General features: G+C 44.6%; 4 protein-coding genes across 8 annotated transcripts; 1 reads left to right on the top strand and 3 right to left on the bottom strand.

Annotated features, from left to right (window-relative positions):
• Nucleotides 1-3,471: 3,471 nt before the first annotated feature.
• Nucleotides 3,472-10,878, bottom strand: LOC132890607 (adiponectin-like). Its single transcript, XM_060927627.1, has 5 exons — nt 10,670-10,878; nt 7,980-8,173; nt 7,744-7,866; nt 7,015-7,158; nt 3,472-4,458 (listed from the first exon to the last, which is right to left on the bottom strand). The coding sequence occupies exons 2-5, from the start codon at nt 8,161-8,163 to the stop codon at nt 4,175-4,177; spliced, it is 735 nt and encodes a 244-aa protein (XP_060783610.1). The 5' UTR covers nt 8,164-8,173; nt 10,670-10,878; the 3' UTR covers nt 3,472-4,174.
• An 11,103-nt stretch (nt 10,879-21,981) lies between these two features.
• LOC132890625 (adiponectin-like) lies at nt 21,982-30,598 on the bottom strand. Its single transcript, XM_060927665.1, has 5 exons — nt 30,440-30,598; nt 27,739-27,941; nt 27,485-27,598; nt 26,755-26,898; nt 21,982-22,968 (listed from the first exon to the last, which is right to left on the bottom strand). Exons 2-5 carry the CDS (start codon nt 27,929-27,931, stop codon nt 22,685-22,687), a joined length of 735 nt encoding a protein of 244 aa, XP_060783648.1. The 5' UTR covers nt 27,932-27,941; nt 30,440-30,598; the 3' UTR covers nt 21,982-22,684.
• Nucleotides 30,599-60,787: 30,189 nt separating this feature from the next.
• LOC132890631 (nucleolar protein dao-5-like) lies at nt 60,788-108,625 on the top strand. Of its 5 annotated transcripts, none has more exons than XM_060927675.1 (28): nt 60,788-61,031; nt 64,610-64,699; nt 65,009-65,089; nt 65,165-65,227; nt 77,617-77,649; nt 77,873-77,926; nt 78,023-78,082; nt 81,102-81,152; nt 81,251-81,322; nt 88,475-88,525; nt 88,629-88,703; nt 89,435-89,515; nt 89,586-89,648; nt 91,630-91,662; nt 91,891-91,944; nt 92,080-92,139; nt 92,675-92,725; nt 95,017-95,097; nt 95,176-95,238; nt 97,459-97,491; nt 98,539-98,592; nt 98,689-98,748; nt 100,062-100,112; nt 104,494-104,553; nt 104,635-104,674; nt 104,782-104,833; nt 106,126-106,579; nt 106,874-108,625. In XM_060927675.1, the coding sequence occupies exons 1-28, from the start codon at nt 61,017-61,019 to the stop codon at nt 107,366-107,368; spliced, it is 2,430 nt and encodes an 809-aa protein (XP_060783658.1). In that variant the 5' UTR covers nt 60,788-61,016; the 3' UTR covers nt 107,369-108,625. The 5 variants fall into 5 exon arrangements, with proteins under 5 accessions (XP_060783658.1, XP_060783695.1, XP_060783668.1 ...); XM_060927685.1 differs by having other exon boundaries at nt 60,789-61,019; XM_060927695.1 differs by having other exon boundaries at nt 60,790-61,031; nt 64,610-64,684.
• A 9,028-nt stretch (nt 108,626-117,653) lies between these two features.
• LOC132890181 (cerebellin-1-like) lies at nt 117,654-121,486 on the bottom strand. Its single transcript, XM_060926973.1, has 4 exons — nt 121,387-121,486; nt 119,964-120,047; nt 118,187-118,324; nt 117,654-118,058 (listed from the first exon to the last, which is right to left on the bottom strand). The coding sequence occupies exons 1-4, from the start codon at nt 121,484-121,486 to the stop codon at nt 117,772-117,774; spliced, it is 609 nt and encodes a 202-aa protein (XP_060782956.1). The 3' UTR covers nt 117,654-117,771.
• Nucleotides 121,487-141,619: the final 20,133 nt, after the last annotated feature.

The following is a 141,619-nucleotide window of genomic DNA, read 5'->3' on the forward strand; positions in this document are numbered from 1 at the left end:
CTATGAGTAGAATGACAGTGTTACCTTGTGAATCTGGAAGGCCCGTGATGAAGTCGACTGCCACATGAGACCAGGGATGCCGAGGAATGGGCAGAGGATGCAGGAGACCCTGGGGATGCTGCCATGGGTTCTTGCTTCTGGTGCACACTTCACAGGACAGGACGAATGACCTCACTTCTTTCTCCATGCTTGGCCACCAGAAGCGTCTTTTCAAGAAATCCAGGGTCCTCCGAGCTCCCGGGTGGACAGTGAGAGGGGACGAATGACCCCACTGGAGAACCTTGGCCCGGGCCTGATGTGGGACGTACAAGAGGCCAGGTGGTCCCGTCCCAGGACTGGGGTCCTGGCATTGAGCTTGCCGGACGGCCTCCTCAACACCCCAGCGGACAGGGGCCACAATCTAGGACACAGGGATAATAGGCCCAACTTCACTCTCCCTGTTAGTGGAAGAGAACTGTCTGGAAAGAGCATCAGGTTTGGTGTTCTTCGAGCCGGGGCAGTACAACAGGGTGAAATTGAACCGACTGAAGAACAGGGCCCACCTAGCCTGTCGTGGATTAAGTCTTTTGGCTTGCTGGAGGTACTCCAGGTTTTTGTGGTCCATCCAAACCAGGAATGGATGTTGAGCTCCTTCAAGCCAGTGCCTCCACTCCTCAAGGGCCAGTTTGACCGCAAGCAGTTCTCGATCCCCCACATCATAACGGGACTCCGCAGGACTCAGACGGTGGGAGAAGTATGCACAGGGGTGCAACCTTCCATCCGAGCATTGAGAGAGGAACGCGCCGACGCCACTGTCTGAAGCGTCCACCTCGGACGGCCAGGGTCTTGGCTGGATCCATCTGGAGTTGTCCTGTCCATACAATAAAGCCCAGAAAGGAGACCTCGGGGACATGAAACTCATATTTCTGGGCCTTCGCAAACAGATTGTTCTTTAGCAGCCTCTGAAGAACCTGACGGACATGGTGGCAGTTCTCATGCAAGGTCTTGGAGAATATCAGAATGTTGCGCACTGGTTGCGCACTGGTTGCGCACTGTGATCTTGTTCAGGCCCCTGTAGTCAATATACGGTCGCAGCCCCCCATCCTTCTTGCCGACAAAGAAGAAGCCTGCACCAGCAGGTGAGGTGGAGGGTCGGATGAATCCAGAGGCCAGGGAATCCTTGATGTATTCATCCATGGCCTTGCGTTCTGGCTGAGAGAGGGAAAACAGCCTGCCCCGAGGAGGGGTAGCCCCGGGGAGCAAGTCTATGGCACAGTCATAGGCACGGTGCGGAGGAAGAACGGCGGCCCTACTCTTGCTAAAAACCTCCTTCAGATCCCAGTACTCTGTGGGAACTTGAGATGGTGAGATCAGGGGGCTCGGCAGGAGACACAGGAGAACTAGAGAGCAGACAAGAGGCATGGCATGTAGGGCCCCATTCCACAACCTGGCTTGTTACCCAGTGTATGCGAGGGTTGTGGTGGGTAAGCCAAGGAAGGCCTAGAATCACTGGGAACTCTGGTGACTGAATCAAGTGCAGGGATATTTCTTCTTTGTGACCTTGGGACTGGAGAAGGACTGGGGAAGTTACCTGGGTGACTCTTCTGTCACCTAAAGCTTGGCCATCCAGAGCAGACACAGACAACGGAACTTCAAGAGGTGCAGTAGGGACATTAATTCTTCGGGCGAAGTGAACATCCATAAAGTTTCCAGCAGCCCCAGAGTCTAACAAGGCTTGGCAAGAGTGGACGGACTCACCCCAGGAGATGGAGACAGGGATGTAGACTCCTTGGCCAGGAAGTTTGGGAGAAAGGGTAGTCCCCATCACAACCCTGCCTCGGCTGGACGGGGCAGTCCTTTTCCCAAGAGCTCGGGACATGATGCTCGGAAATGGCCAGGCTTGCCACAGTAGATGCAGCACTTGTCCCTCCTTCTGCGCTCCCTCTCAGATGCGGAGAGACAAGTACGGCCAACTTGCATGGGCTCCGGACAGTCACTGGAGGAGGTGGATGGACTCCAGGCTGAGGCAGTGAGGCAAGGGAAGCTCAGGGCTTGGCAACACTCTCTAATCCTGTTATCAAGACGAATGGCATGTGAGATCAGAGTTTCAAGGTCACCCTATAGAGGCCAGACCGTGTTTGATGGGGTCAGAAAGACCATGGTGGAAGGCTGAAACCAGGGCAGTCTCATTCCATCCACAGACTGCTGCGAGCGTCCGGAATGAGATGGCGTAGTCTGCGACACTTCCCCCCTGCCGGATGGACATGAGCTTCCTGGCTGCATCTTTGCTGATGTCCGCCTGATTGAAAACACGAAGCATCTCCTCCGTAAACATCTTGAAATCGGAGCACTCGGGTCCCTGTCTGTGCCAGATGGCTGTTGCCCAAGCTCATGCCCTATCAGCTAATAAAGTTATCACATATGCAATCTTGCAGTGGTCCGTAGTGTAGGTGGCAGGCTGGAGCTCAAAGGTGAGTTGGCACTGGGTAAGAAACTCCTGGCACTCACTGTGCTTGCCATCATACCTCTGAGGTGCAGGAAGCAGCGTGGCAGGAGCAGATGGTGGAGCAGAGGGCAGAGGAGTCAGCTGTGCCAGGGCCTTCCCAATTTGCTAAAGCAGTGCATCATGGCAAGCAAGGGCCTCATGTTGGCTTGCAAGTGTTCGTCCATGAGTGTCCAAAGCTTGTTAAAACAGCCATAATTTCCCAAAGTTTAGCCAGGTAGACAGCTGAAGAAGACTCTGCTGAGTCAGTCATGACTGAGTCTTTCTGTTAGGTTGGGCTGGGAATCAAACCCGGGTCACTGGTGTAGTAACCCAGCCAACACCCACTAGGCTAAGCAGAGGAATGACTCAAGTGCAGAGGAGTGAGATCAAAGCCAATGTTCAAAAGGTTTATTAGCCCAAGCTCAGAAGTCCAGTAATATCCACAGCTCATGATAAAAAATCCACAAAAGTAAATTTCCAACACACAGAAGATACAAGAGAAAATGTCCAAAAGTTCAAAAGTCCAAAAATCCAAACCAAGGGAGAGAAGGCAAAAATCCAAACGCTCAGAAGATACAAAAGGCTCCAAGTAAACAAAAACAGTCCAAATGTCCCAAGAGAGCAGAATCCAAAAAAACAGGCAAAGGTACTCAGAACAAAGGTCATGAACAGCACAAAGACTCAGTAACTAGAGACACAAACTGGGGTAGTATAAATACCCAAAGTAATAGAACACATGACCAGGTTAAACTAGGCAATTAAGAAAATAGGCGTTAACAATGAACAGGTGGGGCACAAGGCACATGAAAAACAAAGAAGCACATGGCTGTCAAAACAAACACAAATGACACAGATACAATAGCGGCCTCTAGAGGCCGAGAAAGTCACAACGCCTAACATCATCTGTTTCTTGCTCTGTTTATTTATCTCTCTACAGTATCATTTCATTTAATTATGTTGTTTGTTCTGATATTCAAAGGACTAAAATGAATAAATGAACACATTCAAACAATTGTGAAAGTGATTTATTTGACTGCAATATCCCATGTGGTTCTGTTTACATTAAATTCAGTTAGATGTCTCACAATAATACACTTTAAAGTGTTCAGGTGGGATCAAGGTTTTGACTCCTGACCCCTCCACTGACGTACTTTCACATGGTCAGAGCTCACACTCAATAAATCAACCTTTACCGATAGATTGCAGGGCATTAAATATGTCAAAATAATGAGACAGCAAAATGAAATAATATCTTGAAACATGTTTGTAAGTAAATATAATGAGATAAAAAGTTAAAATAATGACATGCCATGTTGAAATAGTGAGTTATCAAGTTGAAATAAGGATATAATATTTCAAAATAACTACATAAGAGGTGGAAGAATGAGTCAAGGCCAAATAATGAGTCGAAAAGTTACAATACTGACATGATTATGTTGCAATAATGAGAAATGAAGTCAAAATAAAGATACGGCACTTTCACGTTTCCAATATTTTGAACTTGTGGTTCAGGGCAAAGGTACTAACTAGCATCAGTCACTATTTGGTGAATATTAAACATCAAGCTGGCGTTTCATCTTACTCACTCTCATTAAAATGAATGACAAATGGGGCGTTTTTTACAGATTTGAAAATGTGAATGCAGCTCATCTCTCTCTCTTTCTTTCTAATATAATGACCAGAGGAAACAGATCTCCATCACAATGAGGTTTATATAGTAAAGAGGAGATGGCCGCTGAATGTGTTGCGTCTATTTGCATCTGTGTAAACTTTCCGGTTCTCCAAGAGCTGCAGGTAGATCCGGTCTCCTTTCTCAAGCAGCAGTGAGACCGTGTTACCTGCTGTGTCCTCGGTGTCGGCACCAGGCGGGTTATCGGAGGCTAAAACGACCGCTTCTCCGTTCTTCACCAGAGACAGGCCAGTTGCGAGCTCGTTTGGGTTGAAGAGGAAGAAAATGAAGAAGTACACTCCTCTTACAGGTGCTGTGAAGATACCTGGAAAAACGATTTACATTATTATTTTAAACAAATGAAAGGTGTGGATCAAACCATATGTTGTGAAACCTTGAGGAAGAAGCTCTGGATCAGCAGGTGGTGTTCGTTTGTAGACTCTGTGGCTCCATGTGTACCTGACCTTCCCTGTCTGTATCCTCATACCTGCTGTCCTCATTGACTTTCACCATTATTCTCACAAGAACAGAATTAAAGAGACATTGAGTTCACCCTGACTGTGACTGTGGCCTCCACATTTGCTGTTAACAAAAGATAGAATGGTATGAAGATGGATGATTACTAGCCTCCTCGAGCTGATCTCCATTTGAGATGAACAATTTTACACACATCCATTCAGAGGCGTCAACATTTATTGAGAAGGTACATGTGAAACCAGGGGTGCAGATACGTTTTTTGAACTGGGGGGGACAAAGCTGCCAGCAAACCAACCCCACCCCCAACCCCAACATGTGTTGTGCGAGGAATATACTCTGATGCCCTTAAAACTGCCTTCTGAGCACTGTATCTACAGGCTACCATCGAAAGAAGGAGGCTACCAGAAAGGCATCTCTACTCTGTATGATTTTACTTTCACTACGACATTACTTTGAACAGACTATCAAAAAATTGCAAGGTGATATGATAAAGTAAGGCACAGTTTACTTACAGTCGTTGTTTTTTGAAAAAACAATGCAATCGTTTTCTGCCTTTTCGGTTTGGCACCCTTCATCATGCCGTGTTGGGGTCCTGAACTAGGAGCTGTCCTCGATATGCCTGTCAAACTTGTTGTGGGTAACCATAGCAACCAAGCTCGAGCTCGCAACCTGTGCAGTCTGCGCAGTTGCAACCAACCAAATATCAGTCTTTGTTTTGTTTTATGTGAGTTGTTGCAACTATGTATGTACTGCTGTGCACCTCAATAAACCGAATGGTAATTAGTAGGGCTGCACGATTATGGAAAAAATGATAATCACGATTATCTTGATCAAAATTGTAATCACGATTATTAATCACGATTATTCTTGATGTTAGGGAAATCACTTACATTTTATTTCACTATATTCAAACAAACAATATGAACAGCTTTCAGTGCAGAATGAAATTTAAAAGAGAAATTCTGATTTCCAAATGACAAATAAATGAAATTTATCCAAGAAATTACCAAAGGATGAAGGAACTGAAAACTCAATTGCAACAATTACATAGCATTATACTGAGGCCTACAAGTTTTTAGCTAGAAAGAGCAGCCTATCAACATGCTCTGGCTTTAAACATGAGCGAAGGCAGGTCACAGCATTGCCTCCAGTGCTAAATAGTCTGTTGTTCCGACATAGTTAGCTTTTCTCTCTCACCTCAATCTGTTACCTACTGTACTCTCACGCTATCACCCCTTGAAGATACCGCTGCACTGAAGCTCTGCGCACTTGGCTTGCTTGCTTATTTAGGCGGAGTAATGAAACCTTACATGCGTCGGTTCGCCCCCTAATGGTTTAGCGGAGTACTGGTCAAAAAGTGCTTGATCAGATATGCAGCAGAGCTCGCATTTTAAATGGAAATAAATCGCGATTTTCATTTAATTTAATCGTGGCAGCCAAAATCGCGATTTTCGATTAAATTCGATTAATTGTGCAGCACTAGTAATTAGTCTTTTGATTTTTCCGTGAGGTTTGCCTTATGCAAAGAAAGACAGCATAGACATTTTTTCCTCCCCAGGATTTTATTTCATTTCAGAAAAGTGTGATGTACATCTGCGAATTTTTTTTTTTTATTGTACTAGAAAGAACATCAGGCCAGGTATGAATATTATTTTCACTCACCATAGCTTCGACAGGACTTTTTCCCCCTCTTAGTCTGCTGCTAGCGATGAGCTCCTCATGCTGAGCTTTATGTTTAAAATGTTTTCACAGGTTACTTGTATTGTAGGAAGATGCTGTAGTTCTTCATTTTGATTCTGTGTCATCTGTTCCTTAGGGCAATAACGTACACATGGCTTACATCACATAGTGTCACCTGGAATCAGATGTTGGTACCAGAGCATTTTTCTATGAGGATGAGTAAATGATCATGCCATTGGACCAATACTTGATTCCAGTATCGGTATTGATACATCCTTCGGGATTAGTGTGTAATAGTTTATGGCCCACATCATTCCTATTATCCAGCCAGTGTAACCTTGTGACATGATGAATAGCTCAACTGGAACACTTTCACTGTCGAGCGAATGGTAGATATTTGATTTTGGTGTAAAACTCTGTAATAACTGTAGCTCAGTGTTTCCATCGCTGCATTTGTATGCAGAGTTTGTTATCTTTGCTTTGTTTTCTGCACATGTAGTAATGTTTCCTGAATTCAGGTTTGAAGCTTGCGGCTTACTTTATTCTATATGTATCTTTATGTTGATCCTGTGAGTCTGTGTTTTGACCTGGATTATGAATCTGCCTGCACTTAGACCCCTGTTGGTGACTCATGACTTTTGGAAAATGATTAGATACACATCCAGCCATCTGTGAGTGGAAAACAATGTGGTATGTTTGTAATACAATAACAGCATGTGGTTACCTGTTTCTGGGTCGTATGCACTGCCGATGTTCGTCAGTACATTTCCGTACACTAAAGTCCGACGATCCGGGTATGGTCCGATATTTCTAAAAGCACTTGTAAGGGGAGACAACGTGGCTGAGAATGCCACTTTAGCTGTGATACCTAAAGACAGACACAAGGTTCGTTTTCAATCCCTTATTCTTGCTCTTGTGCAGAATTAAAAAAGATTTTAAAACATACTCTAAACCAGGGCTTTATTGCAGTGCATCAGGACATGTTCACAGCATGCAAAGCAAAATAATGCATCCCTTATATGAAAAATGAATTATTAAATATAAAATGAATAATGATATTTCAAATGCATATTACAGGAAATACAATGGATGTAAAAAGTTTACACACCCCTGTTGAAACAAACATAAATCATGTCAGAACTTTTTCCAGCTTTAATTTGAAACAGCAACCAGCAACATTCAAGCGAAACTCAAAAACAATGTACAAACAAGTATGCACACCCCTCGACTAACACTTCGTTAAAGCACTTTTGCTTGGACACCATACACAGTGTTTTTGGGTAAGACTCTACCAACTTAGCACATCTGCATTTGGTGATTTTATTCCACTCTTCTGTCAGATTGCTATGGAATCCTCTGTACCCAACCAAGTCAAGTCATTCCACAGGTTCCTTTTCACTCTTTCCCCTCATATCATTTTAGAATTGTGTGGAATCAAAGGCTTTGGGTTTACCTGGCTCTCCTGGTAATCCTGGTATTCCTGGTGGTCCTGCTGGTCCTACAAATCCTGGTAGTCCTGATATTCCTCGTGGTCCTGCTGGTCCTGTAATACCTGGAAGTCCCTGCACACTATCCCCTGAAATTAGAACAGTGAAATAACTCTGAATCTCTCTCACACACACTCTCTCTCTCTCTTTCTCTCACACACACACACACACACACACACACACACACACACACCAGGCTCACCCTTGTCTCCTTTAGGTCCAGGAAGTCCGTCTCTGCCGTCTCTTCCAGGAAGGCCGTTGTGTCCAGGAGAACCCGGGACTCCAGCCAGTGCAGGACAGCTGACAGTCTCAGAGCCAGCACTGAGATGGAGCCCAAAGTGTTGCAATAGCAGAAACGAGAACCACAGAGCACTGCACAGCGCCATCTTCAGACCACTAACATAAGCAACAGATCCGGAAACAAATTAAGAAACACCTCATAGAGTGACGTAAGTCCATTATTGCATGTACATCGATGCAGCAATTAGTGAAATGAATTGATGCAACAATCATAAACTGGTTATTACCAATTATAGATAAACTACTTTAGAAAAAGGACGTATGAAAAAAATCATTCATATTTTCAAACTGATGTGTAAAACACTTAATAGACTAGCAAGGTGATACTTAAAATGAAAATATTCATTCTCTACCTCATCACCATTCATTGATTAAGGGAAACGTTACCCCAGATTCTGAACAAAGTCGGTCACATATCGATCAGAGGATACTAAATCAAATTGTATGGTACTGTATCACAGCAGATTCATTCGTTTCATCTAAGATCAAGTTGCTGCTTGAAGAATTGAAATTATATTATTTTGTTTGGAAGCTTGATGCCTAAGCCGCAAGCACATAGCTGAACGCTAAACAGCTCCCGTGCTGATCTTAGCATACAGACACAATTTCACAAGATTTGAAAAGAATGAATGAGAAATTAAGAGAAAGTGTAAAGCCTCAAATATCTTTGTATACATTGTAAAACAATTCCTTGGTCACAATATGCCATGCTGACATTATCATTGGCTGATTTCGTGCCATTGAGACCAACGACGGCTGACTATAATGCTGTGTTAGTGTGAGAAACTTCTGATTAAAATCTCTGCGTGTAAGCAGTGCTGTGAAAATGGACAGGGTTGAACCGTCAGGAGAGGCAGACCAGGCAAATGTTTGGGGCACCTGAAAAAAAAATTGACAAAAGGAGCCCCAATGGCCACTCATACTGGCGCATTTTGCTATAACATCTATAAACCCCATTAAACCTCCCATGAAGGCACTACACAGTGCAGCACCACTGCCCCAAACACCCCCTAAATGAGGCCACCACATGACAGCTGGATAAAATTAGTTAGGACAGTCAGCTATGTGTAACTGTCATACATACAGCATAAGGTTTAACTGTCAACACAATGAAACTATTTATAAAAACCTTTATCCGGTATACTCATAGATACTGTAAATTGTCGTATGTTTGTTTTATTATTTATTTATTTATTTGAAATGATCATTTTGCAGAAAATTAAGTTGATTTGGTTGTATAGGAGGTCATTCAGAGCTGTGAGGCATCTATCAAGCCACACCCCTAAAATCTATGTGTGGCTAGAATAACCATGGTTACAGGAAGCGTGGCTGGCTTATCAGCAGTACAACAAAACAACAAACATATTATCTGCTCTAAATATGTTTTTGATGATTGAACATCTTGGCACACTATCCACTGAGAAAAGTCACCGTTTAGATGACGATGAATCCCAGTGGGCTTCTTTGCATGAGGCCCCCGAGAGTCTAGGATCGCCACTGAATATACATAGTAACCAATAGGAGGACGGAAAACTCACAGGACAATTAGAAATATGGTCGCGGTGATGGAGAAACATAAAAAACGAAACATGCTAACGGACAGTGAAAAAAATCTCCTCCTTACTTCAAGATCACTTTGAAGAATTTTTGTTTTTGTGCAAGCTTGTTTTCTACATGAGCCTGGATCACAATAACTGATGATGTAAACAGAACCTTGTAACTTTCTTGAATCGCAGGTCTATCGTTAGAAGACAGTGTGACGAGTCATAATCTTACAACTGCACTGAAATCACACCAGCTTGAAAAGGCTTCAGTTTGAACTTTAATTACAGTACTGTATGCGATAAAGAGAAAAGATGAACATTTCCTGAGAAGCATGACCGTGTGGTCATGTTCATAAATATCATAAACATAATATGTTCAGAAACATCTGCTCAGATTTTACTCCACCCAAATGAGAGCAACCATGAGGAATGATGGAAAAGAATCCAGCTAATGTCCAATATGGCTTCCAGACCAAGATGACAAAAAACAAAACATAAATTAGAAATATGGTGACATTTCAGTTGGGGAATATGAATTACATGAACCATGAATTTGACAAAAAAAGATGAAAATCATGTCCAGGTGGTGATAAGAGCATTCATGAAGAAACAACTCTAACAGATTCTGGATATTATGCAATGCAACACAAATAAATCTCTGCGTCACAGCCTCAAACTCCCAGTAGGAATCTGGTATGAAGCCCAAGCAGGAGGGAAGATAAAGATACGGCCCACGTTAGCAGCATGAAAGAGAAATTTATGATTGTGCGCAATTGACAATAAAATCACTCCTTTAGTTAGAAGCTAATTTGGTGAACATGAAGACATGCATTAGCTGATGATGATTTAAAAAATACAGTGTAAAGTAAATACTATTTCCAGATTTTGCACCAATCTGTAAATACACACCTGGTTATCTTTTTAGATTAAATATGTTGTAAACCTTAACTGAATTTACTAGTTGACGTTTGCCACTGAAGGCCTTTTTTTGTTCATATTGTAAGATTTGTATTTATTGAATTCTTACAGAGTCAATTAAATTACTTACCGAGGGTTAGATGTTCTTCTGTCTGTGGAATTTGTAATTCTTGTTTGATTTCCACAGATGCCGACACTTTATGGCTATGTAGGTTCAGGAAAACTTCTGAAGACCTCAGAAGGAATCGAGTGAAGTTTAAAAAAATGGTGACTTGGTGTTACTGCAGCTAATAAAACAGCACCTCAAACAGACCTCCTTCTCTCTTTCCCTCCTCCTGCTCGATCCATCCTCTCTCCCTCCAACCTTCTGTCCACCAAGTCCTGTCTGAATCTTCACTCTGTTGTGTTCACTAGGATGAACTTTACACTTTTCCTCATGAGCTAATGGCCTGCTACGGTTGGTGTCAATACCAGTGACGTCTGCTGGCTTTTTTAAGATGGAATCTAGCATCCACTATCTAACAATAGCTCCACAGTTAAAGACAGTTATTAGAGCTGATCGATGCAAGTGTTTCACATCAGTAACGCTCTACTGGGTTCATACCATGCTGCCATTGTCTTGTCTAGTCACTGTAGATGTCTAGTCACTGTAGATGTCTAGTCACTTGGTGCTGAACTGCAACCACTAATAGGTGTGATGGTCAGGGGTGCACATACTTTTGGCCATACAGTACAGGCAACCCATGTATACACACATATTTTTCATATTATTTTCCTAGTCTTTTGCGGTTTATTTTAATACATTTTACAACTTTTCAGGTTCCGAAACAATTTATTTTTGGTCAAAATGCTCCAAAGGGTTCAAAATTTGGAGTATAAGTCAGAACAGAACTCGTTCCCTGTTGGTGGAAAAGGGGTCACTTTTGCTCACTAACACGTTGGTCTTCACGTTTGCTTTTCTCATTTGTGTGATTGACTTGTGTTCTGTGTCCTGGGTTTTGGTGAGGGTACAAACACAATCCTCTGTATATACAGTGGTATGCAAAACTTTGGGCACCCCTGGTCAAAATTGCTGTTACTGTGAACAGTTAAGCAAGTTGAAGATGAAATGACCTTCAAAAGGCATAAAGTTAAAGATGACTCATTCCCTTTATATTTAAAGCAAAAAAAAAATTTAATTTTCATCTTTTACATTTTCAAAGTGACAAAAAAGGAAAAGGGCCCAAAGCAAAAGTTTGGGCACCCTGCATGGTTAGTGCCTAGTAACATCCCCTTTGGCAAGTATCACAGCTTGTAAACACTTTTAGCCAGCTAATAATCTTTCAGTTCTTACCTGGGGGATTTTCACACATTCGTCCTTGCAAAAGGCTTCCAGTTCTACAAGTTTCTTTGGCTGTCTTGCATGCACTCCTCTTTTGAGATTGTGAGGGAATTTTAATGGATGAACATTATTATTCTCTGTGTTTCTGTATGTTGAACTAAAGTGGCTTAGTTACTAAGAAGAGATGTTTTTCCATATGTTGTAATCACTTTTCTGTGACCTTGGTGGTAATAAGCAGGGAGCTTGAGCTCTCTCTAACTCGCATCTGCCTGCACATACCAGAGCACGCCAGGTGCACGCTTTAACAAAGCTTCATAGAAAATCTTGAGCCAATCACGTGAAGACACAAGCAGTGAGCGAATGCTTTCAGAGTATAATAGATGGCATTCCTAAAACACAACTCAGAGTGCGCGTACTCTCGGCATCATCAGAAGTGATGTCTTCTTCTATTCTTCTCTTTCCTTTCCTATTTTATATATCTTTTATATGATCTATTATAATAAGTGACTGAAAAGACAACTGTTAAGCATTCTGAAGTGTTTATTAGAAATTTCCATTCCAATTTGGCGTCCCTGGGTGGGCCCTATGCATCTGATCCTCGGGCGACAGAACACTCCCAAGGCTATGGTGCGGAGCTGAGAACTCGGACGAGAGACCAGACCGTCAGGGCTCACCGAACCAGTAAGTGATAACTTTGCATTCTTGTGTAAAGAAATTAGTGGAAACAGTATTTAAAGAATGATACAAGAGATGGACAGAGATTTGTCCTAGTATTTAAAAATGATATAAGAGACGGACAGAAGTTTGTCCGAGCCCAGGAGGACTGCTAAGCTGTGGTACCATCAATATGTTTGCAGACAACGGATAAAACACAATTTTGAGACAATAAACCGCGAGTAGTTTATTGGGTTGTGTTAGAGAATTATCCGCCTAAGTGACAACTGGGTAATCGCTCGCCTACTTGAGGAGGGGAAGTACAGGTGCGTGTTTCGACTGATTCACATTCAGCGATTCGTGGGAATTGAATCTTGCTCCCTTTGTTCTGTGTGAACAACTGGCCCGTCTGGGGAACGGGATCGAGAGGTTCGATCGCGAAAACGCAAAGTGCACGCAAAATATTGATGAATTAACAGAGTACTGTCCTCCTCCAAATTCTGAAACAGAGAAACAGATTTTGTACACATGCGCGAGTTGTCTTTGAGGTTGTTGTGCTAAATGATACCTACTTTAATTTAAGGCAAATTTCAGATAAATTGTTTACTAATTAGAAAACACCTTGTATTATTGTGTCACATTTTTGGACATAGTCCAACTTGTTCTTTTTGTGATCCTGATAAAGAAACTCAGCTGCTGTTGTCACAGCCTATTGATATAACAGTGTACAATGAGGAACAGAAACAGTAAGTTAGGGAAAGAAAAGAAAAAAGCAAGTAAGTGTGAAGCTACATGTGCTATAATAAGAATTGGATGTTCCTATGACAGCCCAAACATCCAGTTTATGAAAACCTCGTATGGCGAGGATTATTTGGCACAGTTTGATATATGGGTAAAGGACTTAGGATTCCCTGGAAAGGGCAGTTTTAGTCCCCGGCAGATAGGACAGTTAGAAGAAAAGTTGAAACAGAAGGAAAAAGAAGAGTCTGCAGATAATGTTAAATTCTTAGGGGACTGGAGGGCGTTTTCTGCATGGAAAGAAGAAACACTTAAGAGAGAGCCCAAAAGAGAGAAATGACAGGCAGGGCTCTCACCCTCTTCTCAGTGTTTGAAATTTCAGATGGACCCTGACCTGGAGTCTGCCCCAACACCCTGACACACACTGCCTCCTCAGCGAGGCGGAACATCATTCCCACAAGCGCTTCACCCACAGAAAGGGGGAGAAGTCAAGACAAAGAAAAAAAAACGAAAAAAAACCCTGAGCCTCTGGAATCTCTCCCAGCCTACCAGCCGCCTCCAGCATCAGCGCCTCTCAGCGCTTCTCCGTCACACACGAGATCCGGTCTTGCGTATGGTGATGGAAAAGACACCCTCCTGGACCTGACCACGTGCTCACCAGTGGGTCCACAAGGCCATAATCTAAAGTCTGAAGTCCTTCATCTTCCAATGATGGAAGTGGCTGGAGCTGACGGCGTGCTTTTAGTCCACAGACCCTGGATGACAGCTGATATCAAGGAAAGCATGGCTTCTCTTCCCAACGTGAGAGAGGTAGGAGGAAAGAGATTTGGTAACGAACTGTTGATATTTTGCAGAGAATTCCGACCGACCACCCATGAACTTTGCTGCCTAATCATGACCAAGATGGGTATAGATAGGAACAAAGTTTCCAAAGAGTGGCCGGAAGCTGACCAGCGAATGACTACACCAGACTGGAGCGTGGCTGGCAATGGTGAGTATAGAGATACCATCACTGCTCTCTGTGCTCGTCTGGACAGTACTTTTCCCTTGAACATAGACATTACTAAGATCAGTATGTGTAAGCAAGATGATGTGAAGTGGTGTCAGCGTTTTTCGCCCGTCTCACTGCCGTGCATGAGAGAAAAAAAAAAACACAACACAGTGGCCTGACCAGGCCCGTGAACCTGGCTGCAGTGGAGGGCACTCCTGAGTCTCACCAAGATCGAGCAGTACGCTGTGCATGCAGAAAAGCTGCTGAAAGAGAAGACAAAGTCAACACAAAGAGACCAAGATCTACACGCCGCCACTCTCACTCTTTTCCAGACTGTTCAGCCTGGAGAAAAAGGAACAAGAGGAGGAAGAGGTCGAAGTAGGGGCCGAGACAGGACAACCTGGAGTGATTCGTCCTGGATAAAAGGTGCAACCTGCTACAACTGCAATCAAAAGGGACACATTGCTCGAAATTGTCTCCACAGTAACAGGCAGAAGCCCCGTGAGGAGTACAGCAAAGCAGACTGATGGGCGGACTCCGGGAATGGGCCCCACACAGAGAACAGGGGAGGTAACACACACACACACACACACACACACCTGATGATACACATACACATAGACAGGAGCATTCACATAACATTAAACACATTAGTAGCAGCACCTGCATGCAACAGCAAGACTACACAGAAACGCCCGATACACCAGTCCAAATAGATACACCTGAAGTTGCATTAAGTTTGTTAAAATACACAACTACTCCCTTTTCTAAACTCCCTTGTATGCCCCTCACTGTGTGTGGGCATGTGTCAGCCTTTTTAGTAGATTCTGGAGCAGCACACTCAGTGATACAACATGGGGTACTTCCAGTAGACCCACCGCTCAACTCAAATTCTATTCAGACAGTGGGCATCTCAGGACGACCTGTAACCAAAACTTTCTCAGTCAACCTCCCGTGTGAAAGCGAGGGAGGAATAGTTACGTCCCACTCATTCCTCATCTCACATACATGTCCAGTAAATTTGTTAGCACATGATTTAATGTGCAAATTAGAAGTGAATCTCACATCCACTCCAGATGGACTAACTATTGAAGTAAGTGAAATGTGCGGTGTGCAGTATGGGTTTGGAAGCCCTCTGTATGTGTATGTCTGGCGGCTCTGCTCAGATCAGCTCACACAAACTCCAAAACACCTTGTACAGCTCACACACTTGAACACCTCATCAGTTGATACAGATTATATGAAAGAGGAAGATTTACATTGCACAGCACATGTTCACCAAGGGCAAGATGTAGAGTTTGAAAAGACTTGGTTTGCAGACCCCCATGCACATGAAAGATTGACCCTCAAACTATGTATTGGTCTCAACATTATTGCGCTGTGCAGGTCCATTTTACTTGTTGTCCAAACAGCTGCATCAATGTTCATTGCAGTGTTCTCAAACATGTTATACGCAGCCTCGTGTCAGAGGACTTTGAGGTCGGCTGCTGCCAACATGATTTCTTTGACATCATTAATTCTATATCCCATGTCTCATTACCAAGGCCATGAGCCACCCATTGGAAAGACGTGGGGAAGTGGGTCAGGAAGTGTGCAGTCGATGGCAATGAATGGTCCCAAACAGAGGACCCTAGTGTGTTGTTTTGTCAAAGGCTTGGGGTCTACAAACAAAGTCATGCTATGTGTGTGTATGTTAAGCGCAGCGTAATATTAGCCACTGATGAGCCATAGTGGCCTGTTTGTCTCTGTTTCCACAGGCATAACTCCAGCAGAGGTGCACCCCAAATTGGCGGGAGTTCCAAATTCCGTTTGGGCAAAGGGTAAACCGATGTGGGCCTAATAAAGAATGCTGAACCAGTGGTGATCACCCCCAAATCAGATTTCAGTCCTAAACAGACCCAGTATCCACTCAAACCAGAAGCAATCGCAGGTATAAGACAGGTCTTTGATTCGTTGCTGAAGGCAGATGTAATTGTCCCTTGCCAGGACTCTCCAGTGCGCACTCCTATTTTTCCAGTTAAGAAGGCAAGAAAACCGTCCCAGCCCGATGAGTGGAGGTTTGTCCAAGATCTGCAAGCACTCAATGCTGTGGCTGTCCCACGCACGCCTGACGTCCCTAAAGAGCGCTCTGCAGACCACACCCACTCTGGGACTGCCTGACCCCAATAAACCATTTGTTCAAACTGTCGATGAAAAGAAGGGTTTTATGACCTCTGTTCTTTTGCAGAAACACGGGGATAGATTGAGACCTGTAGCCTACTTCTCCAGCAGGCTGGATCCAGTGGCGGCTGGACTTCCTGTTTGCCTGTGTGCAGTTGCTGCAGCTGAAAAGGCGGTAACTGCTTCCAGAAATATTGTGGGGTACTCTAACCTCACCCTTTTGGTCCCACATGCTGTCTCCCTGCTTCTGTTGGAGAAAAAGACATCACATTTGTCAGCACAGAGATGGTTGAAGTATAACACTGTCATACTTGATATGCCTAACATCATTGTGAAACATTGTTCTGTTCTGAATCCTGCCTCTCTTCTCCCTACAGAGGATGATGGAGAACCACATGACTGTGTTGCTCTCACTAATGATTTTTGTTCCCCCAGGGCAGACTTAAAGAGCGACCCTTTGGAAAATCCAGACATGATCCTCTATGTGGATGGTTCAGCCTCCAGAGACCCAGAGACGGGAAAGAACAAAGTAGGTTTTGCCGTAGTCTCCGATCACGAGGTCCTCAAGGCGTCACGTCTGCCCTCGAACCTGTCGGCGCAGGCTGCAGAGCTCTGTGCCCTCATTGAGGCATGCAAATTGGCGGCAGGGCAATCTGTCAGTATTTTTACGGACGCATTTGGCATTGTGCACGATTTTGGCACCATTTGGAAACATAGAAATTTTCTCACTAACACAGGATCTCCCATTGCACATCATAAACTGGTCTCTGAGTTGTTGGATGCTGTTCTACTCCCTAGAGCCATTGCTGTGTGTAAGTGTGCTGCCCATACTAACAATACTGATCTTGTGTCTCAAGGGAATGCCAGGGCGGACGCGGCAGCTAAGTGTGCAGCCTCGGCTTCCAGTTCACCCTCTAACCTTGCCTTTCCTCAGGTTTCTACCCCTTGTTTACAGCTAGCAGACCTTCAGAGCACTGCCACCCAGGACAAGAGACGAGTCTGGAAACAGGCAGGCTGTATCCTTGCAAACTCGGTCTGGGTTTGTCCCTCGGGCCATCCCTGTTTACCAAAATACATGTTCCCTTTCTATGAAAAATTGGCACATGGGCTCACCCATGTGTCAAAAGGGGGGATGGTAGCAGAAGTAACAAAGAGATGGTTCACAAAGGGGTTTTCAAATTATGCTGCGAAATTTTGCAAGCAATGCTTGATATGTGCACAATATAATGCAGATCAAGGTATCAAACTAACTCAAGCAGCACACCCAATACCAGACAAACCATTTGATCACCTCAAAATGGACTTCATTGAACTGACAGAGAGGGAAAATGGGTCACTTAAAAATAAACTAAGCAAAGCTTGTGCAGAAACAGGGCTAGGATGGACAAAGGTCCTCCCTGTAGCACTCACACAAATGAGGATGCAAACTAGGCCTAAACATGGGTTAAGCCCATTCGAAATTCTGTTTGGATGAGTACCCAACACGGGGATAGGGCCAGCTCAAGGAACACTGCCGGACACCACACTGTGTGATGATGCAATGTTGAATTACTGTGCAACGTTGTCCTCTGCTTTGAAATCTATCCACAAACAGGTAAAGAAGCACTTCCCAAACCCGCTGAGGGACCTCTGCATGATCTACACCCAGGGGATTGGATCGTGGTAAAGGACTTCCAACAAACCAAGTGGAACAAGCCACGGTGGAATAGCCCATTCCAGGTCCTGCTCATGACCCCAACGGCAGTGAAGGTCACAGGCAGAGTGACGTGGATCCACGCTAGCCGCTGCAGGAGGGTTCCTGAACCGGCTGAGCAGGAGGAAAAGGAAGGCCTAAGTGACCAGATGCTGACTAAAGCTCATGAGGAAGAAAGGCATCACTGCATGGAACAGTGCGAGTATCACATCAATCACGCACGCACCCTCAATAGGGAAGAATATTTCAGTGTCTAGCTGATAGATAAGTCTTAGGGTTTTGAGTTTCCTCCAAGTCCCGGTGAGGTGGGACGAGGGCTAATAGGGCGTGCCCGCCCTCTGAGCACCAATACACGTCAAGAAGGGCAAGGGTTAACTCGGTAACATCAATGAGGCACTGAACAAGATGCGCAAGGTTGCTGAACAATTATAAGCAGATGAACATGGAGGAGTTGAAGACAGCTGATCGTGTTAGTTCAGTGGATGGAAGACTCTGATTCTATCCACCGTACCGGTCCTGGGCTTAGTGATTGTGATGCTATGTTTGCTCCCTGTTTTCTGTCAATGTTGTATGTCTGTGTTTCAGAGGCAGCTGACAAATATTGGTTACCAGATGGTGAAAATAGACTCTGATGACTTGCCTGACTGGCCTCCAAACTCACATGAAGACTATAACCCACCGTTCGATGACATCAGCACAGTTGACATGAAACTAGCCCTAACTTAAAACACTTTCATTATGATTGTTTCCTGTTCTATTATTCCTGATCTATGTATATGGCTTGCTAGCATTCATTTAAGATGTCTATGTCTTATAAAAACAGCCTTAGCATTATCCCTGTACACTCAATGACGTGTTAAGTCGAATCTCTCTGAGAACTCTTATCACTGAAACTGTGTACAGTTCTTTTCTTTCCTTTTAGCAATTTATCCTATAGGATAAAAAGGGGGGAATGTGAGGGAATTTTAATGGATGAACATTATTATTCTCTGTGTTTCTGTATGTTGAACTAAAGTGGCTTAGTTACTAAGAAGAGATGTTTTTCCATATGTTGTAATCGCTTTTCTGTGACCTTGGTGGTAATAAGCAGGGAGCTTGAGCTCTCTCTAACTCGCATCCGCCTGCACATACCAGAGCACGCCAGGTGCATGCTTTAACAAAGCTTCATAGAAAATCTTGAGCCAATCACGTGAAGACAAAAGCAGTGAGCGAATGCTTTCAGAGTATAATAGATGACATTCCTAAAACACAACTCAGAGTGCGCGTACTCTCGGCATCATCAGAAGTGATGTCTTCTTCTATTCTTCTCTTTCCTTTCCTATTTTATATATCTTTTATATGATCTATTATAATAAGTGACTGAAAAGACAACTGTTAAGCGTTCTGAAGTGTTTATTAGAAATTTCCATTACAAGATCTATCCACAGATTTTCAATGATGTTTAGGTCAGGGGACTGTGAGGGCCAGGCAAAACCTTCAGCTTGTGCTTCTTGAGGTATTCCATTGTAGATTTTGAGGTGTGTTTTTGATCATCACCTTATTGTAGGACCCATCCTCTTTTTAACTTCAACTTTTTTACAGATGGTGTGATGTTTGTTTCCAGAATTTGCTGGTATTTATTCGAATCCATGCTTCCCTTGACCAGTGAAATGTGCCCTGTGCCACTGGCTGCAACACAACCCCAAAGCATGATCGATCCACACCCATGCTTCAGAGTTGGAGAGGTGTTCTTTTCTTGGAATTTGGCACCCTTTTTTCTCCAAGCATACCTTTTGCACATTGTGGCCAAAAAGTTCTATTTTGATTTCATCAGTCCACAGGACTTGTTTCCAAAATGCATCAGGCTTATTTAGATGTTCATTTGCAAACTTCAGATGCTGAATTTTGTGGCTAGGAAGCAGGAAAGGTTTTCTTCTGATGACTCTTCCATGAAAGTCATATTTGTTCAGGTGTCGCTGCATAGTAGAACAGTGCACCACGACTCCAGGGTCTGCTAAATCTTTCTGAAGGTCTTTTGCAGTCAAACAGGGGTTTTTATTTGCCTTTCTAGCAATCCAATGAGCAGTTCTTTCAGAAAGTTTTCTTCATCTTCCAGACCTCACCTTGATCTCCACTGTTTCTGTTAACTGCCATTTCTTAATAACATTACAATCTGAGGAAACAGCTACCTGAAAACACTTTGCTACATTCTTGTAGCCTTCTCCTGCTTTGAGAGCATCAATTATTGTATTATTCAGAATGCGAGGGAGTTGATTAGAGGAGCCCATGGCTGTTGATTTTAGGGACAAGTTTGAGGAGTCAGAGATTTTATACAGCTTTGAAATCTGCATCATCTGACCTTTCCTAACGAAGAATTTGAACAAGCCACAGCTCAATTAGCTAAGTAAGGTCTGGAACCTTGGTAAAAGTTACCTGAGAACTCAAATGTATTGGGGTGCCCAAAGTTTCGCATGGTGTTCCTTTTCTTTTTTCACTCTCCAATTGTACAAAACAAAAATAATACGCAAATCTTGCAGAAAATGCTGAAAAGAAATGTGTCATCTTTACCTTTATGCCTTTTGGTGATCAGTTCATCTTCGAGAATAGAATAGAAAAGAATAGAATAGAATGCCTTTATTGTCACGATACCCATGTACAATGAGATTAAAAGCAACTCCAATAACAGTGCAAACAGTGTGTAGAAGAAAGAAAAAAAAAGAAAAAGGTGAGGGTGTAAGGGGGGTAAGGTGCACAGTCCTGAGGTGTATGTGTCGCGTTTCACATTATGGAGTGAGGTATTGCACATTATAAAGTATTGCACATTATAAATAATTGCACGAAGAGAGTCACATCTCATCTCATCTCATTATCTCTAGCCGCTTTATCCTGTTCTACAGGGTCGCAGGCAAGCTGGAGCCTATCCCAGCTGACTACAGGCGAAAGGCGGGATACACCCTGGACAAGTCGCCAGGTCATCACAGGGCTGACACATAGACACAGACAACCATTCACACTCACATTCACACCTATGGTCAATTTAGAGTCACCAGTTAACCTAACCTGCATGTCTTTGGACTGTGGGGGAAACCGGAGCACCCGGAGGAAACCCACACGGACACGGGGAGAACATGCAAACTCCACACAGAAAGGCCCTTGTCAGCCACGCGGCTCGAACCCGGACCTTCTTGCTGTGAGGCGACAGCGCTAACCACCACACCACCATGCCGCCTAGAGTCACATTATAAAATAAAATATTCTGCTTACTTAACTATTCACAGTAACAGACATTTTCAGTAACGGTGCCCAAAGTTTTGCAAGCCACTGTAGTCCCTGGGAAATTCAAGTATTGCTCATTTTGTCAGTGTTTTAATGAAGGGGGTCATGACAATGGGAAGACATGCTGCTGGAGTTACTCATTAATATCCATGATGTAAAACATGAGATGAAATGAAAAGGAGGTCAAACATGGCAGAGCAGATTATTACTTAATTAGGTTTGAATTCACATTCTTCATTTTTTTGGCACGTCTGAAAAATTGAGAATTGTGCTTTTAGATTTCAGAGCAGGTATGTCACATGATGGAGCCAAAAGTTTGTGTAATGTCTGTTTGTGTTTCAGTTCAGTCCCAATATTGGATTTTTATTACACACCACTACTGTAAATGTGCTCAATCTGTTCAAGAACTAAAATGAATAAATGACTATTATAAAAGGGGCATAGTAAATGGTGAGAGAGCTGTGATTTGATTCTGTATGTTGATGAACATTAGTGCGGTCGGGTGCTGATGTTCAGCATTTTTCATCTGTTTCTTGCTCTGTTTATTTATCTCTCCACGGTATCATTTCACTTAATTATGTTGTTTGTTCTGATATTCAAAGGACTAAAATGAATAAATGAACACATTCAAACAATTGTGAAAGTGATTTATTTGTCTGCAATATCCCATGTGGTTCTGTTTACATTAAATTCAGTTAGATGTCTCACAATCATACACTTTAAAGTGTTCAGGTGGGATCAAGGTTTTGACTCCTGACCCCTCCACTGACGTACTTTCACATGGTCAGAGCTCACACTCAATAAATCAACCTTTACCGATAGATTGCAGGGCATTAAATATGTCAAAATAATGAGACAGCAAAATGAAATAATATCTTGAAACATGTTTGTAAGTAAACATAATGAGATAAAAAGTTAAAATAACGACATGCCATGTTGAAATAGTGAGTTATTAAGTTGAAATAAGGATATAATATTTCAAAATAACTACATAAGAGGTGGAAGAATGAGTCAAGGCCAAATAATGAGTCGAAAAGTTACAATACTGACATGGTTATGTTGCAATAATGAGAAATGAAGTCAAAATAAAGATACGGCACTTTCACGTTTCCACTATTTTGAATTTGTGGTTCAGGGCAAAGGTACTAACTAGCATCAGTCACTATTTGGTGAATATTAAACATCAAGCTGGCGTTTCATCTCACTCACTCTCATTAAAATGAATGACAAATGGGGCGTTTTTTACAGATTTGAAAATGTGAATGCAGCTCATCTCACTCTCTTTCTTTCTAATATATTGACCAGAGGAAACAGATCTCCATCACGATGAGGTTTATATAGTAAAGAGGAGATGGCCGCTGAATGTGTTGCGTCTATTTGCATCTGTGTAAACTTTCCGGTTCTCCAAGAGCTGCAGGTAGATCCGGTCTCCTTTCTCAAGCAGCAGTGAGACCGTGTTACCAGCTGTGTCCTCGGTGTCGGCACCAGGCGGGTTATCGGAGGCTAAAACGACCGCTTCTCCGTTCTTCACCAGAGACAGGCCAGTTGCAACCTCGTTTGGGTTGAAGAGGAAGAAAATGAAGAAGTACACTCCTCTTACAGGTGCTGTGAAGATACCTGGAAAAACGATTTACATTATTATTTTAAACAAATGAAAGGTGTGGATCAAACCATATGTTGTGAAACCTTGAGGAAGAAGCTCTGGATCAGCAGGTGGTGTTCGTTTGTAGACTCTGTGGCTCCATGTGTACCTGACCTTCCCTGTCTGTATCCTCATACCTGCTGTCCTCATTGACTTTCACCATTATTCTCACAAGAACAGAATTAAAGAGACATTGAGTTCACCCTGACTGTGACTGTGGCCTCCACATTTGCTGTTAACAAAAGATAGAATGGTATGAAGATGGATGATTACTAGCCTCCTCGAGCTGATCTCCATTTGACATGAACAATTTTACACACATCCATTCAGAGGCGTCAACATTTATTGAGAAGGTACATGTGAAACCAGGGGCTCAGATACATTTTTTGAACTGGGGGGGACAAAGCTGCCAGCAAACCAACCCCACCCCCAACATGTGTTGTGCGAGGAATATACTCTGATGCCCTTAAAACTGCCTTCTGAGCACTGTATCTACAGGCTACCATCGAAAGAAGGAGGCTACCAGAAAGGCATCTCTACTCCGTACGATTTTACTTTCACTACGACATTACTTTGAACAGACTATCAAAAAATTGCAAGGTGATATGATAAAGTAAGGCACAGTTTACTTACAGTCGTTGTTTTTTGAAAAAACAATGCAATCGTTTTCTGCCTTTTCGGTTTGGCACCCTTCATCATGCCGTGTTGGGGTCCTGAACTAGGAGCTGTCCTCGATATGCCTGTCAAACTTGTTGTGGGTAACCATAGCAACCAAGCTCGAGCTCGCAACCTGTGCAGTCTGCGCAGTTGCAACCAACCGAATATCAGTCTTTGTTTTGTTTTATGTGAGTTGTTGCAACTATGTATGTACTGCTGTGCACCTCAATAAACCGAATGGTAATTAGGGCTGCACGATTATGGAAAAAATGATAATCACGATTATCTTGATCAAAATTGTAATCACGATTATTAATCACGATTATTCTTGATGTTAGGAAAATCACTTACATTTTATTTCACAATATTCAAACAAACAATATGAACAGCTTTCAGTGCAGAATGAAATTTAAAAGAGAAATTCTGATTTCCAAATGACAAATAAATGAAATTTATCCAAGAAATTACCAAAGGATGAAGGAACTGAAAACTCAATTGCAACAATTACATAGCATTATACTGAGGCCTACAAGTTTTTAGCTAGAAAGACCAGCCTATCAACATGCTCTGGCTTTAAACATGAGCGAAGGCAGGTCCAGTGATGGGAATAACTGCGTTAGAAATAAACGGCATTACTAACGGCGTTACTTTTTTTAGTAACGAGTAATCTAACTAATTACTTTTTACATCGTTATAACGCCGTTCCCGTTACTTACAATAAAATACTATGCGTTACTTTCTTAAAGCTGTTCTCATCTGGCACGCTGCTCGTTCAGCCTTTCTTTACTCTGCTTTAGTGTGGGGCGGGGAGACGCGAGACAACGGCACAGTAAGCCAATCAGAGTAGATTTGGACAACATACGTAGGTAGGCCACGCCTACTGCACTACTGCGCGCTCTTTCAATCGGAAGACCCAGCGATGGCGAGCGGTCAGCCCAGCACTGCGCTTTCACATTGGAAATACAGCCATTACTTTTCATTACTTGAAATAAAAGGCGAGAGTGTTTACGTGCAATGCACATTATGTCGAGGAACAAAGCGTTTGTCCTCGTCAGTGGCCAGTAATTAGTAACATAATTTTAATAACTCCAAAAATATATTACATTTGATAGGTGTCTTATCTCACATTGTCCCACAAAACTATTAATATAGTGTAGATAACGTTACTAATTGGTTCTGTTAAGTGTCCATTTCAGTCATTAAACACATTTAACGTTCACTTTTATTATGATTACACTAATTGAATTTGATTTTTTTTGAGGGGGAACAAAATGTAACGGAATAATTACTTTCCCTGGTAATTAGTTACTTTTATGACAAAGTAACTCCGTTACTAACTCAGTTACTTTTTGGGAAAAGTAACTAGTAACTATAACTAATTACTTTTTGAAAGTAACGTGCCCAACACTGGGCAGGTCACAGCATTGCCTCCAGTGCTAAATAGTCTGTTGTTCCGACATAGTTAGCTTTTCTCTCTCACCTCAATCTGTTACCTACTGTACTCTCATGCTATCACCCCTTGAAGATACCGCTGCACTGAAGCTCTGCGCACTTGGCTTGCTTGCTTATTTAGGCGGAGTAATGAAACCTTACATGCGTCGGTTCGCCCCCTAATGGTTTGGCGGAGTACTGGTCAAAAAGTGCTTGATCAGATATGCAGCAGAGCTCGCATTTTAAATGGAAATAAATCGCGATTTTCATTTAATTTAATCGTGGCAGCCAAAATCGCGATTTTCAATTAAATTCGATTAATTGTGCAGCCCTAGTAATTAGTCTTTTGATTTTTCCGTGAGGTTTGCCTTATGCAAAGAAAGACAGCATAGACATTTTTTCCTCCCTATAAGTGGGGGGGACCGAACGAGGTGAATTTAAATCTGGGTGGGATGAATCCCCCCCGTCCCCCCCTCTATCTGCGCCCATGTGTGAAACACAGTTGTGGAGGAAATGAACACAAATATGGTTGAATATTATTATATCATCATTTTAAATGGACTCACAACACACATTTACAATGAAAGCACAAATTACACAAAAGGACAAATGTTAGAACTGGAAGTTAGGGATTTGTGAATTATTATGGGATAATAATCTCATAATAAGAAACATTACATACATTTGTCCCATATTCAAGATATTTTTACTTGTTAAAAAGTCAGTTTTTGTGGTGTACTAGACTTGCTGTTTTTAACATTCGTAAAACAAAGTGCATTAGCCGACTACAGTATTAACCTGGAACACGTTTGTTTCCCCAGGGTTTTATTTCATTTCAGAAAAGTGTGATGTACATCTGCCAATTTTTTGTTTTTATTGTACTAGAAAGAACATCAGGCCAGGTGTGAATATTATTTTCACTCACCATAGCTTCGACAGGACTTTTTTTCCCCTCTTAGTCTGCTGCTAGCGATGAGCTCCTCATGCTGAGCTTTATGTTTAAAATGTTTTCACAGGTTACTTGTATTGTAGGAAGATGCTGTAGTTCTTCATTTTGATTCTGTGTCATCTGTTCCTTAGGGCAATAATGTACACATGGCTTACGTCACATAGGGTCACCTGGAATCAGATGTTGGTACCAGAGCATTTTTCTATGAGGATGAGTAAATGATCATGCCATTGGACCAATACTTGATTCCAGTATCGGTATTGATACATCCTTCGGGATTAGTGTGTAATAGTTTATGGCCCACATCATTCCTATTATCCAGCCAGTGCAACCTTGTGACATGATGAATAGCTCAACTGGAACACTTTCACTGTCGAGCGAATGGTAGATATTTGATTTTGGTGTAAAACTGTGTAATAACTGTAGCTCAGTGTTTCCATCGCTGCATTTGTATTCAGAGTTTGTTATCTTTGCTTTGTTTTCTGCACATGTAGTAATGTTTCCTGAATTCAGGTTTGAAGCTTGCGGCTTACTTTATTCTATATGTATCTTTATGTTGATCCTGTGAGTCTGTGTTTTGACCTGGATTATGAATCTGCCTGCACTTAGACCCCTGTTGGTGACTCATGACTTTTGGAAAATGATTAGATACGGTACACATCCAGCCATCTGTGAGTGGAAAACAATGTGGTATGTTTGTAATACAATAACAGCATGTGGTTACCTGTTTCTGGGTCGTATGCACTGCCGATGTTCATCAGTACATTTCCGTACACTAAAGTCCGACGATCCGGGTATGGTCCGATATTTCTAAAAGCACTTGTAAGGGGAGACAACGTGGCTGAGAATGCCACTTTAGCTGTGATACCTAAAGACAGACACAAGGTTCGTTTTCAATCCCTTATTCTTGCTCTTGTGCAGAATTAAAAAAAATTTTAAAACATACTCTAAACCAGGGCTTTATTGCAGTGCATCAGGACATGTTCACAGCATGCAAAGCAAAATAATGAATCTCTTATATGAAAAATGAATTATTAAATATAAAATGAATAATGATATTTCAAATGCATTATTACAGGAAATACAATGGATGTAAAAAGTTTACACACCCCTGTTGAAACAAAGATAAATCATGTCAGAACTTTTTCCAGCTTTAATTTGAAACAGCAACCAGCAACATTCAAGCGAAACTCAAAAACAATGTACAAACAAGTATGCACACCCCTCGACTAATACTTCGTTAAAGCACTTTTGCTTGGACACTATACTCAGTGTTTTTGGGTAAGACTCTACCAACTTAGCACATCTGCATTTGGTGATTTTATTCCACTCTTCTGTCAGATTGCTATGGAATCCTCTGTACACAACCAAGTCAAGTCATTCCACAGGTTCCTTTTCACTCTTTCCCCTCATATCATTTTAGAATTGTGTGGAATCAAAGGCTTTGGGTTTACCTGGTAATCCTGGTATTCCTGCGGGTCCTGGTGGTCCTGCTAGTCCTGGTTTTCCTGGTGGTCCTGATGGTCCTAATGGTCCTATAATACCCGGAGGTCCCTGCACACTATCCCCTGAAATTAGAACAGTGAAATAACTCTGAAACTCTCTCACACACACATACTCTCTCTCTCTCTCTCTCTCTCTCACACACACACACACACACACACACACACACACACACACACACACACACACACACACACACACACACCAGGCTCTCCCTTGTCTCCTTTAGGTCCAGGAAGTCCGTCTCTGCCGTCTTTTCCAGGAAGGCCGTTGTGTCCAGGAGAACCCGGGACTCCAGCCAGTGCAGGACAGCTGACAGTCTCAGAGCCAGCACTGAGATGGAGCCCAAAGTGTTGCAATAGCAGAAACGAGAACCACAGAGCACTGCACAGCGCCATCTTCAGACCACTAACATAAGCAACAGATCCGGAAACAAAGTAAGAAACACCTCATAGAGTGACGTAAGTCCATTATTGCATGTACATCGATGCAGCAATTAGTGAAATGAATTGATGCAACAATTATAAACTGGTTATTACTAATTATAGATCAATGACTTTAGAAAAAGGACAACTGATGTATGAAAAAAATCATTCATATTTTCAAAGTGATGTGTAAAACACTTAATAGACTAGCAAGGTGATACTTAAAATGAAAATACTCATTCTCTACGTCATCACCATTCATGGATTAAGGGAAACGTTACCCCAGATTCTGAACAAAGTCGGTCACATATCGATCAGAAGATACTAAATCAAATTGTATGGTACTGTATCACAGCAGATTCATTCGTATCATCTAAGATCAAGTTGCTGCTTGAAGAATTGAAATTATATTATTTTGTTTGGAAGCTTGATGCCTAAGCCGCAAGCACATAGCTGAACGCTAAACAGCTCCCGTGCTGATCTTAGCATACATACACAATTTCACAAGATTTGAAAAGAATGAATGAGAAATTAAGAGAAAGTGTAAAGCCTCAAATATCTTTGTATACATTGTAAAACAATTCCTTGGTCACAATGTGCCATGCTGACATTATCATCGGCTGATTTCGTGCCATTGAGACCAACGATGGCTGACTATAATGCTGTGTTAGTGTGAGAAACTTCTGATTAAAATCTCTGCGTGTAAGCAGTGCTGTGAAAATGGACAGGGTTGAACCGTCAGGAGAGGCAGACCAGGCAAATGTTTGGGGCACCTGAAAAAAAAATTGACAAAAGGAGCCCCAATGGCCACTCATACTGGCGCATTTTGCTATAACATCTATAAACCCCATTAAACCTCCCATGAAGGCACTACACAGTGCAGCACCACTGCCCCAAACACCCCCTAAATGAGGCCACCACATGACAGCTGGATAAAATTAGTTAGGACAGTCAGCTACTTGTCACTGTCATACATACAGCATAAGGTTTAACTGTCAACACAATGAAACTATTTATAAAAACCTTTATCCGGTATACTCATAGATACTGTAAATTGTCGTGTGTTTGTTTTATTATTTATTTATTTGAAATGATCATTTTGCAGAAAGTTAAGTTGATTTGGTTGTATAGGAGGTCATTCAGAGCTGTGAGGCATCTATCAAGCCACACCCCTAAAATCTATGTGTGGCTAGAATAACCATGGTTACAGGAAGCGTGGCTGGCTCAACAGCAGTACAACAAAACAACAAACATATTATCTGCTCTAAATATGTTTTTGATAATTGAACATTTTAGCACACTATCCACTGAGAAAAGTCACCGTTTAGATGACGATGAATCCCAGTGGGCTTCTTTGTATGGGGCCCCCCAGAGTCTAGGATCGCCACTGAACATATGTAGTAACCAATAGGAGGACGGCAAACTCACAGGACAATTAGAAATATGGTCGCGGTGATGGAGAAACATAAAAAACGAAACATGCTAACGGACAGTGAAAAAAATCTCCTCCTTACTTCAAGATCACTTTGAAGAATTTTTGTTTTTGTGCAAGCTTGTTTTCTACATGAGCCTGGATCACAATAACTGATGATGTAAACAGTACCTTGTAACTTCCTTTAATCGCAGGTCTATCGTTAGAAGACAGTGTGACGAGTCATAATCTTACAACTGCACTGAAATCACACCAGCTTGAAAAGGCTTCAGTTTGAACTTTAATTACAGTACTGTATGCGATAAAGAGAAAAGATGAACATTTCCTGAGAAGCATGACCGTGTGGTCATGTTCATAAATATCATAAACATAATATGTTCAGAAACATCTGCTCAGATTTTACTCCACCCAAATGAGAGCAACCATGGGGAATGATGGAAAAGAATCCAGCTAATGTCCAATATGGCTTCCAGACCAAGATGACAAAAAACAAAACATAAATTAGAAATATGGTGACATTTCAGTTGGGGAATATGAATTACATGAATCATGAATTTGACAAAAAAAGATGAAAATCATGTCCAGGTGGTGATAAGAGCATTCATGAAGAAACAACTCTAACAGATTCTGGATATTATGCAATGCAACACAAATAAATCTCTGCGTCACAGCCTCAAACTCCCAGTAGGAATCTGGTATGAAGCCCAAGCAGGAGGGAAGATAAAGATACGGCCCACGTTAGCAGCATGAAAGAGAAATTTATGATTGTGCGTATTTGACAATAAAATCACTCCTTTAGTTAGAAGCTAATTTAGTGAACATGAAGACATGCATTAGCTGATGATGTTTTAAAAAATACAGTGTAAAGTAAATGCTATTTTCAGATTTTGCACCAATCTGTACATACACACCTGGTTATCTTTTTAGATTAAATATGTTGTAAACCTTAACTGAATTTACTAGTTGACGTTTGCCACTGAAGGCCTTTTTTATTCATATTGTAAAATTTGTATATATTGAATTCTTACAGAGGCAATTAAATTACTTACCGAGGGTTAGATGTTCTTCTGTCTGTGGAATTTGTAATTCTTGTTTGATTTCCACAGATCCCGACACTTTATGGCTATGTAGGTTCAGGAAAACTTCTGAAGACCTCAGAAGGAATCGAGTGAAGTTTTAAAAAAATGGTGACTTGGTGTTACTGCAGCTAATAAAACAGCACCTCAAAACAGACCTCCTTCTCTCTTTCCCTCCTCCTGCTCGATCCATCCTCTCTCCCTCCAACCTTCTTTCCACCAAGTTCTGTCTGAATCTTCACTCTGTCGTGTTCACTAGGATGAACTTTACACTTTTCCTCATGAGCTAATGGCCTGCTACGGTTGGTGTCAATTCCAGTGATGTCTGCTGGCTTTTTTAGATGGAATCTAGCATCCACTACCTAACAATAGCTCCACAGTTAAAGACAGTTATTAGAGCTGATCAATGCAAGTGTTTCACATCAGTAACACTCTACTGGGTTCATACCATGCTGTCATTGTCTTGTCTAGTCACTGTAGATGTCTAGTCACTTGGTGCTGAACTGCAACCACTAATAGGTGTGATGGTCAGGGGTGCACATACTTTTGGCCATACAGTATAGGCAACACATATACAGTGGTGCTTGAAAGTTTGTGAAGCCTTTAGAATTTTCTATATTTCTGCATAAATATGACCTAAAATGTCATCAGATTTTCACACACGTCCTAAAAGTAGAACAGGGATCTATCAAATTCTGACCTTCACAACACATGTTTGTGGAAGTGTATCATGGCATGAACAAAGGAGATTTGTGAGGACCTCAGAAAAAGCATTGTTGATGCTCATCAGGCTGGAAATGGTTACAAAACCATCTCTAAAGAGTTTGGACTCCACCAATCCACAGTCAGACAGATTGTGTACAATTGGAAGAAATTCAAGTCCATTGTTACCCTCCCCAGGAGTGGTCAACCAACAAAAATCATGCCAAGAGCAAGGCATGTAATAGTTGGCAAGGTCACAAAGGACCCCAGGGTAACGTCTAAGCAACTGAAGGCCTCTCTCACATTGGCTAATGTTAATGTACATGAGTCCACCATCAGGAGAACACTGAACAACAGTGGTGTGCATGGCAGGGTTGCAAGAAGAAAGCCACTGCTCTCCAAAAAGAACATTGCTGCTTGTCTGCAGTTTGCTAAAGATCATGTGGATAAGCCAGAAGGCTATTGGAAAAATGTTTTGTGGATGGATCAGACCAAAATAGAACTTTTTGGTTTAAATGAGAAGCGTTATATTTGGAGAAAGGAAAACGCTGCATTCCAGCATAAGAACCTTATCCCATCTGTGAAACATGGTGGTGGTAGTATCATGGTTTGGGCCTGTTTTGCTGCATCTGGGCCAGGACGGCTTGCCATCATTGATAGAACAATGAATTCTGAATTATACCAGTGAATTCTAAAGGAAAATATCAGGACATCTGTCCATGAACTGAATCTCAAGAGAAGGTGGGTCATGCAGCAAGACAACGACCCTAAGCACACAAGTCGTTCTACCAAAGAACGGTTAAAGAAGAATAAAGTTAATGTTTTGGAATGGCCAAGTCAAAGTCCTGACCTTAATCCAATCAAAATGTTGTGGAAGGACCTGAAGCAAGCAGTTCATGTGAGGAAACCTACCAACATCCCGGAGTTGAAGCTGTTCTGTACGGAGGAATGGGCTAAAATTCCTCCATGCCAGTGTGCAGGACTGATCAACAGTTACCGGAAACATTTAGTTGCAGTTATTACTGCACAAGGGGGTCACACCAGATACTGAAATCAAAGGTTCACATACTTTTGCCACTCACAGATATGTAATATTGGATCATTTTCCTCAATAAATAAATGAGCAAGTATAATATTTTTGTCTCATTTGTTTAACTGGGTTCTCTTTACTTTTAGGACTTGTGTGAAAATATGATGATGTTCTAGGGCATATTTATGCAGAAATAATAGAAAATTCTAAAGGGTTCACAAACTTTCAAGCACCACTGTATACACATATATTTTTCATATTCTTTTCCTAGTCTTTTGCAGTTTCCTAGTCTTTTGCACACCACTACTGTAAATGTGCTCAATTTGTTAAAGAGCTAAAATGAATAAATGAATATTATAAAGGGACACACACAGTGTAGTGCATCTCAAACAATTAGAATATCATGAAAAAGTTCATTTTTTTGTAATTTAATTCAAAAAGGTAAAGTTTCATGTATATTTTGCATGAATTACACATAAAGTGTCTGCACAACATGGAAGCTCCTGTCAGGCATCATAGCAGATAAGATGAATAGGCACATGACTCAATACATGAGCGAGGCCCAGAAAGGAATTGGTAGGAACACCAGAGGAGCAAAACAAAGACTCTCAGAACCTTCATCAAGAACTCAATGAGGCTCTGGAAAACAACCCTAGAGGCCAACTTCAAGCCAACAACATGGGTCGCCATCAAATGTGGCAGATACCAAGGAGATGCACTGTCCCTGCTGCTGTTCTGCATAGGACTGAACCCCCTCAGCCAGATCATCACCAAGAGTGGCTATGGATACAGACTACGAAATGGAGCAACCATCAGCCACCTCCTCTACATGGATGACATCAAGCTGTATGCCAGGTCTGAGTGAGACATCGACTCACTGATCCACACCACCAGGATCTACAGCAACGACATTGGAATGTCATTTGGACTAGATAAGTGTGCCTGGATGGTAACAAGGAGAGGGAAGACAGTCAGAACTGAAGGGGTGGTGCTACCAGATGGCATAATAGGAGACATAGAAGACAGCTACAAGTACCTTGGAATCCCACAGGCAAATGGTAACCATGAAGAGGCCGCTAGGAAAGCAACAAGAGCCAAATACCTACAGAGGGTTAGGCAAGTCCTGAGAAGTCAGCTGAATGGGAAGAACAAGGTCCAGGCCATCAACACCTACACCCTGCCGGTCATCAGATACCCTGCTGGTATAATAAGTTGGCCGAAAGAGGAGATAGAGGCCACTGACATCAGGACAAGAAAACTCCTGACAATGCACAGAGGATTTCACCCCAAGTCCAGCATCCTGAGGCTGGCTGTACTCTAAGAGGAATGAAGGAGACCGAGGACTAGTGAGCATCAGAGCCACTATCCAGGATGAAACAACAAATATCTATGAGTACATCAAGGAGATGGCCCAGAATGATGAAGTGCTTAATAAATACCTCAGGCAGTAGAAACCCAAGAAGGAAGTGCAAGAGGAACCATCATGGAAAGACAAACCACTACAAGGGATGTACCACCAACAGACAGAATAAGTGGCTGATATTGAAAAATCCTACCAGTGGCTGGATAAAGCTGGACTGGAAGATGGCACAGAGGCACTAATCATAGCTGCACAGGAACAGGCCCTAAGCACAAGATCAATAGAGGCCAGGGTCTACACATGAGGCAGTACACCAGGTGCAGACTGTGCAAAGATGCCCCTGAGACAATCCAGCACATAACAGCAGGGTGTAAGATGCTAGCAGGAAGAGCATACATGGAGCACTATAACCACATGACTGGCACAGTGTACAGAAACATCTGTGCTGAGTATGGACTGGAAGTCCCAAGGTCAAAGTGGGACTCACCTCCGAAGGTCGTTGAGATGACCAAGCTAAGATGCTGTGGGACTTCCAGATACAGATGGACAAACTGGTAATGGCTAACCAACTGAATATGGTAGTGGTGGACATACAGGAGAACAAGACTGTGGTGATAGATGTAGCAATACCAAATGACAATAACATCAGGAAAAAAGAACTTGAAAAGCCTGAGAAGTATCAAGGGCTGAAAGAAGAGTTAGAAAAGATGTGGAAGATGAAGACAACATTGGTCCCTGTGGTGAGAGGAGTCTTCAGTGCAGTGACCTTCAAACTGGGAGAGTGGCTCCAACAGATCCCAGGAACAACATCCGAGATCTCTGCCCAGAAAGGCGCTGTCCTAGGAACAGTTAAGATACTGTGCAGGACCCTCAAACTCCCAGGCCTCTGGTACAGGACCCAAGCTTGAGGGAAAAAAGACCACCCGAAGGAGAGGGGCGAGTGGGGAATTATCTATCTATCTATCTATCTATCTATCTATCTATCTATCTATCTATCTATCTATCTATCTATCTATCTATCTATCTACCTCTGTGTGTGTGTGTGTGTGTGTGTGTGTATGCCTGCCACTTTAAAAGTGAAAATTGTTGTTTTATTGTGACACCAACAATAATTAAGATGAAAAAACAGAAATCTGGAGTGTACATAGGTATTCACCCCCCAAAGTCAATACTTTGTAGAGCCACTTTTTGCTGCAATTACAGCTGCAAGTCTCTTGGGGTATGTCTCTATTAGCTTAGCACATCTAGCCACTGGGATTTTTGCCCATTCCTCAAGGCAAAACTGCTCCAACTCCTTCAAGTTAGATGGGTTGCATTGGTCTACAGCAATCTTCAACTTATGCCACAGATTCTCAATTGGATTGAGGTCTGGGCTTTGATTAGGCCATTCCAAGACATTTAAATGTTTCCCTTTAAACCACTCCAGTGTAGCTTTAGCAGTATGCTTAGGGTCATTGTCCTGCTGGAATGTGAACCTTCATCCCAGTCTCAAACCTCTGGTCAACTCAAACAGGTTTTCCTTCAGAATTGCCCTGTATTTAGTGCCATCCATCTCTCCAGTCCTGACCAGCTTTCTTGTCCCTGCAGATGAAAAACATCCCCACAGCATGATGCTGCCATTACCATGCTTCCCTGTAGGAATGGTGTTCTCAGGGTGATCATCATGTGTTGGGTTTGTGCCACACATGGCGCTTCCCATGATGGCCAAAATGTTCAATTTTAGTCTCATCTGACCAGAGAATCTTCTTCCATGTATTTGGGGAGTCTGCCACATGCTGTTGGGCAAACTCCAAATGCGTTTTCTTAGATTTTTTTCTTTAAGTAACACCTTTTTTCTGGCTACTTTTCCATAAAGCCCCACTCTGTGGTGTGTACAGCTTAAAGTGGTCCTATGGACAGATACTCCCATCTCTGCTGTGGATCTTTGCAGCTCCTCAGTGTTATCTTTGGTGTCTTTGTTGCATCTCTGATTAATGCCCTCCTTGCCTGGTCTGTGAGTTTTGGTGGGCTGCCTTCTCTTGTCAGGTTTGTAGTGGTGCCATATTCTTTCCATTTTGCTATAATGGATTTAATGGTGCTCCCTGGGATATTCAAAGTTTGGGATATTTTGTATAACCCAACCATGATCTATACTTCTCCAAAACTTTTGCTTTGACCTGTTTGGAGATTCCTTGGTGTTCATGTTGCTTGTTTAGTTGTGTTGCAGAGTCAGGGTCCTTCCAGAATGACTGATTTATACAGACATCATGTGACAGATCCTGTGACACTTTGATTGCACACAAGTGGATCTTAATCAACTAATTATGTGACTTATGAAGTGAATTGGTTGGACCAGCTCTTATTTAGGGGTTTCAAATGAAAGGGGGTGAATACCTATGCACACTACAGATTTCTGTTTTTTCAGCTTAATTATTGTTTGTGTCATAATAAAACAACAATTTTCACCTTTTAAGTGGTAGGTATGTTGGGTTAATCAAATGGTGCTAACTCCCCAAAAATCCATTTTAATTCCAGCTTGTAATGTAACAAAACAGGACAAACACCAAGGGGGATGAATACTTTTGCAAGACACTGTGTGTGTGTGTGTGTGTGTGTGTGTGTGTGTGTGTGTAATCTCATCTCATCATCTCTAGCCACTTTATCCTGTTCTACAGGGTCACAGGCGAGCTGGAGCCTATCCCAGTTGACTACGGGCGAAAGGCGGGGTACACCCTGGACAAGTCGCCAGGTCATCACAGGGCTGATACATAGACACAGACAGCCATTCACACTCACATTCACACCTATGGTCAATTTAGAGTCACCAGTTAACCTAACCTGCATGTCTTTGGACTGTGGGGGAAACTGGAGCACCCGGAAGAAACCCACGTGGACACGGGGAGAACATGCAAACTCGGCACAGAAAGACCCTCACCGGCCACAGGGCTCGAACCCAGAACCTTCTTGCTGTAAGGTGACAGTGCTAACCACTACACCACCGTGCTGCCCCTACATGCAGGTATTGCTTTGTATTAGTCATAGTGCAACGCAATATCTGGAAGCAGTGCCTCTACACAATATCTCTGCATGTAGTGTTGCGGAGGCACTCTTCCGCATTATCTCCCAAGTCGGGATTCTGAAAGAAATCTTGAGTGATCAAGGCACTACTTTTATGTCACCTACACTATGCAAACTGTATGAATTATTGGGAATTAAATTGATTCGTATCAGTGTTTACCATCTGCAGATGGAGGGGCTGGTCAAACGATTTAACCAAACACTTAAAAACATGATTCGTAAATTCGTTCATGGGGATGGTAGAAACTGGGATAAGTGTCTCAACCCTCTGTTGGTTGCAGTGCAGGAGGTGCCACAAGCCTCCACCGGGTTGTCCCCATTTGAATTGTCATATGGGTGCAAGCCCTGTGGCATCTGGGAGGTCATTAAAGAAAATTGGGAGGAGGAACTTTCACAAAGCACAAATGCAATTCAGTACGTTCTTGACCTTAGAGCAAAACTCCATGCACTGAGTCACATAACCCAGAAGAATTTGCTACAGGTGCAAGAACATCAATCCCACCTGTACAACAGAGGGACTTGGCTAAGAGAATTTGCACCGGGAGATAAAGTGCTCATTTTACTGCCCATTCATGTCGAGCTCAAAATTACTCGCCAAGTGGCAAGGGCCCTTTGAGATCAACACAGTGAATTGGGGGAGTCAACTATGAGGTCAAACTCACAGATAGAAATGATGCATGTCAAATTTACCTCCTCAATCTTCTGAAACCGTGGAGAAAGCAGGTTCCTGTGACTCTAGCGACAGTAGTTCTGGAGAGGGTGGAGCTGGGACTGGAGGTAAGTCCAAAAGGTGTGGTCCAATTCACCCCAGTCCCCTGTGGAGACCACCTCTCACCATTCTAGAGAACACAGGCTATCAACTTGCAGGAGGAATTCTGCAATGTGTTCTCACCCCTCCCTGGTCACACTGACCTCACAGAACACCACATCGAGACTCCCCTGGGTGTGGTGGTGTGCAGCCGCCTGTATCAGCTCCCCGAACACAAGAAAAATATGGTTCAGGATGAACTCAAGGAGATGCTTGATATGAGAGTCATTGAGGAGTCGACACAGTGACCAGAACAGTCCAGTGGTCTTAGTTTCCAAAACTGATGGGATGGTCCGGTTCTGTGTGGACTACAGAAAAGTCAATGTGGTGTCTAAATTTGATGCATATTCAGAGTTGGACAGTAACGAAGTACGTTTACTTGAGCACTGTATTTAAGTATACTTTTTAAGTATCTGTACTTTCTTGAGTATTTTTTTTGGAAACTTATGACTTTAACTTCACTACATTTGAAAGACAAATAGTGTACTTTTTACTCCACTACATTTCTATCAATGTCCTCATTACTTGTTACTATGAAGCAGCTTTGAAAGTGGATTTATTTTATTTTATTTTCTAAAACATGATTGTTTTTATTGCAGGTGACACTGAGACAGCCTATCAGTAATCACTAGGGTCACGTCATGTCCATAGACTGGATAAAATCAAGTGCAGTAATTTCTCAGTTCTCAGAACATGATCAGTTGATGACAGAATGGAAGGAGGCAGTTCTTCTAAGGAATGCATGCACCCATGGCCATACTTAGAACCCATGTTTCAGTTTTCTTAAAGGATTAAAGATTTGTTTCATTTTAAATGCTTGCTTTGATTGCTTAAAATGAACCACATCACGGGCTACAAAAACTCGCCAATATCCCTTTGTCAAGGGGATCTGCAAATAAAAGAAATCTGCAGCTAACCAATCGAGCAGTTCATCAATGTAAGGCATCAGATATGTGCCATTTTATTCAACACTGGATTTGACAAAGGCATATTGGCAGATCCCCTTACTCCATTATCCCATGAAAAAAACAGCCTTTTCCACTCTGTTTGGTTTATACCAATTTGTCATCCTTTCTTTTGGGTTGTTTGGGGCTCCAGCAATGTTTCAGCATCTCATGGACTGAATCCTCCATCCCCACAATGTGTATGCCGCTGCCTATTAAAATGACATCATTATTTACAATAATGATTGGCAGTGGCATTTACAACATCTAAGGGCTGTCCTGAGGTCAGTGAGGCATGTGGGGCTCACAACAAACCTGAAAAAGTGTACAATTGGATGGGTGGAAGTATGGTATCTGGGCTTCCACTTGGGTCATGGGCAGGTGCATCCCTAAGTTGATATGACTGCAGCAATTGTGGCCTGCCTAAGGCTTAAGACCAAAAAGGGGATGAGGCAGTTCCTGGGGCTGGCTGGCTATTATAGATGGTTTGTGCCTAACTGTTCGGATGTCTCCAGCCCAGTGACTGACCTCACTAAAAAGTTGGCACCAGATCTGGTCCAGTGGACAGAGCCATGCTAACAGGGTTTTGTGCAGGTTAAAGTGCATATCACGGGTAAATTCAGGAGCAAAATCAATGTAATTCTCCTATTTTATATTAAACTTTGGTCAAATATCTGTAACATTCTGTATTCTCTGCAATTTTTTTACCTTGCACAATACCAGAAAAATTCAGTTGAAATCAAGCCATTTGAGGCGAATTGGTCTGCCTCTGAAAAAACTTGGCATTGGAATTTCCCGGCAAACACTGATTTTTGTGACATCATCTGCAGGACGCCTCCCTCTGAATCCTACGTCAGCGCTGGTTTGTTTATGAATAGAATAGAATAGAATAGAATAGAATAGAATAGAATAGAATGCCTTTATTGTCACTATACCCAAGTACAATGAGATTAAAAGCAACTCCGATAACAGTGCAAACAGCGTGTAGAGAGAGGAAAAACAACAACAAAATAAAAATAAATAAATAAAATAAAAATAAATAAATAAATAAATAAAAGGTGAGGGTGTAAGGTGCACAGTCCTGAGGCGTATGTGTTGTATTTCACATTATGGAGTGAGGTATTGCACAGGGTGTAAGGTGCACAGTCCTGAGGCGTATGTGTTGTGTTTCACATTATGGAGTGAGGTATTGCACATTATAAAGTATTGCACAGAGAGAGTCATATTATAAAGTATTGCACATTATAAATTATTGCACGAAGAGAGTCAAATTATAAAGTATTGCACATTATAAATTATTGCACGGACAGAGTCATATTATAAAATAAAGTATTGCACATTATGAAGTATTGCACGAAGAGAGTCACATTATAAAAATAAAGCGTTGCACATTATGAAGTATTGCACAGGGAGTTTAGACTATAAGGTCAGAGCATATTCGAGTTCAGGCAAGGCAAGGCAAGGCAAGTTTATTTATATAGCACATTTCATACACAATGGCAGTTCAATGTGCTTTACAGAAGTAAAAACAAAACAGTAAACAATAGAGAATAAAATTACATAAAATAATTTTATTTTTATTCTAATATATAATATTATAAGAATTAAACAATTAATTAAAAGAATTAAAAGAAAATAATAAGAATTAAACAATAGTAGAAATAAAATAATAAAATGTAGTAGTTCAAATAGGAGAAAAAGAAAAAAAAGAAACCAGCAGAATAAAATAGAATAAAGTTAAAGTTAAAGTAAATTTGAAACATGCAGAGAAAGTAAAGATTATAAAAAATGTAAAGAAGACAATATTAATTATTTAACAGAAAGCATCTAAAAACAGCTTGGTCTTTAACCTAGATTTGAAGCTGCCAACAGCAGGAGCATTTTTGATGTCCTCTGGCAGTTGGTTCCATAGCTGTACTGCATAGTAGCTAAAAGCTGCTTCACCATACTTTATTTTAACAACTGGTTTTAATAGTAAATTTTTCTGTTTCGATCTGGTAGATCTGATTGGGTTAGGCCGCTGCAACATATCAGAGAGGTAATTGGGCCCTGTACCATTTAGAGATTTGTACACCAGCAGCAATGCTTTAAAGTCAATTCTGTAGCTTACTGGAAGCCAGTGAAGGGACCTTAGAATTGGAGTAATGTGCTCTGTTCTTTTTGTTCGTGTGAGAACCCTAGCCGCTGCATTTTGAACCAGCTGAAGTCGTTTGATGGTCTTTTTTGGCAGGCCTGTGAAAAGGCCATTGCAGTAATCAACCCTACTAGAGATGAAGGCATGTATTAGTTTTTCCAGATCATTTTTTGACATAAGTCCTCTTAGTTTGGAAATGTCTTTTAGGTGATAAAAGTGAGTTCAGGTTCAGGGTGGTTATGGCTTTTGGAAAGAAGCTGTTTTTGAATCTATTTGTTTTTGTCCTGATGCACCTGTAGCACCTCCCTGAGGGCAACAGGTCAAACAGATCAAAGCCAAGGTGGGAGCTGTCCTTGATAATGTTCTTAGCTCTGCTAAGGCAGCGGGAGGTGTAAATGTCCATCAGGGAGGGGAGAGGGCAGCCGATGATCTTTTGTGCTCCTTTACTACTCTCTGGAGCCTCTCCCTGTCTGTAGCAGTGCAGCTGCCATACCATACTGTGATACAGTATGTCAGCAGGCTCTCGATGGATGAGCGGTAGAAGATCAGCAGCAGGTTGGAGCTCAGGTTGTGCTTCCTGAGGACTCTCAGGAAGTGTAGCTGCTGCTGAGCCTTCTTAATGACTGCTATAATGTTCTCTGACCAGGACATGTCAGCAGAGATGAGGACGCCGAGAAACCGGAAGGTGTGGACCCTCTCCACATACTCGTTGTTTATGAAAAGGGGGGCTAGGTCGGTGCTGTGCTTCCTGAAGTCAACGATAAGCTCTTTGGTTTTCTTGGTGTTCAGAGCGAGGTTATTCTCTGAACACCAGGCTGCCAACTTCAGGACCTCCTCTTTGTAGGCTGCCTCGTCGTCTCCCTTTGAGATGAGTCCGACCACTGTGGTGTCGTCAGTAAACTTGACGATAAGAATGTTGTTGTGGGTCGAACTACAGTCGTGGGTGTAGAGGCAGTACAGGAGGGGGCTCAGCACACAGCCCTGTGGAGAGCCGGTGCTCAACGTGCGGGTGGAAGAGAAGTGGGGGCCAAGTCTCACAGTCTGGGGCCAGTTGGTAAGAAAGTCCTTTATCCAGGCACATGTGAGAGGGGGGAGGCCGAGAGTGTCCAGTTTACTGATAAGGATGTCCAGGATTATTGTGTTGAAAGCTGAACTGTAATCCACAAAGAGTATACGGACGTAGCTCTGCTGCTCCAGGTGGTTCAGCGCAGAGTGGAGAGCTACAGTGATGGTAGGGGTTGAAGTCTGGGGGGAGGTGGTCCTTGATGTGCTGAAGAACTAGTCTCTCGAAGCACTTCATGATTACTGGGGTGAGGGCCACAGGACGGTAATCATTCAGGCTGGTGACAGGAGACTTCTTTGGCACTGGGATTATTGTTGCTGATTTTAGGCAGGGCGGGATGACTGCCTGAGCCAGGGAGAGGTTAAAGATCCTGGTGAAGGTAGGGGCGAGCTGGTGGGTGCACGCTCTGAGCACCTTACCAGGTACACCATCTGGGCCGGCAGCTTTCTTGGAGTTCACTGCCAGGAGCACCCATCTGACATCGTGCTCTTGTACAGTGAATGGAGTGGTGTAGGAACTGTGTGGTGGTGGGGGCAGGGCTGGAGCATGAGTGCTACTGAGATGTTTCAAAGTGAGCAAAGAAGCAATTTAGCTCCTCTGCCAGCGGCGCACTCCAGTCTCCTGTTAACGCATCACAGTCTCTGAAGTTTGTGATGTCTTGCATGCCCCGCCACACCTCCCGTGTGTTGTTGCTGGACAGGTGGGACTCTATACGCAGCCTATGGTCCGCCTTGGCTTTATTTATTCCTCTTTTCAGATCAGCTCAAGCAGCTCTGTACAGAGCTCTGTCACCTAACCTGAAGGCAGCGTCGCGAGCCCTGAGGAGTGAGCGGAACTGGCTGGTCATCCAGGGTTTCTGGTTTGGGAAAACCTGGATGTTTTTATCTACCGTCAGATTCCCGATGCAGAACTTGATATAGTCCAGCACCGTTCCTGTGAATGTCTCCAGCTCCTGGTGTTCAAATAAGTCCCAATCTGTCCGTTTAAAGCATTCCTGTAGTTTGGAGAGTGCATTGTCAGGACAGGTTGTGATAGTCCTTGTGGTGGGCCTGGCTCTGCATCTGAGGGGGGTGTAGGCTGGGGAGAGCAGGAGGGAAAGATGGTCTGACTGGCCAAGGTGGGGGAGGGGTATGGCTCTGTACGCATGCTTGATGTTGGAGTAAACATGATCCAGAGTGTTCTCCCCTCTAGTGGAACACTTAACATGTTGGTAAAACTTCGGCAGTACAGTCTTTAAGTTGGCCTTATTAAAGTCTCCTGCAATTATGTGAACACCGTCGGGGTGGGTTCACTGCTGTTTGTTTACGGTGTTCAGCAGGAGAGAGAGCGCTGTGTTTACACTGGCGTCAGGTGGAATATACACAGCTGTGACAATCACTACAGTTAGCTCTCTCGGTAGAAAAAAAGGCCGGCATCTTACAGAAATGTACTTGAGGTCTGTGGAACAGTGTTTGTCTATAATTGTTCCGTTGTTACACCAATTATCATGCACGTAAATACAGAGCCCCCCTCCTCTGCTCTTACCGGAGTCCTCAGTCCTGTCCCAGTGGAGCAGAGTGCGACCTGCTAGCTGCAAGCTAGCATTGGGTATTTCCGGATGAAGCCAGGTTTCTGTGATCATTAAAACACAGCAGTCACGAACATAGCGATTTCCAGCGAGTTGTAATTCTAAGTCATCTGTTTTATGCACCAGGGATCTGGTATTGGAGAGTGTGATATCCTGAGAGGCTGTGTCGTTTAGGGGCGCTATGTCACACGCAGGTGGCTCCAACTTCTGGCAGCTATAACTCCATCTGGTGGTGGAGTTAGGAACTTCACCCTTCAGCACACCACACGACAGCACACCTGTGGCCAATGAGGGCCTAATGAGTGAGAGGGCTCTGTGAGAGCTCAAAAACTCTCAGTGTGAAGGTGGAGGAGAGAAGAGCGAGGTTCATGGACTCTCCTGCTGAGTGGATCCTGCTGGGCGGAGTATTCATCGAAGGCTTATCTGGAATTCTTACCTGAGGGATTTTTGCACTGAAATACTTACCTGTGTTACGAACGCCTGCGACTGGGCTGCCACCGGGCCGAAGACTACAGGGATTGTTAACTGGACTCAAAGTAAGGCAGAAGATTTTGTTTGTTCTGGGAAAAAGATACTGGACTGAAGGAAACCTGCCTATAAATTCATTGTTCTAAAGCCAGAGACATTATTTGAGTTTGACTTTTGGGAATCCCTTTTCGTTCGACCATTGGACTTTGAGTTACCCTTTCTGTTTAATTTCCTGGCAAAACATTAAAAATCTTGATTTATTTTAACCTTTGTGTCCTTGCACTGATTGAAGGGTCCCGCCGAGAGCCAGCCAGCCTCTCGTGATATCACATATGGTGGAGAATGTGGGCATTTCAATCAGCAGAATAGTGCATGTACGAGGACACTGAACATTTGATTGCTCAATTTTCCCAGTTAACCATAGGCCCTCTGCACAACAAGATGGAGGAAATTTTGAAGGCTCTTATTGCAGGCCAGCAAGCCCAAATGCAGGTGAGCGCGGCCCTCCTGGATGAACAAAGAAAAGCCAACCAACTGAAGGCAGAGGAATTACAGCTACAGAAGAGGATGGCTGTTCGGAGCGCTGGCCCAATAAAGGCAAGTGATTTCATCGCCAAAATGGGGGTTACAGATGATGTTGAGGCATACTTGCACACCATTGAAGCCACGGCCACTAGGGAAGGGTGGCCCAAGGCACAGTGGGTTGGACTGGTAGCCCCATTTTTAACAGGTGAATTGTTGAACGCTGTCCGGGACCTACCCCCGGACAAGACTACGGACTATGATGCTCTGAAGGCTGAGATCCTCAGCAGACATGGGCTCACCAAGTTCGGTATGGCTCAACGCTTCCACAACTGGACCTTCCAAACAGACCAGGCTCCCTGTGCGCAGATGCACGAACTTTCCAGAATCGCGAGGAGATAGCTGGAACCTGAAAAAACACAGAGGCTGCAGTAGTGGAGGCCGTGGTCATGGATCACTACATTCGAGCCCTGCCATATGAAGCGAAGCGCTTCATCAGCCAACAAGCCCTAACCACAGCTGAACTGACGGTTGAAGCTGTGGAAAAGTACCAGGCCACTACAGAAATGCTCAGTACGTCCCGGAAGGACCCCAGGACTGCGCCCCCGCTGCCGACAGGGGGAGGGCACCCCAAAAACCCCAAGGGGTCCAGTCCAGCCACAGCAGGACCTGGCTATGCTCCAGGGGGAGCCAGAAGCCAGCCGGGTCCGGTTAGGATTCCCCGTGATGGTGACACCCAACAATGCTTCCGGTGTGGGGGCAGGGGACACGTCTTGGCAGTGTGGGAAACCGGTGGACGAGCCTATGCCCACCGCAGGGTCCTCCAGCTCACCCTCCGCCCAGCTGTTTGCATCACTCGTCGGGGCTGCAGACGGGCCCCCAGATCGACCCCCCACCTGCCCAGTGACTGTGAATTGCCATGATGTCAAGGCATTGTTAGATTCGGGTAGTCGGGTCACCTTGGTGCACAAGGACCTGGTGGATCTATCGTGTCTGACCACGGACAAAGTTCTCCCAGTTTCCTGTGTCCATGGGGACATCAAAGAGTACCCCACCACTGAATTAAAAATGACCACCACCAGGGGGACTATACACATGAGAGTGGGAGTGGTTGATTCCCTCCCTGTTCCTGTTTGATTGGGCGAGATTGCCCAACCTTCCACCTGCTGTGGAGAGAGACCCAGAAGAGGCCAGCCTGGGTACCCCGCCGTCAGAGAGGTAGGACTCATTCTGCAACCACGCAAGTGCAACCCGCACAACCCCGCATCCCCGCTTTTGCCCTCGCAGGGATGACAGGCACCCAGGCTGACACAGAGACTGGACCGGAGACTGGAGAAGAGAATGGGGCCCCGGAAAGCTCTCCGAGCTCCGACGAGGAAGACGCCCCGGGTATCGAGGAGCTTCCCCCTCTTACAGGCCAGTATGGTACTGCCCAGTTGCAGGATCCCACACTTACAAACACCTTAAGAAATGTGCAGGTGCTAGAGGGTGTGCTGGTAGGGGGTAGAGCAAGCCCTACATACCCCCATTTCGCAATTATACGGGGCCTACTGTATCAGGTGGTGAAGAAAGATGACAAAGTGCATGAACAGCTCCTTGTACCACAGCCCCACCGGGCGACTGTGCTCCATCTGGCACACACACATCCCCTGGGGGCCCACCTAGGTGTAGAGAAGATAAAAGAAAGGATCTTACAGCGTTTCTTTTGGCCGGGAGTGCACAAGGAAATGGAGAATTACTGCCATAGTTGCCCAGAATGCCAGAAGGTGGTGCCTAAACCCCCATACCGTAACCCGCTCATCCCCTTGCCAATTATCGAAACACCTTTTGAGAGGATTGGACTGGATATAGTTGGGCCTTTGCCAAAAAGCTCCAGGGGGCATCAGTACATTCTGGTCATCCTGGACTATGCGACCTGGTACCCTGAGGCCATTCCCCTGAGGAAGGCTACCTCCAAACAGATAGCTAAGGAGCTGTTCCTCCTCTCCACCAGTCTGGGGATTCCAAAGGAAATATTGATGGACCAAGGCACTCCATTCATGTCCAGGGTGATGAAAGAACTGTGTGCCCTGTTGAGAATCAAACAGTTGCGAACATCTGTCTACCACCCCCAGACAGACGGGTTGGTCGAGCGGTTTAGCAGGACTCTGAAGTCCATGCTGAGGAAGGTGACTGAAGAGGATGGGCGGAACTGGGACCAGCTGCTGCCATACCTGCTGTTCGCAGTAAGAGAGGTACCCCAATCTTCTACTGGCTTTTCGCCTTTTGAATTGTTGCTTTCTTACAGACCCCGAGGGCTGCTGGACATTGCCAAGGAGGCTTGGGAGGAGCAACCCTGCAGACAGCGGACCCTGATCGAGCATGTCGGGGCCATGAAGGAGAGAATGAGGGCTGTCTACCCGATAGTGCGTGAACAAGACTGCTCAATGGCAACAGCAGGCCTCCTACAACAGACCTGCCCAACCGAGAGAGTTTAAGCCGGGGGACAGAGTGCTGGTCCTGGTACCGACCGTGGAGTGTAAGTTCCTGGCAACCTGGCAAGGACCGTATGAGGTCATCGAGCGGGTAGAAGTGAATTATAAGGTGAGACAGCCTGATAAAAGAAAACCTGAGCAAATATATCATGTTAACCCCTTGAAAAAATGGCACGCCATGGAGGTTTTGTTCAGTTGTTTGCCCCCGACAGAGTCCAAAGAACCCACCAGACAGGAGGTTCAGGTGGGGCCAGGCCTATCCCCACACCAGCAACAGATGACCCTAGAGCTGGTGGACCGCAACCAAGATGTCTTCTCCTCACTCCCCGGGCACACAGAGGTGGTCCAACACGAGATCCGCACCGTCCTGGGCTGAACAGTAACCCAGCGTCCCTATCGTGTGCCAGAGGCTCGCAAGGTGGCTATCCAGGAGGAAGTGAGAAAGATGCTAGAGCTGGGAGTCATCGAGGAGTCCAAAAGTGCCTGGGCAAGCCCCATCGTCCTGGTTCCCAAACCAGACGGGTCGGTGAGATTTTGCAATGATTATCGCAAATTGAACGAGGTGTCAGAGTTTGATTCATACCCTATGCCCTGGGTTGATGACTTAGTAGACTCCTTAGGACATGCCTGGTTCCTCACCACTCTGGACCTTACAAAAGGTTACTGGCAGGTGCCCCTAACCCCGGAGAAGATGGCCTTTGCCACACCAGAGGGGCTCTACCAGTACACCCGGCTCCTGTTTGGTCTGCATGGAGCGCCGGCCACGTTCCAGCGCTTAATGGATCGGGTCCTGGCTCCCCACAAGAGGTATGCAGCTGCATTTTTAGGTGATGTGGTCATTCAAAGTCCAGATTGGGACAGTCATTTACCCTGTGTACAAGCTGTGCTTAATACCCTCAGAGATGCAAGTCTGACGGCAAACCCAAAAAAATGCAGACTGGCCTTCAGTGAAACCAACTACCTGGGGTACACCATTGGCTGGGGACTAGTCAAGCCCCAGGAAGTGAAGCTGCGGGCCATACAGGACTGGCCGCAACCCCTCACCAAGAAGCAGGTGAGGTCATTTTTGGGCCTAGCCGGCTACTACTGGGGTTTTATCGCCAATTTTGCCTCCATTGCTGCACCCCTGACAGACCTGACAACCAAACGGCACTCGAGGATGGTGAAGTGGAATCCTGCGGCGGAGGCACCCTTCATCAACCTGAAGCAGGCCCTCTGCTCCAGTCCGGTTCTGGTGGCACCAGACTTCAAGCGGGAGTTCGTGGTGCAGACAGACACTTCAGAGGTGGGGCTGTGGGCTGTACTTGCACAAGTACATGAAGGTGAGGAACATCCCATCCTATATTTAAGCAGAAAACTACTCCCCAGGGAGAAGAACTATTCAGCGGTTGAAAAAGAGTGTCTCGCCATTACCTGGGCCCTGGAATCCCTACAGTATTACCTCCTGGGCCGGCGTTTCATGGTGATCTCTGACCACGCCCCTCTGCAGTGGATGGCCAAAAACAAAGAGACAAACAGTAGGGTTACCAGATGGTTTCTAAGCTTGCAAGCATTTAACTTCTCTGTTGTTCACAGGGCTGGCAGGCGCCATGGCAATGTGGACGCCCTGTCACGGTGAGACGTCCTCTTCGCAACCTTCAGCCCGACGAGGACGTCGCTCCCGGGGGGGGGGGGGGGGATGTGTGATATCCCGAGAGGCTGTGTCGTCGAGGGGCGCTACGTCACACGCAGGTGGCTCCAACTTCTGGCAGCTATAACTCCATCTGGTGGTGGAGTTAGGAACTTCACCCCTCAGCACACCACACGACAGCACACCTGTGGCCAATGAGGGCCTAATGAGTGAGAGGGGTCTGTGAGAGCTCAAAAACTCTCAGTGTGAAGGTGGAGGAGAGAAGAGCGAGGTTCATGGACTCTCCTGCTGAGTGGATCCTGCTGGGCGGAGTATTTATCGAAAGGCTTATCTGGAATTCTTACCTGAGGGATTTTTGCACTGAAATACTTACCTGTGTTACGAACGCCTGCGACTGGGCTGCCACCGGGCCGAAGACTATAGGGATTGTTAACTGGGCTCAAAGTAAGGCAGAAGATTTTGTTTGTTCTGGGAAAAGGATATTGGACTGAAGGAAACCTGCCTATAAATTCATTGTTCTAAAGCCAGAGACATTATTTGAGTTTGACTTTTGGGAATCCCTTTTCGTTCGACCATTGGACTTTGAGTTAGCCTTTCTGTTTGATTTCCTGGCAAAACATTAAAAATCTTGATTTATTTTAACCTTTGTGTCCTTGCACTGGTTGAAGGGTCCCGCCGAGAGCCAGCCAGCCTCTCGTGATATCACAAGAGATACAGGCTCGGTAGAGGTGGCTTGTGTGATTGTTTTCTTAGTCTTAGCATAACACCGGACCTGCGGCACCACTTCTGCTTCCTCTCCCTCCTCCGTCTGTGCCGCCTCCTAGACCCGACAACAACCCATGGAGAGCCCAGTGGTCTCGCTATGTCATCTGGGATGTTATGCGTGTAGTGAAAGTCGCTCGAAACAGATATCTGGTGTTGGTCACTGATGGCCAAAAGTGTCTGGCGGGTGTACTGGATGTTCACAGAACCGATGGTGCACAAACAAGCAGAAAGAAATACAAAAACAAACAAAAAAAGAGCACTGAAAAGGAGAGCCGTGAGCTGCTGCAACCACGCACACCGCCATCTTGACTATCGAGAAAGTGACCTGGTGGTTTTCTGCAAATTTCTTCAATGTTATCACGTAATTATTAAAATGGTTAACAGATGTATCGTATGAGGGTGTAGCAACACCAATCTTGATGGGATTAGTACTCATCATTTCCCAAAAGGCCGGACAATGAGAGAGAAACGGGAGTGCTTGGTCTACACAGGCTGTGCACTGAAACTGTGCAAAGCTCGCGCAGCCTGCTCGTGCTTCCTCAGATAACGTCACGAATCTGGCTCCAGACTCCCTTGGGATTTTTCCAGACGTGTTTTGTTATTTTATTCTGCTGTAGACAGATGTCCTTGTGCAAAATTACCCTTCTGGATGAGTGTGTAAAGAGACATACTTTCATATAAAAAAACATGAAATTGGTCCAGAATATGCACTTTAAAGTGGTTTTGTGTGGGGGCTTGCTGTTGCATTCTCCTGACTTTTTTCTCCCTTTTGTTTTGCAGACTGACATGTTGGACAGAGGGCTGGGAGCTGTTTTGTCCCAGGTGATAGAGGGGATGGAGTGCCTGGTGCTCTACATCAGCCGCAAGTTCTTTATGCGAGAGTCAAAGTACAGCACCATGGAAAAGGAATGTTTGGCCATCAAGTGGGTGGTCCTCACTCTCTGGTACTACCTACTAGAATGCCTGTTCACCCTCTGTTCTGACCATATCCCACTCCAGTGCCTCTACCACATGAAGGATGCCAACGCGCAGATCATTCATTGGTATCTGATCTTTCAGCCCTTTATGTTCAAGGTAGTTCACAGGCCGGGGGCACAGATGGTGATGGTGGATTATCTGTCCTGCCGGGGGGGAGTTAGCTGCAGTCTGGACGGCTCCCCGGCCTGAATCAGGCGATGGGGGTATGTAGCAGCAAGGGGGTGGTCAAGTGTCAGCTGTGAACAGCCAGGAATCAAGTTGAACCAGCAGATGGCCAGTAATGAGAGAGAGCTGTGTCAGCCCACATGTGTGTGTTTATGTGTATTCAATGTAGTATTCACTGAAAGGTGAAAGCAATAATAAAGTGCACCTTGAAATTTTGCGCCTGTCTCCAGTTCCTTATTGCCCAAATGTAAAAAGTTGTTACAAGCGCCTTCTCCACACTGCATGTTTCAGCTCTTTCCAGAGATGCTTGATAAAATTCAGATCAGGGCTCATAGAAGACCACTTCAGAATAGTCCTGTAGTGTCTTCTTTTAAGCACTTACATCTACACGCCAAAGGGTTTTAAATTGTTTGACAAAACGGTTTATTCCAATGTTCCAATAACCTAAAGATTCTTCCAGGTTCCAAATTCCATAATTAAACATAAAGTCCAAAGTTTCCAAAAGCAAAACTGTCAAGTAAACAACATAAATATGCGATATTGAAAATAATTTGCCTGCTGGCATGTCTTTGTTCCTTTCCAAAAGCCCCAAAGCTGAATGCTCAAGGAGAGCTCTTTGTTTTAAAATGCTGTAGCCTGATTATTCACCTGTGGCTGATTAAGCCAGGTGAACCACCAGACAGGTTAACCAATTCCAAGGTACAGGTACAAATTTCCGCCAGCAGGTGCCACAATTCCAAAAAACCAAATATCAACCCAAAATGCCAAGACAAAATAAGAATGGCTCCTACAAGTCCAATGTTTTGTTCTTTGCCATTCTTGGGTGTTTTGGGGCCTTTATCCTGTTGGAGGACCCATGACCTGAGACAGAGCTTTCTGACACTGGGTAGTAGGTTTCATTCCAGAATGCCTTGATAGTTTTGAGATTTCATTGTGCCCTTCACAGATTCAAGGCACCCTCTACCAGACACAGCAAAGCAGCCCCAAATCATAACCAAGCCTCCTCTGTGTTTCACAGTAGGTATGGTGTTCTTTTCTTTGAAAGTTTAATTTTTTCTTCTGTGGACATAGAGCTGATGTGACTTGCCAATAAGCTTGAGTTTTGTCTCTGCTCAAAGGGCATGCTCACAGAAGCATTGTAGCTTGTCAATATGCATTTTAGTAAATTCCAGTCTGGCTTTTTTAAGTTTTTCTTTCAACAATGGAGTCCTCCTGGGACTTCTTCCATTGAGCCCACTGTCACTCAAAAAGTGACAGATGGTACAAACAGACATTGATGTACCTTGGCCTTGGAGTTCAACTTTTATCTCTTTGGAAGCTGTCCTTGGCTCTTTCTCTACCATTGGCACTATCCTTCTGTTCAATCTGTGGTCAATTTTCCTATTGCAGTCACATCCAGGAAGGTTGGCTACAGTCCCATGAAACTTAAACTTCTTAATAATATTTGCAACTGTAGTCACAGGAACATCAAGCTGCTTGGAGATGCAGCAGAGCCTTTGCCTTGAACATGCTTGGCAATAAATTTCTTTCTGATCTCTTCAAACAACTCTCTCCTTTGCTTTGTCTGGTCTATGTTCAACATGATACACATAACAATATTACAAGACTGAAGACACCTGTGATGCTAATTAAGGTTAAACAATCAGTTTGAAAAATCAATATAATCCAATTATTATTTATAATCTTTTCTAGGAGTACCAACAAATCTGTCCAGGTTGTTTAAGAATATCTTTGTAAAATAAACAAATTATTTCTTTTCACACTTTTTTTTTGCTTTATGAAATACTGAAGACATGCAAGTAAACAAGAGAAAAATGCTTTTAATTTCATTACTTTTCAGGAGGAAGAAAACATCGTTTCAATGAGCTGTAAGGGTACCAACAAATTTGTCCGTGTCTGTTACACACACTGACACAGTTACTTGTAAACAATGGCCAGTGAAATAGCAACATGATTCTTACTGTTTAAAAAGATTGCTTTTCTCAGTGAATAAAACTAAACAAAAGCATGTCAAATAAAAATACAAGGAAATTTTTAATTTTTTGAAAGGAAAAAAAAAACCCCACAGTGTGTGTTCACTGTTTCAATGATTGGGCTTATTTTTACAGCCAAACACTTAACACTCAGGCATCTTTAGGGCTATTTACAACAATTTAGAAGTGATATATATCCACTAGATCTCAGCCTTGGTTAGTCATGTGCAAGTGGTGTCACAATCTCAGATTCTCTCGAATTTGTACTCAGAGTGTGATATTTTAATCTCGGAGAGAGTAAGATGTCAGCACCTAGGGCCATTGTTTTTCTTTTAAAATAAAATCTATACACAGTATGCAGGTACACATATGAACAAGTGAACACTCAAACACATCTTGTATGGATATTATCTGTCAGTATAAAGGAGTTTATTTTGTTTGGCTTTAAGATGACATTTGAATTATCAAGTTCCTGCCCAGATAGCAATTTGATCTGAGCCGGATCAGCACCGGATGTACCCCAAAGTCCAGTCTGAATACAACAAACGGATCCATCCCACATAACTTTTGCTCTCTGCCCCGTATCCGGCACAGATACAATTTTTGGATCTGGAACGGATGTAGGCCAGGTCCGGCACGGATCACTAAAAACCTCTCTCTGCACTGCCCAAATCAGGTACGGATGTGAGTTGGATCAGTGCCAGATCAGGGCCGGATGTAGTCCAGATACCGTATGTACAACAACCGTCTGAGGTGAACCCCCAACCCTGCTTCATTAGCATTAATAAGACAAATGTTAAGAAAAATCTTCAAAGTGCTTTTATTGACATGTGAACACGTGACTTTGTAGATCAGCTATTTTCACATTGGTAATTGGTGTCAGCTCACAAAATTTCTGGCACAGTGCAATAAAGAACAGTGCAAAAAAAAAGTAAAACAATGTCAACAATGTTCAAAGTGCTGAACTGCATCGTATACATCACCATATATGTAAAACACGGATTAAGTGCTGAACTGCATTATAAACACCATACAAGTAACACATGGATATAAAACAGATGGCTTTCACACCAAAATGTACTCAAGTTCATGGTCCAGGCTTGTAAAGTGAACCTTATGCATGCTGTCGCTGAGGTAAGAGAGGTTGCTTTCACACCAAAATGTCCTGAAGTTCACACAGGCCCAGCATGTCAAGTGAACCATGGCTTTAAAAACTGGATAAAAAAAAAAGAAAGAAAGAAAATGTCAGTATATGGTATTGGTACAAAGTCTTCACACATGTGAATCTGCACCCTCAGAGAGCACCCCTCTCTGCAATCACACGTCATCATTAGCCTCGTGCTCAGCGCCTTGTACCTGAAGATGAAAAACATTTATCAGTTCTCAAAATGGCATGATTCAAACACAATCACACACAAAATAACTTATCCCAAACAACCTTAGCTTCGTTCCATAAAATACTATGGTTATTCATCCAAAAGAACCGTATCATAAAACAACTTAATGTCGAAAAGGCACTTACCGAAAAAGTCAGTGCTGCATACAGCGAGTGGACTGGACTGAAGTGGGGTCTGTTGAAACTGTTGAAGAAATTGTTGGTGTCTGTTGAAACTGTTGAAGAGCGCGCCTGTGCGGTCCCGCCCCGCGGGTGTATAAACCTATCACTGTGTGTATCATTCTGCTCACATCCGATGCTGATTCGGGGAAAGGGTTGGCCTGTCAGACAGAGCCAATGCGGACCTTAGAACATCAGCCGCGGACTGTGATGCTACCTGGATGTGGAGTTTGAGTCATAAAACTCAGTTTAAAAAAATCCAATCAGGCATGGCCGTAGCCAGCTATGAGGCCACCGAGGTCTGGACCTTGGTCATTTTTAAGAGCTGGAAATACATTTGTACGCTAAATATTCAACTGGATAAAAAAATAAAGAATAACATTAAAACGTCTCCATAAAAAGTGCATTGTTAATTATGTTAAACGTTGATTCTGTCTTCTGTGTCTGTTTCGTGTGTGCGGCTCTGAGACCAAAAACACAAAAGCGAATGAGTGCGCGACTCGGGGGAGGAACACAGTGCAGTAGACATGTTTTTTTCATGGTAACCATCAGCGTACTTTCATGAAGCTGTTAAATTTACATTTTCGAAGCAGCATAGTTGTAGCCTACCTTGTTTGTGATTTTAAAAATAAATCATTCGATAAGCCAAAGCAATAGAGTGGAAAGTTTCAACTTATGTTTGCCTTGGATAACTTTGCCTAAAACATAGTGGTGTATACTGATTTTTTTTGTGTGTGTGTAAGTGTAACGGATGCCAGATTGTTAATGTATCTTAGTTCCATAGGCTACATGGTTAGGGTATCTTTTGTCCTCATTGCTTGGGCCAGATCAAACCATTAAACAAGCTTCAATTTTTCTTACTCTTGCCACATACATGATTTTTTTTTTTCAAAACTGATATTCAGTTCAAACACCATTAAAAGTAATTTCATGAATAGAGCTCTTGTGTGACGTGTAATTCACCCCGCTCATTTAAATATGTCAAAAAATTTTCGGCGCGCCTTTTGTACGCATCACGGACATTGGTGATTTTAAAATGCTGGCTATGGCCCTGCAATCAGGTAATAATTTTTGAATGTTCATGTTTAATTTCTTCTACAAACACTATCGTGTTATTTTATGACATTCTGAAAATGAAATTTGTATGAGGAAATGTAAAGGATTTGGAAACAGTGACATGAAGTCAAGGGCGGTACAGTGGTGTAGTGGTTAGCGCTGTCGCCTCACAGCAAGAGGGTCCGGGTTCGAGCCCCGTGGCCGACGAGGGCCTTTCTGTGCGGAGTTTGCATGTTCTTTTCGTGTCCGCGTGGGTTTCCTCCGGGTGCTCCAGTTTCGTCCAAAGACATGCAGGTTAGGTTAACTGGTGACTCTAAATTGACCATAGGTGTGAATGGTTATTACCCCTTTTCCACCAAATCAGTTCCAGGGCTGGTTCAGTGCTGGTGCTGGTTCACAACTCATTCAACTTGCGAGCCAGCTGAGAACCAGTTTGCTTTTCCATAGCTTGGGGTGCTAAGGGGAGCCACGTCATTACGTCACTGTATACGTCAGCTACGTCGCTGCATTTGCATAAACCTTGGCGCGAACATCGAAGCAGCAACAACAACAACAATAATGGAGGACTTCACGTTTGTACAGCTGCTGCTTCTGGCTTTACGGTGCTTCATTGGGATCAGAAAACGGCAGATCCAATATGTTTGTGTTGATCGACAGGTTTTGAGTGGACGGCAATTACGTTCTAGAATGCCCCTTTTCCACCAAAGCAGTTCCAGGGCTGGTTCGGGGCCAGTGCTTAGTTTGGAACCGGGTTTTCTGTTTCCACTGAACAAAGAACTGGCTCTGGGCCAGAAAAACCGGTTCCAGGCTAGCACCAACTCTTTGCTGGGCCAGAGGAAAGAACTGCTTACGTCAGCGGGGGGGGTTGAGTTGTTAAGACTAACAACAATCGCAAGACCATGAAAGATCGCCATTTTTAAGCGACGAGAAGCAGCAGCTGTACAAACGCGAAGTCATCCATTATTATTGTTGTTGTTCCTGCTGCTTCTTCTTCTCCATGTTGTTGTTGCTTCGATGTTCGCGCCAAGGTTTATGCAAACGCAGTGACGTAACTGACGTATACAGCGACGTAACTGACGTATACAGCGACGTAATGATGTGGCTCCCCTTAGCACCGCGAGCTATGGAAAAGCAAGCTGGTTCTCAGCTGGCTCGCAAGTTGAACAAGCTGTGAACCAGCACTGGAACTGATTTGGTGGAAAAGGGGTAGGAGACAGGTAATAACCTAATAACGTTTTACTTACACTGAATGTAAGATGGTTATGTTAGCCTTTGTTATGAGCTAACGCTAGCTGGTGTTATGTTGGCTTTGGGCAGATTCTACCGTAACTGGATCCATTAATCACTTGCCCACAAAATAAGAAATTTTTCTTGTCCTTTTTTCAGTGAGGTAATATTTTCAAGATTGAAAATATGGTATTTGGTCTTCTAAAACAGCACGTCATTTAAAAATACACTGAGTATATCAATAAAAGATTTTTAAAGAATAAAGTTCTATTTCTTTGACATATCTGACAGACATAACTCCCATTTTAAAAATCCCTTTCATTATCTCTGTTGCTATCGTCAGTGAATTTCTGTCAGATGACCTGACGATAGACTCAGCCATTATGGATCTTTGGTAGTTATCGTGTGGAAGCAGGCTTTATAATTTTTGGGTGTCAACAGATAGAGTTGAAATAGATTAACAGTGAAAAAACTATTTCGTTCACGAGAGAAGCCCAGAGTTATTTTTAAAAAATGCTATCGTCAGTCTGTCAGTCAAATGCACCTGACGATAGCAAAATTCAAGCCCTCACCACGCACATGTTGACTGACGCAAAAAGGAAATTCTACTGTGCATGATTTTTGTGACAGCAGACATTTACTTCCGGGCAAGACTTGGAGTTCTGACAGCTAGATTTCATCAAATAAATCAAGGTAAGATTTTCTGTCAGCTATCCTGACGATAGAAATTTTTGACGATAGAAACATTGAGAATATATTTGTGCATTCATATTTAAATTTTTCTGGAGGAAAACTATCGTAAATTGAGATAAATCAGAGCCACTTGCGACCCTTTCAGCCGACAGGCCATTTCAATGTGTTATTTCCCCGCGAAAGTGACACAGTCGTGTCTATCGTCACTGTTCTGACAATTATTGTTGATATTTCAATTTTGAAAATAAATTTTATCTTTTTTATTTCAATATTTTATTTTATTATTTGGTTCTAGTGATGAGGTATTTAATATTATTACTAAATTTGTCAGATTAATAATGTAAGAAACAGTTTTGTTGCTATTGTCATCTAGAGTGTCTGTCAGAATATGATGGTAGACGTTAGTTTGTCTGTCAGATTTTGATGATAGAAACCGATGTGTTTCTATTGTCATTTAGCACGTCTGTCATGTCAGGCTTTTATTAATTAGTTACCAGGACTACTGTCCTAAAATTTACTGTGAATGTCCAAGACCCCAAATGCTACTAGAAAAACTTAATAGAATGATCAAAATAATCAATTCAGCAATTTAAGGAGATGGGACTTAACTGGCCTCTGTTATGGTAGAATCTGCCTTTGGTGGTCTTGCTATTGTTGTTGGTCTTAAAGGACATGGGACATGAAACATAAATGCACGCTATATCAGTTTCTTTCCATTAAAAATATGAAATAATTGCATCAACAAATACAAAAGTATCTATTAAATTCAGCAAAATCGTTATATTCGTGATGATTATATGGCATTTCTGCTCGAGCTCCGATATGCATATTTTACAACCGGAAGAGCCGCTGTCACATGATCATACGTCACAATAACTTTCGGGTACAGCACAAGCGGGTAGATGAATGGAGAAGTGTGAATCGTGATGATGACGAATGCGACAAAATAGTTTTTGTGTCTTGGATGACAAGAAAATTGTTTCGTTTTTAGAGTGTTTAACGTACATTGAACATCATGGTGTATTGCGACCTCCCAGTCAGTCAGACGCGCTGTTACTCCTGTTAGCAATGTAGCTAGGCTCAGTATGGCCAATGGTATTTTTTGGGGCTGTAGTTAGATGCGACCAAACTCTTCCACGTTTTTCCTGTTTACATAGGTTTATATGACCAGTGATATGAAACAAGTTCAGTTACACAAATTGAAACGTGGCGATTTTCTATGCTATGGAAAGTCCGCACTATAATGACAGGCGTACTAACACCTTCTGCGCGCTTCGACAGCGCATTGATACCTTCACTCGGAGTTGTACCATTATTTTTTAGACAGGGCGGACGGACCAGGGCATTCGCCCGCCTGGCCGTGCCCGACGAGGAGCGCTCTCGGCCGGCTTGGGAGGCAGACGGCAGCCCCTCCTGGAAGTGTGGTTTTACCATGGGCCTCATGCGGTAAGGATTAGTATTATAATTTTGGGTGTATCAATTATTGATTATCATAATTCTGACTCGTTTCGCCATTTTGAATGTTTTCATCTCGGACTCTGGAAGCATTGTATCTCAATCAATCTCGAAAAATATCAGCAAAAAAAAACTAGCTTGCAACGGACTTTAGCTAGATCTATGATGAACTTTCAATGTGTGATACAAAAATAATACTTCTTTCAACAGATCATTAGCCTTTGAGCAGAATTGTTTTTAACTTACCAGGATGTGTTATCGAGCCGACCGCTTTCAGTTTCATGGGGATTGAATGAACTCTCACTCTCAGAATCATCTGACCCGTCAGAGTAAAGACAAGATCCATGTTCATGTGAATTTCCAGCTATCAGTTCGAATTGATAGGGTCTAACTTCACATCTCTGTGAAACATCGGGAATGTCACTGTCGATGGTGTCCATTTCGGTAACCTGTTTACATTAGATTCCCAAGCGCTGGCTCCTTGAAAAGTTTTTGTGATGTCACGGGTCACGTGACCGCCTAGCTAATTAACGAATCATTGTTTTACGCTGATGTATAAAAAAGTTGAATAATGTGATGTTTTTCACATTTTTGACGCCCTGCAGTGATTTAGATGGCATTTCTTATGTCCTTTATACATAATTATACCCAGAAAAAAATCCATGTCCCATGTCCTTTAACAACTCTGCTCCCCCGCTGACGTAAGCGGTTCTTTCCTTTGGCCCAGCAAAGAACTGGTGCTAGCCTGGAACCGGTTTTTCTGGCCCAGAGCCAGTTCTTTGTCAGTAGAAACAGAAAACCTGGTTCCAAACTAAGCACTGGCCCCGAACCAGCCCTGGAACTGATTTGGTGGAAAAGGGGCATATGCGTCAGCCCTGTGATGACCTGGCGACTTGTCCAGGGTGTACCCCGCCTTTCGCCCGTAGTCAGCTGGGATAGGCTCCAGTAGGGTATTAGGCAGAAAAAGAAAATTACCAGTCAAAAATAATATTTTATATAATCCTGATGAGCGCCACAGGCGCGAAGTCCCTCTAGGGGGGTCTGGGGGCATGCCCCCCCAGAAAATTTTTGAAATTTAGACTTCATTTCCTGCATTCTAGGACATTTTCAGGGTGAAATGGCGTGTAATTTTTGATCAGAAATATTGCATATTTTTACTTTGTATTTTTTTTCAGTTTCACTCCTGAATGTATCAGATGTATGTATGGTGTTTAATTTGGTAACAAAAGTGAAAAGAAAATAAACAACAATGAATTGTATATAATCTTTTGATCTAGTTACAGTATTGAATGAATTAAAAAAACCCCAACAGTATTCTATTTTACGTGGCACAAATAAAATCGCAGAATGTCTGTCACTGACTATCATCCATAATATTTTGACCAAACTACTCAAAAATTAAAATTAACTTTGAAAGAACGGGAACTGAGTTTCTTTGGTTTACACAAAGATTACAGACGTCGAGGGGCCTGCAAGAATCGGTCTGCTGCTGCATCAAAGTCAAATTCCTGACGATCTAACTTTTCGTAGCTTTGTCTGATAAGCTGCTCCAGCCTAACTATACTTAATTTTGTTCTCAACTTGGTTTTGATCCTGTTCTGAACAGAAAAGACTCGCTCAGCCTCTGCATTGCCAACAAGCACACATATTGCCATTGACATGAGGTGAAACATGCTTGGATAGAGCCGCTGATTTGGCATGTTTGGACCTCCAAATATCTTCATCATGAGCTGAGTTGGTCTTGCAAAATGACCCTCTTCCTGCCATTCATCATCACCATCTGTTGAGAACCTGTTCTGGTATACTAGTCACTTGAAGACAAGAAATTCTCCTCTTGCCTGTCTGAGGGTCGCTATCCCTATCGATCGGACGGTGACCCCCCCCACACACACACACGGGGGGGCGCCTCCGCGGCTGGAGGCTCGCAGGCGCCCGCTAGGCGCCTCCGTCCTCCTAAACCCAGATGCGCCTCGCGCCTCTCAAGGCTCTCTCCCCCGACACGCGCCTCCCGCGTCACGCCGTGCGAACGCCTCGGCCCACCCCCCGCGGACGCGCGCGGCTGCCGGTGGATCCTTCCACTCTGGCTGCCCGCGCGTGCCCCGGACCGGGACGAGACGGGGTCGCGGCCACGGGCGCGAGAGGCTCAGGCTGAGGCCGGGGGTCTGAACGACGAGAGGCGAAGGGCTGCCTGAAGGGGAGGGCCCCCTCTCCCTTTTTTCGAAAACCCCATCCGAACGCGACCTCAGATCAGACGAGATGACCCGCTGAATTTAAGCATATTACTAAGCGGAGGAAAAGAAACTAACCAGGATTCCCTCACTAGCGGCGAGCGAAGAGGGAAGCGATGAAATATTCTGATTTTTCATTTCAAGTTTTCAGTATTTTTCGTATTAAACTGTGTTTCTTACGATTTGTAAATGATGGCGGAACATAACTGGATTTATCGGATGACGTGGGAGTATTCATGTGCGAAAAATTTCGCCATTATCGTCCGTTTCAGTATCCGTCTGTGTGTATACTTGCCCGTTGAAATCGGTAATTGCCCGTCAAATTTACGGGTGGACGGGTCTCTGCCTAATACCTTAGGCTCCAGCTTGCCTGCGACCCTGTGGAACACGATAAAGCGGCTAGAGATAATGAGATGAGACATGAAGTCAAGAAGAATGTGGTCAACACGAGTCCCAGTCAGTAGTCATGATTCGTGGCCTCTTTGGCCTTCCACATGAAACAGAAGGCGTTTTCCAAACCCAAACAGGCGGATTATTTGCACCGTGACATTCTTTCTTCAGTGGGAATTTTCCAGTCAGAGAGAAGGGCTAAGAAGTGCACACCTGCAGGGGCCACACCCAGAGGAAGAGGCGCACTGACTTCCAGCTGAAGCTCACTCCGGTCCTGTTGAACTCGTGGTCAGGAAGAGCTGGAAGATGGTAAGAAGGCGGGTGGGTTTCTCTCTTTTCTCGGCGCTTGTTGTGGGGAGAGTGGCAGTAGTGAGTGGCAGTGGGAGCAGTGGGCGGGCTCAAAGGCTTTCAGTCCCAAACGGAACTCCACATTTAGTTCTGTTTCCTGGCAGCGCGTGCTTCAACCTTGAGGAGTCACAAAACCAGTTTAATGCGGTTTGTTGGCTTTAAGGATTGAAACGATTACAATAAACAGACAGATCAGACACTTTAACCGGAGTTTTAATCCAAAAACAAATCGCTCATCACAAACTTCTCTCTGCCTCACAGTCTCTCAGATAGTTATGTTGGGGGCGTGGTCACAACCGGTGTCGACGCTGTTCTTAGGGGTGTGGCCAACAACAATAACACTCCTCCCATAACCACATGAAATAGTCAAGTTTATTTGTATAGCGCTTTAAACAATAAGCATTTGTCCCAAAGCAGCTTGACAGCATTTTAGTGACTTAAAACGTGAGCTAATTTTATCCCTAATCTATCCCCAATGATGTGGCAAGGAAAAACTCCCTCAGACGCCATGAGGAAGAAACCTCGAGAGGAACCAGACTCAAAAGGGAACACATCCTCATTTGGGCAACAACAGACATCATGACTATAACATCTCATCTCATTATCTGTAGCCGCTTTATCCTGTTCTACAGGGTCGCAGGCAAGCTGGAGCCTATCCCAGCTGACTACGGGCGAAAGGCGGGGTACACCCTGGACAAGTCGCCAGGTCATCACAGGGCTGACACATATGCCGCTTTTCCACTACCAACGCTGAGCCGTGCCGTGCTGAGTCGAGCTGAGTGGGGCTGTTGGAGTTGCATTTCAACTACAACCGCGCTGAACCGTGCTGGCTGGAAGTGGGTGGACACATTGGGTGGAGTTAGCGAAAGTGGGTGGACATCACGTGATGTCGTTAGGCGGCGCAAACAGTGACATCAGTGACCTTTTAAGCGGTAGTCTTACGACCCGGATAGTAAACAATAAACATGGAGGACATGGAGTCGTTAGTGTTGCTGGTCTTGGTGCTGTGGCTTGTTGTCACCGACAACGCCAACAGATACTGGCAAGAGCGTATAGATGAGGCGAGGCGCATAAGGCTTCAGAAATTCTCGTAATTCGTAATTCTTCTTCCGGGTTTACGGTGTTTACAGATCCCAGCGTGCTGGCGGGGCGTGTGTGGGCATGTGAGGACACTCCTTCTCACCAATCAGTGCACAGGGGAGTGTCTCCTCACGCCCCTAGCCCCACTCGGCTCGGTTTGGCTCGCTTCAGCCCCACTCCAAAACCGTGCGAGTTTTGGGTGCTGAGCAGGGCTGAAGCGAGCTGAGTCATGCTGTTCTGAGGTAGTCGAAACGCGAGCCATGTCGGGCTGAAGTGAGCTGAAAAAGGGTAGTGGAAAAGGGCCAATAGACACAAACAACCATTCACACTCACATTCACACCTACGATCAATTTAGAGTCATCAGTTAACCTAACCTGCATGTCTTTGGACTGTGGGGGTGTGGCAGCGGGGGCGTGGCCAAGCATCGGTCTGTGACAGGAGGGTGGAGTCAGGGAAGGTAAGTGGCAGAATCACTACACCTGATGTCAATTAACCTGTGTTTGTGTGTCTTCCCAGTGACCGCGCCCTATATAAAGAGAGAGAGAGAGCAGAGCAAGGCAGCTCTCTCTGGAACCAGTCAACTGGTGTGTTCTGTGTGACTGGATATATTTGTCTCTGAAAAGAACACATCAGTTGACTGGTTCCAGAGAGAGCTGCCTTCCTCTGCTCTCTCTCTCTCTTTATATAGGGTGCGGTCACTGGGAAGACACACAAACACAGGTTAATTGACATCAGGTGTAGTGATTCTGCCACTTACCTTCCCTGACTCTGCCCTCCTGTCACAGACCGATGCTTGGCCATGCCCCCACTGCCACATACCCGATGCTTGGCCACGCCGCCGCTGCCACAGGGGGAAACCGGAGCACCCGGAGGAAACCCATGCGGACACGGGGAGAACATGCAAACTCCACACAGAAAGGCCCTCGCCAGCCACAGGGCTCGAACCCGGACCTTCTTGCTGTGAGGCGACAGCGCTAACCACTACACCACCGTGCCTCCCCTGAGTGCAAAACTGTTCACGACAACTGCAGTCCTAAAGTTAGCAAGCCAACTGTAGTCCTCAGCCATAAAAGCATTACTGTAAGAGTCCAGAGCGTCCTCCAAGTGTGACTTTCAACTGTCCATATAGGGCCGTCCTCTACAGGAGCGATGTGATGAGACTCCAACCAGACACGGCATCAGGATGGATCCAGCAGGTACGAGGAGCAGAAGAGGTTCAGCATCTCAATCTCAGGATTGACATGTAACTCAAAGGGGGACGGGGGTGCACAGGTTGTTGGGTATGCCCAATGTCACCTGAATAAGTGGGAACAGTATACATATTGTGCTGGGACTTCGGCAACTAACTCTAACAGCATAACTAAAAGGAGAGAGCCAGAAGGTAACATAGGCATGAGGGAGCCCCGGGACATAAAGCAGCAGCCACTACACCGTCAACAAACTCGAGTGGGGACTGACAGCATCCATACATCCCAGTTTACCAAAACACTCTGTCTGAATGTCATCTCATCTCATTATCTCTAGCAGCTTTATACTTCTACAGGGTCGCAGGCGAGCTGGAGCCTATCCCAGCTGACTACGGGCGAAAGGCGGGGTACACCCTGGACAAGTCGCCAGGTCATCACAGGGCTGACACATAGACACAGACAACCATTCACACTCACATTCACACCTACGCTCAATTTAGAGTCACCAGTTAACCTAACCTGCATGTCTTTGGACTGTGGGGGAAACCGGAGCACCCGGAGGAAACCCACGCGGACACGGGGAGAACATGCAAACTCCACACAGAAAGGCCCTTGCCGGCCACGGGGCTCGAACCCAGGACCTTCTTGCTGTGAGGCGACAGCGCTAACCACTACACCACCGTGCCGCCCCTGTCTGAATGTATACTTTGTATTAAAAATGTTCAAATAAATATATTCATTATCATGAAGTAACTGAGCCTGAGCTATCTGCCCAGTTAACTTTATATTTTACATATGGTTTCTTTTATTATTACTTATTCATAGATATTTTATCGTTGTTTTTTGTATTTACATGTTTATTATCGATATTAATAAGTATGTAGTAGATTTAACCGTATCAGTAGTAGCAGTAAAATGTTTGCTCGTCATTGGCAGGTTGGTTAATAATTTTGTACATCAGTCATTGTCTCAGTTCAGTCCAGTCAGTCTTTCACAATCCAGACAGTTTCAGCTCTGCTCACATTTACATCACCTGTGATGGGCAGAAATGCATGAAGCCTGTAAAAGTTGAAAAAAAAAAAAATCAAAAAATCTGAAAATGAATGATGGGAAGCAAAATGGACAACTTTTGTCCCTCCCCCCTTTTTTCCTCATCTTTCAAAAAAAAAAGAGAAGTGCTCAGTGGATAGTGCGTGCTCAGTGGATAGTGCGTGCTATCTGTGAATGAATGGTACAGACCGTACACTGCTGCGTGTCTGATGACATTTGTTCCTCGTCTACAGGAAAAGTCAGGAGGAGTGCTGAGTGGCGTTTTCAGACGCTCTCCCAAACCTGCTCAGAACTGCGCTGATGGCCAGGTAGGAGAAACATCTGTACGTCAGAAGAGCCGAGAAAACACACTCTTCATCTGCTTTTCACTGATCAGAAGTGCACTTAAGAGTGGAACTGAAACCAACAGAATTCAGTTTCTATTCTAAGTGTATTTTAAGTTTGCTAACTTTTTTTTTAACTCAATATATTTTCTTTTATTTTAAAATTTAATATTTAATTTAACAAAATGGATCTTCTTCTTTTCTTCCTGTTCCTTTCACTTCCCATTTTCATTCTCTTCCCTTTCCCTTCTGTGAAAAACGTGTGTGTGTGTGTGTGTGTGTGTGTGTGTGTGTGTGTGTTTGCTTCAGGGTGATGGGAGCTCAGACATTACAGAGAAGAAAGACAGAGCAGATGAAACCCCTCCTGTCCCTCCAAGACCCAGTGAGGAGGTACAGTGTGTTACAGTATAATGATGAAAAACAGAGATTGTGATGTTTGTGATGATCAATTTTTCTGTTCATCAGGAGCTCAGAAACTCCGTCACACACCGTCTGAGTGTAAATCCAACTGACACAGATCATAATCAGGTACAGCAGAGATTTAATTGCTTTCTCTTTTACCCAACATTCACACTAGCGAGAGACAAAGTAATGTTTTTTGCGTGTGTGCGACACAGAGCTGTGATTTCAGTGACATCCAAGTACCATTTTCTTAATTCTATCCAAATTCACAATGATGCTGGAAAGAAGAAACAAATCCAAAACAGTCAGCTTTAATGTGTCCTTGGATGAAACCTATGGCGCATGTGGTGTGACGTTTCTTCAGCTTCCTGTTCACAACTTTAGTTCTTACCTGCAATTAGTTCCTATTTATTTAGAAGCATGATTTAATCTCGTCCTGTCATCTGCGACCTCTCACTAATGTGTCTGGAGATATTATGAAAAAAAAATGAAGCTTGGAAGGAAGTAGCAGAGAACATTGGTGTTTCTGGTGAATGTATGTATCTAGTACAGTTAGCTTGCTTTGCTAATCTAATCTGAGAATGAAGCAAGAAAATAATGAGCATGTAACATAAATTTTTTAAAAAATCATGCTGATTAGTACATTTAAAGGAGAACTGAAGGCAAATTTATTATCAAAATTCTATTTATCTCATTTTAGTAAATATAGGAATGCATTTTTGATCGCTATGTTGTCACTGCTGTAGCAAGTTATGAGTGTTTGAAATATGCTCTGTAATATATCAGTCCATATGTCAAAGCAATGGCCGTAAACGAGATTCGTTGAGACCTGTGCGAGACATCGTAGGACGGAAGTAAAACGTACAGGAAATCAAAGTGACCAACGTCTGCCAGTGTTGTCAAAAGACGCACACGCCCTTGCTCGAATGCTGATGTAATCAAACCGGAAGTTTATGGAATCAATTTTGTGCCAAAATGTTCATAGAATACTTTTGAAATATCAAACAAAAACGACAAATCAAAATACAAAAAAAGTCAATTTTTTTTAGACTGGCAAACAAATTATTTGTGTAATCGTGCAAAATATCAGTCTATTACTCTTCAGAAACCTTTTATTTTTGTTCCGCGTCTTTCTCAGTTTTGTTTGACGTAATTTATTTTGGTTGCGATTCCAGCTTTCTCGTTTGCGCTCCCTGACTTTTTGCTTGCAGTTTTGGCACAAACTTCACATGTGGGTGGGCTGTCCAGGAATGCATTCCCATTGGCTAACTTGTGTTTGACTGACAGCTCTGCTCAGCCATTCCCTACTCGGATTCTGGCGGACTGTTTGACGAGTGACCGATCCATTGACGGTAAACAAGGATCGAGTGGACTTCGGTGGCGACTATGATACTGAATTTACACTTTGTTGAATTAATTCAATATCATAGTCGCCACTGAAGTCCACTCGATCCTTGTTTACTGTCAATGGATCGGCCACTCGTCAAACAGTCCGCCAGAATCCGAGTAGGGAATGGCTGAGCGTAGCTGTCAGTCAAACACAAGTTAGCCAATGGGAATGCATTCCTGGACAGCCCACCCACACGTGAAGTTTGTGCCAAAACTGCAAGCAAAAAGTCAGGGAGCGCAAACAAGAAAGCTGGAATCACAACCAAAATAAATTACGTCAAACAAAACTGAGAAAGACGCGGAACAAAAATAAAAGGTTTCTGAAGAGAAAAAGACTGATATTTTGCACGATTACACGAATGATTTGTTTGCCGGTCTAAAAAAACTGACTTTTTTTGTATTTTGATTTGTCGTTTTTGTTTGATATTTCAAAAGTATTGTATGAACATTTTGGCACAAAATTGATTCCATAGAAGTTTTGTTTGTTTTGATAGCAATCAGGAAAGTTTGAAAAAAGTAGGCAGTAATCGTCATTTAAACTCCTTTTTTTTTTTTGTGCAATATTTCATTTGGAGAACAGTTTTCAAAATGGCGGCGCTGACACGACGTAATAAACGACGCCTGCCATGGACCAAATGAACTAAAATCAACATGGCTAAATACCAAACAGGCCGATAAGTATAATATTTAATTGCAATTAGTTGCCAGTATGAGTCACGATACAAGGTTACTAAAACCAAAAACGTAATTAACAAGTTAATTAAGAAATAAAGCAAGTTTAAAAATGACTTCAGTTCTCCTTTAATTTTGTGTTTAACTAGTTAGTGCTTTAAATCCATATAGCTCCTACTGTTTCTCATTGGAACTATAAATACATGATCTAGGCCACACCTACAAGAAACAACCAACATGAGTGACATCAGCTGGCCAGTGATGACGGTTTGTTTTGCCATAGTTGCACTTAACAGTTGGCAAGAAGCTGCTATGTGAAACTCCAACAGAACTACTGGCCTGAGTTAAGGTTAGCATAACGTAATGTAGCCTACCATCAGTCAACAAATCTCAGAGGGGAGGTTGTGATCGTCCCTGATGGGCTGCTGGTCACGTTCTGATTCTGAAATGCAGTTAACACACTAAGGGCCCGTTTACACGAGGACGCTGTCAGGTAAAAATGACTAAATATTTTATCGGAAGTGCCTTTCGTCTACACGGGGACGGCGTTTCCGAGGCTGAAAAACGGAAAAAATTGAAAACGCCTTGCAGAGTGGATAAGTTAAAAACAGCCCCCGTTGCATATCCGTCTAAACTACCCAATACGCGAAACTCTGCTCGGATCTGCTCACGTCGGGTACGCGTTTACGTCATACATATGTCATATACTGTACATGCCAGCCCGGGAAGTAAGAAAGTAAAAAAGTAAGAGCATGTCTGATTACATCGATCCAACGGACCTTCAAGCTGCTCTGGCAGCTTTAATAAACGTCCAGGAGTCCTTCGAACATCTATACCAAATCTGCACATATACCGTTAATGAACAGAGGCGGGTATAGTATGCTCTTACTTTCTTACTTACCATAGCCAGAGTAGTCAAAGTTTTCGCGGCGCAGATGTGTAGATCAGACAAGACGGAAGACGTTGTGCATGCGTGCAGACATAGCGGAGGTCTTTCACAGCACCACCTAGCCGCCTGGCATGCACATCCAATTGAATTCCACACATTTATGCGCCACCGTATAGACGCAGATTTCCTCCTTGAAAACGGTCGTGTAGACGCGGAAAAAAGTGAGAACGAAAACGGACTTTTGCGTTTTTGTTTCAGACCGTCCCCGTGTAAAGTGGGCCTAAGCAATTCCTACAGCATGCCTGCAAGACACCACTCTAACTTCCCCTTCTCCATTTATTAATGTACCTTTTGATTTTGAATGAATTATTGAGTGCATTCTTGTAATGTGCAGGGTTTTATACCTGTTATCCAATAAATCTGACAGCTAGTACTTTTGCTGCACAGACCCTAGCACTGCTTATTGATGGATCATTTGTGAATGAGTTGGCACTTTTTGGTGAACGTTGAGATCTGACTCCTTTATGAGAGCCTTTTTTATTGTTCTGCATCTGAGCTAAACTTTCATTTAAAGTATCTGAAATTTTAAAATGATCTTAATAATTATCTCGCTAAATACAATCAAATTTTCCACAAATGCAACAGACACCAAAATATTAAGGAATATGTGTTTATGAAAGCACACACTGTCATGCTTCGCCCCGGACATCCACCCCGGAGATTACGGATCTCTCACGCCAGCGCCGATCCGGATCCGGGACGGGAATTCCATCTCACCTGTATTCACTTCCTGGTTTTCACCGCTGCTTATAAATACGCTGTTCTCAGACTCTGACTTCGCCAGAATGTCTTGTTTTGCTACTCTAGCTGTTTCTGTGCCTCATTGTGGTTCATGGGTTTTCTCTCTAGCTTATTTTTCTAGTTCATGGTTCTATTTCGTTTCTCCTGACCGCCAGAGGCGGTGCTTTCAGCACATGGATATCCATCACACGAACGTGCAGGTCGAGTAATAGTAACAACAAAGTCACGTGTGACCTGGGTGACGTCACCCTGTGACCCCGGCATAAAAGACCGGTAAACCCAGGAAGTGACCTCTTGCATCTTCTCGCGTTTGCAGGTTGCGAGTTGGATTGGAATTTGGACAAAGCGCTGTGTTAGTTTCGTTACCCGTAGGGTTGGGGCTGTGCTTACGCCTCCTCCAAGAAACTGCGTTAAGTCCACCAATTCTCTTTCTCTTGTCGTTATATTCGTATTGATTTGTTACTCCGTTAAGCTGAGTGCTCTCGCTCGGTGGAGTTACCTGATTAGCCCTCCGGGGCGGTGTCCTCGCCGCTGGAGGCCGGCTTGTTTTTTGTTCAGGTAAGCGGTTTTCATTCATTTAAATTAAAGCGGTGTTTCTCGCCGCTGTTTATCAGTTCTGTGGCGCACGGCGCCTATCCTTGTTAATATTCCCGACCACGGGTGTGTTCGCCCAGTCGTTTTTCATCGCCGCCTGATTGTTTATTTTGGGGATACTTACTTGGGGTGTTCTCGCCCTATTTTTTAAGTTCCCTTCTGCCAGCCAGGTGTCATGGACCTATTCTCTCGCTGCGCCAACTGCCGGGCCCCCCTCGAGCCGGAGGACGGCCACCGCGAGTGCCCCTCGTGCCTGGGTATTGATCACCTGCGGCAGGGGCTGACGGACATGGCCTGCGCAGACTGCATGTGCCTGAGTGTGGCTGCGCGGACCGCCAGGCTGGCTCGGTTGGATCCTCCGTCTGACATCCCCCGGGCCTCGGGGGGACAGGACATGGTGTCGGCTGCAGCAGCGGGGCCCAGCAAGCGCCGTGGGGCTCCCCCACGCGTCTCCGCTTCTAAGGCGAAAAAGAAGCGCTCGGGCGATTTGGCTCAGAAGGTGGAGGTGATGTCCACCGAGCTGGAGGAGATGAAGGCCCTGCTGGCGAATCTCCAGCCTCCACCACAGGGCAGCAGTGTTCCCGCAGCCACCCCTTCTGCCTGGCAACCCGACCATTCACCATCACCAACGCTTCTGTCACCGGCCGTTGATGCACGCGGCCTGGATGAACTGTCAATCTGGGCGTCAGAGAGCTTTGACTGCGGTGGGTCTGACGGTCACGACTCCACCTCTCCGGCCGGTTCCCAGGCCACCAGCCATGGCACCGTGACAGCGTCGGAAGGCGGACGCTCATCCATCCAGCCAACGCTGAGGGCTGCATTGGCCCGTCTGGGGTTGGACACACCCCCGGTGGCCCAGCATCAGAGCGCTTTCTTCAGAGGTTCCACACAGCCTTCCTCGTTGTCTGTTCCGCCCTCGGCCCCATACATCGAGGAGTTACAGAGGTGTTGGGCGGACCCTAGACGCCTTTCCCACCTCCCTAGTGACTGCAGGGCCCTGGCAGCAATGCAGGACGCCCCTACCTACGGCCTCCAGCAGATGCCCAACATTGAGCCCTCCATGGCTGCCCTCGTCCTTTCACCCAACGAGGCTCTGCGGCCTGACGCCCGATGCCCCCGCACCCAATACCATGCGACCGACGACCTCATCGTGCGGGGATACGACACGGCGGCACGAATGGGTCGTATTGACAATTCCATGTCCCATCTGCTGCTGGCCCTCGCCCAGACGCTGGAGGGGACGAACGCGGCATCACGGGAGCTGTGTGACGCGGCTCTCCAGGCCTTTGCCTACTCGTCGCGGGAACTGGGCCGGCTGATGTCATATCTCACCCTCGCCCGCCGGCAGATATGGCTGGCACAGTCCCCTCTGGCCGAGCCCGACCGGCGTGTGCTGCGCTCTCTCCCTGTTGTCCCCGGGGAGCTGGCTCCGCTCAGCAAGCCCTGGACCGGAGTGCCCAGGTCGTCAAGGCGCGACAGCAGTTCGCTGGCCTCCGCCAGGTCCACCACCATGGCAATGCTGCCCAGTCCTCCAGGGGGCCCACACCGACTCTGTCTCGGCCACGCACCCACCAGGAGACCAGACGGGTTGATGACTTTCGTCGCCCCACCACCTCCCGGACCCGCGGTGCCACCCCCTACACCCAGTCCGCTCCTCGTCGCCCCCATGGTGACTGATGGGGGCGCTCTGGACGGCGCTGACATCAGCGCGCCGGCGGTCGGCCGCTTTTCCAGCGAACAGCTCCAAAGCTGGAGAGCGTTGACCCCAGACCCCTGGGTGCTGGTGACCCTCACCGAGGGTTACCGCATCCAGTTCTGCCGCCGCCCGCCACATTTTCATGGGGTCAAACACACCACCGTGAGCCATCCGGGGAAGTCCCTCGTCCTCCGGCAGGAAATTGCCACCCTCCTGGAGAAAGGAGCAATCTCTCCCGTGGACAGGCAGAGACAGCAAGGTGGGTTCTACTCCAGGTATTTTCTGGTTCCGAAGAAGGACGGCGGTATCCGCCCGATCCTCGACCTGAGGTCCCTCAACTCCCACTTGAAGACCATGAGATTCCGCATGCTGCGTACAGTGGATGTCTTGCACCACATCCAGGCGGGTGACTGGTTTGCCACCATCGACCTGAAAGACGCCTACTTCCATGTTCCCATTGCGCCACACCACAGGCAGTTCCTGCGGTTTGCCTTCGAGGGCCAGGCTTTCGAGTTCAATGTTCTGCCCTTTGGGATATCGCTGGCACCCCGTGTGTTCACCAGGTGTGTGGCAGCGGCACCACTTCAGGCAAGGGGTTTGCGTGTCCTGCCTTACCTGGACGACTGGCTCGTCTGTTCACGGCCAGCAGCTCAGGCCCACACCGACATCGCGACTGTGCTCTCACATGTCGCAGAGCTGGGGCTCAGGGTGAATTACAAGAAAAGCTCGCTGGTGCCCAGCCAGGAGATGACTTTCTTGGGCATGCACCTGGATTCGAGGTCATTGATGGCAACCCCCTCCCAGACCAGGATCCACAACATCCGCCTGCTGCTTGGCCGCTTCGGACGGGGCAGGTCACTCGCCCTGAAGACCTTTCAGCGCCTGCTGGGCATGCTTACGGCAGCCTCCTCCCTGGTCCCGCTGGGACTCCTGGACTTGCGCCCGCTTCAGAGGTGGCTCAACGGTCTCCACCTCCACCCGGTGCTGCACGGGCACAGGCTCGTGAAGGTGACGGATACTTTTTTCAGGCTCCTCCGTCCATGGAGGAGGAGGGCTTACCTTCTGCGGGGTGTTCCGCTGGCGGCTATCCCCTCCTGGAGGGAGGTCATCACCACGGATGCTTCCCTGGGAGGCTGGGGTGCAGTCTGGCAATGCCGGACCGTCAGAGGCTACTGGAGTCCAGGGCAGCGACAGCAGCACATCAACGTGCTGGAGCTACGGGCTGTGTTCCTCGGCCTACAGCACTTCCTCCCAGGCCTGGCCGGCAGACACGTTTTGGTGCGGACGGACAACGCTACGGTAGTGTACTACATCAACCACCAGGGAGGCACCAAGTCCCTCCAGTGCTTGGAAGTGGCCGGCCAACTTCTGCGGTGGGCCCATCGACATCTCTTGAGCCTGCGTGCCATGTACTTGCCAGGCACTGCCAACAGGGCAGCGGATCTGCTGTCCCGCCAGGACCCCGATCCCGGGGAATGGAGACTCAACCCAGCGGTGGTTCTCGCCATCTGGGAATGTTTTGGCAGGGCAGAGGTGGACCTCTTTGCCTGCCAGGAGTCGACACACTGCCCTCTGTGGTTCAGCCTCCACGGCCCCAGTCCCCTGGGCCAGGATGCGCTGGCGCATGCTTGGCCGAGGCAACTGCTGTATGCCTTCCCCCTCTGCCGCTGATCGTGCCAACCCTACACAGGGTTGCGATGGACCACCACGGGCTGCTGCTTATCGCCCCTCGGTGGCCAGGCCGAGTGTGGTTCCCCAAGTTGCTGCAACTTCTGAACGGCGACCCCTGGTGCCTGCCAGTGAGGACGGACCTGCTATCACAGCTGGGAGGGCAGATCTGGCACCCGGATCCAGCCCGTCTGCAGCTCTGGGTGTGGCCGCTGAAGGGCCGGACCCCCTGCTAGGTCTTTGTGAGCCGGCAGTGGTCAACACCATTGCAAGCTCTCGGGCACCCTCCACCAATGCCCTCTACGCCAACAGATGGAGGCTTTTCTCCAACTGGTGCTTAACTCGGGGGGAGGAGCCTACATGCTGCCCCCTGCCGACCATTCTACTGTTCTTCCAGTCTCTGTTTGATAAGGGTCTTACTCCTGCCACCATCAAGGTCTATGCAGCTGCCATCTCTGCTCAGCATGCCAGAGTTGGGGGAAGGACCGTGGGGTCCCACCCCTTGGTGGCATGTTTCTTGAAGGGTGCTCTCTGGTTGAGACCCCCCCGACGGAGCCGGGTACCCACATGGGATCTTCACTTGGTGCTGCAGGCTCTCTGCAACGCACCGTTTGAGCCCCTGCTCACGGCAGACATTTCATGGCTCTCCCTGAAGACTGCTTTTCTTCTGGCCATTACATCGACGAGGCGCGTCGGGGAATTACACGCGCTGTCAGTCAGTGGGGAGTGCCTGCAGTGGCACTCCGGCGACAGTGGGGTCACTCTGTGGCCTAACCCCTCTTTCCTCCCGAAGACCCTCTCTGCTACCTTCGTCAACCAGCCCCTTAGCCTTGCGGCGTTCGAGGCGGGCCATGGTGAGAGGTCGGAACTTTTGTGCCCAGTTCGCGCCCTCAGGGTGTACGTGTCCCGTACAGAGGGCTTCCGTAGGAGTGACGCCCTGTTTCTGTGCCACACAGGGCCGAGGAGGGGTCTGGCGCTCTCTAAGCAGAGGCTATCCAAATGGATAGTCGAGTACATATTATATGCCTACAGGCACAGTGGCTCCCCGATTCCTCCGGCTGTCAGGGCGCACTCTGCACGGGGCGTGGCGGCCTCATGGGCATCACTGAAGGGCATGCCCCTTTCAGACATATGCAGCGCAGCCTCCTGGGCTTCCAGCTGCACCTTCACCAGGTTTTACCGTCTTAATGTCGTCCCACATAATCCTGTGGCGACGGCTGTCATTCCAGGCCCGTCGCAGCAGCACTGAGTACGGGTAGGCACTCCTCATGACCTGGTTGGTATTAGTCATCCATGTGCTGAAAGCACCGCCTCTGGCGGTCAGGAGAAACGAAATAGAACAAGGGTTATGCATATAACCGCGGTTCTATGAGTTTCAGATGACCGCCAGAGCTTGGCAGTCACTCGGAGTGTACACGAGAAGATTTGCCAAGAGGTCACTTCCTGGGTTTACCGGTCTTTTATGCCAGGGTCACGGGGTGACGTCACCCAGGTCACACGTGACTTTGTTGTTACTATTACTCGACCTGCACGTTCGTGTGATGGATATCCATGTGCTGAAAGCACCGCCTCTGGCGGTCATCCGAAACTCATAGAACTGCGGTAATATACATAACCCTCGTTTTTTGCACTAGCGCATTTTTCTTGATCATGGTTTTTTGCTCTAGCATTTTTGTCCTTACCTGTCTCATGTTTTTGTCAAGTTTTTTTGGCTCTTTTTCCCAGGACTATTTTTGCCATTTGTGTTTTTGTCCTGTTTGTTTACCTTTTTGGCACACCCTTTTTTCCCTGGATTAAATCACCTTATTTATTGGATTACTGTCTGTGTTCTGCTTTTGGATCCTTCTCACCACACCTCCACCACCCCTAACACACACACACACACACACACACACACACACACACACGATGCATTTCACTTTAAAAATGTATATTGAAAAAAAATGCCAAAAAATTTCATTTTGTTACGTAGAAGGAAAAGTGTGATTTCATTAACCAGTAAATGTGATGAGTAGGCAGGTATGAACAATTGGTGGTCAAGCTATCACAAATATGTCTGGTTTCTGAGAGAAAAGTTTTGTTGGGGAGTTGAAAGAGTCAGTTCCTATTAATGAGCTGAGCCAAATGATCTCACTCCCTAAAAAGAGCTGAACTTCCCCTCAGCTAGCAGCCAACCTCAAGCCAGCATTTATGCCTGGAGCAAACATGGTAATTTAGGATATCTATCTCATGAAACTATCTAGTATTTTAAGATTATTTGGATCATCATCTTAAAGCCCTCCAGGTGTGGCCATTCTCGGGGCTTGGCAGGACAGTTGTAGATCTTGCTTTGCCTGGGCCTTGAGCATGTGCTGGCAGATGATTGGTGCCACTTTGTTGATCCCCTCTCGCATCTGTTGCCTATGCTCAATGAAGATGGCTGTTCTTCCCAGGTATGTTACAGCACCTGGGGAGCAGTTGGGGGTTAGGTGCCTTGCTCAAGGGCACTTTAGCCAAAGGCCATCCCATGTTAACCTAACTGCCTCTCTTTGAATTGTGGGGGAAACTGGAACACCTGGAGGAAACCCACGCAGACACAGGGGAGAACATGCAAACTCCACACAGAAAGGCCCCTATCAGCTGCTGGGCTCGAACCAAGAACTTTCTTGCTGTGAGATGACAGTGCTAACCACTACACCACTATGCTGCCCAGTTCCTGCCATCCTCATCCACCACATGCTGCAACATCCTCTTCAGGGTCTTGTTAAAGCATTTGACCAGGACATCAGTTTTGGGGTGGTACATTGAGGTGCGGACCTGCTTTACCTGCAGCAACTGGCAGATATGTGTCTTCATTCTCAACACAAAGGGTGTGTCCATAAGAATGTTCTTTAGGAGGCCCACATGTGAAAACAACAGGACCAGTTCTCTGGCAACGTTCACGGAGGATGATTTTTGGAAGGGAGACTGCCTCAGGGTAGCAGGTGGTGTAAATTACAATGACAAGGATGTACTCATGGCCCTGGGGCAAATTTTGTCAGGGGACCCACCATATCCATGCTCACTCTCTTGAATGGAACTCCGATGATGGGCAGGGGAATGAGCGGTCTTGGTCCAGGTTTCTTTGGGGCAGTGTGCTGACATTGGGGGTAGTGGTGGCAGAAGTTTTTCACCTCTGCATTCGTCCCTGGATCTTCTCAAGGGTGTTCTGCACTGCCAGGTGGCCACCCAAGAGGTGGAAATGGGCAAGATTCCATACCAGTTCCACCTTTGAGCAGAGAACAAGGAGTAGTTTGGTGGGCTGGCCCTGATGCACACTGTGGACCTGTGTGAAGTTGGCACCCCATATGGTGAAAACGTGCACAAACGATGCACAAACAAATGAAAAGGTTTTTATTCAAATTTTCAACATATGGGGTGCCAACTTCACACAAACACCATGTGGTGATTACAGTTGCCCTTGGTGGACAAGAAGTAGGAGGTCGGGAGAGGCGGCCCCAGTGGTTGATCCCTGCTCTGGATGAGTCAAACCTACTCCAGCAATGTTTTAGCTGTTCATTCTGGTTTTCTTCTCTTGCAAAGGTCCTGTCATTCATCACCTGCTGAAAGACATGTGAGAGTGGGTTAGTGAGGGTTTTTGACTCCCCTTCAGTGGTTCTGTCAGTATTGTCCTCATGTTTCCCAGCCAAGCACATGTGGTAGGGCAGGTTCCAGATCTTGGGTGCAGCTGTCAACATCATCTGCTGTCCTCCATATGGCATGCAAAAGTTTGGGGAAGATGGGCCAATCTCACCCTAGGAGGAGGGGGACCGGGAGGTCAAGAATCATGCCTACGGTAGCATCCACTCACCTCTTTCACCACAGACCTGGACATTGGCGATGGCCACCTCAACTATGCACGCATGTGGCCTTGATGGTGCAGGTGTGTCCCACAGCCTAGGGGCGTGGGTGGGGGTGGGGGGTCATGCGCAAATTCTCCACCACTGTAGCAAGCTATAGCAGTTCAACACCAGCACAGTAGAGGAATACAAGTGCTCTTTTTATTTTCAGTGTAGAGGTTCATGGGGGAATATGGGAGTGAGAGAGAGGATCAGGTGTGGTGATTCCAGGACAGCAGCAGGAATCTGGTGCTCACTATGGCTGGTGTGAAGTGGAGGAGCCAGCCAGGAAAAACAGTGATGTCCACCTCACTAGAAGATGAGTTTAATGCATGCTCTGCTTGCTTTGAGGTGAACAATACCTACCCAGCTGTAAGGCTTCCTGAACTGCAGAACAGCTGTGCCAGATGTGTCTACTTCCTCCAGAGCGACTTAGTGAACATTTATTATTTAAATTTTTTTTTTTTTTTTACACATCAATCTCCCTTATAGAGCAAAGCAGTTGAGGGTTAAGGGCCCAGAAGGGACAGCATGGCATACTGGGATTTGACCTCACAACCTTCTGATAAGCAGTCCAATGACTTAACCAATGAGCTACTACAATGAAACATGAACCCACTCCAGTTTGTACATCACTCCAAAAGACCTATGGAGGACGCTATTGCCTTTACAATACACACTGCTCTCAGACACCTAGAGAGAAAACAAGAAAAAACCTGCAACTGTGTGAACTAAACACAGTTGATTTTTATAATTTCAGTGTGGAGCTCAGAAAATCCACTTAAGTAGCTGCGTAACCCGACTCTGAATACCAGGAATTTTCCCCATGAAAATACTGATGTAACTTTTGGACTTAAATCACAGACTCTGAAAATGAGCACTTTTATCTGAAATACTAGAAATCCACTGATGAAATGGTGTGTGTGTGTGTGTGTGTGTGTGATACCAGATGGAAGATCAGGAAGTCGGCCAGCGCACTGAGGTAGAGCATATTTACTTTACAAGTTCATCAAGTAAGAATAATAATTACATAATGTGCAGAAACTATAATTTATTGTCGGAATATTTAAATGAACCCAGGTGGTGATGGAGCCTTGACATTTTGCTCAGATCTAAGAAACTTCAGTTTGCTGAAAAATAATGCATTAAAATGTTTTGTGTAATATTTATACACACGCTCACAACACTGCACGTTTGTGTAACAGGACGACAGTGACGAGTGTGTAAATGAAGCCGCTGCTGCAGATATGAGAGAGAAAGTACTGGTCTAATCATGATGTCTTATACGTTTCTGTTCATTTCTCTTGGAGAATTTAATAAAAATAATTAATAATAATTTTGTTTATCCACTAAAGCGAAAGAAAAGGAAAGGAAAGAAAAACAAGAATCCTTTCTTGCCTCATGTGACAGCAAAGGTAGGGGATAAAAACTTCCTCTGATGTTTTTGTGGGTTTTTCATTTGAAAACTGTAAACATCCTGCTATTGGATTTCTGATTTGACATAAAATCTCATCTCATTATCTGTAGCCGCTTTATCCTGTTCTACAGGGTCGCAGGCAAGCTGGAGCCTATCCCAGCTGACTACGGGTGAAAGGCAGGGTACACCCTGGACAAGTCGCCAGGTCATCACAGGGCAGACACAGACAACCATTCACACTCACATTCACACCTACGCTCAATTTAGAGTCACCAGTTAACCTAACCTGCATGTCTTTGGACTGTGGGGGAAACCGGAGCACCCGGAGGAAACCCACGCGGACACGGGGAGAACATGCAAGCTCCGCACAGAAAGGCCCTCGCCGGCCCCGGGGCTTGAACCCGGACCTTCTTGCTGTGAGGCGACAGTGCTAACCACTACACCACTGTGCCGCCCGACATAACATTTATTTAATTTCATATTTTATAAGTTCAATTTGGTACCTCAACTAATCCATGCATATCTATTTCTTTTTATTAAGAACTGAAATGAAATGCCAGAATGTTTTTACTTGTGTACAATTATCTATCTTATGTAACAGCTAGTATTTTGAGATTACTTGGATCATTATCTTGAAGCCTACCAGGTGTGACCCTGCAATACCACACTTACATTCTTGACCACAAAGAATGAACAAATGTCTCTATCTTTTTAATGCGATGACTGCCCATGATCTAGTGTATTAACCTTTGGATGTGTGTGGAATGATGGGAAATATGAGGGATGAGATTCTGCAGGAAGGAAGCATGTTCCATGATGGTTATTTGACACCTAATTTAATCATAACCAGAAATTCTCTGACATAAATATCATTGTTGGAGGATTTAAGGATTTGCATAAAGTAAAGGAAAATATACTACAAGATATACTTTTTTTGGGGGGGAGGAAGGGTGGTGGAGATGATTGATCTGCCGATGGGGATGGGTGGGTGTAGCAGGAGCAGTGAGCACTCTATAAAATCTGGAGAGCTCCTAGCTTGTTCCCTGCTGTAGAGACAAGTGAAGCCATCTGGCCGCCATCTTGCCACTCCCGTTGTGTGTATTTAGCTTATGTGTTAAAGCGTTATATCAGATCAAACTTGCTCAAAGAGAAGTATTTCCTGACTTTTTTTTCCTTTCATTACCTCTTCTTATTTTCTCAACTTTACCCATATTCCTTACCTATCTTTACAGCGCTTCCCTTCACTGTTTTTGTTTTTTCCCCCAGTTCAATCTCTGATCTTTTTTGAATGGCTTTTTTACTACTATAATTATTTTTATTGAGATTATTTCAGCTTTTCTTTGTACAGGAAATCATATTTCGGACACCGTCCGGGAAATAAGCCGTTTACCGGGAAATATGACCAACCCTGATTTAAGAGTACTAATCAATATACTTGCACTCAATTTGAACTAAAATCATGTAGTTACAACAATCACGCTCATTTTGTCAATCTGTGCAAGTGGGTGTGACACGTCAATGATCTACATTGTCAACTGTACTTAGCCTTCGGTAAATGAAAATAACTACTGACCAAACTAGAACAATAACATCTTTCTCTCTTTCATCCCTCACTGCCATTTCTGCCATTTCCTTCTTTCATTTAGGCTACTGAGATTAATTTACTCTGTTCATTTTTCTTTTTGAATTTGAGCCTTTGAGCTTGAGCTCTCACAATCAAGATCAAACATGTCTAGACTTTGGCTTTGATCTAGTCTGGGACATTTCCATCGGAAATCTTAGTGTTCATCCCAGATATCAATGTCAGATTTTCAACAAAAACGGAAGACAATGAGACCAATTTTCTGTTTTTTTTTTCTTTAGCTCTTGCAAGCCATCATAAAATGCTATAGGGGGGTCCACGCAAATGGCACTGTGCACACACATGCAAAAATGATCACACACGATCAATACTCGCAGGTGAAATGTCCATCCACAACCACTGACATGACAGTTTGTAGAGTTCACTGCTGCACATGCAGGTATTTTTCTTGTAATTTTTCTCACCAACTACATAACTCGTCCAGTTTGGTGTAGCTTCCAGTAGTCTAAATGACTGTTCCTGTCCACGATGCAAGTGGTAAGATGGTGGCCAGATGGCTTCACTCTGACGAGCCTATGAGCTCTCCAGATTTTACAGTGGTGCTTCAAAGTTTGTGAACCCTTTAGAATTTTCTATATTTCTGCATAAATATGACCTAAAACATCATCAGATTTTCACACAAGTCCTAAAAGTAGATAAAGAGAACCCAGTTAAACAAATGAGACAAAAATATTATACTCGGTCATTTATTTATTGAGGAAAATGATCCAATATTACATATCTGTGAGTGGCAAAAGTATGTGAACCTCTAGGATTAGCAGTTAATTGTATATCGAGGGGCGGCACGGTGGTGTAGTGGTTAGCGCTGTCGCCTCACAGCAAGAAGGTCCGGGTTCGAGCCCTGTGGCCAGCGAGGGCCTTTCTGTGCGGAGTTTGCATGTTCTCCCCGTGTCCGCGTGGGTTTCCTCCGGGTGCTCCGGTTTCCCCCACAGTCCAAAGACATGCAGGTTAGGTTAACTGGTGACTCTAAATTGACCGTAGGTGTGAATGTGAGTGTGAATGGTTGTCTGGGTCTATGTGTCAGCCCTGTGATGACCTGGCGACTTGTCCAGGGTGTACCCCGCCTTTCACCCGTAGTCAGCTGGGATAGGCTCCAGCTTGCCTGCGACCCTGTAGAAGGATAAAGCGGCTAGAGATAATGAGATGAGATGTATATCGAGGTTGGTGAGCAGGAGCTGTTTGTTTGCTCTCTGCCTCCCTCTATTGGTGGCACAAAACCAATCTGGCTGTCTCCTGACACAGCAGTATTTTACTCACTGTTTACAGAGCAGCCTGGCAATTGTATTCTTTTCTAGGTTTAGTCAGAATTTACTGACTTTTTAACTTGTCTTTGTCTTTAAATGTATTTAATATGTTTTTGTTTGTTTGTAATCAGGACAGTCTGTCAGTTGATGAAGTGTCACACCGCAGCAGTGCTGATCTTGCTGTAAGTCCATTCTTTTTTTTTTTATTTTTAAATACCTGTCTGGATGTTTCTTGTTCTCACTGCTGTGTATCTGATGACATTTTGTTCCTCATCTACAGGGAAAATCAGGAGTGCTGAGTGGCTTTTTCAAACGCTCTCCCAAGCCTGCTCAGAACTGCGCTCACGGGCAGGTAGGAGAAACATCTGTACATCAGCAGAGCAGAGAAAACACCCTCCTCCTCTGTATTTCACTGATCAGAAGTGCATTTAAGAGTGGAACTGAGAGCAACAGAATTCACTTTCTATTCTAAGTTTTTATTTTAACTTTGCTAACTTTTCAGCTCAACCTATATTTACTTTTTTAAATGTATTTCAAATTCAATTTAACAAAACTGATGATAATAATAATAATAATAATAATCTCCTCTTCCTGTTCCTTTCACTTCCTGTTTTCATTCCCTTCCGAAAATGCAGGCCTCGATGCAATGTTGCATCTTGATTTACCCAGACAGGGGCACGAGGAGCACTGTAGGGAGACTGAGTGGCCCTGGAAGCCTCGGACTGGATGATTTTCCGCTGTGGTGTGGGTACACTCCAAGGCCTCAACCAACTCCAGGGGCAATTGAGGGGCCCTTATCCTGAACTGCCCTCATCCCAAACAGCCATGCACAGGGCTGGAGGAAGAGCCCACAACAACTGCTTCATGGTGACCTGCTCTGCGACCTGGGTGGCCGAGAGTGGGTCTAGCTAAAGCCACCTCTTGGTAGTCTTCAGCAAGGTGTCCATTTAGGTGCAGGGGTTGACATCAGCCTGATACAAACAGCAGTGGAACTCCTGCTGCAGATTGGTAGACTGACTTTTGCAGTACTCCTGAACTACCTCGATTTTCTTCTACTGGCATTTTAGTAACCCCCAAGCCAATGTGATATCCCAGGTGCTGTGGTTCAGTCAGCCCCAGCTGGCACTTGCAAGGTTTGATGGTGAGCCTAGCCGTCCTCAGCTTTTCAAAGACAGCCTTCACTCCTCACTCCAGGTGGATGAGTGTATGATGACCTTGTTGAGATATGCAACAGCAAACTCATGGTGGGGGAATAGAACAAGGTGCCGGAATATCGTTGGCACCCTGTGGATGCTAAAGGGTAGGAACCGGTACTGCCAGCGGCCGGACATCATCGAAAAGTTTGTTTTTGGCAGAGCTTCTGGTGTCAGGGCTACCTGCGAGTATTGCTTTGTTAGTTCAAGGGTTGGTACAAAGTGGGCCCTCCCCAGGCAGTTGATTGGCTCATCTTCTCTGGGCAGAGCATAGCTTTTGAAGTCTAAGATCTCGTTGATTTTCCTAAAGTTCTTGCAGAGTCTCAGACTTTTGTCGGGCTTGGGCACCATCACGATGGGGCTTGACCAGGGGTTGGTGGACTCTGATGCCATCTCGCAGTATTCTAGCCACCTCTGGGATGCAATAAGGGCGCTGTCTGACCACCACCCAGGTGTGTGTGTGTGTGTGTGTGTGTGTGTGTCTTGACGTCGTGTTGGATCAGGTGGGGCTGACCTGGTTCTGCTGAAAAGATGTCCTCAAACTGATCTAGCAGTTCTTCTAGGTCTTGTCACTGTCTGGCAGTGAGGTCTTCGCCCTGTTGAACCAGGGTGTGCCTTCAAGGTTCTGTAGGAACAGTCTGAGAGCAGTGGAAGTGGTTCTGTCCAGTGTTTTAGAAGGTTGATATGATGCACTTGAGGATATTTATCAGCTTGCTGCAGGCGGTAGGTGACAGGGCCGATGCACTCCACCATCGTGAACGGTCTACCAGTGGATGAGGGACTTGCAGATGGAAGCACCAGAAGGACATGGTACCTGGGCTGGAATTCTTGGGGTTTGGCAGGGTGGTTGTAGAGCCTGCTTTGCCTGGCTTGGGCCTCAAGCATGTGCTGACAGGTGATCGGTGCCACCTTGTTGATCTGCTCTTGCATCTATTGCACATGCTTGATGGTGGTGCAAAATGCAGATGTCTGTTCCTCCCAGGCCTCTTTCGCAACATCTAGCAAACCCTTGAGTCTTCTTGCAGACAGCAGCTCAAACTGCTTTATGCTGGTGGAAAGTTGTGGTCTCTCGCGTACCATGAATAAGATGTTTGGGAGGAGAAGATCCCAGTTCCTCCCATCCTCATCCACCACACACTGCAACATCCTCTTCAGGGTCTTGGTGTTCAACCAGACTGTCAGTTTGGGAATGGTATACTGTGGTGCAGACCGGTTTTACCTGCAGCAATCAGTGACTTCCATTATCACCTTCGACATTAAGGGTGTGCCCTGGTCCACAAGAAGGTCCTTTGGGAGGCCCACACATGAAAATAACAGGACCAGTTCTCTGGCAACATTCTTGGAGGATGATTTTCAGAGGAGGACTGCCTTGCAGTAGCAAGTGGCATAATCCACAATGATGAGGATGTATTTGTAGCCCCGGGTGGATTTTGGCAGGGGACCTACCAGATCCATGCCCACTCTCTTGAAGGGGACTCCAATGATGGGCAAGGGAATGAGTGGTGCTGAAGCAGGTTTCTTTGGAGCAGTGTTCTGCCACTGGGGGGCAGCAGGGGCAGAAGGTTTTAACCTCTGCATTCATCCCCGGCCAGAGGAATAAATCCTGGATCTTCTCCAGGGTGTTCTGCACCACCAGATGTCTGAACAAAGAGGGGGAATAGGGGAGATGCATTACCAGGTCTATGTTTGAGCAGGTAACAGTGAGTATCTTGGTGAACTGACCCTGACACCATGTGGTGATACAACAGCCCCTGATGGACAAGGAAGTAGGAGGCTGGGAAAGGCAGTGGAGTTGTTGATCCCTGCCCTTGATAAACCAAACCTGCCCACAGCAATATTTTAGTTGCTCATCCTGCTTTTGTTCTCTCCCCAAATTCCGTTCCTCAGTCATCTGCTGAAATGCACATGAGAGTGGATTAGTGACGATATCTTGGCTCACCTTCAGTGGCCCGGGCGTCGTCCTCATGTTCACCAGCCAAGCACACGTCGTGGGGCTGTATGCAGGGGTGATAGCGTTCCGGCGCCGCGCCGGATTTCCGGCGTACCGTGGCTGGGGGAAAAAAAAAAATCTAGTTCGCCCATTGTCCTGTGTCATTCTGAGATGCGCAGATAGACAGTAAAGGGAATTCGGAATTCCCTTTACTGTCTATCTGCGCATCTCAGAATGACACAGGACAATGGGCGAACTAGATTTTTTTTTTTCCCCAGCCACGGTACACCGGAAATCCGGCGCGGCGCCGGAACGCTATCACCCCTGTGTATGGGATGGGTTCCAGACCTCCAGTGCTGCCCACAATATCTCATCATCTTTATGGCAGGCAGGAGTTTGGGGAAGCTGGGCCAATTTTTCCCTAGGAAGAGAGGGATCGGGAGGTCAGGAATCATGCTGAGGGTCAGCATCCACTTGCCTCTTTCATTGCGGACCCGGACGTTGGTGGCAGCCACCTCTCATGCATCCCCACAGCCTCAGGCAGGATGGAGAGGTGGGCTAGGGTGATGGTACTGTCTGAGGCAAGCAGGGCTTGCAACAGATGTCTTTCCACCTGCACAGGGACACTCAGTAGCTGGGGTCTCTGGTGTGTGTGTGTGTGTGTGTGTGTGTGTGTGTGTGTGTGTGTGTGTGTGTATGTACCCCGCAGCCACTGAGCCAAGGCTTCTGGGCCAGGTCTGACGATGGTGTCTCAGGAGCAGTGGGCATGGGCACTACTCACAGGGGTGTAGACCAAGATAGTCGGGCTGGAGGCTTTAGAGTATCTCAATTTACCCAGACGGGGAGGAGGAGTTCTGGTAAGCCGAGTGGCCTCGGAGTGGGTGATATTTTTTTCTTTTTTATTTTTCTCATTGTGGTGAGGGCACACTGCAAGGCCTGAACCAACTCTGGAGTCATCTGAGGGGCCCTCATCCCAACAGCCATGAATGATGCTGGAGGAAGAACCTGCAAAAACCGCTCCACTGCGACCAGTGCTTTAAGTGGGCCGGACCGCACCGGTACGCAGTACCGCCACTTCTAGATTTTAACCCCTGGCATACCAGGACTTCTCACAAGCTCACAGTACCCTTTCCTGTCCTCTCCATATCAGAGTGTCTCTTGGTGATTTTATTATGACTTTTAAACTACGTTACCCAGGGTGCGCTATGCAAAGCTCGCCTCTCTCAGTGCTCGCGGGACTATGCGACACTCACTCACTTGTTCATGGAGAAGTCGGAAACAACAAACGGGAAAAATAAAGGCTCTTCAACAGTCAAATTCTACTGTGACAGAAAATGCAAGTGGGGAGCAACAAGCTAACACTAGTGCGTCTACTAACAGCAAAGAGCCTGTTGCTATAGCAATGCCTGTTACTGATACTCCAGCCAACTGTGACATTAACAATAACCTCCTTCAACATAAATGGACAGACTGTTGGTCAAAGGATCAAGTACAGTATTTTTTGCTCCCTGAATGCCTTGCTTACGTGTAAAGACAAAAAGCTTGGGTGTAAGATATGTAGCCAAGTTGGCTCACTTACTGTCCAAACACAACAGGGACTGGGGTTGTCAAGTGAGTGGAATGGATGTTTAATCTCTGCATTTGGTGCTGACAAGGCAAAACAACTTCATTCATTGTGCAAGAACATTAAAGAACACTGAGATTTGTTTAATTCAATTCAAAGATTTTTTTTTGTCAATTCACTATATATCCAGGACATGTAGGAGAATCGAAATGCCGTTTCTCTCTCACCTTACCTGTAAAATCAGATAAAAAAATATTTATATTAAGGGAAAAAAAATAGATAGATAGATAGATAGATAGATAGATAGATAGATAGATAGATAGATAGATAGATAGATAGATAGATAATGTAGGTAAAAATACACTCTAAAGTCAAACAATGTATAAAATAGCAGGAGTGCAAATAGAGTACAATATCTGTAATGGAGAAGGTGCTTAGAAGAGTAGCTTATGAGGTGTATATGAACAGTAGTGCAAATGAGCACTAGCAGCAGATACAACAGTAATGCAAATGATTGTAGTGTGATGTGCAAACAGATGAGAGTGAGTTTCTTGTGTGAATGAATGTGTTACAGACCAGGGGTAGGTAGTGGACAGAGTTCAGCATCCTGACAGCCTGGTGGATGAAGCTGTTTAGCAGTCTTGTGGAGCGGGCCCAGAGGCTCCAGTACCTTTTTCCCTGAAGGCAGGAGGCTGAAGAGTGAGTGTGAAGGGTGGGAGGTGTCACCAGCGATGCTGATGGCTCTGTGGGTGAGACGGGAGTGATAGATGTCCGTAAGGGAGGGCTGAGGGGGTATCAATGATCTTGCAAGCTGTGTTCACTACGCGTTGCAGAGTCTTCCGGCAGGAGGCATTGCAGCCTCCATACCACACAGTGATGCAGCCAGTGAGGACGCTCTCAATGGTGCCCCTGTAGAAAGAGCACATGATGGGGGGTGACTTGTGCACTCCTCAATTTGCGGAGGAAGTAGAGGCGAGTTTGAGCCTTCTTGGCCAGTGATGCGGTGTTGTTGGACCAGGAGAGGTCCTCAGCGATGTGCACCCCTAGGAATTTGGTGCTGCTCACCCTCTCCACTGCAGCACCGTTGATGGTCAGAGGGGGATGCTGTGAGTGACCTCTTCTGAAGTCAACCACAATCTCTTTGGTCTTCCCCACGTTCAGGAAGAGATTGTTGTCTTTACTCCACTGGACCAGTTGGCTCACCTTATTCCTGTAGTTGGCTTAATCGTTGTTAGTGATGAGGCCCACCACAGTAGTGTCATCTGCAAACTTGATGATGTGGTTGGTGCTGTAGATTGGTACACAGTCATGGGTCAGCAGGGTGAAGAGCAGCGGGCTGAGCACACACCCTTGTGGGGTCCCTGTGCTCAGCATGATGGTCCTGGAGGTGTTACTGCCGACCCGAACTTTCTGTGGCCTCCCTGTAAGAAAGTCCAGTGCCCAGTTACAAAGAGGTGTTGAGTCCCAAATGTCTGAGTTTTTGTATTGGCTACTGGGGAATGATTGTGTTGAATGTTGAACTGTAATCCAAGAACAGCATTCGCACATGGGTGTTCTTTGAGTCCAGGTGAGTGAGGGCTGGGTGTAGAGCAGCGGAGATGGCGTCCTCTATGGGCCTGTTTGACCTATATGCAAACTGGAACAGGTCATGAGAGGGAGGGAGGATGGACATGATGTTCTGCATAACCAGTCGCTCAAAGCACTTCATGATGATGGAAATCAGTGCTACGGGCCAATAGCCATTATAGCTGGATGGGAGGGCCTTCTTTGGCACTGGTATTATGGCTGTAGCTTTGAAACACGTGGGTACAACAGCTTGGTTCAGGGAGATGTTAAAGATGTCGGCGAGGACATCCTTGAGCTCCATGGCACAGTCCTTCAGAACACAACCAGGTATGTTGTCTGGTCCAGCTGCCTTACGTGGGTTGATCCTGGAGAGGGTCCTCTCCATGCTGGCTGGAGCCAGACATGCAGCCTGCTCGTGTGGGGGAGCAGTGGTCTTCTGTGCTGGTGTGTTGTTTTGTGTTTCAAAGCATCCAAAGAAGTCATTTAGGCAGTTTAGCAATGTGATGTGTGTTTTAATAAATTAATTTTGCAAAAATCAGCATTGACTTCCTATCTTTTATTTACTGTAGAAATTCAGAATGTATTACTTGATGATCAGCTGATACTGACCGCCCGACTCATATGCCAACAGGTGAATATGGGGAGTACTGGCACTTATTTTTTTTTCCACTTAAAGCACTGACTGTGACCCACTTGGAAACCTGGGTTGAGATCTGGTCTGGCTGAAGCCACCTCTTGGTAGTTCTCAGCAGGGCATCCATTTGGATGTGGGGGTTGATGTCAGCCTGACACGACCAGCGATGGAACTCTGCAGCAGCCTAGTAGACTGAAAACCCGCAATGGATGGGAATTTGCCCTTTTAGTTGCGGGTAGTTATCTGCCATTATCATCTCTGACATAATATTGTCATTATTGGAGGATTGTAGGAGTTGCATAAAGTAACCAAAAATATAGTACAAGATGTACTTTTTTGGAGAAGTGGAGGTGAGGGATCTGCCGATGGGAGGGAGGAGTTTGGGGGATTTATTGCACAAGCTGCTCTGTTTGAGTGCTCTGTCTCCCTCTAGTGACAGGACAAGGCCAGGCCAGTTGTCCCTTTACACAATACCGTTCATTTTTCCTCACTGTTTAAAGAGCAGCCTGGCAATTGTATTCTCTTCTATGTTTATTCAGAATTTGCTGACATTTTAACTTAATGATAAAGCAAGTTGTTTTCAAATGCATTTAATTTTTTTGTTTCTTTTTAATCAGAACAGCCCCTCAGCTGATGGAGAATCAAATAGCAGCAGTGGTGAACTTTCTGTAAGTCTGTTCCTTACTTCCTTCTCTTCTTTTTTAAAAATCTGTCTGGGTGTTTCTTGTTCTCAGTGCTATGTGTCTGATGGCATTCATTCCTTGTCTCCAGGAAAAGTCAGGAGGAGTACTGACTGGCTTTTTCAGACGCTTTCCCAAACCGGCTCAGAACTGCGCTGATGACCAGGTAGGAGAAACATCTGTACATCAGCAGAGTGGAGAAAACGCTCTTTGCCTGCATTTCACTGAACAGAAGTGCACTTAAGAGTGGAACTGAAACCAACAGAATTCAGTTCGAAAAGGACTTTAAAAAGATATTTTTCAGTAAGGATATTAGAGAAAGTTCACATTTCAGAGCTGGAGTCATTGCTACAGTAAAGACAAATACATGAATCTTAAATGAAAATAATAGTGTCCGTGTTTTTCTCCCCACATTCAGAGCAGCTGAACATGATCAAAAAAAAGTATAACACATGGTTCACTAGCAAAGCTTGTTGAAACTTATGTATTACAGGTTGAGTAATTTTACTTCGCTTGCAGGGGAAATGGAATGGAAGTCGCGAGGCATGTTTTTGTCAATAATCATCTGCCTGAAGGTGGTAAAAGTTAAATCCCACCCATATTCACATAAGAGCTTAGATAATGCTACTGAGAGGCGACAGTAACAATAAGTTGGGCATTAAAAAGCAACACTGCTTTAGTGGGATACAAGTCCACTTTTATCTTGTACCTTGGATTATTGATTTATTTAGAAGAATGTAAAGTACAGTACCCTACCTTTCCCATTTCACTTCCAGCTTTCATTCCCTTCTCTGAATAATTCAGTCCCTTTTCACGAGACTCAGCCTGTCTTCGAATGTCAGTTCTAGCAGTCATGTGGGACTGGGTTAAAACCGGGGTGTGTGTTTTGTGTTTCAGGGTGCTGGGAGCTCAGACATCATGGAGAAGAAAGCCAGAGGAAATGAAACCCCTCGTGTCCCTCCAAGACCCAGTGAGAAGGTACAGTGTGTTCCACTATAATGATAAAAAAACAGTGATTGTGAGGTTAATCAACTTTTCTGTTCATCAGGAGTTCAGAAACTCCATCACACCCCATCTGAGTGTGACTCCAGCTGACACTGATCATAATCAGGTATAGCAGAGGTTTACTCAGTCTCCTCATCTCTCTTGCTTTACCTTAGCCCACCCATTTTTTATTTTTAGGTTCACGGATTTTTTTCAACAGATTTCTGATAATGTCGGTCGAAATAAAAATAAAATTGTCCTTGTCTGTTTTTTTCTTTTTTTTCGCACGGCAAAATTTCAGTGTCTGATTAAGATGATAAAATAATTTAAATTCAAGAGGCTCCCTTCATGTATATACACACAAAATAATTCTATATGTAAATTAAAAAATCAAAATCATCAGTTCATTCCATCTACAGGCAAGCTTGCATGCTACCAGCACAAAATAGAAATGCTACCATCACCAATACAAGAAAAAATAAACCTACCTGACCATATTGTCCAATTTCTGTTTTCCTACATATCAATATTTATCATAAATAAAAAACATTACGGGGCGGCACGGTGGTGTAGTGGTTAGCGCTGTCGCCTCACAGCAAGAAGGTTCTGGGTTCGAGCCCCATGGCCGGTGAGGGCCTTTCTGTCCGGAGTTTGCATGTTCTCCTCGTGTCCGCGTGGGTTTCCTCCGGGTGCTCCGGTTTCCCCCACAGTCCAAAGACATGCAGGTTAGGTTAACTGGTGACTCTAAATTGAGCGTAGGTGTGAATGTGAGTGTGAATGGTTGTCTGTGTCTATGTGTCAGCCCTGTGATGACCTGGCGACTTGTCCAGGGTGAACCCCGCCTTTCACCCGTAGTCAGCTGGGATAGGCTCCAGCTTGCCTGCGACCCTGTAGAACAGGATAAAGCGGCTAGAGATGATGAGATGAGATAAAATATTACACACATTATTACACACACATATATATATTGTGTATCTTAATATCATAAGATATATCTTAAATCTTATGCAGATTAGTTATGATGCGATAAACTGACAAATCCAGCCGATCAGCTGGAATGAGTCTGACCAATCCCGCGGTGCATGCAGTCTGATGTTTCTTCAGTTCCCTGCTCACAACTGTTTTGCCTGATTTCATGTTTGAAACTTTGCGTGGTGAACAGATTAACAAACAAAAAAGTGTCACATTATTTGGTGGTCACCCTGGCATGGCGTACTATTCCTTACTTGCAGCATATCACAAGCACACATTACGATTGCACGACCGTAGTTTAGTATCTCATGAGAAAGTGTTGGAGCATGATGAAAACAAAACACAAAATTATTGGCTGTGCTGGATCAAGTGCTATTCTGTTAGCAGACAGACTGATAACACACCAGCAGAGCAAAAGGTGACACAGGCACAACTGGTTTTCTCTGACTGCTGCTTAGAACTTTGGGAGCCTGGTGAACTACAGGAACTCATGTAGTTTAGACCTCAATTGTATGTAGAGTGACCTGCATTCAATAACAGACTACAAAGGGAGGAAAAACAGTGATGCACACTCTGCTTGCTTTGAGGTGAACAATACCCACCCAGGTGTAAGACTTCCTGTCGAGCAAAATGGCTGTCTGCTGGTCATACCTGTGCCAGATGTCTCCACTTCCTTCAGAGTGACAGTTGTTGTTTTTTATTTATTTTTACATTAATCTAAGCAGCCGAGGGTGAAGGGCCCAGCAGGGACAGCATGGTGTACTGGGACTGGACCTTACATCCTTCTGACTAGTAGACCAATGACTTGACCAATGAGCTACCACAATTTTGGGCAAATATGAACCATCTCCAGTTTGCACATCACTCTAAAAGGTCTATGGAGGATGCTATTGCCTTTACAATACACACTGCTCTCACACAACTAGAGAGAAAGAACAAGAAAAATCCTGCAACCTCAGAGGTGTGAACTAAACACAGTTGATTTTTATACTCTGAATGTGGAGCTCAGAAAATCCACTTGAGTAGCTGCGTAACCCGACTGAGAATACCAGGAACTTTCCCCATGAAAATACTGATGTATCTGAAAGACTAGAAATCCACTGATGAAATGACTGACTGTGTGTGTGTTATACCAGATGGAAGCTCAGGCAGTTGGCCAGCGCACTGAGGTAGAGCATGTTTACTTTACAAGTTCATCAAGTAAGAATAATAATTGGATAATAAATGTGTAGAAACTATAATTTGTCGGAATATTTAAATGAACCCAGGTGGTGATGGAGCCTTGAGATTTCTCAGATCCAAGAAACTTCAGTTTGCTGATTAAATAATGCATTAAAATGTTTAGTGTAATATTTATACATGCACTCAACACTGCATGTGTGAAATGTGTGTAACAGGACGACAGTGACGAGTGTGTGAACGAAGCAGCTGCTGCAGTCGAGAAAGAGAAAGTACTGGTCTAATCATCATGTCTTCTACATTTCTGTTCATTTCTCTTGGAGAATTTAATATTATTTTTATTTAGTTAGTTAGTTATTTTTAATAAAAAAAAGATTAATATTGGTTGATTTGTTTATCCACTAAAGCCAAAGAAAAAGAAAGTAAAGAAAAAGAAGAATCCCTTCATGCTTCATGTGACAGCAAAGGTAGGGGATAAACTTTCTCTGATGGTTTTGTGGGTTTTTCATTTGAAAACCGGAAACTGTCCACCATTGGATTTCTGATTTGACATAAAATATGATAAATTAAACTTGATGTACATGCATGAATTCGATGAGGTATTTTTGTATACAGAACTAAAATTAAATATTGCATTGTTTACTTGTGTACAGTTTTGTACACCAAATCACAAATTCTATCGTGGATTGTTTCTGATTGTGAAAATAAAATAAAAAATGCTGTTCGAGTTATTTAAGTGCCATATTTTCCTTAACGACAGTCATGAGTAGAAGACTGCGACTATCTGAGCCTGATTTCTGCCCTAAAATAATTTGAGTTCTGTTTCATGTAGAGCATCATAACATCACGGGTGTTGAATAGCGCAATATAACTAATTATGTATCAGTATTATGTCTGAATTTATGTTCATTTATCTTACAGAACTGAACTGTACATGCAGCATCGTGTTTGTTTAGTAATTTATTCAGTTCAATAAGTTTTATATTTATTTCTTTATTTCAGAGTAAAATGATTCAGAAGAAGAGTGGAGAAGATGGCACTGAGGCTTTAGAGGTATTCATAGAGGGGGGATTTTACTGACTTTTACTAAAACAGAGGGAAAATTTCAGTCTTTGGTTTAGCACATTTTGAACACTGAAAGTAAATTGGGAGGGGGAAAAAGTCTGAACACTTGATCATAAATCCAAAGCTGGTACTTAATTTTCACCACTATTTTAAGTGACCATACCTTAATTAAATTAAACTTTCCATAATGGAGCCAAATCCAGATGTCTTGGGGCTGTAAAGCTGCTGAAATTTGCTTTTCTTTTATAACTTTGTTCACCTCCACACTGCCACATGCACAGCTGTAGATGTTTGTTCATTATTCAGAAAATTTTCTTCCATTTCTCTTTTGCTTTGATTGTTTCTTCCATATCCTGCTTCTCTATGGAGAAGTTAATTACAAACCCTCAGCCTGAGCACAGTAAAAAAGTTGTCTTTCATACACTGAACTCACTTTTTCATGTCCCTCCAAGGCCCAGTGAGGAGGTACAATGTGTTACAGTATAACTATGAAGAAGAGAGATTGTGATATTAATCAGTTGTTCTGTTCATCAGGAGCTCAGAAACATCATCACACACCGTCTGAGTGTGAACCCAACTGACACGAATCATAATCGGGTACAGCAGAGATTTGCTCGGTCTCTTCATCTCCTTCTGTTACCCCACATTCACACTAGCAAGAGACAAAGTGACATTTTGTGCATGTGAGCGAAACAGCGCTGTGATTTCAGTAACCTCTGAGTACCATTTTCTTAATTCTATCCAAATTCACCCTGATTTGTAACAAACAAACGGATAGCGTTAATGTTTCCTCAGACTTAAGCTATGGCACATGTGGTGTAACATTTCTTCAGCTCCCTGCTCACAACTTTAGTTCCTACCTGCAAATAGTTCCCATTTATTTATAAGCGTGATCTAATCTCATCCTGTCCTCTACGACGTCTCGTTAAATGTGTCCTTTACATTGAAGCAAGGGCACCCTCCAAGGCCTCAACCAAATCCGGTGGCAACTGAAGGACCCTTACCCCAGATGGCACACATCCAGAACAGCCGTGCCCAAGACTGGTGGAAGAGCCCGCAACAACCACTCCCCGGCGACCCACTCTGCAACCTGGGTGGCTGAGAGCTGAACCCACCTCTTGGTAGTCCTCAGCAGGGTGTCCATTTAGGTACAGGGGTTGACATCAACCATTGGTGGAACTCTGCTGCAGACTGCCTTTGGCCTTTAAGTTGCAGGTAGTCATCTGATGAGGCTGGGGGAGTGCATCGTATTGCAGCTGGGCCTCCCCAGTCAGCAGAAGAGCCAGGATCTGGGGCCACTCGTCCTCCGTCCAGCCCTCCCTGATGGCCATCTGCTCAGAGGTATAGATGTAGGCCTTGACGTTGTCTGCAGGGGTGAGCTTTGGCAGCAGATGAAGGGCCTCTTGGTGTGGGTCTGGACGACGGTCAGAGAGTGGTGTCATTCTGGCTTGATGGGGCAGCAGCTCATGAGTGGTAGCCTACAGGCCTCGGCTAGCTCCTGGGTCACCTGCTGCTGCTGGAGGCTGGCCTCCTAGCAGTGTCCAAGAAATGGCTTCATGTGGGGGTGCCGTGTTCGTGCCCAAGTTTTCCATCACTGTAGCAATCTATAGCGGCCGACCACAGGCACAGACATGAAAGTAGAGGAATTCAAGTGCCTTTTATTTTCAGTGTAGAGATTCATGGGGGAATACAGGAGTGTGTGTGTGCAAGAGAGATGGGGGGAGGATCAGGTGTAGTGAAGTTAGGAGGGAAGCAGGATTCTAATGTTCACTTGGGAAAGAGTCAAGAGTGGAGGAGCCAGCTGAGCTGCAGATCTCAGGCAGGTGTGAAGGTCAGAGGATCGGCTCTCCACGATCTTCGCGATGGTGGCTGGAGTGAAGGAGCCAGGAGAGTTCTCACTGGTCAGGGGATGTCTTTGGCGACAGCAAGGTAGCCTGTGGGGGGTGGGGACATCAGCATTGTTGCACATTTGGAGTTTCATTGGCCTGTTTGTGAGGCAGTGCCTTCTTATACTCTCCTGGCTGCTCATGGGGGATGAAGGGAAGTACCGCTTAAGCTGCTGCAGCTGTATGCAATTGGCTGGCTCTGCCCTGTGGCCATGCTGTGTCTTGTGGTCAAAACACTGGTGCAGGAAGCAGAGCTGTCTTTTCAGCACTGTCAGGGCAGTAGAGCAAGGAGCAATGTGATGTAGCGGCGAGGGGTTTCTTAAACTACCATCACACTTCCCTTTCCCTTCGGTCAAAAGTGTGTGTGTGTGTGTGTGTGTGTGTGTGGTTCAGGATGCTGGGAGCTCAGACATCACCGAGAGGCAGGAGAGAGCAGACAAAGCCCCTCATGTCCCTCCAGGACCTAGTGAGGAGGTACAGTGTGTTACAGTATACCAATGAAAAACAGAGATTGGGGTGTTCTTGATGTTAATCAGTTTTGCCGTTCATTAGGAACTCAGAAATTCCATCACAACCCATCTGAGTGTGACTCCAACTGCTGCTGATCATAATCAGGTACGGCAGAAATTTACTTGGTCTCTTCACCTCTCACTTTACCTTACATAATACTGGTGAGTGATAAAGCAACTGTTGATCATTCATTTCCTATGTAGGTTGTGTGTGACACCAGAGTTGCAACATCTAAATTGAGCATTTCTCTTAACTGTTATGCAAGTTAGTTATAATGCGATAAAGTGAGGAATCAAACAATCAGCTGGAATGAGTCCAACCAATCCCATGGTGTGCATGGCCTGATGTTTTACTTGATTTCATGTTTGAAACTTAGTGTGGTGAACAGATTAACAGATGAATGGAAAGGGTGTAGCATAACTGATGGTCACCCTGGCAATGACGTACTATTCCTTACTTACAGCATATCACAAGCACGCATTATGATTGCACGACCATAGTTTAGTATCTCAATAAAAATTGTCAGAGCATGATGAAAGGGAGGGAAAAAAACCCCCACAAAAATAATTCAGTTTGTCTACTAACACACCAGCAGAACAAAAGATGTCTCAAGAGACACAGATGTACTGGGTTTGTCTGACTACTTCTTAGAACTCGGGGAGCCTGTTGAACTACCGGTACAAGAACCCTCATGGTTTAGACCTCAGTTGCATGTAGAGTGACCAGCACTCGATAACTGACTACAAATGGAGGAAAAACAGTGAGGTATGCAGTGATGTCCACCTCATAAGCAGATGAGTTTAACGTGCACACGGCTCATTTTGAGGTGAACAATACCTACCCAGCTGTAAGATTTCCTGAAGAGCAGAACAGCTGTGCCAGATGTGTTCACTTTCTCCAGAGCGACTCACAGAAGTGAAAGTTTTATTACTTTTTTTTTCTTTTTTAAAAATTCTCATTTATACAACTAAGCAGTTGAGGGTTAAGGGCCCAGACATGAACCATCTCCAGTTTGCACATCACCCTAGCAGATCTGTATAACGAGTCAATTGCTGTCTGGTGCCCCTTTGACTATTTTAGCCTTTAGACCGAATCCCATTTCACCCCTTGGACCAACCCCTTGGCCCTTCCCCTCCATTTTGCGCGTTCACGTGAAGGGGTAGGGGTATCCCAATCCCAGTTAACGCGGAGGAGTAGGGGAAGGGGTAGGGCTTCTGTACCCCTCCAAACGGAGATTTTCCTGGAGCTGACTCCGAACGAAGGGGTTTGAGTGATTTCCCACAATGCCATGCAGATTTCAGCGAGATTTCATGCGGATTTCAGAAAGATGGCGGTTCCCGCGGCAAAAGATTGTCATAAATGTATTTTCTCCATTATTTACGTGTTTTAAGTTGTTATCCAGAGGAAACACGCCGCTTGATTCGCTTTCGAGCTGAGAATGAGCAGCGATTTCTGAAATCCAAGCTGCTGCTAAAAAGCTTTGGGAGTGAGTATTGTTTTCGGTTGCTTGACTGCATACGTTTTGTTCTGTTATTCTCGCTTTTATTGTTTACGAGTGTTCTGACACCTCATTCTGTCGGATGTGGTGCACGAAGCGCCAAAGATATCCCATTCAGTGGTGTTAGTTAACAAATCACACCCTGCCAGCAGAGATTTCTGGTTCTGGCTCTGACTGTAGCGGCTGGTCGCAGCCAATGACGCATTTGGTCGCGTTTTGCTAACGTAAACGCTGACGGAGGTACGCGATGACGTATGCGATCGTTGAAGGGCTATCCCAATACGTAGGGGTTGAATTTCAAGCCCTATCCCTTGTAGCTCAGTTTCAAGGGGAAGGGCCAAGGGGGAGGGGGAGGGGTAGAAATTAGAATTGGGATTGGGCCTTAGTTTCTCAAGATGATGGATATGATAAATACACAGATTGAAGTTAACAGCTTAAATTGAGCCAACACTATTAGAAGCTGGAGGAATGAGCTGGAGAATGCAAGAAGGATGGCCATCAAGTGAAGCACCTAGGTCCCTTCAAGGGCTAAGGCATGCTAAACCAGAACCAACAGATCTATGGAGGACGCGATTGCCCTTACAATACGCACTGCTCTCACACACGTAGAGAGAAACAAACAAGAAAAATCCTTCAACCTCAGAGGTGTGAACTAAACACAGTTGATTTTTATACTCTTAATGTGGAGCTCAGAAAATCCACTTAAGTAGCTGCGTAACCCGACTCTGAATACCAGGAACTTTCCCCATGTAAATACTGATACATCTGAAAGAGTAAAAATCCCCTGATGAAATGACGTGTGTGTGTGTGCGTGTGTTTGATACCAGATGGAAGATCAGGAAGTCAGCCAGCGAACTGAGGTACAGTATGTTTACTTTACAAGTTCATCAAGTTACAATAATTGGATAATAAATGTGCGGAAACTATACTCAGCAAAAATAAAAACTTGACACTCATTATTTTTCAAATAGTGTTTAGAAACTTTTCTTGAAAGAGTTCTTGTTGTGATTATGGTTAAATGCATTGTCAAGGGCATTACGTCACACATTCATTCTACTGGTCGGGCCTACGTAGCACGTGCGAGAGCACTGCACGCTAAAATCACGTTTCCACGTGACATAAGTGACGTGACCTATTGATACACGTGCAATTGATCTCACGGTAGCAGAGTAGAGTGTCATCTCAGCAAAACAAGGTTTTATGGTTAATTATTCGTTAAATTGCAATGCCACGACTGTCAAACATTCAGCGTGAACGTGCCATTGGCATGCTGAATACGGGAACATCCGTCACTGACGTTGCGAGGGTTATGGGATGCAGTCAACAGACCATCCATAATCTCCAGACACGTCTCCATCAAACTGGCACCACAGGAACCACTGGAACCCTCCACAGAACTTGCAGGAGCTTGGTGCCATGTTGGTACAAATATGGCGGCGCATTCCCCAAGCTGTCTTCAGACGCATCATCCAATCCATGAGGAGACGTTGTATCGCAGTTGTGAACGCCCATGGAGGACACACCCGATATTGACATGATTTCATTAAGTTGTGACTCACAGTTTTTGATCATGGACATTGTCGTCGCATTTCCGGTGGAATCGATTCCATGACAAACATGATCTGTATGCTATAGCATCTTTAATGACAAGATAATTGAATACAATCGTTATTTCAAACCTATTTTCCAAAATGTTCAAATTATTGACTTTGAAACGAGTGTAAAGTTTTTATTTTTGTTGAGTTTATAATTTGTCGGAATATTTAAATGAACCCAGGTGGTGATGGAGCCTTGACATTTTGCTCAGATCCAAGAAACTTCAGTTTGCTGATAAATAATGCATTAAAATGTTTAGTGTAATATTTTCACACTCTCTCAACACTGCACGTGTGAAATGTGTGTAACAGGACGACAGTGACGAGTGTGTGAACGAAGCGGCTGCTGCAGTCGAGAAAGAGAAAGTACTGGTCTAATCATCATGTCTTCTACATTTCTGTTTATTTCTCTTGGAGAGTGGTGTTGTTAAAGATTAATGCTGGTTTGTTTATCCACTAAAGCCAAAGAAAAAGAAAGTAAAGAAAAAGAAGAATCCCTTCATGCCTCATGTGACACCCAAGGTAGGGGATAAAAACTTTATCTGATGTTTTTGTGGGTTTTTCATCTGAAAACTGGAAACACCCTGCTATTGGATTTCTGATTTGACACACAATTTTAAATAAAATAAATGTTACAAATTAAAGTGGATGTACATGCATTAATTCGATGAGGTTTTTTTTTTAAATACAGAACTGAAATTAAATACCAGATTGTTTATTGTGTACAGTTTTTATTTTTTTTAATACATTAAATCATATCGTGGACTGTTTCTGATTTCGAAAAGAAAATCAAATGGTTGTTAGTTATTTACGTGCCGTATTTTCCTTAACGACAGTAATGAGTAGAAGACTGCGACTATCTGAGCCTGATTTCTGCCGTAAAATAATTTGAGTTCTGTTTCATGTAGAGCATCGTAACACCATCACGGGCGTTGAATAGCGCAATATAACTAATTATGTATCAGTATTATGTCTGAATTTATGTTCATTTATCTTAGGTGGTGTTTACATTAGACTGTATCAGCGGATCATCAGATTAACGTTTTTAAAACGATTCGCGTGCACACAGCAACGCCAATACACAATTCGCGTGCACACAGCAACGCCAATACACGGATACGCTAATCACACGACTAATTAGACGACACATCACATGATCCCAGTGCATATCGGGCATGCGCAAGTCACTCACCACTTGCAAGTGGAAGGATGGCAAGCGAACATCTTCTCCAGCAGATAAACACACCTGGCTGTGATGTTCATGTTCTCACTGAGTTTAAGCGCCTGAAGGAGGTAAATAAGTTGAAATGTGTAAATAAACCTCAGTGCGGCTCAGCGCTTCCTCCTGCGCTCCAAATCACTCCGCCCTGAACAGCGAGTGCCCTCTGGAGGGTGCGCACTCCGGCCCTGCGCAGCTCACAGAGCGCGCGAGTGAAGCGCACGAGCAGTGATTGATTCGGGACTGAGCCGCTGTGTGTGTGATCCCAACGCCAGTGAATCAGGAAGGTGGATGTCACAGTGACGTTGTCCAATGACGACGTCAGCTAGAGCTCAGCACTGCGTTTCCTCGTTCCTCAATGTTTACACAGCACCGGATCAGATACGAACTGGGTTGAATACATGGGCCCTGGCGGATTCAAGTTGTTCCGCCTGTGGAGTTGTTTCCCGGCGTTTTAATGTGAACGGACAGTGCATCCGCGACAAAAACGAGACGGATACGGTCTAATGTACAGTAAACACCACCTTACAGAACTGAACTGTACATGCAGCATCGTGTTTTGTTGTTTAGTAATTTATCCAGTTCAATAAGTTTTATATTTATTTCTTTATTTCAGAGTAAAATGATTCAGAAGAAGAGTGGAGAAGATGGCACTGAGGCTTTAGAGGTATTCACAGAGGGGGGATTTTACTGACTTTTATTTAAACAGAGGGAAAATTTCAGTCTTTGGTTTAGCACATTTTGAACACTGAAAGTAAATTGGGAGGGGGAAAAGTCTGAACACTTGATCGTAAATCCAAAGCAGAGACGGTACTTCATTTTCACCACTATTTTAAGTGACCATACCTTAATTAAACTAAACTTTCCATAATGGAGCCAAATCCAGATGTCTTGGGGCTGTAAAGCTGCTGAAAGGGATTTTGTTGTTGTTTTTTTTGTTTTCTAAACTTTGTCCACCTGCACACTGCCACATGCACAGCTGTAAAACATTTGTTGATTATTCAGGAAATTTTTTTTCCATTTCCTCATTTTCTCTCTTGCTTTGATTTTGTTTCTTCCATATTCTACTCGTATTGGTCCCACATTGTCACTGACTCTGTGTTTTATAGGTTTTTTTCTGGTGCATTCTGTTCCAACTTGTTCACTAAAGTCTCCCTATAGATTCCATAAATGGAAATGTAGGCGGGTCATTGAATGTGCATATGTCAAAGGTAGCACTTTTGATTGGCTGTACTTTTTAAGATTATAGCATGTGTATGTGGTTTTTGTGATGTAAAAATGAAATCTACATAAATCATAATCAGATCTTTCCTCACGTTTTAATGTGATATAGCAACCAAGATAATTTAACTAAAAACCTCACATTTTAGTCACAAAAAGGAAAGGAAATATGGCAAAAATGTTGAACGACAATGACCACGCCAAGAACTGGATGACCCTGATGAGAAGAAAACTTACCAGGGAGGCTGCAAAGAGACTTTCAGCAATATTAAAGGAGCTGAAGGAATGTCTGGCAAGTACTGGTGGCCACTCCCTGCATGTGACCGCAATCTCTTGTGAAGAATACATGTTGAGACAATGGGGTAGGGTGGGAAAGACAAATGAGTTATGGTCTGATGAGACTAATGTAGAACTTATAAACTTCTAAAAGGTATGTTTTGGACATAAAAACAAAACAAGAATAGCGTACCCATAATGAAGCATGGTGGTGGAAGTATCATGCTATGATTCTGCTTCTCTTCAGCTGGGACTGGGGCTCTATTCAAGATAGAAGGAATTGTGGATTGCTCCAAATACCAATCTATTTAGGCACAAAAGCTGCAGGCCTCCATGATAGACAGATGAAGATGAGGAAACATTTCACCTTCCAGTACAATAACAACCCAAACTACAAATCTAGGTGAACAAAGGACCAACTTCAGAAGATGATGATCAATATTTTGGAATGGTCCAGTCAGAGCCCTGATCTAAATCCTATTAAAAACCTGTGGAATGACTAGAAGAGAGCTGTGTACAGGAGACCTGCTGACTATCTGATGGATCTGGACCATTCTTGCAAGGAAGAGTGGAATAAATTTACCAAATGAAGATGGTAAGACTCCTTAACCAAAAACACTGGGTGCTGAATTACAATCAACCAAAAATCTTAGTTACGTAAGGGGTGTGCATGCTTGTGCAGGTTTTATTTCTTTCCCTCAAGCATTTCTATTTGTTTTTCACGTGAATGTTGGTTGCTAGACTGAGAAAACTGCAATGTCCTCCAAGAGGCAATTTGTGGTACAGCACAGAACATATAGTACAGAAACATTAAAAGCATCAAATAAAAAGAAACAAGAATAATCCAAATCATCTATATCGCATTAAAGCTGGAAAATGATCTGATATTCTTCTTGGTTTGATTTCATTTATTGTTATTTTTTATTTCCCCAAACCTGCAATTTTAACAGGAGTCTGTAAACTGTTGAAATCCACTCTGTCTTCAAGTAACTAATGGTGAATAAGATTGCAGGAAATGTTATTTTCGGAAGTGCATTTATAAAACTATACCTTTACAGTGCCTTCCACGATTAATTGCCGCCCTTTGTAAAAGATGAGTAAAAAGGGTTAGAAAAAAAATCCACCAGTTTGTGAAGTCGGTTCATCTCGCATTGAAAAAATGGGAAAAATCTAACCTTTAATCGAAATGAATTTATTCAGAGGAAAGCACATCCCTTATCAAGAAATAATTATTTTCAACAAAAAACACGTCACTATTATTGGCACCCCATATTTAATATTTTATACAACCTCCCTTTGCCAGTAAAACAGCATGGCGTTTTCTCCCATTACATTTTATAAGGTTGGAGATGCAGAGCACGGCATCTGAGATCATTCATTTTTACATAATCTCTCCAGATCATCCAGGGTCCTCAGCCCTCTCTTGTACTCACTCCTCTTCAGCTCACCCCACAGGTTTTCACTGGGGTTCAGGTCCGGGGACTGAAATGGCCATGGCAGAAGCTTGGTTCTGTGCTATGTGTCCACAGAAAGAGACTGGACAAATTTGACTTGTATGGGAGGCATGCCATGAAAAATCCTTTGCTGTCCAAAAGGAATGTTAAAACAAGACGACAGTTTGCCAATGAACATGTAGGTGAAGATCAGGCCTTTTGGGGTAACATGCTCTGGACAGATGAATCAAAGGTAGAGTTGTTTGGCCACAGTAAGAGTACACATGTGGTGCAGACCAAAGATGGTTTTTCAGGAAAAGAACCTCATATCAACTGTGAAGCATGGTGGTGGAAATGTTATTGTTTGGGCTTGCTTTGTTGGCTCAGGGACTGGGAAGATTGCATTTATTAATTCAATGATGAATTCTGAATCCGATCAAAGAGTGCTTGAAGATAACATGAGGTCATCTGTTCAAAAGTTGAACTTGAACCAGAGGTGGGCAGTTTCATCAAGATAATGATCCGAAGCACACGAGCAAATCCACCAAAGAATGGCTGAAAAAGAAGAAATGGAGGATTGTGGAATGGCTCGGTCAAAGCCCAGATTTGAACCCCATTTGAAATGCTGTGGAAAGATTTGAAAAGTGCAGTACATGCAAGAAAGCCCACAAACATCTTGCAGCTGAAGGAATTTTGCATGGAAGAGTGGTCAATGATTTCATAAAGCTGATGTGAGAGACTGGCAAGAAGTTATTTCTGTTAAAGAGGGCAGTACTAGCTTCTGAAGCCAAGGGTGTACTTACCGTACTTTCTCCACAGAATATCACATCAAGTGATATTTGTGTTGAATAAATGATTGAAAGAGCTATTTCTCCTTGTTGTTTTGTTCAGGCATATCCTCTTTAACTGTAGGCACTGCATCTAAAGGCCCGGTCACACAGCACTCCGCGTCTATAGCACGTACAAAAAGATACAAAAATCTGGTGGACGTGGTCGTAAGTGCTAATTTTTGGTCAATTTTGGCTTTGCCGTGCTTTGTACGGGGTATGGCCGTCGGCGGCTGTTTCACTGCTGCAGCACTGCCTAAGCACAGCTAACCAAGTCCAGCCACGCACCCAGATGTTCCGTACCACCCTCCTCCTCCTCCTCCTTCTTCTTCTCTCAGCAAGGATATGTTGAGCCTGTATCAGTTGGTTCTGTTGGTGCTGGAGCATTAAGATGAGGACATCACAGCGTTGAGGGTTCATGTTCACCCCTTGACATCTAGACTGCAAGTGCCGAGGTCTCAGAAAATTACGGTATTTATACATGCCGCAAATCAGAAGTGATGCAGAAGTGATTAGACAGTGATCAATCGAATTTAGAACTTGTTTGAGACGTCGTTTAACGGGCTTAGACAGTGCTATGTACGCGGAAAAATCCATTTCTCAGTGATAAGCCGCTAAACACACGCTATATCCCGTGATACCAACGCATAACACCCGTCCGATGACCGTGCTCTGCCCGTGATAGACCGCCAAACTTTCGCGTCTTACCACGTCTTCCCAAGTTTTAATAACGGCCGGGACACTGATTATCACGTGTTTTTCACATGTGTTGCACGTCTTTACCACGTGTGCCGGCCGTGGTTGTCCGCGGTCTAAAGTTTTGAGCAGTCCAAAACTTTCTACCGCGTCCGACGCCGTTCCGATTTTCCCCTGCGTCCTGTCACGTCTGTATATCGACTGTAACACGTCTTAACTTCAACATCAACACGAACAACATCGTCTGCTTCACGGGAGAGCACTTTTTGACGGGTTTTGGCCGTGATAAAGCCGTAAAGCGCTGTGTGACCGGGCCTTAAAGGCTGAAATGTTTGCTTATTTAAATATGTTGAGAAACGTCTACAATTTCCATGGCATGTATTTATTTTTTGACATGATTGGAGAAGTCATAAGAGCAGCTGTTTTATTAATATTATAACTATATAACAATCATCAAAAATGAAGATTTGCATTTGAGAATGTATTTAAAAATTGATTTGCAAGCGTAAAAGCATGCAAACTGAGGACAGTCTTATAGATGGGATTGTCTAAATATTTTCTGTCTTTTTTTTTTTTCTTCTCTCACCCTTTATAGAAGAAATCCCTCATGGAGCAGCTGAATGAGTTTCGTCTTAATCATAGTGAAGATGAGGAGGTTTTTCACAAATGCATTTACATATACTTTTTTCTACAAATTAGTTTAAGTAGAGAAAAATGATTTATTTTTTTGTCACAGGATCATTACAACCTCATGGAGTGGTGGAGCGCAGTCGAACGTGAGTGTGTTTTAAAGCAAATATAAAGATTTTAGGTGGGGAACAACAATAAGGCTGAGAAAGTCTGACATAAATGAATGGTAAGATGACCTGCTTGTGTTGTTCAGAATGGGAGCCGACATCCAAACAGGAAGATATCACGGAAAAAGAGGAGGCTAGGTAAGCTGCTTAGCAGCACAGTAGTAGAGTATTGTACACTGCAAACCCACTATAATGAGCTCTTTTACTATGAACTTTCGCATATAACAAAACTAAGTTCATGTCCCCCGCCTTTAATGACGAGTCAGAACCTTCAAAAACAAACAAACAAAAACCATCACTGAGATATGCGCGACGCTTCCCACCAGAGACAAACAATAATTAATCAAGTCTGCAGTCACGTTAACAATGTGACGCCATAAAACAAAGGCTTAACGAGCCGTGCTGATCACTAACAATTATCAAGAATGACTGACTATTTTATGAGCTAAAAACAGTTTTACTCGAGTCTTTACTCCAAAAGCATTATCATCATGGTTATTTGTAAATGTAAGATACTCTCCGTCTGTCAGAAAATGCAAGTGATGTACAGATGTTAATCGCTGGAAGAATTTTATTTAAAAACACGCTGACAAACAGACCCCAATCAGTGATCAAAAAATCAGAATCGAGAAACGGGCAATGGTCAAGCAAGGCACAGACATATCAAAGGCAGAGACAAAGGGCAAAATCCAAAATATAAAACTGAGTCAGAAACCAGAAAATCAACAGAGTGCTCCAAAAGATTCGGTAACACGAGACACAAGGTACAGCGCTTGTACTTTGCAAAGTCTGTGTGTAGTAAAAGGCTTTTATAAACACGTGCTGTGATTGTGCTCTAATCCAGAACAGGTGCATGGTAATTAGTCCTAATGGCACTGCGCACGTGAGTAACAGGTTGAGGCATGCCACTGCGTGTGTGCAGATGTGACCCTGTCAGAGACAAACTTCATATCCTGGACCGTCTAAAGCGTGGCGAGAAAGCAACAAATTTGTCTAAAGAATATGGTATCCCAAAAAAATTAATTTCAACTATTAAAGTAAAAGAGAGAGAGAGAGCTCGGAGACTTCATCCATAACTGCAATCAACATGATGGGCTGAAAAGAAAGATGCAGTAAGCAAATAATGGCAAGTGTGACTTATTTCCTTTACTTCATGAAAATGTAAGTGAATTAAATGTAAATATAAATTAAAAACGCAGTTGGTCTTGTTTTATGGAAGTGTGTGTTTGGTGTGACAAGTGGGTCCATTTCAGTATGATGAACTTTTCGGTAGAGCAAACTATTTGGACGTCCTCCAAGGAGTGTAGTGTAGCGGGGCTGCAGTGTACTACTCTGATCTACAAACATTATTCAAAGGCTTTATGTTGCAAAAATCCCCCCCCCATTTTAGTGCAAATATTAGAAAACTACGGTCATTTTCCTCTCTTTAGGGCATTTGCTTTAACAGCTGAAAAAGTGCAACGAGGCATTCGGGTGTTTAATCAGCTGTTTTCAGAGCGAGCAGAAGCTCTCTGGCAGCACATCATCGACCTCAACCACATCGCCGATGGTCTGGACCGTTTCAACAAAAGGACCAAAGTTGCCCAGATCACAGGAGGCTCCACCAGTGCTGTTGGGGGTGTGGCCACTATAACGGGCCTTGCCCTAGCACCCGTCACTATGGGAACATCCTTGATTGTCACAGCAGTGGGTCTGGGTGTGGCCGCAGCAGGCGGGTTAACGTCGGCCACGGCTGGTATCTCCAACACCGTCCATGGCTCGATAGACCGCAAGAAAGTGGAGCGCATTGTGAAAGACTTTCAGAGCAAGATGGCCGACATTGACAAATGCACGAGGTTCATCAAACGAGGCATCGAGAACCTGCGAGAGTTAAATGCTCCCAAGGTGAGGACGAGTTCTGTGAAACCTAATGACAGTCCTTTCAATAAGATTTCCATTTATGTAATGAACATTAATTGTATTTGACCTTTTAACAGATCTGACGTGAAACCTAAGTAACTTGTAGCCTTCGTTAGTTAGCTAGCTTACACTACTTAAAAAAAAAAAGTCTAGTTGGACAGATGGCTAAATATTGCATTCACAGCACCTCTGAGCACAACATACTGGTGATAAATTAATAACGACGTGAATGTTTGTTTTAAAAATGCTTTTAATATTGTAATCCAATTTTGACTAAAGGTGAAAAAGCTAAAGCAGTACAAGAGTGATGTCTCTGGAGTCCTCAATATCTACGAGGACGGTGCCATGGCAGGCAAAGCAGTGCTCATCAACGCCAAAGAAATCACCAAGTTCACACAAGTCGCCATGACAGCGGGTGGCACAGCTGCCAGAGCAGTGCAGGTTGCAGCCATGGCAACTGGCATCCTCACTGGTCTCTTTGTTGCCATGGATCTTTACTTTGTGGCAAAGGATTCTAAAGAACTTAAGAAAGGAGCCAAGTCAGAATTTGCCAAAAAGATCAGGGAGGTGGCAGAGCAGCTGCATCAAGGACTGGTGGAGCTCAATGCTATCCGAGGGGAGCTACAGAGTTCAGAAACCCCCATGAGCTCTATCTCTAGCCCCTCAGCCTCCACTTACGCCACCTCCTTGACCTCTTTGTCCGCCTCTAGCATCTCTAGCTCCTCATCCTCCATCTCTTCAATCTCCTCCATTTCCTCTTTCACAGAACACTGAAACACACACACGCACACCTCCATCCTGACGCAGTCCTGTTTTAACAAATTGTATGTCATTCTCTTCAAACAGAAACAGTACCAAAAGTAACGTGATCCACAAATGATGTTTTGCTTTGTACTTGTTGAAAGAAAGTGGTGCATTTTTGTGTAACTGATGACACAGACATACAAAAAATGTTGCTCGTTTATTTGCATTCTGTCTTTACATTTGTGGAACCTGCCCTGTATTTGTCAGTAGCACTTCTATCTGCAAAAAAACCACTTTTTTTTGGATAGTGTTTTGTATTTGCAAAGCACATTGTGTGTTTGAGAGGTGTGCGTTGTATTTGTAAAGCATGGTGTGTATATTTGCGAATCGTGTGGCATTTGTAAAACATTTTGGCAGCTTTCTAACACCATATGTTCCAGTTCTACCCTTTTAAACCTCCTCTACTTGTCTTCCTCTTCTCATCACCTCCTTATACTTCTCCTCCTCCACCTTTCTTCTCTCGTACCTCAACACCTCTTGAACCTCAGGCATACGGTATGCATACTCTCATCCTGTACCTCCTCCTCTCCCCCACCTCCTGAATCTACTCCACTTTCTTCTGCACCTTTTCCTCTACTACAATCTTCTCATACTCCATTTCCTTCTCTACCTCTTTGACTTCTCCACTCAGTGGTGATACCAACCGAGACATTCCCGCTGTAAATGCTGTTCTCCCGTTACAGGCACTGATGGGAAGAAGGACTCGTATTCATGTACAACATTTTATTAAAGTCTTGCGTAGCCTTCAGCAATATTGATTTTCCCTGATCACTATTTGTGATTGCAAAGTAATCACATACTACTGTTCTGAAATTATTATTCCCTCAATTTTCTGACCATTTTCTTCTTGACCCCAGTCTGATTTGAACTTGTCTGTCTGGTGTCCCAGTAGTGTGTTTGTATACAACTAATTGATTACTCCATTCCTTTTTTTTAATCGCCATTTTTAATTACTAATTTTCTCATAGAGAATGACTTGAGAATTTTATTATTATTAATAATAATTATAATAATGGCTGGCTTTTTTTGTGGTACATCAGATATATTCCATTCAGCTAGCATGATATTGAACTTGTCTTTGACTCGTTAAGTAACCTGCTAGCTGAATATCTGATATACCACTCAAAGCCAGCCAATGTTATTTAAATAGGCCACTCAGACCTGCAATGTATTTTGTATGAAAAATGCGAGTTTTTCAACACAAGAAAATAAACTTCATATTTTGAATCCAGTGTGTGATTTGTTTATTATATAGACACAAAAAGTACCCAAATTTATCAAAATTCATCGAGATCCTCACAAGTGACGCACACAATTGTCAGTGCGCTGATTTAAAAGTTCATGATGCAATTAAAAAAGCATGCACAGGATACAACTGGGGATGAAATCAGGATCCATTGTTTAACATCTCTGCATTAGTAAAATTCAATTTATTGATATATAATTATTAGTAGAGGCCCTATGCCTTTATTATTTAGAAATGAGAACAATAGATGTGTAGCAATATACTGCAAAATGAAAAACTATAGTACAAATTTATGATTTGAATTGTGGAAATAAAAAAAAAAGTAAAGTGATCACGAGGCTGCATAGTATTACAGGGTTAGTCAAAATACTAACCTAACATTAACATTAGTTAATACTAATGGATTATTTTTCTCCTGAATGTGTGGTGCGCTGTGACCATGAAATGTGTGTCTGGGCTTTAAATGGTACTGTTGCTCGAACAGGTTGAGACCGTCCTGTAAATCATCTTGCACATATGATGCATGTTTTGTGAATGAATGGTTTCTACCATTTAAGTGTTAACATAATTTTGACTAACCTTGTAGTTTGTCCTACTGTAGGTATAATTATGTTGCTTAGACAGCAGAGGGCACAATAATGTACAATAGAGGGAATGGACATGACATCACTATAGGCGGAAGTAACATGGTTCAAATGCCACAAGAAGGAAATCTAAAATGTGAAAGAATGCTGAAACAAAAGTCTGTTTTTAATTTACTGCTGCAGGATGGCCGACTGATGCTAACTGCACAGGTTACAGTACGCAACAGCCGACTGATGCTGTCGTCACAATCAGTTGTGTTTTCTTGCAGAAATGAAGCTCTAGTTTTCATTTTAAAATATAAGTGACAATTGTCCAAAGCCCTTAGTTTTAAAAAGAAAAATGAGCATTTCCACCATGTCAGGTTTAAGGAGCGAGGATGTGAGGTGTAATAGTATTAGCTGTGGAGAAAAACCCAGCTGTATGGTGGACTTAAGTGATTCTGCAGTAATGTGCAGAAAAAAAAACCCAGCCTAACAGCACATTTTGATATCCTTTTACAAATAAAAATAATCTAAATCAGTTTATTCGTATAGCACTTTTAACAATACATTGTCGCAAAGCCGCTTTAGAGAAAAATATAGATTGGAAATATTTTAATTAATAATTTTATCTCTATTGATCAAGCCTGAGCTGACAACGGTGATGGAAAACTCCCTAACACAACATGAGGAAGAAACCTTGAGAGGAACCAGATTCAAAAGGGTTCATCCTCATTTGGGTAATAACAGATACTTATAGAAGTGAGTTATTTATAGGGTTGCAGGCAAGCTGGATCCTATCCCAGCTGACTACGGGCGAAAGGCGGGGTACACCCTAGACAAGTCGCCAGGTCATCACAGGGCTGACACACAGACAAAGACAACCATTCACACCTACGCTCAATTTAGAGTCACCAGTTAACCTAACCTGCATGTCTTTGGACTGTGGGGGAAACCAGAGCACCCGGAGGAAACCCACACAGACACGGGGAGAACATGCAAACTCCACGCAGAAAGGCCCTCACCGGCCACGGGGCTCGAACCCAGAACCTTCTTGCTGTGAGGTGACAGTGCTAACCACTACACCACCGTGCCGCCCCTGAAACTCACACACTCATGGCTAAAGAAGAACTCAATCAATTTCTGTCCAACACAGCAGAATCTGCATGTCACAGCCTCAAACTCCCAGTAGGAATCTGGTATGAGGCCCAAGCAGCAGGGAAGATAAAGATACGGCCCACGTTAACAGCATGAAACAGAAATTTATGATCGTGCATATTTTACAATAAAATTACTCCTTTATTTAGAAGCTAATTTTGTGTACATGAAATTCATATGCATTAGCTGATGACATTTTAAAAAATACAGTGCAATCATTTTCAGATTTTGCACCAATCTGTACATACACACCTGGTTATCTTTTTAGATTAAATATGTTGTAAACCTTAAAAGCAATACAGCCTTTCGCTTTCATCAAATCGGTGAAGTTTAGTTCCCTCTGAAATTTGGCCATTGTGAGACATGTTTATTTTTGTAATATCTTAAAAAAAAAAGAAAAAAGAAAAAGGCCATTCTGTGGCTGCGAAGTTATTTAATTTGAGGGGATTCTTGAGCAAATAATGTGCATGAAGTCACTCGCTTCGTGCAGTCAAGCAGACAGAGGAAGTCTGTGTGCGCATGCGCACTCTTACCTGAACCATCATCATCTTCACCTTTTGGGTTTTACGGCAGCTGGCATCCAGTGCTGTATTACTGCCACCTACAGGTTTACCTTGGAGCGTGCACTGACAGTTCCATCATTCTGTCACTAAACGAACAGCTGATCACACCTAGGTGCTCGCTGACCGCAGATATTTATTAGTTTGGTCCCGTGTTTCCTGTCCTTCGCAACACAGTGTCTTTTCTTCTCACTTTCCGTTACCGCAGTCGGTCTTCCACGTTTCATGTGCACACTCATCCGCCACTGTTCTCTCGTTTCAAATTTGTATACCACAATGTGTTGCGCAAACGGGGAAACCCCACCACGTCATGTATGACGTAGTATCTTGATGTGAGGCAAGGGGGAAAAAATGGAGAATTTAGGGCCACAGGTCTCTAAATGAATTAATTGTTCTCATCTCATCTCATTATCTCTAGCCGCTTTATCCTTCTACAGGGTCGCAGGCAAGCTGGAGCCTATCCTAGCTGACTACGGGGAAAAGGCAGGGTACACCCTGGACAAGTCGCCAGGTCATCACAGGGCTGACACATAGACACAGACAACCATTCACACTCACATTCACACTCACGGTCAATTTAGTGTCACCAGTTAACCTAACCTGCATGTCTTTGGGGGAAACCGGAGCACCCGGAGGAAACCCACGCGGACACGGGGAGAACATGCAAACTCCGCACAGAAAGGCCCTCGCCGGCCACGGGGCTCGAACCCGGACCTTCTTGCTGTGAGGCGACAGCGCTAACCACTACACCACCGTATTGCCCACGTTTGACACTGAAGGCCAATTTTTTGTTCATATTGTAAAATTAATTTTTATTTAATACTTACAGAGGCAGGCGGCACGGTGGTGTAATGGTTAGCGCTGTTGCCTCACAGCAAAAAGGTCCGGGTTCGAGCCCTGTGGCTGGCGAGGGCCTTTCTGTGTGGAGTTTGCATGTTCTCCCTGAGTCCGCGTGGGTTTCCTCCGGGTGCTCCGGTTTCCCCCACAGTCCAAAGACATGCAGGTTAGGTTAACTGGTGACTCTAAATTGAGCGTAGGTGTGAATGTGAGTGTGAATGGTTGTCTGTGTCTATGTGTCAGCCCTGTGGTGACCTGGCGACTTGTCCAGGGTGTACCCCGCCTTTCGCCCGTAGTCAGCTGGGATAGGCTCCAGCTTGCCTGAGACCCTGAAGAACAGGATAAAGCAGCTACAGATAATGAGATGAGACTATCTTGATACTCAACCCAGAAGTGAAAATAAAGGGTTTCACTGCGTGTACCAACTGCTATTTGCAACCATACATAAAACCATGTTCTAGGTGCTGGTTACTAGATGGCGCTGTTGCATGATTTGACCTCAATTCTGTTCCTGGCATTATTCTTGGGTTTCAGTCACGTGACTTTTCTTAGCAATTTCACTTCCAGTAAAACAGCTGGTGGTCAAGCGAACCAAAACGGCTGCCGTAGTGCAAACAACTAGCGATAACTTAGAGTATGCTCGTAATCTAGAAGCCACTGCTGGCTTTAGATTTATTCAGAAGATTGCTATGTGCAATGGAATCGACCCCTACAGTCTGGGAAAGAAGGATTTGTTATACGATCTCAAAAATTACCCTTCAGTCCAATTCCCTTACATCTCAAACTATCCGGTGTTGCAGACATCCTTCTACACTGCAAAACAGGTGGAAGAATATGGAGGCTTACAAATTTTTTTTTATGTTGCTGTGTAAAGGACCTCGGTATCAAGTCACTGCCGAATGAATCCTGTATTGTTTTTGCCCATGTAAGTATTTTTTTAAGCTTTTCGTTCGTGTTTTTACAACAAAAGTACTGCAAGTTGAAGTGTAAACAAACAGTTGGCTTGATTCTCACATGTGTTGGTTGGCTTTTATCTCTCAGGTAAATCATTTCACAAAGATCATCAGAAACCCCTTTAAAGACCTGGATCTTAGTTAAACAAGCTGGAGAAGTGATCACGGGGCATTGTAACTGTATGCCTGCGTAAGAATTTTGTCACAACCTTCATGCATATGGACTATTATTCATTGTTGTTTTGATCATGTGCACTCGCTGAAAGACTCTTTGAAAAGACCGTTAGGACACCCTGTTAAAGAAAGCAAGACATGCCTTATTTTCAATATGGCAGTCATTGAGTAAGGAGTGAACAAAGAAACAGCTGGGGATTTTAGTGTTTCGCGACAAAAAAAAAGTACCGTAAAATAACAACACATAGCAAGAAAAGTACTTGGAAAACTCTAATGACATAGCTGAGAGGGAAATACAAACCTTTCACCAAGTGATCATTGCAAACTTGAGCATATTTCGACTCGGCTCCCTTTGATTTCAATGAGAGGTTCAAAAGCCACCTTTCTTGATGTCTTTTTGTGAAATCCTGTATTTGTTCACCCTTTATTTGTTCACCCTTTATTAGTTCACGGGGAACCCTGAAGAAAGTTTTATCACTTTCGCGGTTTGATCAATTCGAACAACCTAAAACAACAAAAGTGTAAGGCATTTTTCATGCAAGCAATGCACCTTCTTCATACAAACACTTTGTCAACTGAGCTTTGGTTGACCACCAGCTAAAGTTTTGAATAACTAATGAGGTGGATGTGACGTCACGTGAAACCCAAGAATACTGCAGGCTTTTGTGTGTGATTTTTGCCTGTTAGGTTGCAGGTCTGTAGTCAACAGCCGTATTGCTGATATTCTAATTTCAGCTGCTACCGTATATTGTTCAATATTATGCATTTTTGGGTTGCAGGTCTGTAGTCAACAGCCTGATGAAATTACATGGAGCCGCTGCCATGTGGGCTCACCACCCACAAGGACAGGCACTGAGGTTGGGTGTGTTGTGAGCTGGGTGGCAGGTAAAAGTGGGAGCATGGGTGTGCTGATCCTTGGCAGCGCAGACTAATTCTTGGGACATGGAATGTCACCTCTCTGGTGGGGAAGGAACTGGAGCTGGTGCAGGAGGCGGAATGGTACCAACTAGATATACTGTAGTTTGGCTTGCCTCCACACATAACATTGGTTCTGGAACCAAACTCCAGGAGAGGGGTTGGGTACTCTCTTTTTCTAGAGTTGCCCAGGGTGAGAGGTGCTGGGCGGGTGTGGGGATACTCACGAGCCCCCAGCTGAGCACCATGGTGTTGGAGTTCTCCCCGGAGAATGAGAGGGTCACCTGTATGCAACTGCAAGTCACTGAGAAGAAAATTCTGACTGTTGTTCAAGCTTATGCACGAAACAGCAGTACAAAGTATTCGGCCTTCTTGGAGTCTCTGGGTGGTGCCCTGGAAGGGGTGCCACTTGGGGACTCCATAGTTCTGGGGGGCTTCAATTCTCACTTGGGCAATGATGGAGAAACCTGGAGGGGGCTGATGGGGAGGAATGGCTTGTCTGAGCTAAACCTGAGTGGTGTTTTCTTGTTGGACTTCTGTGCTCATCATGGATTGGCCATAACAAACACCATGTTTGAGCATAAGGTGGTTCATAAGTGTACCTGGTACCTGAATACCTTAAGCCAAAGATCGATGATCGACTTTGTGGTTGTATCATCAGATCTGTGGCTGTATGTCTTGGACACTCGGGTGAAAGGAAGAGCAGAGCTGTCAACTGATCACCACCTGGTGGTGAGTTGGATCAGATGGTGGGGAAGGCTGTTGGACAGACCTGGCAAACCCAAGTGTGTGTAGCGAGGGTGAACTGTGAACATTGGTGGAGTCCTCTGTTCATGGGGTCTTCAATTCCCACCTCTGGAAGAGCTTTTTGTGCATCCTGGGTGTGGTTCGGGACATGGAATCCGAATGGACCATGTTCAAAGCCTCCATTGTAGAGGCAGTTATTAAGAGCTGTGGCCAAAAGGTCATCAGTGCCTGTCGTGGTGGTAATCTAAAAACCCACTGGTGGACACTGGTGGTGAAGGAAGCTGGCAAGCTGAAGAAAGAGGCCTTTCGGCCTTGGTTGGCCCAGGGGTCCATTGAGGCAGCAGGCAGGTACTGGGAGGTCAGAAGGGCTGCAGCTTTGGCAGTTGCTGAAGCAAAAATCCAGGCATGGGAGGAGTTCGGGGAGGCCATGGAGAAGGACTCTCAGTTGGCCTCAAGGAAGTTCTGGCAAGCCATTTGACGACTCAGTAAGGGGAAGCAGGGTTTGCCTCAGGCTGTGCACAGCCAGGGAGGAGAACTGCTGACCCAAACTGGGGATATTGTCAGGCGGTGGAAAGAGTACTTTGAGGAACTCCCAAACCAGTCCTACACATCCTCCATTGAGGAGGTGGAGTCTGAGGACTCAGGGGAAGCTTCAGCAATACTCTGGCAGAGGTCACTGAGGTAATCAAGAAGCTCCTCGGTGGCAAGGCACCAGGGGTGGATGAGATTCACCCTGAGATGCTGAAGGCTCTGGACGTTGTTCGGCTGTCTTGGTTGACACACCTCTTCAGCATCATGTGGAGGTCGAGTACAGTGCCTGTGGAGTGGCAGACCGGCGTGGTGTTTTTCTTTTGAAAAACAGGGACCGGAGAGTGTGCACCAATTATAGGGGTATCACACTGCTCAGCCTTCCCAGGAAAGTTTATTCCAAGGTGCTGGAAAGGAGGCTCCGACCACTTTGTCGAACTTCAGATTCAGGAGGAGCAATGCGGATTCCATCCTGGCCATGGATCGGCTCTTTACCATGGCAGGGTTGTTTGGGCCTTCATGGGAATATGACCAGCCAGTCTACATGTATTTTATAGATTTGGAAAAGGCTTACGACCGTGTCCCCCAGGGTTTTTTTTGTGCGGGGGACTGCAGGAGTATGGGGTATCGGAGTCATTGTTATGAGCCATCAGGTCCTTGTACAACTTGTATGTTGTCAGTGTGAGCTGTGTCTGGATTCTCGGCACAAAGTCAAACACGTTTCCAGTGGGTGTTGGAGTCCACCAAGGCTGCCTCTTGTCATCAATTCTGTTTGTGATATTCATGGATGGGATCTCAACACACAGCCAGGGTGAGGAGGGTGTCTGGTTTGGGAACCTCAGAATTGCATCTCTGCTCTTCAGGTTTGGGAACTTCAGAATTGCATCTCGTGACCATCAGCACATACTGGGATGGTTTGCAGTCAAGCGTGAAGCAGCTGGGATGAGAGTCAGCACCTGCAAGTCTGAGGCCATGGTTCTCTGCCGGAAAATGGTGGCGTGTTCCCTCCAGGTTGGGAGTGAGTTGCTGCTCCAAATGAAGGAGTTCAAGTATTTCGGGGTCTTGTTCATGAGTGATGGTAAAATGAAGCATGAGATGGACAGGCAAATTGGAGCGGCATCAGCAGTAATGCCGGCGTTGTATCAGACTGTCATGGTAAAGAGGGAGCTGAGCCGGAAGGCAAAGCTTTCGATTTACCAGTCAGTCAATCTATGTTCCAACCCTCACCTATAATCATGAGCCTTGGGTAGTGACCAAAAGGATGAGATTGCGGATATAAGCGCCTAAAATGAGCTTTCTCTGTATGGTGGCTGGGCTCACCCTTAGAGATAGGGTGAGGAGCTCAGACATCCAGAGAGATCTCAGAGTAGAGTCACAGATCCTTCATGTCGAAAGAAGTCAGCTGAGGATCCCCCAGGAGGAACTGGAAAGCATTGCTGGGGAGAAGGATGCTTGGAATAGCCTGCTGCTACCATGATCCGACCTTGAATAAGCGGAAGAAAATGGATAGATGATGGATAAAATTAAATATTTCTCTGAATTGACTGTTTCCATTTCAAATCTAAATTTTGCCCTTTAAACTTTGCCCCTTGCATATTTGACAAGGTAAAAAAACAACACATTTAATAATGTTGAATAGTGCCTAAATCAGCCCTAGATGCCACCAGAATGCACTATTTGAAGTCTCTAATTTCAAAATTTTCCAGGGGAGCATGAAACCAGACATCCCTAGTATCCGGTCCTATGGGCCCCTTTGAGACCCTCTGGCCCACTCTGCATCAGTAGCACTGCTCTGATATTTTTTTTCTGGAGAATAAAACAACACCTTGCCCTGTGATGACCTGGCGACTTCTCCAGGGTGTACCCCGCCTTTCGCCCGTAGTCAGCTGGGATAGGCTCCAGCTTGCCTGCGACCCTGTAGAACAGGATAAAGCGGCTACAGATAATGAGAGGAGATGAGAGATGAAAACAACACCTTAAACCAGACCTCCTTCTCTCTTTCCCTCCTCTTGCTCTGCTGTCTGTCCATCCTCTCTCCCTCCAACCATCCTGTCTGAATCTTCATTCTGTTGTGTTTACTAAAATGAACTTTACACTTTTCTTCATCAGCTAATGGCCTGCTATGGTTGGCGTCAATGCCAGTGATGTCTGCTGGCTTTATTAGATGGAATCTAACATCCACTATCTAACAATAGCAGTGCAGTTAAAGACAGTTATAAGAGCTGATCAATACAAGTGTTTCACATCAGTAACGCTCTACTGGGTTCATACCATGCTGTCATTGTCTTGTTTAGTCACTGTAGATGTCTAGTCACTTGGTGCTGAGCTGCAACCACTAATAGGTGTGATGGTCAGGGTGCACATACTTTTGGCCATATAGTATAGGCTATATATAATTTAAAAAAAATTAATTTATTTCTCACACTTTTCCTAGTCTTTTGCAGTTCATTTAAATGCATTTTACATAATTACTGCATTTTTGCAAATTAATGGATATAACACAAAAAGTCACTTGTGCTATGTGTTTATTAACTTTGTGCAGCTGGAGAAGCCTTTTACTATTTTTCCCCTTTAATATCCTTTTAACATAAAAATTCTTACCATTTAATTAGCTACAATTACAAGTAATGCTCCCATCAACATCCTGATCACAGCCTTACGTGTCGTCTGAAGCTTTTCCTGTATTTCTTTCTCACAGTGGGAAAAGCAGATGGCCGCTAAACGAGCTGTGATGGTGTTCTCCGTTGTCGAATATCCAGCTTCCGCCATAAAGACGGACATCAACAGTGTTTCCCTTCTCCAGTGGCAGACTGGCTCCATTAGATGAGCTGTAAAATCCTGCACTTTGATGAGCGTGAGTGGAGAACACGTGTTTGCCGTTCAGGAACAAGCCTGACGTCGAGGACTGTGCCGAGGATCCAATCCCCTTGGAGAAAACTCTGAACACATAAACACCCTTCAGAGGAGCTGTGAAAACTCCTGCAGTGACGAAAACAGAGAAGTCCTGAAAATTTACGGAGCTGAAAATTCATCCTGCTCTTAAATATTGATCACGCACTTCATTTTAAACTTGTAATATTTATACACTGATATTTTTATGTAAATACCCGTGTGTGGGTTATATGCCTCTCCGATATTTAGAAAGACGTGTTTATAAGCGAGCACTGTCATAGAGCCAAAAGGTCCGATGTTTGTGGGTCCTTTTGAGGTTTCCAGCAGAAATGCAGAAAAAGCCACTCTGATGTCTAAAAGTGAGGGGAAAAAAGTCAGAAAGATAAACTTATTAAACACGAGTTTACATGACAGATGTGAAAGATATGACTTCAGTGCCGGAATATAAAACGAGTGCTCAACTGCACTCTGTCAGCATGGGCAAATGTGCAATTATCATGCCTAATTGTGCAATACATTCACTTATCACTGTGCAATAACCCACTGACCAATCGTCATGCTGTATCACAGGCCACACCCTAGATACGTTCTTTCTTTCTTTGGCCAAGTTTACATTAGACCGTATCTGTCTCGTTTTCTTCGCGGATGCACTGTCCGTTTACATTAAAATGCCTGGAAACGCCGGGAAATGGGAATCCGCCAGGGTTCACGTATTCAATCCAGATCGTGTCTGGTCCGGTGCTGTGTAAACATTGAAAATACGCGGATACGCTGTGCTGAGCTCTAGCTGGCGTCGTCATTGGACAACGTCATTGTGACATCCACCTTCCTGATTCGCTGGCGTTGGTCATGTGACGCGACTGCTGAAAAACGGCGCGGACTTCCACCTTGTATCACCTTTCATTAAAGAGTATAAAAGTATGAAAATACTGCAAATACTGCCCATTGTGTAGTTATGATTGTCTTTAGGCTTGCCATCCTTCCACTTGCAAGTGGTAAGTGACGCGCATGCCCGATATGCACTGAGATCACACACACAGCGGCTCAGTCCCGAATCGTGGCTCGTGCGCTTCACTCGCGCGCTCTGTGAGCTGCGCAGGGCCGGAGTGCGCACCCTCCAGAGGGCACTCGCTGTTCAGGGCGGAGTGATTTGGAGCGCAGGATGCCTGCGGAGCTGAGCGTATCCGTGTATTGGTGTTGCTGTGTGCACGCGAATCGTGTATTGGTGTTGCTGTGTGCACACTAATCGTTTTAAAAACGTTAATCTGATGATCCGCTGATACGGTCTAATGTAAACCCCACCTTTCTTTCTTTCTTTCTTTCTTTCTTTCTTTCTTTCTTTCTTTCTTTCTACATTTTCATTCTATTTATTTCAATATCCTTTCTTTCTGTCCATTTTGCTTTTCTATCTTATCTTTTTCTCTCATTCAGTTGCATGCTTGTCTTTTTCTTTTCCCCTTTTTGTTTATTGATTGATTTGGCTCCTTTTTCCCCCTTTCTTTTTTTTTAATTTGTATTGAATTTTTTTTCCTGCCTTCAATTTTTTGAAGGGTTTTTTTTTTTTTTGGTAATTTTCTTCCTGTTTATAAGTCCTATATTTCTTTGGCCTTTTTTTGTCTTTTTCATTGATCTTCTTGTGTATTTTAACTAATCAATTAGTGATTTTTTTTTTTTGTCTTTTACATTTCCCCCTCTGTCCTGTTGGAAAATATTAATATTTAAAGTGTGACATTTAAATTCAGCTCATGATTATTTTATACCCCTTTACACTGAATGTAAATTAATAATTTAGCTTTATCCTAACTTTTTATTTTTGAAAGTTTGGTGTTGGTCTTAATAATGCAGCTAAGGGTGTAATTTGGCTTTGGTGTCGTCAGAGAATTAATTTTTCATTTTTAAAAGGGAAACTTGTTCAAATAAAATTCTTAGTCTTATGGTGTAACGAGAGCAGAGTCAGATATTTGCATTAGATTTGTAAATATTTGACTTCACCTTTATTTCCTGGCAGCACTTCCTCGATCCCGGGGCGTGTAGTGTTCACGCAGGCATTCAGAGTTTCCAGTTGATTGGTCTGCTCTAAAAACACAATCATTTCAACACTGCTGTAGTGCACTACTTTATTAAAGTTATGTCCCTTTGTACAGCAACACATATGTATGTCATTTATAATAAAGACTTGTGCCTCAAGGTGATTTAATTATAGGCAGGAATGAGTATCTACATCTTCACCAGAGGTGGACAAAGAACCCAACCTCATTACTTAAGTCAAAGTACAGATCCCACTGGTCAAATGTTACTCCGATACAAGTGAAAGTTGTCCAGTCAAATTTTTACTTAAGTACTTGCTTTTAAAAATACTTAAGTATTAAAAGTACATTTTCTGTCAACACATCGTTGTATTATTGCCACAACGCTTACAAAACCTAAGGCAGAAATGTGAATTCACAAAATGAACGCATGCTGTGCCATCATGGTAGTTTAATGTTAAGCTAGCTAGTCAATGAAGATCCACCTGACATGCTAGCAAACTCTTTTCAAACTCGAAATCATATTGGGTAGCTAACGCTACTAGAAAAGAAAGATTTCTACATTCTGTTTATTTGGCAAGATTATGCTAAAACATTTCTGAAAGGACTTCAGATAAGTTAACGTTATTCATGTTAGCATAACTCCGTTTTTATATGCTAACTAACAGTGTTCAAGTTAACTAGCTATGTGTTATCGTTAGCCGTGGACAAGGCTACGGCAACTTGGCAGGCAAATCCACAGAAAGTCATTTGACTAACCAGACTGCATAGCTATTGCAATGTTAACACTAGCTCTAAAAGCACAGACAACTTTGTTGCAATCTTTCTCTTGGAATAAAATGTTTATACACCTCCAGATGCTTCTGCGGGTTGGACGGCGAGTTTTTGTAGGCTGTGATGTGGGTCATTTTAGGCAAACAAAGCAAATATTTAAAATGAAATGCATCTTTAATCCATTCTGAAAACTGAAACATGGGTTCTAGGTGGCATTCTCCAAAAGAACCACCTCCTTTCATTCTGCCATCAACTGATCGTGTTCAATGCTGTTGAGAAATCACTGAACTTGATTTTATACAGTCTATGGACGTGACCCTAGTGATTACTGACAGGCTGTCTCAGTGTTGCCTGAGAAAAAAACAATTATGTTTTAGAAAAGAAAAAACATCCACTTTCAAAGCTGCTTCATAGTAACGAGTAACGAGGACCTTGACAGAAATGTAGTGGAGTGAAAAGTACGATATTTAGCTTTCAAATGTAGTGAAGTTAAAGTTTCCAAAAAAATAATACTCAAGTAAAGTACAGATACTCAAAGTATACTTAAGTACAGTACTCAAGTAAATTTACTTTGTTACTGTCCACCTCTGATCTTCACAGCCCACTTTCCATACCTCTGTTCTCTCTCCTTAGCTCATTTATTTCCTCCTTCATCACTTTTATTTGCTCCTTCATGGATTTCAATTCAGTGAGGACGTCCACACTCGGTACCATGATGTCCTGTTGGGAGGATTTTTCCAGTGACAAGAGCAACAAAAAAGACAAATTCAGTAAAAGGTTCATTGTTATTGCACAGCTGATGAGTCGAATCAACAGGAGAACTGTGGAGTCGTGTTGTTTGAACAATCCAGCAGACTTTGAACTGTACAGGTTCAGGGTTAATGTTTTGTAAGAAGAATAATTCAGGTTAATATAGTTCATCTTCCAATCCAGCCACTGGGGGTGCATAAGCGTACTCTTGGTGCCGGTCCCAAGCCCGGATAAATTGGAGAGGGTTGCATCAGGAAGGGCATCCGGCGTAAAACTGTGCCAAATCTAACATGCGGAATGAAAAGAGAAATACCATACCGGATCAGTCGGGGCCCGGGTTAACAACAACTGCCTCTGGTACTGTTGGTCAACAGGGTACTGGTGGAAAGTGTGCTACTGTTGCGCCAAAACGGAGAAGGAGAAAGAGAGGGGGGAGGCGTGTTAGGAGAGAGCGTGAAAGATGGAGGGGATGGAGCTTAGAATTGAGGGTAGGAACACTGAATGTGGTAACCTTGACTGGCAGAGCGAGAGAGTTAGCAGGTATGATGGAAAGAAGGAAGTTGGACATTTTGTGTGTGCAGGAGACGAGGTGGAAAGGAAGCAAGGCCAAGAACATTGGAGATGGATGCAAGTTGTTTTATTATGGAGTGGATGGAAAGAGAAATGGTGTTGGTATTGTTTTGAGGGGAGAGTTGGTCAACAGTGTGACTGATGTGAAGAGGGTGTCAGATAGAGTGATAGACATGAAGTTGGAGATTCAAGGAGTGGTAATCAATGTTGTGTGTGCATACGCCCCACAGGTTGGATGTGAGAATGAAGAGAAAGAGTATTTCTGGGAAAAGATGGATGAAGTGGTAGAAAGTATACCGAGGGAGGAGCGTGTGCTGATAGGAACAGATTTCAACGGACATGTTGGCGAGGGAAACAGAGAAGATGAGGACGTGACGGGCAGATATGGTGTAAGAGAGAGAAATGTGGAAGGGCAAATGGTGGTTGATTTTTCAAAGAGGATGAATTTGGCAATAGTCAATACATACTTCGAGAAGAAAGAGCAGCACAGGGTGACGTTTAGTGGAGGAAGATCTACACAGGTGGCCTACATGCTCTGCAGAAGGGGTAACCTGAAGGAGATTGGAGACTGTAAAGTGATGGCGGGGGAGAGTGTAGCTAGACAACATCAAGTGGTCGTGTGCAGGATGAGCTTGAAAGTGAAAAAGAGGAAGCGTGAAATAGTGGAGCCAAAGATTAAGTGGTGGAAACTAAAAGAGGTTGAACATCAGAAGGAGTTTAGGGAAGAAATGAGACAAGCATTGAGTGGTCATGGAAGTCTGCCAGAAGATTGGAATACTACTGCTGTACTAGTAAGAGAGGCAGCAAGGAAGGTGCGAGGGTGGTCATCGGGAAGGAGGAAGGAAGACAAGGAGACATGGTGGTGGAACAAAGAAGTGCAGGAAATTATAAAAGAGAAGAGGCTAGCAAAGAAGAATTGGGAAGAGCAGAGAGATGAGGAAAGCAGGCAGTTATACAGAGAGATGAGACAGAAGGCAAAAAGAGTGGTAGCGAAGGTGAAAGCAGATGCATACCAGGAGTTGTATGAAAGACTGGAGACCAAAGAAGGAGAGAAAGACCTGTACAGACTAGCTCGGCAGAGAAACAGGGAAGCGAGGGATGTACATCAGGTAAGAGTGATGAAAGATGTAAATGGAAATGTGCTGACAAACAAAGAGAGAGTGTATTAAGAAGGTGGAAAGAGTACTTTGAGGATTTATTAAATGAGGAGAATCCAAGAGAGAAAAGGTCAGATTCACTGGCGACAGCAAATCAGGAAGTAGAGTTGGTTAGTAAGGATGAGGTGAGGGCAGCCATGAAAAGAATGAAGACTGGGAATGCAGTCGGACCAGACAGTATCCCGATTGAGGCTTGGAGATGTTTGGGTGAGACGGCTGTGGAGTTCCTAATGAGATTGTTTAATAAGATCCTAGAGAATGAGAAAATGCCAAATGAATGGAGAAAAAGTGTGCTAGTCCCAATATACAAGAATAAGGGAGATGTACAGAGCTGCAGTAAGTACAGAGGAATAAAATTGATGAGCCACACCATGAAGCTATGGGAAAGGGTATTGAAGGCGAGATTGAGAAGAGAGGTAGCAATCTGTGAACAGCAGTATGGGTTTATGCCAAGGAAGAGCACATTGGATGCAATTTTTGCTTTAAGAATGTTAATGGAGAAGTACAGGGAAGGCCAGAGAAAGCTACATTGTGTGTTTGTAGACCTGGAGAAGGCATATGATAGAGTGCCGAGAGAGGAGTTATGGTATTATATGAGAAAGCGTGGAGTGAATGAGAAGTATATTAGAGTGGTGCAAGACATGTATGAGAACAGTGAAACAGCAGTGAGGTGTGCAGTTGGAACAACTGAATGGTTCAAGGTGAAGGTGGGACTCCATCAAGGCTCTGCTTTGAGTCCTTTTTTGTTTGCCATAGTGATGGATAGCTTGACGGACGAAGTGAGACAAGAGTCACCATGGAACATGATGTTTGCGGATGATATTGTGATATGTGGTGAAAGTAGAAAGGAGGTTGAGTTGGGTTTGGAGAGATGGAGGTATGCATTGGAACAAAGAGGAATGAAGGTGAGCAGTAGCAAAACAGAATACATGTGTATCAGTGAGAATGGGGATGAGAGTGTAGTGAAGATGCAAGGAGTAGATGTAAAGAAACTTGGTGAATTCAAGTACCTGGGGTCAACTGTGCAGGAAAATGGGGGCTGCGATAGTGAGGTGAGAAAGAGAGTGCAGGCAGGGTGGAGCAGTTGGAGAAGGATTTTGGGAGTCATTTGTGATAGGAAAGTCCCAGCAAAAGTGAAAGGTAACATGTATAAGAGAGCAGTGAGACCAGCTGTGATGTATGGATTGGAGACCGTACCCTTAATGAAGAGACAGGAGGCAACATTGGAGGTGGCGGAGTTGAGGATGTTAAGGTTTGCGATGGGAGTGACAAGGTTGGACAGGATAAGGAACGAGTACATCAGAGGGACAGCACATGTAGAGAGCTTGGGAATGAAGCTACCATAAGAGAGATGAGACTGAGATGGTATGGGCACATCCTGAGAAGAGATGCAGAGCATGTGGGAAGGAGAATGTTGAGGATGGAGCTGCCAGGCAAACGAAAATGAGGAAGGCCAAAGAGGAGATACATGGATGTGGTGAGAGAGGACATGAAAGTGGCAGGTGTGGTAGAGAAGGATGCGGAACATCACAGATTACAAGCCCTCACCGCTGACCTGTGACTACTCCACATCTCTGCTGAATCAGTTGAATGACTTCTTCGCTCTCTTTGAGGCAGACAATAGCACCACAGCACAGAAGACCCCACCACCTCCCGGCGACCAGGTGTTGACGCTTTCCCCAGACAGTGTGAGGAGAGCTCTCAGGACAACAAATGTACAGAAAGCCCCGGGTCCTGATAACATTCCTGGTTGTGTCCTGAGAGACTGTGCCGAGGAGCTCACAGATGTCTTTACAGACATCTTCAACGTCTCATTGAGCCAGGCTGTTGTCCTCACGTGCCTCAAAGCCACCACCATCATCCCGGTCCCGAAGAAGCTGTCTCCCTCCAGCTTCAATGACTACCGCCCTGTCGCACTCACTCCCATCCTCATGAAATGCTTCGAGCGGCTAGTCATGCGGCATATCAAGTCTGCCCTCTCCCCCACCCTGGACCCTTTCCAGTTTGCATATCAGTCCAACCGTTCAACCGATGATGCCATCTCCACTGCCCTCCACTCAGCCCTCACCCACCTGGAGACAAAAGACTTGTATGTCAGAATGCTGTTTATAGACTTCAGCTCAGCATTCAACACAATCATTCCGCAGCAGCTCATTCATAAACTGGACCAGCTGGGACTCAACACCTCCCTGTGCAACTGGCTGCTGGACTTCCTGACGGGGAGACCACAGGCTGTATGGGTCAGCAGCAACTCCTCCAGCATCATCACGTTGAACACGGGGGCCCCCCAAGGATGTGTGCTGAGCCCCCTCCTCTTCACTCTGCTGACCCACGACTGCACACCAACATCCAGCTCAAATCTCTTCATTAAGTTTGCGGATGACACGACTGTAGTGGGTCTCATCAACAATGGCGATGAGACAATCTACAGGAGTGAGGTGAGCTGCTTGGCCATGTGGTGCAAGGACAACAATCTCCGCCTGAACGTGGAGAAGACGAAGGAGATTGTTGTGGACTTCAGGAGAGAGCACACCCAGCATGCTCCACTATCTATTGATGGTGCTGCAGTGGAGAGGGTGAGCAGCACCAAGTTTCTGGGTGTGCACATCTCTGAAGACCTGTCCTGGAACAACACCGTATCACTGGCCAAAAAAGCCCAACAGCATCTGTACTTCCTCCGCAAACTGAGGAGAGCAAGAGTCCCGGCCCCCATCATGCACACATTCTACAGAGGCACCATCGAGAACATCCTGACCAGCTGCATCACCATGTGGTACGGCGCCTGCACCGTGTCCTGCGGCAAGACTCTGCAGCGCATCGTGAGAGCAGCTATGAGGATCATTGGTGTCTCTCTCCCTTCTCTAATGGATATTTATAACTCCCGCCTCACCTACAAAGCCATCAGGACTGCAGGTGACCCCACCCACCCATCTCACAGCCTCTTCAGCCTGCTGCCGTCGGAGAGGAGACTGCAGAGTCTCTGGGCCAAAACCAGCAAGCTCAAGGACAGTTTCTTTCACCAGGCGGTCAGGAGGCTCAACTCCCTCCCTGTTCTGCTCCTCCTCCCCCCTCTGCCCCCTGCCACAGATTCTGCTTGCACACCCCCCTGTCCCTCATTCAGCATCTGACATGTCACCCCTCACAGTTCCCACCCCCCCAACACACACACACTCCCACCCCCCAACACACACACATTATATATATATATATATATATATATATATATATATATATATATATATATCATACATACACACACACACATATATATATATATATATATATATATATATATATATATATATATATGTGTGTGTGTGTGTATGTATGATATATATATATATATATATATATATATATATATATATATATATATATATATATGTGTGTGTGTGTATGTATGATATATATATATATATATATATATATATATATATATATATATATATGTGTGTGTGTGTGTGTGTGTGTATATATATATAAATAAATATACATACTCTCAACATTCATTAACACACTGAACTCAGGGACTGCACATTTCACTTTACCTCGCTCATTTGCACTATTCCGCACTACCTCATCTTAATAGCTATTAGTTTGTTTATTCTGCTTATCTCATGTTTACCTGCTATACCTCAAGTGCCCTTGAATGTTTATTTGCTTCAATATATATATATATATATATATATATATATATATATATATATATATATATATATATATATATGAGTGTTTAGTCTATGTCTAGTTCTTATCTAGAGTGTTTATACTGTTTGTATTGTTTTTCAATTATTCCTTTTTTTATTTATTGCATTGCCTGTTTGCACCGTGGGTCAGAGAGGACTGAAATCTCATCTGTGCTGTATGTCAAGCATGTATAGCATATTTGACAATAAAGTTGACTTGACTTGGAAGACAGGGAGCAATGGAGACCAAAGATCCGCTGTGGTGACCCCTAATCAGGAGCAGCCAAAAGAAGAAGATAGTTCATCTTCCAAAAATGTCCTGAAAGTGGCAGAGGAATGTAATATTATATAATCTCGACTGAAACATGACCACACATCTTCAGAGAAGTAAGTACTGGAATACTAGTCCAGTTTTATATTAGAACACACACACATACACACTATATATATATATATATATATATATATATATATATATATATATATATATATATATATATAAAATGTGTGTAATATTTTCTCATCTCATCATCTGTAGCCGCTTTATCCTGTTCTACAGGGTCGCAGGCAAGCTGGAGCCTATCCCAGCTGACTATGGGCGAAAGGCGGGGTTCACCCTGGACAAGTCGCCAGGTCATCACAGGGCTGACACATCGACACAGACAACCATTCACACTCACATTCACACCTACGGTCAATTTAGAGTCACCAGTTAACCTAACCTGCATGTCTTTGGACTGTGGGGGAAACCGGAGCACCCGGAGGAAACCCACGCAGACACGGGGAGAACATGCAAACTCCGCACAGAAAGGCCCTCGCCGGCCATGGGGCTCGAACCCGGACCTTCTTGCTGTGAGGCGACAGCGCTAACCACTACACCACCGTGCCGCCCATATTATATAATGTATGTATTAAAATATTATATATTATACTGAGGCTACAATTTGCATGAGCTCAAACACCAGCCACTTTATTAGGTCCACCTGTTCAACTGCCTGTTAACACAAATATCTAATCAGCCAATCACACGGCAGCAACTCACTGCATGTAGGCATGTGGTCAACACGACCTACTGAAGTTCAAACCAAACATTTAAATGACTTTGAATGTGGCATGGTTGTTGGTGCCAGACATGCTGGTCTGAATGTTTCAGAAACTGCTGATCTACTGGGATTTTCACACACAACTATCTCTAGGGTTTACAGAAAATGGTCCAAAAAAGAGAAAATATCCAGTGAACGTTCTCTGGGCAAAAAAGCCTTGTTGTTGCTGTAGGTCAGAGAACAATGGCCAGACTGGTTTGAGATGATAGACAGGCAACAGTAACTCCAATAAGCACTTGTTACAACACAAGTATGTAGAAGACCGTCAATGAACGCACAACACGACAAACCTTGAAGCAGATGGGCTATACAGCAGCAGTAAGTTACACTGGGTGCCACTCCTGTCAGCTAACAGCAGGAACCGGAGGCTACAATTTGCACAGGCTCACCAAAATTGGACAATAGAAGGTTGGAAAAATGTTGCCTGGTCTGATGAGTCTTGATTTCTGCTGTGACATTTGGATGGAAGGGTCAGAATTTGGCATAAACAACATGAAAGCATGGATTCATCTTACCTTGTACCAACGGTTCAGGGTGCTGGTGGTGGTGTAATGGTGTGGAGGATATTTTCGTGGCACACTTTGGGCCCCTTAGTACCAATTGAGCATCATTTAAATGCCACAGCCTACCTGAGTATTGTTGCTGACCATGTCCATCCCTTTATGACCACAGTGTACGCATCTTCTGATGGCTACTTCCAGCAGGATAATGTGCCATGTCACAAAGCTCAAATCATCTCAAACTGGTTTCTTCAACATGACAATGAGTTAACTGTACTCAAATGGCCCCCACAATCACCAGATCTCAATCCAATAGAGCACCTTTGAGATGTGGTGGAATGGGAGATTCACGTCATGGATATGCATCCGACAAATCAGCAGCAACTGCATGATGCTATTATGTCAGTATGGACCAAAATCTCTGAGGAATGTGTGGCAGCGGGGGCGTGGTCAAGCATCGGTCTGTGACAGGAGGGCGGAGTCAGGGAAGGTAAGTGGCAGAATCACTACACCTGTCGTTAATTAATGTGTTTGTGTGTCTTCCCAGTGACTGCGCCCTATTTAAGGAGAGAGAGCGAGAGCAGAGGGAGCTCTCTCCTCAACCAGATGACTGACGTGTGTGCGTGTGTCTGGGTGTGTGTGAGAGAGTGCGTATAGGCTGAAAAGCTGAATAAAAGCCAGTTTTGTGAACTCCGTTCTGTCCTGCCGTCCTTCTGTGCTCCACCCACCTACACAAACTGTCACAGTGGTACCGAAACCCGGGTGCCGAGCACGGAAGAGAACAGCCCCATGGAGTCCTCCACCTTCGCCACCTCGGCCGGCCCGCTGCACCCGCGGTGCCCTCCCCTCTGTGTCTGTCTCTCCCCCCCCCGAGGTGAGTGAGCCCCAGAGCACTAGTGCAGAGAGGAAGCCCGGGCCGGTTTGCTGGCGCTGCGGGGAGCCGGGCCACCTCCAACAGCAGTGCTCGGTAATGGAGGTGGGCACGGTGGTTCGGATCCCCGACGCGCCAGGAGCCGCCCTCGATTGGGCCGGACCGTATCACATACTGGTGAGTATCCAAGGGGATACATATCAGGCGTTGGTGGATTCTGGTTGTAATCAGACCTCAATCCACCAAAGCCTGGTGCAAGACAAGGCATTGGGGGGTGCACAGGGGGTGAAGGTGTTGTGTGTGCACGGGGATGTTCACAGCTACCCTTTGGTGTCGGTCCACATTTTTTTCAGAGGGGAAAAATTTAGAGTAAAGGCGGCGGTTAATCCTCGCCTCACCCACTCGATAATTTTGGGGACTGATTGGCCGGGATTTCGGGATTTAATGGCACATTTAGTGAAGAGTGGGTCCTGCCATCAGTTAACAGGGGGAGGCCCCGGTGTCACGTTGGCGGGAGCAGGTGTCACAGAGCTGTCTATGTCAGCTCCGCCTCAGAGTGAGGAGCCACAGGCTCCTCCTCTCTCTGTTGGAGAATCCCTCGCGGATTGTCCATTAGAGCAGTCGCGAGACGAGACTCTGCGGCATGCGTTTGACCAAGTGAGAGTAATCGATGGTCAAACGCTCCAGTCGAACGTCACCCCGTCCTTCCCCTACTTCGCGATTATGAAGGATAGATTATACCGAGTGACGCAGGACACTCAGACTAAAGAGCGAGTCACGCAGCTTTTAATTCCGAAGAACCGCCGGGAATTGGTATTCCAGGCGGCTCACTTTACTCCCATGGCTGGACACTTAGGGCAGGATAAAACACTAGCCTGAATAATGGCCTGGTTCTATTGGCCAGGGATTCGCGGCGATGTCCATAGGTGGTGTACGGCGTGCCGCGAATGCCAGTTAGTAAATCCAGCGGCCATTCCAAAAGCGCCTTTGCGCCCTCTACCATTAATCGAGACCCCGTTCGAAAGAATTGGGATGGATTTCGTCGGGCCATTACATCGGTCAACACGAGGGTACCGCTTTATATTAGTTCTGGTGGACTATGCAACGCGATACCCGGAAGCAGTGCCTCTTCGCAATATCTCAGCACGCAGTATTGCGGAGGCACTCTTCCGTGTTATCTCCCGAGTTGGAATCCCGAAAGAGATTCTGACTGACCAAGGCACCTCGTTTATGTCACGTACACTGAACGAACTGTATGGGTTGTTGGGTATTAAGCCGATCCACACCAGTGTGTATCACCCACAAACAGACGGTTTAGTTGAACGGTTCAATCGCACCCTCAAGAACATAATTAAATTCGTAAGTGAGGACTCACATAATTGGGATAAATGGCTCGAACCCTTGCTCTTTGCAGTGCAAGAGGTCCCCCAAGCCTCCACGGGGTTCTCCCCATTTGAATTGTTATACGGGCGTAAGCCACGCGGCATTCTAGATGTGCTGCGGGAAAATTGGGAGGAGGAATCTTCACCAAGTAAAAACGAAATCCAATACGTTATTGACCTGCGCACAAAACTCCACACACTCACGCACCTAACTCAGGAGAATTTGCGGCAGGCCCAAGAACGACAAACCCGCCTGCATGACAAGGGTACGCGCCTTAGGGAGTTCGCACCGGGAGATAAAGTTCTCATACTGTTGCCCACATCGAGCTCCAAATTGGTCGCCAAGTGGCAAGGACCCTTTGAGGTCACACAGCGAGTCGGGGACATCGACTATGAGGTGAGGCGAATGGATAAGGGTGGGGCGCTACAGATTTACCACCTCAACCTGCTCAAACTCTGGAACGAGGAGGTCCCCGTGGCGTTGGTGGTTCCAGAGAAGGCGGAGCTGGGGCCGGAGGTTCAAAAGGGAACATTGGCATCGTGTACCTCTCCAGTCCCCTGTGGAGACCACCTCTCCCCGACACAACTCGCGGAGGTTGCCCAGTTGCAGACCGAGTTTTCGGATGTGTTCTCGCCCCTGCCCGGCCACACCGACCTCATAGAGCACCACATTGAGACGCCCCTGGGGGTGGTAGTGCATAGCCGCCCTTACAGATTACTCGAGCACAAGAAAAAAGTGGTTCGGGAAGAACTCGAGGCCATGCTCGAAATGGGCATCGTCGAGGAGTCCCACAGTGACTGGAGCAGCCTGGTGGTCTTGGTACCCAAGGCCGACGGGTCGGTCCGGTTCTGTGTGGACTATAGAAAAGTCAACGCGGTGTCTAAATTCGATGCTTACCCAATGCCTCGTATTGATGAGTTGCTCGATCGGCTAGGCACGGCTCGTTTTTACTCGACACTGGATTTAACAAAGGGTTATTGGCAGATCCCCTTGACTCCATTATCCCGGGAAAAAACACGTCCTTTTCCACACTGTTCGGCTTACACCAATTCGTCACACTTCCTTTTGGGCTGTTTGGGGCACCAGCTACGTTTCAGCGGCTGATGGACAGGGTCCTCCGCCCCCACGCCACCTATGCGGCCGCCTACCTTGATGACATTATTATCTATAGCAATGACTGGCCGAGGCACCTCGAACATCTGAGGGCCGTCCTTAGGTTGCTGAGGTGAGCGGGTCTCACAGCCAACCCAAAGAAGTGTGCGATTGGGAGGGTGGAAGTACGGTATCTGGGCTTCCACTTGGGCAATGGGCAGGTGCCCAAGACAGCAGCAATTGTGGCCTGCCCGAGGCCCAAGACCAAAAAGGGGGTGAGACAGTTCCTGGGGCTGGCTGGCTATTATCGTAGGTTTATACCTAATTATTCGGACGTCACCAGCCCACTGACTGATCTGACTAAAAAGGGGGCACCAGATCCGGTCCAGTGGACGGAGCAATTGGAGCGGGCTTTTTCTAAGGTAAAGGCTGCACTGTGTGTGGGGCCACTTTTACATTCCCCTGACTTTTCTCTCCCCTTTATGTTGCAGACGGATGCGTCGGACAGAGGGCTGGGGGCCGTTTTGTCCCAGCAGGTGGAGGGGGAGGATTGCCTAGTCTTATACATTAGTCGCAAGCTGTCGGTGCGTGAGGGGCACTACAGCACCGATGAGAAAGAGTGCCTGGCGATCAAGTGGGCGGTCCTCGCCCTCCGTTACTACCTACTGGGATGCCCTTTCACCCTCTGTTTGGACCACGCGCCCCTCCAGTGGCTCCACCGCATGAAGGATGCGAACACGCGGATCACCCGTTGGTATCTGGCACTCCAATCGTTTAACTTCAAGGTGATCCACAGGCCGGGGGCGCAGATGGTCGTGGCGGACTTCCTCTCCCATCGGGGGGGGGGGGGGGGGGGGGGGAGTCGGCGGACGGCCGCCCGGCCTGAGTCGGGTGGTGGGGGTATGTGGCAGTGGGGGCGTGGTCAAGCATCGGTCTGTAACAGGAGGGCGGAGTCAGGGAAGGTAAGTGGCAGAATCACTACACCTGTCGTTAATTAATGTGTTTGTGTGTCTTCCCAGTGACTGCGCCCTATTTAAGGAGAGAGAGCGAGAGTAGAGGGAGCTCTCTCCTCAACCAGATGACTGATGTGTGTGCGTGTCTGGGTGTGTGTGTGAGAGAGTGCGTATAGGCTGAAAAGCTGAATAAAAGCCAGTTTTGCGAACTCAGTTCTGTCCTGCCGTCCTTCTGTGCTCCACCCACCTACACAAACTGTCACAGAATGTTTCCAGCATCTTGTTGAATCTATGCCATGGAGACTTAAGGCCGTTCTGAAGGCAAAATGGTCCAACCCGGTACTAATAAGGTGTATCTAATAAAGTAGCCAGCGAGTATATATAATGTACAATTCAAAACAATTACGGTAAGAGCAAAGATGATGTTCTCTCCAGAGTTAGGAGATGGAACAACAAGTTCTTCCAGACTATTGGCAACCACTCTTTTGTCCACTGATGACTCCACCTACCACTGCAGAGGGAATTGTTGGTGCTCCACATCATTGGTGCATTTAAACTCTTTAAGATGACATTCTAATCATCAAGTTCCTGTTGAGTTTGAGTCCATCCCATCCATCCATTATCTGTAGCTGCTTATCCTGTTCTACAGGGTCGCAGGCAAGCTGGAGCCTGTCCCAGCTGACTATGGGTGAAAGGCAGGGTACACCCTGGACAAGTCACCAGGTTATCGCAGGGCTGACACACAGAGACATACTCACATTCACACCTACGGTCAATTTAGAGCCACCAATTATCCTAACTTGCATGTCTTTGGACTGTGGGGGAAACCGGAGCACTTGGAGGAAACCCACGCAGACACGGAGAGAACATGCAAACTCCACACAGCAAGGCCCTCGTCGGCTGCTGGGCTCGAACCCAAAACCTTCTTGCTGTGAGGTGACAGTGCCACCCGTCATAAAACCCAATTTTAAAAAAAATCCAATCAGGTAGTAATTTTTGAATGTTCATGCTTAATTTATTCTACAAACACTAATGTGTTATTTTATGACATTCTGAAAATGAAATTTGTATGAGGAAATGTAAAGGATTAGGAAACAGTGACATGAAGTCAAGAAGAATGTGGTAAGCACGAGTCCCAGTCAGTAGTCATGATTTGTGGATACAGGGAGAACATGCAAACTCCACACAGAAAGGCCTTCATTGGCTGCTGGGCTTGAACCCAGAACCTTCTTGCTGTGAGACGACAGTGCTAACCACTACACCACCGTGCCGTTGAATTTGAGTCCTAAAACCCTCCATCCATCCATCCATCCATCCATCCATTATCTGCAGCCGCTTATCCTGTGCTAAAGGGTCACAGGCAAGCTGGAGCCTATCCCAGCTGCCAAAGGCAAGAGGTGGGGTTCACCCTGGACAAGTCGCCAGGTTATCACAGGGCTGACACATAGACATTCACACCTACAGCATACCTCTCAACCCTCCCGTTTTTCCCGGGAAATCCCTTATTTTGACTTATTTCCCGCTGTCTTCCCGTTTTTTTATTTTCCCGAAAATATCCCGTATTTTGACATTATATAAAAGTCCCTTATTTTCACAATATAAAAAAGTCGGTAGGTCCAGAATTCATGACGCGCCTCTGACAGGAATTTACAGCAGGAAGTCGGGCCATGTATTCACGTCTCCGCCCTCTCAGGCATCAGTAATTACATAACTACGTCCGGAGGCGAGGCTGAACAAGTGATTAGGTCCAGTGTTGCCAGATTGGGCAGTTTCCCGCCCAAGTTGGGCGGTTTCAAGTGCATTTTGGCGGGTTTTGAACATATTTTGGGCTGGAAAATGTCAGCAGTATCTGGCAACACTGATTAGGTCTGAGGTGAAGATGGCGATGCTAATAGCTAAGAAAAACCATTAGCCTCTCTTTCTTTGATGATTTCAACAAGTGCGTGGCTGGAATGTTCCCAGACTCTTCCATCGCAAAGAAATTTTCCATGGGGAAAACGAAAGCCTCCCAAATAATCAAAGGTAAGCTACACATGTTTACATTAAGTATGTCCTGGCTAAGACCTCATAAATAGCCTAGTGTAAACTAATTGGTGTATTAATTGTTTTATCCACTCATTGTCCATTTTATTTTCTATCTGAAACTTACCCATTTTAAATCACTCTTGGTTTAATTCTGTCTGTCTGTCTGTAACCCAGGTCTCCTGTTTAAGGATATAACTAAATGCTGAGGGAGACTGGGCCTGAGTTCGTAAAGTAAAAGGTTTACCCCTTATATCTGAAAGTTATTCTAATTTTGCTAACTCACTAATTTACAGTAAGGACCACCACACTGTTTTAGAAAAACCAAAACCTTTACAGGTATTTATTTACAAAAAGACAAAATGAAAGCTGTTATAAAAAAGTAAATAAGAATTTTTTCAAACACAAAAATAAAATAAAGTACAGGGTCTCTTTAAATGGTGTACGTCAGGTTCTAGGAACTCTGGTTTTATATCCTATAAACCAAAACTAAAATAAAGATGTCCCTGGTCTCAATTTCCTTTAACTTCAATAAACTCAAAATTCACCTGTGGGCCCACACACACACACACACACTCCAAATAACCCCAAACTCAGGTTGCAGGCCTGTGCCGAAGCTCGGGTGCGGTGAGACCTAAAACTTTTTGGTCACTTCACTCAAATAAGAGCATAAACTAAGAAGCACATGCAATGTCAAAGTCAGTAATGTACTCACAAATCCAAATGAGGGACAAAAAGGGATAGCAGAGGATAGTTAATGGCGACCACAGAGGCCGAGGGCAGTCACAGTCCACAATGCAGTCCGCATGCAGCAACGAAGTCTGGGAAAGAAAAAACAGCAGGGTCCATCCACCAGCAAAACTCGTCTCAATCTTGTTTTCACAGCGTCCGTCTCCTTTAACAGCACAAAAGCGAATTGAGCCACAATATCTGAGCTATAACATTCAGTTATACCCGAACGCCAGGTCATACTTAGCGCTAGCTTATTTTAGCATCGGGAAAACAGCAGACATGGAATGTTACGTTAGCATAGCATGTATCCAAACGCATCTTTTCAACTACAACATGAAGTTACAGCTCAAACTAAAAATGTACATTATATTTACCTTCTGTAGTTCACAGAAAAGCATATACACACACACACACACACACACACACGACCACGGGTAGTCGTCCTCGATGGTAATTCTCAAATGTTTCCCACAATTCCTTCGCTTCCTTCAGGATACTGACTGAAAAAACGCTCCGTCACTCTCCGGTTCAACTACGCTTAAAACCACAGCGTGAACTTCCCGCCCCGTTCCAACATAACTGCATGAATTGGATTGGCTGATTACTTGCTTCTGACCAATGACAATGCAGAAATCAAATGACTGACATACAACTTAAAGGAAAAGTTAGATTTCACAGTAATCGCACTCGTGCTCAAATCAATTTCTCATCTTTTATATAACAGACCTTTTTAACCATATATCTATTTATTTATTTCTTATTATTTATTTTTTCTGTAAGTAGCATAACTTATTAAATCATACATATATTTATTATGTTTTATCCAAAACATTTTTTAACCTAAATATTATGAACTCTTTAACACCCTTTTTAACAAAACTAATATACATATACTAATTTTTATGAACTGACTTTTAAAATGTTACACAGGGTTACACCCTCCCCCTTCTGACTGTGTAGATGTCCTCATCACACCTTTTGTCTGTCTTTAACCTTGAAGTATGACGTTTTTTCACATCTTTTGTGTATCTCTTGGATTCTTTGCATTTTTGTCTCAGTTCATTATTGTCTTGGTTTGGAGAATTTAGCTTGAGTTGAATGACCATACCATGGTGCATAATGGTAACTGGCTCACAAAAGGGGTAACCAGGTTTTTCATAGGTCAGTCTCACCGGGGGTTTTGGTTTCCTCAGAGATTTCCGGAAGGTAGAAGACCTTTCACTTTCACTTCTTGCACTTTTAGATACTCTATCATGTCTGGCTTTCTTCAATAGGGGTGAGCTTGCTCCCCCTTCTAAATCTTGTTCTTCCACAAACTCATCATGTGTGTCTGGTACTTCAAAGTCTGAATGAGAAAGTGCAGCATCTTCAGACAATTCCTCATCCTCCGTTTTTGTATTGGGCTGATTTTGATTTGCTTCCGCCTCAGATTTTCCATCCTCTTCAGAGCTTTCACTCCTCTCGCCCTCCACAGAGTTGTGACTTACAATCTCCAGCTGTCCCCTGACCTCATCTACGTCAAAATCTGGAGGATTGCGGACAGTTGCATACTCTGCATCTGATGAAACTTTGTCACTTTCTTCTGCTGGATCAACAAACTTACTTGTTTGTGGACGTTGCCGTGTATGCTGTGATCTCGTGACAGGTCTCTGAGTGGGGTTGGCATGATCTGAGGGGTTGGATATTCTGACCATATAACCAATGGGCAAAAGATGGTCTCGATGGAGAGTTTTGACCACACCTGTGCCATGCTCTGGTTTGACCTTGTAAACTGGCAGATTGGGCAGTTTCTCTACAACAACATACGGTGTTGATTTCCATCGATCTTGAAGTTTATGCTTGCCTTTTAGACCCACATTCCGAATAAGGATTCTGTCACCTTTCATCAAAGGTAAGTCTCGCACACGGTGGTCATAGCATGCTTTGTTTTTCAGGTGACTCTTTGTAGCAGCGTCAGATGCAAGTTGATAGGCTTTTTGCAACTCTTCCCTCATCCTGGCAACCTACTGTTGGTAAGATGACTCACTTTCACCATTTGGTGAGATTCCAAAACAGATATCAATGGGTAACCTTGCCTCTCTTCCAAACATGAGATAATACGGTGAGTATCCCATGGAATCATTTTTTGTACAGTTGTATGCATGCACCAGGTAAGTGATATGCTGACTCCAACATTGTTTCTTTACAGTGTCCAAGGTGCCGAGCATTGCTAAAAAGTGTTCGATTGAACCTTTCTGGTTGTGCATCCCCTTGAGGGTGGTAGGGGGATGTTCTTGATTTTCGGACACCAAGCATGGACAAAAGCTCTGATCAGGCGACTTTCGAAATCTTGGCCCTGATCTGAATGTATGCGTGCAGGTAAGCCATAGTGCACAAAATACTTCTCCCACAATACTCTTGCAACAGTGATAGCCTTTTGATCTTTGGTAGCAAATGCCTGCGCATAACGGGTGTAATGATCTGTCACTACTAACACATTGGCAACACCTTTTGAGTCCGGCTCTATTTGCAAAAAGTCAATGCATACTAAGTCTAAAGGACCATTACTTGTTATCTGATTCAAAGGCGAGGCCTGGTGAGGGAGTGTCTTCCTAGAAACACATCTTCCACAGGTCCGAATGCACTGCTCAACCTCAGCAGTCATCCGCGGCCAATAAAATCTGTCTTTGATCAGTTTAATAGTGCGTTCCACTCCCATGTATCCGCACTCATCATGTAGAGACTGTAACACCATAGGGCGGTATCTTACTGGCAAGACAAGTTGTTTGATTTGCTTTCCACACATTTTTTCTTTTATGCGGTAGAGCAATCCATCCTTTAAATCCAACTTGCAGCTTTCTCGTAGCAGCAACACCGTCTTGGGTGAGTCATTTTTGAAATGAGTCAGCTTGTTATTGTTCTCCATTGCCTTTTTCAATGGCCCAATTGCTGGGTCCATATCTTGTGATGCCTGAATCTCTTTCGGGCTCAGCTGATCAAGAGTGTTTAGGCTCAGGTTAACGGGGAACACATAGGCTTCTGGTACCGCTGCGGCAGGAGCTCCCAACTGATCCACCAGTCTGTCAGGCACATCTGCCTCTTTGCTGATGCAGGCTCGCTTGCAGAGGGCTTTAATGCCAGCAGGTGGAACACTAGTCCACTCTTCACCCTCCTCTGGAGTGTACTGTCGAGACAGAAAATCAGCATCGATATTGTGCCTGCCAGGACGATACTGGATGGTGAAATCGTAGGTGGCCAGGGCGGCAAGCCAACGATGTCCGACTGCACTCAGCTTGGCGGAGGTCAACACATATGTTAACGGATTGTTGTCAGTTCTTACAATAAACTTGGCACCATACAAGTAATCGTGAAACTTGTCCACGACAGCCCATTTCAATGCCAAGAATTCCAATTGGTGGACTGGATAGTTATGCTCGGAGTCTTTAAGCTTCCGACTGGCAAACACTACTGGCCTCAGGCCCTCAGGATATTCCTGGTTTAGGACAGCGCCTAACCCATTCATACTGGCGTCAACATGCAAGATGTAAGTCTTTGTGGGATCAGCGAATGCCAGCACTGGGGCATTAATCAAGCAGTCACGGATTTGCTCAAAAGCCTCCTGGCAGACTTGAGTCCACCGTTCTCCAAAGGGCTCTGATGGTTTGAAATAGACATTGCTTGAGTCAACAGTCTTTTTGGACTTAGGGTCTTGCCAAGTGGGGGCATAACCCTTAGTGAGTTCGGAAAGAGGACGAACAATGGCGGAGTAGTTGGCAATAAACCTCCAATAATAACTGCAGAATCCAAGGAAGGACTTGAGTGGCTTCAGGTGAGTAGGCTCTTTCCAATGTTTTACTACTGCTACTTTTTCTGGATCAGTAGCTATGCCCTTTGCAGAAACAATATGACCCACATACTTGACCTGAGGCTGACAAAATTGACATTTGTCAATAGAAACTTTCAATCCGACCTCTTCCAGTCTATCCAGTACCTTGAGAAGACATTGCTCATGTTGTTCAAGTGTTTTGCCAAAAACAATAATATCATCCAGGTACACCAGGGCTTCTAGAAGATGCATGTCTCCAACAGCTTTTTCCATTAAGCGTTGAAACGTTGCTGGTGCTCCTGTGATTCCCTGTGGCATACGCTCAAATTGATAGAATCCGAGAGGACAGATGAGCGCCGTCTTTTCTTTGTCCAACTCAACCATCTCTATCTGGTAGTAGCCACTGCGTAAGTCTAACACAGAGAACCATTGGCTGCCTGACAGAGAGTCCAAGGCATCGTCAATGCGTGGCATTGTGTACTGGTCTGGCGTGGTGCGATTGTTGAGTGTCCTATAATCAATACAGATTCTTATAGTCCCAGTCTTTTTGCGGACTACAACGATTGGCGAAGCGTAGGGGCTTCGGGACGCTGTGATAATTCCAGCGGCCAGCAACTGTTGTATGTGCCGCCGCACATCATCAATGTCTGCAGGGGCTAGTCTCCTCGACCTTTCCCTGAAGGGTCTGGGGTCATGCAAGCGTATGTGGTGTTTAACCCCCTTGGCTAAACCAACCTCCTACTCATACAGTGAAAAAACATTCCGCCTCTCAGACAACTTATGCCGAAGCCGACTCTTCCACTCTTCGGGGATTGGGGAGTCCCCGAAATCGAAAAGGTTTGGGTCCAAAGTTTCGGCTGTGAGGTCCAAAGGCTGTACTGGGGTAACCGTGTCCACAGCATACATCTCCGCAATGACAGTCCCCACTGGTATCGAAGTTGTCTTTTTTGACTCATTCTGAATGAGCACAGTGAAATTGTTTCTGTCTATGTCAGCATCTGAGAGCACACCGGGCTGTACCAGCACACCGGCTGGGAGTAACTGGGAAGTGGGTGCGTCAATCAGCACAAGGTCTTTGGATGGGGCACTCTGTTTTTCTACTTTGCAGGTTGCATAATACTTTGCACCTGGAGCAATAGAGAGTGGACCAGGTCCTTTCCACTTTATCTGTCCCAAAACTTCATCCTTTAATTGCTCTTGGGTTTTAACAGGGGCGTATACAAACTGAATTCTCATGGAATACACAATGTTCTTGTCACCCTTTGTCTTCAACAACTCCCATAGGCGACGGAACAGTGATGTATTGGTTCCAACCAGCACAGGGGTTTGTTGTTGGTTTCTTGGCTCAGGACAAATCAAAGCAAGCACTTCTACACGTCCTGACACACCAGTGATCTCCTCCGTAAACTCCATCTCTACCACAACGTAACCTTTGTAAGGATACTCTGTGTCAGCGAGCCCCCAGAGTCCGAGGCGAGAGAGGGGTTTTATCGGGACGTCTGGTAAGTGTTTGTTATACCAGTTCTCAAAAATAATAGACACGTTGGACCCACTGTCTATGAGAGCATCACAGGCCACATCATTGACTCTGATGGTGTGAATAAATGATGGACCTACCAGACCCTCCGGTAGGTCAGGGTTATTCTCTGGGACTTCAATCTTGTTGATTCTAGCTACACACTGCTCTTCAGTTACTGGCTGTGGGTTCTCTTTGTTGGCATCAGAGGAACTTCGCACTAAGCGTATGAGTTTTCTAATGACCTTCTGGAGGTTCTCAGGTGCAATGCACTGGGTAGCTATATGACCATTTTCCCCACATCTATAACAGAAAAACTCATCACTGTCTTTAGGAGGACACACTTTGGAAATGAGTGGGCTTGGAACCTGGAGCAGCTTTGTATCTGTGCAGCGGCAATGTGGGTTCTCGTTTTGGGTCTAATGTGTATTTCACTGCCATTACACTCATCTTACTTTCTAGGGCTTTCACTTGTTTTCTTAGTGACTGTAGTTCAGTCTGTGAATCATTTTTTTGGTTTTGCTTTTCCTTGCCTCTGAGAGAATCACTGGACGGCAACGGGAGCCTTGGATTGTCTCTTTCCTCTAACTGAGCTCTCAACTCTTGAATCTGAGCTTGTAGTTCACTCTGAGAGACTGAAACAGGTTCTTTCTCTTTTCCTGCTTGGATAGTGCGTACACGCTGGTGACGCATCGGTGCTGCTTGGT

This window comes from Neoarius graeffei, chromosome 1 (assembly GCF_027579695.1).
Source record: "Neoarius graeffei isolate fNeoGra1 chromosome 1, fNeoGra1.pri, whole genome shotgun sequence".
In the NCBI taxonomy this organism is placed as follows: Eukaryota; Metazoa; Chordata; class Actinopteri; order Siluriformes; family Ariidae; genus Neoarius; species Neoarius graeffei.

Coding starts and splice junctions, on each gene's coding strand:
- LOC132890607 (XM_060927627.1), bottom strand. CDS start 8,163: ATGGCGCTGTGCAGTGCTCTGTGGTTCTCGTTTCTGCTATTGCAACAC. Junction 7,867..7,979: donor TGGACCTAAAGGAGACAAGG/GTGAGCCTGGTG, acceptor TTCTAATTTCAG/GGGATAGTGTGCAGGGACTT. Junction 7,159..7,743: donor AGGATTACCAGGAGAGCCAG/GTAAACCCAAAG, acceptor GTCTGTCTTTAG/GTATCACAGCTAAAGTGGCA.
- LOC132890625 (XM_060927665.1), bottom strand. CDS start 27,931: ATGGCGCTGTGCAGTGCTCTGTGGTTCTCGTTTCTGCTATTGCAACAC. Junction 27,599..27,738: donor AGGAGACAAGGGAGAGCCTG/GTGTGTGTGTGT, acceptor TTCTAATTTCAG/GGGATAGTGTGCAGGGACCT. Junction 22,969..26,754: donor TGCATACGACCCAGAAACAG/GTAACCACATGC, acceptor TCGTTTTTCCAG/GTATCTTCACAGCACCTGTA.
- LOC132890631 (XM_060927675.1), top strand. Junction 78,083..81,101: donor TGCCTCATGTGACAGCAAAG/GTAGGGGATAAA, acceptor GTTTGTAATCAG/GACAGTCTGTCAGTTGATGA. Junction 104,675..104,781: donor GTGGTGGAGCGCAGTCGAAC/GTGAGTGTGTTT, acceptor TGTGTTGTTCAG/AATGGGAGCCGACATCCAAA.
- LOC132890181 (XM_060926973.1), bottom strand. CDS start 121,486: ATGGTACCGAGTGTGGACGTCCTCACTGAATTGAAATCCATGAAGGAG. Junction 120,048..121,386: donor GCTAAGGAGAGAGAACAGAG/GTATGGAAAGTG, acceptor TTGTGTTTTTAG/AGCAGACCAATCAACTGGAA. Junction 118,325..119,963: donor AGTGCTGCCAGGAAATAAAG/GTGAAGTCAAAT, acceptor CCTCACTTTTAG/ACATCAGAGTGGCTTTTTCT.